The 144,179-nt window shown below is 37.2% G+C and overlaps 2 protein-coding genes across 2 annotated transcripts; one reads left to right on the forward strand and one right to left on the reverse strand.

The window, feature by feature from the left end:
• The first annotated feature begins 6,988 nt into the window (after window positions 1-6,988).
• GLDN (gliomedin) lies at window positions 6,989-34,848 on the forward strand. Its single transcript, XM_065642021.1, has 10 exons — window positions 6,989-7,330; window positions 11,841-11,892; window positions 14,015-14,032; window positions 15,176-15,283; window positions 17,147-17,293; window positions 17,988-18,107; window positions 23,131-23,211; window positions 23,293-23,418; window positions 24,165-24,315; window positions 27,641-34,848. The coding sequence occupies exons 1-10, from the start codon at window positions 7,019-7,021 to the stop codon at window positions 28,098-28,100; spliced, it is 1,575 nt and encodes a 524-aa protein (XP_065498093.1). The 5' UTR covers window positions 6,989-7,018; the 3' UTR covers window positions 28,101-34,848.
• On the reverse strand, window positions 29,817-83,988 carry DMXL2 (Dmx like 2). Its single transcript, XM_065642020.1, has 44 exons — window positions 83,902-83,988; window positions 75,210-75,335; window positions 73,386-73,457; window positions 72,616-72,694; window positions 71,813-71,969; window positions 70,827-70,893; window positions 68,807-68,985; window positions 67,925-68,108; window positions 66,760-66,934; window positions 65,736-65,969; window positions 64,374-64,651; window positions 63,497-64,193; window positions 61,673-61,794; window positions 60,583-60,672; window positions 59,177-59,294; window positions 58,687-58,806; window positions 57,986-58,213; window positions 55,559-57,238; window positions 55,142-55,252; window positions 54,239-54,408; window positions 52,883-52,980; window positions 52,556-52,721; window positions 51,338-51,602; window positions 49,519-50,618; window positions 48,228-48,419; window positions 46,597-46,673; window positions 45,784-45,914; window positions 44,852-45,100; window positions 43,118-43,299; window positions 42,626-42,756; window positions 41,570-41,655; window positions 41,122-41,323; window positions 39,969-40,086; window positions 39,111-39,173; window positions 38,628-38,714; window positions 38,432-38,553; window positions 37,552-37,690; window positions 36,884-36,944; window positions 36,670-36,797; window positions 35,058-35,135; window positions 34,352-34,443; window positions 33,712-33,764; window positions 32,366-32,583; window positions 29,817-31,275 (listed from the first exon to the last, which is right to left on the reverse strand). The coding sequence occupies exons 1-44, from the start codon at window positions 83,986-83,988 to the stop codon at window positions 31,066-31,068; spliced, it is 9,222 nt and encodes a 3,073-aa protein (XP_065498092.1). The 3' UTR covers window positions 29,817-31,065.
• Between the last annotated feature and the right edge of the window lie 60,191 nt (window positions 83,989-144,179).

The following is a 144,179-nucleotide window of genomic DNA, read 5'->3' on the forward strand; positions in this document are numbered from 1 at the left end:
TAAATAAGGCAAAATATTCAAAATGCAGTTTTATGTGACTGCATTTTATTATTTACTTATATGAGCAGCTTTCCTGAAAATTGTGCATCTAGATAATTTATATAAAAAGCCTACTTAAATTTGAAGTCTAGTAATAAAAATCTAATATAGAAGGACTCGATTTCTTGGGTTTTTTGCTTGGTTCGTATTTCTGTGGTATGATGACTTGAGAATATAAAGTCTTTGAAACAGAGACAACCTTTTAGGAAATGTGTCTGAATATGGTCTATCTTAGTAACCCACTTTCCCTGAGTGGTAATACTGCTACAGGTATGACTCATTTTTTGCTTGACTTCAGACAGGTATGTCTAAACCTGTCCTGCACTTGCTTTGTTAACAGCTCTCAGGTAGAAGTCTGTGTGGTCACTTAATTTCCATGCCTGTCTTTAACAGGAACTGAGGTGTCACAGATGAGATTATTTAAAGTTCCTCTTAGGTTCCTCTAAGGCTCCTCTTTTACTATCAGAACCTCAAATGTGTTCTATGGTTTTGACTTAGTTGATATGTAGTGCCTATAATAATATACGTAATATGGCTAGCAGTTCTGTTTCGCTCGTGAATATTCTGAGATCACATTGCCATCTTCTCCATTTATAAATTATCTCAGTGCAGTTGGTGCATTTCTTTTGCAGCCACTTTGTGGCTATTATTGTGTTTGGTTTTCTGAAAGTCGTAGATACCTGTAGTAAATTAATTATTTGAAATATCTTCTGTATTATTTGTTAAACAATTATATAGTGCTATTTCTTTCTCTTGGCTTTATAAATAGTCTTATGATATATTTATGGTGTGCATAGTGATATACCAAATGATTATGTTAAAAGTGCTCAAACAGGCAAAACCAGTTTTAATTCCCCGTGAATCACAATGGTAAATAAAATGAATGACAGAAAGATGAGGGGAAACAAGCTGGAAAGTTGTTTATATTCCATACTTTCTGCCTGAAAATTACCAAGTAACACAGACAGCTTTAGTCAGCTCTTTGTTAGATTGCACTATGAGCAATATTAGTTGGAAGAGTGATGGATGCAACATACATGTGATATAATGTGGAGAAGAGACATTTCTGAAGTAGAGAGGCAAACTTAATGCTGTTCTACTTTATATCCAGCTATTTTTCATCTTCTAGTCTGGTGTCCTTGGTCCACAGAGACATCTACACTTTCTCCTTGGACAGATTCCGGGAGGGTGGGTGAGAGTTCCCATAGTGTACAAACTCTGAATTTTTCCTGTGTTGTTGGAATACCTTCAGCAAAAAAATGTTCTTTGTTGTTGTGTGCACCACTTTCAATATAGAGACAATTTAGGTTTGATAATTTGTTTGATCATGAGTATTAAGTATTCAATTCCTGGCTTGGTTGTGGGGTGGTTGAGGAGTGTCCTCTTCTGCATTAGATTCCTTCCTGAGCTGTAGGATCCATTGCAAAAAGAAAGGACTATTTTTCAAGGGTAGCTGCCTACGGATTTCTCCAGTTCTATTCATTATTTTCAGATTCCAATGGTGTCACAAAGATGTGACAGATCTGTTGAGCTGCTTATAATTTGTCTTGTGTTTGGATCAGTTGCTTTTACTCCTATACTTTAAATTATGAATGGGCGGTTGTAGCCATACTGTTTGAATTGTTCTGTTTCACTTTGCTTCTTAAGTCATCTTTCTCTATGATTCGGCTTTCATTTTTTCTAATGTGTGTTGGAGGAATTCTGAGCAATTTTCTGGGAAAAAACTCTTTAGCTGCCAGTGCCCTAATGATGCATCTCTAAGGCATCTTCCTCCAAGATTATTGAATGTTCATTCAAAGACAGTGAAACATTCTGCTGGTGCCATTGAATAGGACTCTTTGTGCTGCGCTACTTGCAGATGTTTATGGGTTTTAGTTTGAATTTTAAAAAGCAGCTTGGCTTACCTAGTAAGAAATTGTTTTTCATTGGTTCTTAATTTATGATCTAACATTAACACCAGATATTTCAAAATAACAGCTGGTACATCCTTTGCTCTACATAAATTTATTTATTCTTGCAACTTTGTATTTAGTAGGAAATGCCTGCAATCAGAGGTATTTCTTAGGGAATATGTTGCTGATTCCTTGAGGAGCTTTATATCCTTGTGCCACTGAAATACACAATGGAAGCCTAAAGGGGTTGAGGTGTAGCTCCAGCTTTTACAGATAGTAATTTGTTAAGCATTAGCTAGCGATTCTAACTCCTTCCATGAAGATTTTTTTGTCTGTAAAATGTTGCTTGAAAGGACGATGCCCTATCAAATTAAGTGTTTGCATCATTAATTTAACTTATTCCAGTACTGTTCAATGTTCAATCTGTAACTTTTTTTTTTAATTGGCTGCTGTTTTGCTAATAATATAAATTTGCTTAGGGTCCATCCATCTGCTGGAATTGAATTAATGATTAAGTCTTCCTGCCAAAGTATAGCAATGAAAAAATAATTTCACATGTCTTCCTATTAATACCTTTCACCCCAGGCTGATATAGAAAACCACCTCCTCAGATATAAAATTATCAAAATTATACTATTTTCTGTATATTTTCCTTTAAAAATACTTTTAAAAAATTATTTTTCTTTTTTCTTCTTCCCTTCTTGAAAAACAAGCCTGTGTACCCAATATGTTATAATCTGTCTGGAATGTATATGCAGAAACCGAGTGGGATGCATTCTGGTGTCTGTCTCTGATACAAGTCTGAAGTAATTCTCTGGGGTAAGGTCTCTGTAAGTCTGCTATTGTAGCTGACCTATGGTTATTGCAAAAACATTTCAAACCTACGTATTCCATTTTTTTCTGAACATGAATAGACTAGGACCTAATATGAATTTCAAAATCAAGCCTTTCTTCTTGCATGCCGTCAGAAGCCTTTTAGCATTTTAAAGCTAAGCCTTTGCTATAGGAACAATGTTGGTCTCAGTGCCAACCTTGAATTGCAACTGTGATTTGGAAGGAGGAACTCTGCAGCTGCTCCGCTGTGTCACATGCTTTGAGCAGTGATCAGAGATGGAGAGAAAAGGCATTTATAGCTCTTACTGTGGCTTGCCTTCCTAAGTATAGCCAGGCTGAACACCGTTCCAACAGTTACCAGTATCAACTGCTCCGAAAGAAAGCACAAGAAACTTACTGGAAAGCATTAACTGTTAATCAGTTTGAGAGTCCTAATAATGATCTTTCCCTTCTGCTTTGCAGGTTTGGAAACTAAAGTAGATTTGGAAACCTAAAACAAATATATTAAGCCTCTATCACACTTCCTGAGAAGAATGGTATTCAATAAAATCTAAGTTATCATGGGAGGTTGTGAAAGCTTTAGACGACCTTTTTTTCACTTTAACTAGGAAAAAAGATTACCTTCTTTCTAATAGCATTCATAAAGATTTTAATCTGTATAATCTTTCAATGGCCTCATCAGAGGAAGTTTGGTTATCTGTCTTCTAAGAGCATCATCCTCAGCAACTCAGTCCATCTTTCAGCATTAATTATCCAAGTGAAAACAGCATGCCAGTCTCCGGTGTGCTTTATTGCTGGGACAGCTGCCTAAATAGATGAGTTTTCAGTAATAACAATCTTTGCAAAGTAAAACATCAGTGGGAACATTAGTTTAAGTGTGACACCATCTGAATACATTCTCAGCCTCAGAATAATCAAGTGATATTCTTTATTATATACATAGTGTGTAATTTGGATACAAAAATACCTCTTGTGATAAAGCTATGTTTTATCCCCTGACACTTTATTTCAACTGTGTGACTAAGCTGGCATTGTGAAAAACATAGATGTGATGTTGTATCTACAGTTCGCATATTTATATCGATATTTTCTTTCTAGTTTCCATATAACTTGGGATTTACATCATTTTTGTATGCCAAGCCTCACTGCATGTCAGTTATGATGCATGTTTGTGTTAGGACATACTTTAGAGAACCAAATTCTGAAGTGGCAGGAAATAATTGAAATGCTGCTTGCTGGCGTTCTGCCTTCCTAAAAAAAAAAGAAAAAAAAAAAAGAGTGATGGGTATAGGGAATAACTGTTTTCTCATATTGGTTTAGATTACTACTGAGCATATTTTTTGTGTCCTTTTGGTAAGGAAATAGGAGTAAGTTTCCAGAACTTATCAGCAGCATTCCCAAACTTCCATTCTGCTTTGCTGACCACCAGTCTACCATTGGGACCTTTGATTTTCATCATGGAGAACAAACAGAGCCATCAAGTGTGAAGCTGCATTGCAGCTGATGACAAGTGCTGTATAGATGGACCAAAATTTCAGGTGTGTTATGTAGGGGCAAGAGATCTAGAGGGATACATAGGACATAGGGTGGTAGCAGAGGATGAGAGGATATGGAGATATTTGAATGAAGTGCTGGTTATATGGTGTGGGGAGAGACTCAGTAGAAAGCTGAGAAAGGCGTGTCCACAGCCCGGTAAGACAGCTGCTCCTGCCACTGGAGTAGTTAATAGGACTGTCTAAGCAGTCTAAGCTTGGGAACCCATTTGCCACAAAACTGCTGTCAACTGATTCCTGACTTTCAAATATAAGGTGATTTCTTGACAGAAGTGAAACTCTGTCCTAGCAAAATAACCACAGTACTGCATAGTCTGCCACCTAATCTGTGGTACAGGTAACAGCTTTGGAGCAAGTAACAGCCTGGGGAAGAATCCTACAACTCTGGCAACTAAGCAGGTTCTGTACCATGCCTTGGATAGGATGTTCGCAGTGACCCAATGGCCTGCAGTTTTATTTTATTTTTTTAAATAAAAAATGCTCAATTTATTTTTTATTGTAATGCAGAGAAAATCCTGCAAGATTAGACAGATGGAGAAACAAGAGTGCTGTGTTGTTTCTGTTATTCTCCAAACAGCAGCTCATGATTATTATACTCTTTTTACTCAATTATTATGCTCTGAAATGGACAATAAAGATGAAGAATTGCTGTTTGTTATGTTACATGGTCTCTGGCGTGCAGTTCTATCTATGTTCTCAGAAAGAAATATTTAGTTTGCAGTTATGATAGATACTTACTAGCTTTATATCTATGAAATTATAAACTATGCTTGCTTAAGATATGTCTTCCGGGAATCTGAATGCAAGGTCATTTTTTTTCCTTCACAAGATTAATATTATAAGCAAAACTCAAATATGCACTTCTATGATAAGCTAGCATATCAACTGCAGAGTAAACAATTACTCTTGTAATCTTCATTGGCATCAGAAAGACTATTTGCATGTAAGTAGAACTTTGTGATAGGTTCACAATAGTTTGCCAAGGCTCGAGGCCTTGGAGATGATTTTTCAGGAAGTTTTGTACATATTTGGTCTTGTTATTATTCCTTAGAATGTCAATATGTATATCTGTATGACGTTAGTATACTTACATACAATAGATTGTTTGCAACAGTATGGTAAAGAGCTCAAGAAGTAATGTAATATTCAATGAGATGCTTTTTTTTTGATGAAGATTTCACTGGAGGCTAGTACTGGGAGTATGAATAGAACCAGACAATGAAGTTGCAGTTCTGACAATGTGTTTATGTTGTTGGTTTGTTTGGGTTTTTTTAATAGCCAAATTGAGTTTTAAATACTGTAGTGGTTTCTGAAAATACCAGTTGAGGCATTAGATTCCTGATCTTGTTTTGTAAAATATAGAAAGCTGAAAAACTTACTGTGGCATGGCAGAAGTTCAGCAGAATAGATCTGAGATAGTGTAATGATGATAAGCTAGGAAGTATTTACAGTGAAACTTTTTTTTTTCCCCCCCTCAGATATCTGCCATACAGGGTGAAAAAGGCATTTTGTATATATTTGCAATATGTGTGAGCTACCAAAGAGATCACCATGATCCTGTGTTATAGCACACACGAGCAGATCCTTAAGATTGTGCAGTGATGGTACCTGACAACTGTTCAGAACTTTGAGAGATTAGCATTGTTGGAGAGGGTTCCAGAGAAGGCCACAAAAATGATCAGAGGGCTGGAACACTGCTCCTGCGAGGACAGGCTGAGAGACTTGGGGATGTTCAGCCTGGAGAAGAGAAGGCTCCGGTGTGATCTTGTTGCAGCCTTTCAGTACTTAAAGGGGGCTTGTGAGAAAGACGGGGACAGACTTTTTAGCGGGGCCTGTTGTGATAGGACAAGGCGTGATGGTTTGAAACTAAAAAAGGAGAGATTCAGGCTAGATGTGAGGAAGAAATTTATTACAATGAGGGTGCGGAGACACTGGAACAGGTTGCCCAGAGAGGTGGTTCTGAGTTTAGTAACTTTCATATTATTAATGAAGTCTTCATATTCGGTCAAATTCTGCTGTGCTTTACAACCGTGTAATTCTGGATCATTTTTCTTACCTTTACTATGAATTAATCAGGAGCAAAATTTGTTACATTGAAGATATCCCCTGTCACAAAAAGAGTTAACAGGAGTAATTTGGGAGAAGTCTATGCTTGAACATGTAAAGCAACAGGTAAAGTGTTATTAGTGAGTGATGTACGATGCTCTGAAAATAGTAAAGTGCTTGTATGAGCTTGTGCTTGTAAGGAGGGATTTTTACTATGCAGTAGCACTTACTGCTTGCATCACAGCTTTGGGGAATGAAGTTAAGGAGAATCTTGCTAGCTGGAAAAAGTAACGTGCAATTTGAGTCCTTTCGAAGTAGGCTGTGACTGCAGGCAGAGGAAATGGAAATTCCCCTCTGGAAATGACCGACAGCCGCCTCCCCGTCCTGCCGAGGTGCCAAGGCCAGGTGCAGGAGCGGGGAGGAGGCGGCCGGGCTGCGCGGGCCGCGGTCCCTTCGCTCGGCGGCGCTGCCTCCCCTCGCCCCCCGCCCCGCTCCGTTCCGCACCCCGTCCCTCCGCTCCGGCGGCTCCCGGCCCGCCGCCACTCCCCTCCGCCCAGCCAGCGGCCCACGGAGCCGGGGGGCATAAAGCCCTCCCCGCCGGCGGCGGCGCGCCCGTCCGCAGCCACCCCGCCCGTCCGCAGCCACCCCGCGGCGATGGAGGCGGCGGGCGGCCGGGCGCTGCGCTGGCTGCTGGCTGCCGTGGGGCTGCTCTCGGCGCTCAGCGCCGCCGGGACGCTGTTCCTGCTGGCGCAGTGGCGGGAGCTGGGCGCGGCGCTGCGGGAGCTGGAGGCGGCGCGGCCCGTCGCGGGCAACGGCTCCGTGCGGGACCTGCTGGGCGCCGCCGGCCCCGGCCGGGCGCCCCCCGCCGCCCGCAGCAAGCGGAGCCGCCGCGGGGAGCGCGCCCGCGGACACGTGCGCGCCGAGAACGACGAGATGCTCATGCTGATGACCTACTCCATGGTGCCGGTAGGGCGGAGGCGCCCGGCACGGCGGGGCTGGGGGCGGGCACCCGCCCTCGAAAGGCTCCTGCGGGGGCCGGGGCAGCGCCGGGGCGTCCGCCGGGGGTCTCTCGGCGACCTGCGCGGAGCCGAGGCTCGGGGGAGGACCCGGTAGCGGCGGCGTTGGCCCTCGGTACCTTCTGCCTCCGGGGGCTGGGGGTCTTGGGGACGGCCGGATTTGGGCTTGTCCCAGCTTTGGCCTGAATAGCCCACGAAACGTGCGATGCCAACATTTTCGTTTGCATTGCTAGGTGTAGCCTGCTCTTGCCGCAGGGTTTATGTTGTGCAAAAATACTTGCTTGATGCTTTGGAGTATAGTGCCTAAGAAACAGTAGTTGCCTGTTTTCCTCTGTAAATGCCAAAGTCTTAGAGTCGATGGGCCGTAGAGTTTACAGATTATGATTAAACTCTTACGATGATAGTTATATGGACAAAGGGTGTGAAGTTGTTTGTCAGTATCATGGATTTAATGGAACTTCAAAAATTTAGTTGCAATAAAAAGTCAGCTTTCCATTTTCCAAGACTTCAGATTTTTAATTCTCTGTATCACTAATGGAAGCCCCCATGTGTTTTCTGCTGTTCAGCACCTCAGTGTGAGTTACTGGATATTACTTTACCATCACGTTTCTTTGGAATTGATTGTGCCCTTTCAGTAAGTTTTAAATTTAAGGTGGTATTTGGTGGGTCAGAGGAGGAGAACTACATGTCTTTCCTCTGGCAAAACTGCAAAGCTTTCTGTACTTCAGTGAAAAGGTTATTCTTGCTTGGTAGTAACTGCATCATTGAGCTGAAAAATTATACAGGTCGTTTAGTTGAAAAATTTAGAATAGATTGAAAAGCTTTTATGTTCTGAGTCAGAAGAAATGCAAGAAAAACATTACTATTGAGGGAATCTTAGTGGAAATTCTGTCCCAGTAAGGATTGCAGGTCTAGGCCCACAAAAAAGCAGGAAAGACTAACTCAAGCTTCTACTGATGTAACTAATATTACTTGTTTAAAAATGACTTACAGAAAATACATTTTCAGTAATGTTCTGCCAGCATTTTTGTTAATAAACCATTGCAGTGATGATTTTACAGTGGTAGCATCTCTGTTAATATTAGAGCTAACGAGAGTGTAGATCATAGGTGTTTGTAGTATAGAGTTTTGGTAATGCAACTGTTGGGGGTTTTAGAATAAATAATGGTTATTTTTGTTGTGCTAAGGTCATTTAAGTCCTTGTGCTTTGAGTTTAGAATTTGCAGTACAAGACTTCTGCAATTCAAATAATGTCTTTTTAGTAAGAGGCAAAACCAAAAGCGATTGCATATTTGTATTGCTACTTTGGCAAGTGAAATTAGAAACATTTTTCATGGACCCTATGCATCTTACCAGAGTGTTTAATTTCTTGTAGTCTTAAAATCACATTGGGTTTGTAATTAAAATGGTCTTAAAATAACACAAATAATACACATTTCAGCTCTTTGGCAATTCAGAAAAAAATGTTAAACATTATTTTAGGTTAAAGTGGAACCTAAATAATTGCTTTTTGAACCATAATTCTCAAGTTACTGTGTTCGGGCAGGTCTATTTCAAATTTGAAAACATAAATGGCTTTCTAGAAACATATACAAAAAAAAAGGAAAAAAGCAAGGTAGTTTTTTTTGTGTGGGTTTTTTTTGTGGTTTGTTTTTTGGTTTTGTTTTTTTTTAAATCAGATGTTAGAAAACTTGCTACTCTGGTGAAATATTTTTGTGTGCTATAGCTAAGCTTTTCATCACAACATTTAGTCAAAACTGCTTCCTGGTTCTTTTAAGAAATCATCTTGGTGTTTGGCAGCTGCATCTCGTTTTGTTCCATCCAATACGAATTGCTTCTTTGAGTCTGAGGGATCCATAAATAAAATCATTGGAGAAGATTCAAAAGATTCAAATCCTGACAGGGGTTGAATGCTGTTAATCTCATTTATTGTTATGTGCTCAGGCTTAAATCATGTATGGCTGTTGGATGTCTAGATAATTTTGACAGTGGCAGTTAAATATGCTACTCTGCTGTCATTAAGCAGCATGTATGGATTAAATGAGTATTATTGCCCTTTCGAAATAGCACCGAGTGACACAGTGTATATTTTAACAGCATGTAGCAAGACTTGTGTAGCTTCTCCATTTAAATCACCACTGCGACTACTGCTGTGTGCAATGTGCTTCATTTAAATGTATGTGTCCTGCAGGGAGTTGCTTGGTGATTTTTTTGTGCCATTTTGTTCTTACACATTTCCATCAAATATTTTTCATTCTGGCTGCTGCTCTGAAGGGTAATTGTGTGCAGACCCACATGCTCAAGAGGAAGAAATTCCTTAGAAAAGTTTTCAAGCACCTCCCACTCCATTTTTCTATTTTGTATCTAACTCCCATTAATGTAACATGAAAACCTGAATGCTTTTGTAGCATTGAACAAATTTCCTTACTGTTGGTGAGATGGTCCCTACTACATGGGTGGGCCTTAGAACCATGTTCCAGCCTCTGTTAAATGTGGGCCCTGAATGGAGGTTTTGCCCGAGTAGGATCTTTCGTGTAGGGGAGGCACAGATTTCTGCAGATTGCTACTACAGGTGTAGCAATCTTACTCCTCTACACAGGGGAGATCCGCTGTGGCCACTGTTCAAAAATCTTGGAAATAACTTTAGGCATCAAAAATCATATTTTAGCTTTTGTGGTATGAGTATATTTTTGGTTCTGTGCCTTTTATTTATGCCTTTATAAATATATATATTTATTTTGTAAGAGAACAAAAATAGGAAATTGGCAAATCTGTTGCTGTAGAAAGGCTGATGAGAGGGTAATGGTCTAATAAGTTTGTGAGCATTAAGTTCGAAAGTGAGATTTAAAACAGTGCAGGAAGTGGTGGCTTATGGATATCTATTTATCTGAGTAGTTGCTTCATAGTTTAGGTTGTCTCTTTTTCTTTTTTCACCCTTTCTTCATGAGAAAACTACTTTTTTTAGCATTTAAATAAGATACTTTTTTTGTGTGTGGCTGTTCTTCATGGCAAAGGTGATGCTGGCCGATTGCATGACTGGTATAGGACTCGTTAAGCTGGAGGTTCTAGGCTACTTGCTATAACACACTAACTTCTTGAGTGCCAGGTTTTTTAATTGTCACCTGAATTGCACTGATTGGTAAAAATAATGCTGTTGAGATAATTAGAGGTCTGCAAAGCAAGCTGTAATCACTTCAGCAACCTCAACGAAACCATTCGGATTAAAATGCAGTTGGAACATACGTGGACAACATATATTTTACAGATTTACAGGGTAGAAGCCAAGTGTTTTCAAGGGGTGTGAGGGGAAAGAGAAAAGAAAATTCTGATATTCAAAACCAGTTAGCTCTTCTCGCCTAATTTAAATTGAGTCTAAAACTTCTAAATATAAGAGCTGTTCCAGTAGAGTCTGGAATCTAGTAAATTCTCAGCATATGTCTGACAGAATTGAAATACATAGTCAAATGTAGTTTGATTTTGCAGCAAAAGAATACTTACCATCAAAATAATTGTCTTCTATTTGAGTCTGTTAGATTTGTCACTTGAAGCTAATGATGCATTGATTTTAAAAATAATGATTGACAGCAGCAAATAACCTTGCTAGGATTAAACATCAGTCTGCCTTTCAGATTGACTTGCACTTGTTTTTTCTGTCTTTTGGGAGTAGTGTGTTCCACTATTTGCAAATAGTGTAATTGTACCAAGATGAATACAAGTGCAACTCTGGGTAAATTATCGTAGGTTGCACAGCGCTAAAATAATAATATTTTTCTTAGCATAAACATTAGACTTTCTCATAAAGAGCTGAGACACTTCCAGTGCTCATGTTCATAATATTCTCATTTCTGCTGGATGTTTTGATGAGTTGCAAAACATTTTCAAGTGTTGACTCTCAGCATGTGGGGCAGTACATGTAATGTGAATGTTTGCCCAGCCAAAACCCATGTGTTTTGTAAAGATGACTTTTTAATTGATAAGCTTCAGTCTACTCTAGATTAAAAGCACTAGTATGGATGTCTGTTACTGCTTGGTTTTTATAAAATCTGCCATTGTTAGGAGGAAGTATTTTGAATGGACAAAGGTCCGTTCCACATTTGTAGATCTTGGTTATTCCAAGATAAGAAATCACTTACTTGGAGCATAGGTCATCTTTCTCCCTGGATATGCTATGTTGGAAAAGTGTCTATCGTTTGATATGAATATAAAATAAAATTGAATGTACTCTTTATTGGCTGATGTTGGCCTTTAATGCCTGCCACTGATAGACTCAATGTATGGACACCAAACCTGTTTTACAGATGGATGGTGTCACAATGTCAAGGTAGTTCTGAACAGCTTATTCTTATAAGCACAGAGCGGACAGTTGTATCTTTGTTTTTGGAATTATTTCTGTAGGCAAAGTAAACTAGATACTGTTACGGTATGCATTGTTTTCAACTTTGCTTTCTTTGCAATATTAGGTCCGAGTGATGGTGGATTTATGTAACAGCACAAAAGGGATATGCTTAACAGGTATGTTTATTGCCTTAAGCATTGCACCTATGTTAGCTTCAGGAATGCAGAATTACAATATTTTCGAAAAACTTGAGGTCAATGACTACATCAAAGAACTACGCTATTTATTCTCTCAGAATTTACATATCAATGGGGTTATTTATTAAAAAAAAGGCAATAGGTGCTACTTTGGGACTTATCTGTACCTACTTACTCTAAATGTCAGAATTTGAAGAGCTTGGTTGATGTTACTTGGAGCTTTCCTTCCCATGTAGTTGTCATAAGCAAATCTTATAGACGTGGGTGTTTAACATACTAATTGAGGTCTGAGGTGGGTACTTTTGTGTATTTCCACACACTTCAAGGCTAACATGGGACGAACATACAGGGTGTAGGAACTTCCATCCCTGTGGAGTAGTGGGACTTGGATGAGAAATGCATTTGCCTCCCCGCCTTGGGCCACAGTAACAGGACATTGAGTTTCACATGTTACTAGTGAGGGCTGGGACGAGATGATGTGGGCATTTTCTATGTTATTTGGGGAACAGAATGTGAGGTAGTAGCCAATTTAAGGGCTATGGTCCAGCTTTGAAGTCTGTAACAGACTGAATCATGTGTTCTTTTTGGAAATAAGAAGACTATAGAAACAAGCAACTTTTAATGAGTTTAAGAAAACACTGTCTGTCTGGTTTGTATTTTCAAATGGCTATAAGGTCCATTTGGCTCCACTGATTTCAACATAAATGAGAATTACCACAGTACACACAGATGTTAAATGCTGCTTCTGAAAGTTTAGATGAGTCCTGATGGCAACTGAGGCTGTATCACAGACAACCTAAAAGTTTGTTTGTTTGCGCTCCCGACTTCTGAATTCATGCTATTTGGTGCCTTCTGCACCTTTTTGCTCTCTTGACACTATCGAATTTTGTCTCTATTACTGGCTTTCTCTGCTATAGGCCTCTCTGACATTTGCTAGTTTTCCAGGACCTTTCTCATTTCTCTTGTGCTTATAGAAGGATAATCAAGATCCTTAGTTTTTGAGATGAGGCGGTAATTGAATGCACTAATGGATGTAACATGGTAGTGTGGAAAAAATGCTCATTTACTGGAAAACTGGCAGAAAGATGGTAACTGATGTTACTGCCTGTACTGATTAAAAGGGATAATTGCTGTAATGGTATTATAAAATGGTTTTCACTTTACTCATAATGCTTTCTAATTAATCCTGAAAATTGTCTTCCTTGGGGAAGTCTAGTAATTACTGTTATTTTTTGTCGTAGAGAGTTTTGTTGAAACAATACAGTACTTTGTTGGCTGGATAAAAATGTTCACAGAACTAATCTGGTTCTTTAATTGCAACTACCACCTTTGTATTCTCCTAACCTGCTTTTCCTGTTTGTGGGGGTTTTTTTGGTGCTTGCTTGCTTGCTTGTTTGTTTGTTTTGTTAAGTGTATAGGATCACATAAGATAAATCTTGTTACAGAAACGTTTTCTTGCTTACTTTCACCTGCTGTGCTTTCTTCTCACTAAGGTCCTATGCTTGAACTAAGTCAGAGAGAGTGAGACAGATTTTTATTGTATTACATGTTGCTGAATAACTGAAGCAAGTCCAATTTCTAGTACACCAACCGGGGTCTGTGAGGAGCTGCGTCCAGTCTGGAGAACAATTACATGTGAAAAGCCTGATTGTTAATAATTGTTAATAATTGTAGCATCAGTATTGTAAAGCTATTCTTCTTCTACTATAGCAGGATCTTGGAGAACACTTACATAAAGTAAATATAATGATTGGTACAATGCCATGGATGCGAAGCATGTAAAGGTACCCAAGCCCCTGACAGTGAGATTACATTGTAGAGGTGGTTGTTTGTCAAACCTGTATCAACTGAAATTTGCAAAAAGCAAAATGTGTGTATGTAATTGCTTTTAAGGAAGTGAGTCTGCTAATGCTCAAATAGTTATTTTTAATACAAAGCAGTTAAATCCATAGATGTTAATTTTGAATTCTGAGAGATTTTCCTCCCCTTTTACTGTTATGATCTAATCAATCCAATTTGGAATTGGTTATTTTTGGTTTTTTGCTGGCTTAAACTCATTGTTTCTTTTTTTCTTGTGTTCTTTTGCTGCTCCTTGTTGTAGGCCCCCCAGGTCCCCCAGGTAAGATACTTGGATAATTGCAGTAATATTTTTGAGTAATTGAGACAGTTACTGGTACAAAATGTTGAAATGTATTTTTTATAGAATAGTATTCTTTTGCTAATTAGAATGAGGGAGAGTTGAATGACTGCCTGCCTTTATAATTTTTTTGTATTTAGGTCAACTTGTGCCCCTTCTGAGAGGGCTGGGATGTTTTAGACATTATACTTATCCAGTGGAGGAAACAGAATAGTTTCATGTTTGCTAAAACATATTTTATCAAAACCATATGGAATTAAGAGTGTTTAAGTAGCGTGTAGCTGTAGAGATGACTATATATATATATATATCAAAAGAGTAAACTGATATTATAATTTAACACTAAAAAACACCTCCTTAAAAATGTTGGTTACTGATTCTACCCTCCCACCTCCCCCATAACTTTTCCTTCTTTCTTATTTAATTCTCTCTGCTACCACTCATGTGGTTGCTAAGCTATAGAACAGTTACTTGCTTACTTTCTGTGCTGTAGCTGTGGGTCTGCTTAGAATAATTCTCCGTATGAGGAAAGTGTCAGGTACTTTTCGTTTGTGGGGGTTCAAATAGTGACGACGAGGGGGTGATGTCTCCTGTATCAACCAGTTGTGGTTTGGCACTACAGTATCCTGGACAAGTAGGGAAATGCTTTTCTTGTGTTAGATTAGTCCGGCCAGCAGCAGAAGCAACATTGAAGCTTATGTGGTTTGTGGAAGATGCCACAGTCACTGTCAAATTCAGAAATGGGATGGGTTCCACTGTGTTTGTCCTAGAAATGGAATCCAAAAGGCTGATCACAAGCAACTTACCTTTGTTTTTATAGTTTTTTGTTTGTTGCAGGTGGGTGGTTTTTGTTTGTATTGTTTGGTTTAGTGGTGTTTTGTGTATTGGGGCTTAGTGGGGATTTGTTTGTTTGTTTTGGGTTATTTTCGCTTTGGTTTTTAGTTATTATTATTGAGGAGGATACTCTATTGGCATGGAGAACATAATGCTCAATTAGTGGATTTCGTATGTCTAAAGAATGTGTGTGTGTATATATATATAAATATACTGTATGTAAATATAGTAGATTTGGGGATAAATTGCATTTAACAGTGAAAATTCAGTTATGCTGTTTGGTTTGTTCAGGGCCTCCTGGACTTGATGGACTGCCTGGCTACAATGGATCAGATGGAGTCCCAGGTATACCAGGACAAAAGGGAGAACCAGGAATAAATGGAAAAAGAGGAAAAATAGGTGTGTGTGCATATATATATATTTAGTAGTTGTTTAAAAAACAAAACAAACCATTCTTACTGTTTTATTTTAGATCTTTGTACAGGGACAAGGGCTTCAATGTTTACAAAGAAGTTGCATGTTACAGAATTCTGTAGCATTCATTTTCTTACAGTAAGCTTTGGTAGATTCCTTCAGCCTTAGTCCAGTGAGGAGGGTGGTAGACATACTCACAGAATATTGCAAATTAAAGTTATTGGATACATTGTATTGATTTTCAGTATTCTGATCTTCCTACTAAATACTGTTATTGTAAGAATATTTCAGTTCCCTCAACCTGCCAACATAATGGCCCTTTGACTTCACACCTCTTAAAAAAAGAAAGCCAGAATATGGGGCTGGTAGTTGTTATATGTTACCACAGTTTTGGTTCCAGATTCATAATAACTATGGCAGGAACAGTATGCTTCCATATTTTTCTTCTTTTTTGCGCTACCTATTTAGCTGGTCTTTGAGCAGCTTTTTTTTTTTTCTCCCTCATATAAACTTTGTAATGCAATAGATTCTGTAGGTACTACTTTAATGTAGCTGACACAGATAGAGCAGCTCTGCTAAACAGCCCACAGGCTGTGTGTAGCCCACAAACAATTTTCCATCCTGGCTGAGGAAGCTATTTGGCCTAACTTACTGACTTCACCATGATGTGTTTCTACTAAGAATGGAGAGAACCAGCAGCAGATGTGCTGTTGTTTCTTAGCTGTGCGGCTAATCAGCACGTGAGGAAATGGGACAGGGCAAACACCGATGACAGAGAACAGTAGTACCCCTGGCATGCTAGATTGAAAGCCATGTGGGCTTGCTGGCAGGAACAATTGTCTTCTATATCTTCAGACACTACACGGTATGTCAATTTAGTATCCTCAGCAAATGTTTAAAATTGGAAATGGAAGTGAGAACTAGTCTTCAGACAGCCAGGTGAAATTGCGCCAAAGACACATTTTACCCCAAAACTGTGATTCCCATTTCACAAAATCAATTTAAATAGTAAAGCAATTAGTAGAAAAAAAAGCATTTTCTTCTCAAATACTAACGAATGTAATTTATTTGAAACCTATGCTTACAAGAACACTGACATTTCAATTTTACAACCATTATGTTTCTCCCAAAGCAAGAAAATACCAACTGGCACAAAAGTAGAGGATGCAGGTACTTGGTGTCTCGGTTGTGCAAGCACAACATCGTTTTCCTTATTGGAGAACAAAATCACACAGGACAAAGGAATATCTTGTTAAATATTTTACTGTGATTTTACTTTACTATGTGGTCAAGTGCAAAACTATGTGGAATGTGGACTGTTCAGGCTTCTAACACGTGTAGAGGGAGGGTTATAGAAGCCATGTGAAAATGACACTAGGTAGCTGTATCTATGCTCTAGTGGGACAATGAAAAATACTAAAAGTGCAATCTATATTGTAACGTTAGTGCATAACTTCTTTAAGATCAAGTCTAGAGGGACCATGAAAATGCCCTTCTTTAGCACCTTGCAAATGTGAAATAAGTATGTTACTTCACGTTTTTCTTTTGTATTCCTGCTTACCCAGAAATTCTCCAGCCAGTGTTAACAAGGCCCAGATCTGTGTATTTCATGTTCAAAACTCAGAGATCACTAAGTAAAGAGTATATTATTTGCACCACACGATTGTACACCGTTTCCCTTCATATTAGGTTACAGTGTTGTTTTGAAATTGGAACAAATTACAGCTGTCCAGCTAAATATGGGTGAAAATAACAACTAAAGTGAGTACGTTTTGTATTTTTTAAAAAATTGATTGATGCTTCATACTGGAACAGTGTTCTTGGTACTGAAACACTATTTATTTCTAGGTGTGCCAGGACCAAAAGGTGATCAAGGACAGAAAGGAGAACCTGGAGAAATGGGTTTACCTGGCAAGGATGGTGTGCCAGGAGGAAAAGGCGCAAGAGGAGCAAAGGGTGAAAAGGGGGATGCAAACAATGATGTGATATTAGAAGGTAGGAAGAAGTGCTCTTAGGAGCTTTCTTGTAACTGTGTACTTGACAGAAAAAGACACTCTGCCTCATGAATTGAAACATGAATTGATCTACAAGAGCAAGACCAACCAGCATGTTGTCCACAGTGAATTTTTGAGTATTGCTCAGCCCAGGACATTCTGTTCTCTTTTTAATGCAAGTCTTCAAAAACCTTTTCTGCTTGGCCTTCAGGAGGTTGAGGTGTACATGAATTCCACTCTTTCCAGTACACTTCCAGACAGCTGACCTCCTCGTGCTCTTCCTTGCAGCGTAGTTTTATTTTTCTGTTAGAAAACGAGGGGCAGATTTCCACTCAGGAATACACGAAGCAGCCACAAAGATAAGCTGTGTAAAATTATAGTGCTGTAGCCTCTGAAGTTGAGGTCTTCCAATACAGTAAGTAAAAGGCAACAGTGCTTTATAACTCTTAATTGTGCCTGTAATCCAGACAGATAAATTGCATTGATGTCCTACAACTTGTGATGTTCTGTACAGTTACCTTCCAACCGACAGCATCCCAGTGAGTTTATTGCACCAGATTTCTGTATGCATAAACCTCTTAAGAGAGAGGCTGGTTTAGAAATCTCTTGAAGTCCATCATGTAGACACATAGAGTTCTCTGCAGGTTGCCTGTTGCCTGCAGGGCCCGTGACATTGTACTCTGTTTTGTACATAGGTGCAAAAGGTGAACCGGGACCACCAGGGCCCCCAGGACCGCCTGGACCCCCAGGGCCTCCGGGAAAACGTAAAGGTAAAGCACAGCTTCAGGAGAACGTATACAGCAGCAAATGCACAGGTTAGTTCCTTCTGCTGTTCTTTTTAGTATTTTAAACAGTTTTGAGATTAAACCCATTGCTCCAAGTCTCACAAAACAGGAAGCAAGTGTTTAATTTTGCTGACATCAGTAAAGCTGGACAAACTTAAAGCTGAGCACGTGCTTTGGTGTTTTGCCAAAATATTATTTGGATAAGGCAGCAAGTTATTTCCAGTGTAATATTAGTCTTTTAATCATGTCGTACTCATCCCCAGGCAAAGTATTTACACATGGTGTTTTCTGTTAGATGGGGTATATTTGGAAAGTAAAAGAAATGCAGCTGAAATGTTTAGCTTTTAAATGCCGAATTTTAATTTTACATGTGAATATAACACCCGTTAACCAGGCTACATTTCTTTATATTCTACAACATGAAATTGCTTGGTCATTGGCAAGACTGAAGCAAGCCTGAACTAGCTAAGGGTTTTAAAAGCTGGAGGAATACAAAAGGATTCTCTGAGACTTTGTGTCCATTTGAATAAGTAAGTTTTGGAGCAGGGTGATCTTGAGTCCTTTTCCATCGTTGCTATTTATCAGTATTTTGTCCTGAATGACAGGTGGATCATGAGTCTCTTTTCTTTCCTTTACTGTAGCTGTGTTGGTGAGACAGATCGCTAATTCTAATATTCAGAAAGAAAAAATTAAAGACAGAGTAGATTTCCTTCAAACTGTGACTGCAAATTGCACGGCAGATACTGTTAAAACCAAAATATGAGTATCCAGATTGCCAGGTCATAGACTGTGTGCTGAAGTCCAGCAGCTGCTGCACTTTTTTTTTTTAAAGTTGCTGATTAGACTGCTGACATAATTAAGACTTTGCTGTGAGATATCTCTGGCATGATTTTCAGGTGTGCTGGATACAAGTAAATCCTCATGGATTTAACTTTATGATGTGGGTGGGTTGTTGAAAAGTCATGTCAGCGTTTCATGTTACAACTTGTATCCATGGTTTAGGAGATCTTTTTCTCAAATAGATTAAAGTTGTGCCTTCGAGAATATCCGTGTGTGCGCATTTACCCATGTGTGTTTTTTCATGAGCAAAGCGCTGCCTCTGCTCTGTGGAGCACATGTAAAGTTAGGTGGCATATATCTTCTCCTCCAGCAGGTGGCTGGTTGAAAGTACTCTGCTGTCTTATATAGCGTAATGAGCGTATTTTTCCACGCCTGAAGTTTATATGGATTTAAATATATTAGTAAGAGCTAAATACTTTGTGGAAAAAAGTGTTGGTGTCGATGTGATACCAAAGACTATATTAATATTCTAAAGGACTTCTATAGTAAACACATTTCTTACTATATTTTTACAGATATTTATATTTATCAGAGAAAAACGTCATTTTAAACTGTATTTCTCAGCGAGGCTTAAATTTCTTCTTGCATATGTGAGTGGGAGGAGCTTCAAAGAGGTTAACAGGGATATTGAGACCCTCTGAGAAAGTATTTGCAACTTTTGTAGTCAACTTTATTTTCAACATTGAAAAGAAAATGTAGTATCTGTGATCTTTGTTCTCTAATGCTCTAAAGAATTCTGTTTTGAATTACAAGTATTTAATGAGGGTTTGATTTTTCTAATGCTTTTAGGTGCTAGTTCAGGCACGTGGGAGTGGGGAAAGTGGGTGTATTTGGGAAGGCTGGTGCTTGGATGTTTACTCATTTTGTTGTGAAAATCAGCAGCCGTGTTTTAAAAGTATTTCAAGATGGATATATGAAGTTGCTGGAGTTCTGAAATTTTTGGGCAAAAATGTTATCACACATTCCTGAAAAACTCTCAAAAAAAAAATCTGGCTTTGCGTCTTGCATTTCAAAACATTTATACATACTGGAAGAAGAGAGCCTTTTTGTGCTAGTGCGGAATTAGTTGTAGAAGATGACAGTAGCTGGTGGTCTGGATGCTCAGGAACTTGGGTTCTACAAACATTGTGGTACTGTGATAACTGTGAATTTTGGTTCAAGGTATTAGCTGATCATGGAAAGCAAAGAGGAGCTGACGCGAGTACAGCATTATATTCCTAGCTTACTCCAGCTTGAGGATGGAAGCAAACTTTTGGGTTTGGATCTACATGCTGGATCTGGCTGTCCTTGTCTCTTCCCCGAGTGGTGTTGCTTTCGAGGTGGTTGCGGCTCTCAGTGACTGTTGCTACCCCTACAGTTCTGGGATAATTTTCCTCCCAGCTGAGATGCCTGTTTTCAGGGAGGTCAGAGTGATCCTATAAAAGAATAGCAAAGGATGGCCCAGTTATTAATCTTTCACATTTCTGGAAAATAAGAGAGTCACTGTGACAGTATTTGGTAAAGTGGGGTTTATTTTGTAATTTGGGGTGTAGTTTCTTGACAGGCATACCGAAAGGGAATGGCACAAGAACTCCATGCACTTATAAAGTGTGAAACAGAGCAATTGGTATGTCTCACCATTAATAGAGTGATATGTTTTTATGTGACCATCATTCTGTTCAGTTTGCTGAGATGTAAAATCTTTAAAAAAATATTATTCTAAATGCTATTAACCAGTGAATATTTCATATTGAGTGGAACATATATCAATTATTTCTGCCTCTTATTTTTAATATAGCATGTAATTGTAATTTTAGTAGCATGTAGGAACCTCAATCAGGAGATTTGGGGTATTGAATGTCAGAATAGAGTGTGAAGAGCCGCTTTACTACAGAAAGTAGATAGCTGGAGGAGATTTTGATTGTATTTGAAATTCAGAAATGGATGAACTGTTGTACAAGATATAATTGGAACATATACTCAGGTAGCTGAGTGTTGAAACAGACCGAAGTGCTTTGGAGGATAAGTTATCTGATGGATTTGTGATGGACTTTAAATCCCAGTGTGCAAATGGGAGCTATACTCAACTCTGCAAAGAGGAGAACTTCCTCAAGGAGCATTTGTGCTTTATGAGTCAGTAGGCTGTGAGATCTTATTAGCAAAATTCAAAGAATAAAGCAGCGTTTGTAATTAAATATTCGTATCCCTTCGAAGAGAAGAGAATACACATAATGATTTACAACTGTAATTAACTTATTACATAAGAATACAAGAATGGTTTCTTTAAATTAAATTTTGAATCAGGTAAAACTTTATTTCTCCAAAAGAAGAGAATAATTAGTTGGAAGCTCAGGTGTATTTGTTCTCAATGGTACTGGGTACTGTTAGCTAATTCTAAAAGAAACAAAACATTCCTGATCCACTCTCTTACTCTGCCTTTCCCACCATCCCCAGACAGACCAAATCAATAGTTTTAATATCTTGCAGACCCCATTAACTCTCAGCTGGAATATTTTATGACAGGAACCTGTGGGATATTTATCTTTTATCTTTTTTTTGTGTGTGTGTGAAAAGAAAGCACTGGAAATTTCAAATAACAGTCTCTGATTGAAAACTGTCTTTTTAATCGTAATTGCTTTCTGTTTCATGCAGCTGAAAATCCTCAGAGTATTGCAAATAAATGCAAATGGTGCACTCAGCTTCGCTACAAACACTGACCTGGTTCTGGACTGTTCTATAGTCTTATAAGCTAATGTATAGGGAACCGTTCATTCAGTATTTAACTGTATCTATTAGACTCAGCTCCAGAAAACTGACTTATGCTTAGTGAGTTCCTTTTTGAGATCTTTTGACAATATTTTGAGATCAGAAGCTTGAAAGGGATCTAGAGGGATTGCTAGATTCTAGCTATAGGCACTCATCGTCCCATGGCTGGATTAACTTTTTGTGCCTTATTTCAGAGAGATGCTGTGATCACTTACAGACTTTCAGTGTCATATCACTAAATGTCCTAGATAAATGTGTAGAAGAAATACCTGTTGTTCTTGATCTATCTTGGAGTAGTTTCCTTCTGCATGAACAAAGAGAGGATGTAACCTAAAGGAGAAAACAACAATGCAGTATAATCTGTCCCTTCTTTTCCTGAACGTCACAGTACCCTTTCAGCATTACTTTACAGCTATTTCATATTTTACTATCTTTCTCATTTAAACTTCATCATAGCCCTGTAAATCCCAGAAAGATACTGGAAGGCAACAGTGAAAATGCATGTCCAAAAGAATTTGCCGCCTGGATGTCAAGCAGTGTGAAATGTGTTAGGGGATGAAAGTTAAGAATGGAATTAGAAAACAAGGCTACAGTGAGATCAGGATACCTTCAGCAAAGGTGGCTTTTTACTCTAAGCAAACTGAAATGCATTGCATTGTTTTAAAGACAAAAGAGGTCTGTTTAAAAATGTCCATAAATACTTTCATTCAGACATCTTTTTTAATAGTAAAAACTAAGAGAAGAGCCAACAGGTTACTCTGTAAATTGTTGAGGGGTGGGGAAAAATGTTGCCAGGTGTTTATTTGTTTCTAATGTGAACCATTTCCATGTGTGTAAGGAATATAGTGTATAATTTCCCTCAGGCTTTCATATTGCCCCTTTAATAGCATGGATGACTGACCTGCATTCTTATGCATTATGTGCTTGGTGTATGTGTTAGTACTTTATTACTATTTTGGGCATTAACAGCACAAGCAAAATTTCCAGTGTTGTGTACAGAATACACCCCCTCTGCTGGTTTATGTAGATTTGGGCATGAAGCTTTTAAACTTAGCCATCACTCATTCTCAAGAAAGCATTTTCGGTATTCCTGCTAAATCAGCCAGTTGCCAGTTACCTCAGTTGTCTAAAGGTATCTAAGGAAAGGGGCAACTCTGTCTTTCTAAGCAGCTACTCAGAAATTCACAGCGAAGGAATTAAATCTGTTGAGCAAAATTAGTTACTCCTCAAATTCGACTGTCAGCCTGACAACTTTAAGGAAACAAAGCAGCCCAAACGCTTCATTTCCTTGGCAGACGTGAGAGTAAATCTTTCCTAATCTTTTTTTGACCAGACCAACCTAAGCTTTTTTTTTTTTTTCCCCCAGATGAAACAAAATCCCAGTCGCCAGTGGATTCACTGATGTGCACATCTGTCATGTCAAATATAGAAAAATGACATGTTTTTCCTTTCTCTGTCTCAACTCTAGGTGAGACATGTGCAGTACCAAATGATGATACCCTGGCTGGAAAAGCTGAAGACAGAACCTCTGGTCCTTCAAAAAAAGCTGGTAAACTGCTACAGAGCATGACTGACTGCTACTTACTGTCTAAATGTCCCCGATAACAAACATGTGCTTTTTCTCTACTAGAATGTGTCATAACATCTGTAGGAAGCCCTATTCACTTTGTCAGTGTACAGCAAACGTTTGGAACTTGGATGAGGGAACCTGCAAATATAAGCGATGAAAGGATTTGGCTTACCATGCATTTTTCAGGTAGGCTGGCAGTAGTCACTCATCAAAAATCAGTTGTTATACTAACATTGCTTTCTTAATTCCTTCAGTCTAAACTAATACTTTTGATCACATATGATGGGGTTTTGCCCACGTCTTTTTCAGAATGTTTTCCATCTTGCCTGTGTAATACTTGACTATACATATGGTTATAGACATTTAGACATTTGTAATATCTTCAGACATTTTCAGAGTCAACAACAGATTTTGAAAAAAGCTTGAGGATTTTAGGTTTTTTGCTTGTTTGTTGATTTTTTTTTTTTTTTTTAATACCTAATCCAAGTTTAAATGCCTGTTGCTCATGCCTTTCTATTTTTTTCTCTAAACAGTTTCCTATGGCTTTACTTCCCGAAATTGTAGCTAGGAGTTTTGCCTTTCATTTAGCCAGGCATGAAAATGAATCAGATGCTGCATGAACTACATTTAGTGCAGGAAAATTTCTAGGACCTAAGTGGAAAAAGGAAATATTTTCTGTGTATTTACCAACTGTGCAGAATTAGGTCTGTGGGAAGCAGGCCCTTGAACACCACCTCTAATAGATCTGTTTGTCTCTGGATTATTTTATTATTCCAGCAAGTTGAATCACTATTGAAAACACAAATACAATTGTTGTCTGTCAGATATTTGATTGAGATTGACTTTCAGTAGAGACTGAATTTTAGGGTAGAGATTTCAAAATCAGATGAACCAAATGATAGTCCATTTTTCATGTTTTCCCCTTCATTTAGGAAACTCTATAAAAGAATATGAGAATTCCAATGCCTTGCTGAATGACACCTACAGGATCTTAAACATCACAGGATACTTTCATGGATGTGGTCATGCAGTACAAAACAATCATCTGTACTATCAAAAGGGAGGAACCAATGTCATTCTGAAGTAAGTCAAACATAGCTGGCTTAAGGCAAGTGGTGTTGTGGAAGAAGGAGCAATGGGTTAGAGTGACAGAAGTGAACCTCAGGAAAGCAGACCACTTTCCTTGTACATTTTGTGTCTCCTTTTGGTCCTATCTAGAATAGGAAGAATGGAGGAATGGTTCAGAATTCTTTCCAGAACAGGACAACTGATTCTTTCCAATCTGTAACTAGAATGTGTGTGTGCAGGTGCTGTGGGAGGAAAGGAACTGGGAGGGTAGTCCAGGTCCATTACTCTGCTGTGACAGTTCCTGTGGTTAACCTGAGTAGTTACTACAGGATAGGACAACTGAGCCTGCAGATTAACAAGAAGCCATGTGCAGAGGTGACAACAGATTTTTCTTTTGGCTATCCTGGGGTCCAACAGGTTTCTATTTTACATTGCATTGCTGTGGGTGTTCTTGCACTTGGATTCCTTGCTGTGCTTGTAATTGTGAGAAAGAAATGGGAATGGACTAAGAAATTTGGGGGTCAGAAAAAAGTATCTGATTTAAAAAATAAACTGTGCATGTACCAGAGTAAGAATTGGTTCAGCAGCAGTCTGGGGACACAGCTGAGTGGTTGTGTGATTGTAACGCCCTGTGCAGCCTGGCTTTCCCGAGCTTGTTGCTGGGTTGATGCACATGCTCTGACAGCACTGCCCGTGGCTGGCAGGGGCTGTCTGTGCTGCGGGTGCAGAGGAATGCACGGAGGCACCAGCTGAGGACATGGCGACCTGCTGAATTGCCCTCTCCACTGTGGAGGAGCGGCTCCACTGTTTGATTTCCTTGTAAAAAGAAGCTCCTACAACTCTCCCAATGTATCTCCCTGAACTGGGAATTGCATCCCTATTTTTCAGTTTCTACTCAGGACAGAGACAGACAATACAAATCAAAAACTCATCTTGTGGGAAGAGCCAAAGACAGACAGTCCAAGGGCAAGTGAAAGATTGCATCTGCTTTCAAGTTCCCTTACACGATTCTGATGTTTGAGCCAAGAACATTACTATACTTTGATGTCTATTCCCAAGCAGGTGTGAGTGCTGCCTTCCTATATTCATTTGGATGCCAAGGAATGTGAGCAAGCTGCTTGGATTCTATAATATTTATTCTGCCAAAGACAAGTCCACTTTTTGGCAACCTCCTTGATCTTTAGGGCTTTTTGTTTATACATCTGTAAAAGACCATCTCTGTCTAAGCAATACACAGTGACAGGACAGAGTTTCCTTAACTTTGCTTGCGTACCATTAATTGGGAAATGCATTCACGGACAGATGAACACAGGCTATCTGTGGAATTTTCAAAACCTCTCTTAAGAAGTTGCTGAGAGATGGCCTTTCTGTTCAGTTGTTCACTCTAAGATTATTTACCTTCAGCACAGACTGAATGAGGCACTATGAATTCTGTGACAGTGAAGTCCTTGATTTGGGGCTCCAGAAAAGCTTCTGAGAGTTTTTGTACTGACTTCATAGAGAGAACAGGTGAGGACTTGGTGGGTTCATTTTGCAAATGTTGAAAAAATGTTGGAAACAAAAGGAGTTTCCTGTCATATTTAAAAGCTAGTAAAACTAGGTTTGTCTGACCTTTGGCAGGTTTTCTCGTGATGGTTGCTTCATCCTTTCTTCCTTTTTTTTTTCATAATATGCTTTCCCACCTCTGTTCATTTTAGTTGGCTTCCTTTTAGCAATCAGAAAAGTGTTTGTAGCTTTAGTTCCTTGTGGTCATTGAAAATACTACACTATATCTTGCAATTTACCCCTAGGTGCCAGAAGATTAAGGAATTTCTGAACCATTTGGAGTTCTAGGCTAGACTGTCCTTGACTGGGGGAGCAGAAGAGAACCTCAGGAAAGAAACCTCACTTCTCTGCTCCCTTCAGGATTTTCACATGAAAGAGGAAAAGACAGGGTGTTCCATGTTGCAGATCTTGCACATTTCTAATGAATATGTAGATGCTTTTTATCCAGTTGTCTCTTCATATTTAAAAAAAAAAAAGGAGGAAGAAAATCTGCATTTCTATGTGACTGTTCCTGCTAAGGGCTGTCGTCCTAGCACTTGCATGAGGTTATTTACAAATGTGAAGCAACTAATGAGATAACTGGGTTGACACACATTTCTCAGAAATCTCCTCTAGCCTTGAAGCCTTTTGTTTTTATTGTACATACATGCTGCTGGAACATGGAGTTGCTGTAGACACAAGTTTTAGAAAAGCTGAGGGGAATCATCTAGTAAGTAATTCTTGACTTCTCTTATAATGATTTTTCCAGAATTTGCTATCAATGCCTCTTCCACAGAAAAAATATTCTTCCAGTATTTTTCCTTCTATTGTAAGTTCCTGGATCTGAAATGTTTGTGTCATTAAGCCTGACTTTTCAGAAAACTTTTGTAACTGTAGCAAATTCCTGTATTGAGTGATTTTTTTTTTTTTTTCCTCTATTTGAGGAATGGAGCTATACAGTCAGATAGAATTCAGACAATGCAGTGTGCATCATTACTGAAGGCATTACTTTAAAGGAAAAAGCATACTCTCTGCCTTTGCTGAGACACTCTGTTATTCAGTAATTAAATGCAAACTGCAAATGTGTCTTGAAGGTAGCTGGTTACCCTCTTAAACTAGCAGAGGAACTCAATTTAGCTGCTCAGTGCCACTGTCCTCAGATTATCATCCTCTTAAGGAATTTCAAGGAATAAAACCAATTTTTTACATCAGAGATGAGACATTCAGGCTGTCCTGTTGGAGGCCAGCATGGGGTCAGAATTTTGGCTCTGCAGAAGTAGAATTCTTATTCCTTTGATGTTTTCTTGAGCAAATCACTGCATTATCTGAATCGTTTTCAAAAGATGAACTGTAAGACTAGGTGAACCTGCCCAGAATTCATGTTGGTTTAGTCAATCAGATTTTTTCTCCTTAGTTCCCACCTAGTAGAAAGCAAACAAACTTCTGTCAGACTTCATTTCACAAGTTTGGGCCTTCACCCTGTATGTAATTCTTTTTCATGCCCATTCCTTTTAGTTATTTCTTTCATCCTAGTGATAATAAAGCTCATAGACTAAATAAAGTGAAACCTACCAAAGCAAGTTCATGGTCTTGTGCATCTTTTAGATTGGTTATTACTTTGGAATTTTCTCCTAATGTTTTGGAAGGTGCTTTGAGTGGAGTACTTAATCTTAAAAGACATCGGAATGGTCCTTGAACTCAAGTATTTTCAACAATGCTTCTATCACTAATGATACACTCTGAGTTGATTCTACCAGGAAGTGTGTATATAAATGAATTTTTAACACAACATACCAAATACTTTATCTCATTTCAGATTTGGGCTTGATAAAGCATCGTTGGACACACTGCTAATTGAAAATGCCTTATATCATGGTCGTAACTACCTCTTTTCTAACTCGAAGACCTATTTCAACGTAGCAGTGGATGAGAAGGGTCTTTGGATTATATATGCATCAAGCAATGACGAAAATATAATAGTAGCACATGTTGATGAAGACAGATTTTCAGTCATTCGGCATATCAATACTACATATCCCAAGTCTAAGGCTGGTAACGCATTCATAGCATGTGGTGTTATGTATGTTACTGATACTAAGGATATGACAGTAAGTTTTGCATTTGATTTATTGAAAGAGAAGCAGATTGAGGCAAGGTTTGTGTTACGGTCTTCAGAGTCTGTTCTTGCTATGCTTTCATACAGTTTAAGAGATAAGAATTTGTATACGTGGGAGAATGGAAGCTTAATGGTATATCCTGTACATTTTGGCAGATGAATATATTTTAAAATGTCATGTATGAGAGTCATATTTGACTAAATAGATTATTTTAAACTATATGATATACACATGGGGGTCTCTTCATTTGGTATAATTTTCTGTTCACTGATGGTGGTTTCTGAGTGTGCATAAAAGGGAGATCAGGAAGCTTTGTATAAACACACTTCAATTATATAGGCCATTCTTGTCTTTTTAAAAGAAAAGCTGTTCAGTATTGCAGCTGGCACACAGCACAGACTTTTGTTTTTCCCCTGTTATTCAGCTGATAATTATATCTAATGTACATAGAATAATCAATGGTCATGTGCTCAGCAGAGACTATTTATAACTTTCAGTTGCAACCATCTTATCTGCAATAATTTTCTAGTCAGTGATTATGGTCTAGTATAAATGTCTAAATAATGAACTGTTGTGTACAAATACCTTTGCCATTTTCACTTACTACTTTCCACTAATTCTCTGTGCACATTCTTCTTGGACAAAGATACACAGCTGTTAAAAACAATGGAGATGGTTGTTCAGATAGAAAAATCAGAAAGCTTCAAGTTTGGCAAGTCCAGTGAACTGTTACATAATCAAAAGCAAAATCTAGCCCAAGTACAAGGAAAATGGGAATAATGGAATTATTAAATATTGAATGTACATGAAATTATATTTACTAAATGCAGTGTGGGAAGAAAAGTAACGAAGTATAAAATTGAAGAGAGGAAGTAAAATATATGATTAAAATTCCCTTTTTAACGGTGTTTGAGTTGCTTGTGTTGCTGCAGACTCTTCCTTACCCTCACTGCCATGTAAATTATACCACTATAACTTGCTTGTAACTATACTTAACTATAGTAAGGTATATTGATTAAAAAAAAAATCCCCACATTCATCCATACAAATGAAATCACAAAATGCAGGGTATAGCTTTTTTGCTGATATTCTTAGAAAAATAAAACACCTGGAGCAGGAATGCATGTATTCATCATAGCACTTAGTGACTTAATTCATGATTAAACTTAATTCAGAGAATGCCCACTCTCATTCAGATATTTGAGAGCTAGACGGGAGAAGTAATAAGTTTTAATTTTGTTCTGGTATTTCATATTTCTAAATTTAACATTGAAACATAAATCCCTACTGTTTCTTACTGTATCTGTATTCAAAATCATGCTCTTAGAAAACCCCTACCTGTATTTCTAAGCTGCCTGTGTATATTGGTTAAAGTTCATAGAGCTCATTCAAATATTTAGAAGCAAAGTATCACTTAAACACCTTTTGGCTGAAAAAAAAAAAAAAACCTTGGCAATATACTTGGGCAAATAAAACTCAAGCCAGATGTGAGAGTTTCTAGAAAATGTGCCTGGTCTTAAATCATGTCAAATTTCTGAATGTTGGTGTTGGACCGCTTGGATTAACCTCTTGGAGAAGGAGGGTCAGCAAATTCTGCCTCTTAGTGACAGAACCACGCTGTGTTTCTTGCAGCTGCCTTTGGTCACAAAGAACTAAATTCTGGTAACCTTATGGTTTTCTAGGACAGCTGAAAATAACATGCAAACAGCTAATACTTCTTAATCTCAGTACAGGCTGAAGCTCAGGCAGTATCTAGTCAATCTACTAGATGTTTAGTTAAATCTATTTAAATATAAGGAAGAGTTCTGGGATGGACTGTTCCATGAAATAAAAGTAATTTATTTAACTTACAAAGGGAAAACTAAACAATGACATTTACTCTTCTTTCTTTTCATACTTCCCGTACTTCACAGTCTGCAATTTAAAATCACCTTTGGAGAAAGGTGCTTTTTATTCTAGTATATTTTACAATACAGCACAGACATCAAAATTTTCATTGGAGGAATAAGACAGTGTGTGAACATTTAAATACGCAGACATCTGTTCCAGTCTCTTAAGAACGTGTTTTTGTTTACAACAGAAAAATACATCTGACAACAGTAGCTAGTTATATTACAAGCAAACGATATTGAACTCTGCATAGTTTATACAATATACTGTGGTAATAATTTAATTACCAGTTTTATCCACTATTTACTAGATGGCCACATAAAGCCATAAAGACATTCATCTGAATTGTGGCATTATATGTTCCATTGGTGTTAACAGCTTCATTTAATGAAGTATATTCTGGACAAATGAATTTCAAAACTAAAAGCTGACTAGAATCATGGATGTCTTCACTACAAACATTTAGTGCTTACAATACATTCCTAAAGTAAAGGCAGGTGACCAATAGAAAACAGAGCTGTCAAAGAAAGGAAAATAGTGTGCAAATTAAAAAACATCGCATTTAAAAGTGTGTTGATGTGCAAGTTACAGTATCAACTGTGTATTAATACTAACTGGAAAAAAAAAAACCCTCAGCATAAAATGATACATGTTACACAGTACGTTCTTGATTGCACATTTTCCACGGCATTGCATCCATTACACTTTCTTGCAAAAATCAAAGACACTGAGTACCCTTAATTAAAACTGAACTATTTTACAATGAGAAGTTGTACACATGCTTCAATTAGTGGGAATAACTGGAATAAAAATAATAGGAATCACATCAGAAATGCTTACTGACTTGTAAAGCCACAGTGCTTGTTAAGTGACTGACAATTGTCAGAATCTTTACAATACACTTAGTAAATGCAGCTTGTGGGTTACTGAGCAATAACCCCTCCTCTGACTGTAGACTCTACTGGGTGTAATTCTTTACTTTTACAATACAGTACATGCATTTCCACCCCAGTGATTCTTATGGGCATACCCAAAATACACCTGCTGAAAAGTGTTGAGGTTTGGCGTTTTTTAATTTTTTAAATTTTTTTGTGTAATGTTTTTCACCATAATACTTAATGCTGCAGTAACTGCCTTGAAAGGAAACTAAATGTTTCCTTTCCACAGTGCATATCACCGTGATTTTAGCTACTTAAAGGGACATTATATAAACCCAGAATCAGCTCACACAACACTACAGAATGTCAAAAATGCCTGAAGGTATGTTGAAAGCACTGGGAAGAACCCTCATTTTCAGTGTGCCGTCTGCTCCACAGGAGAAGATACGATTGCCTTGCACAGTTTCAATCTGGGTGACTCCAGCACCAATATTTCTGAAAATGGACTGCTTAGCATGTTCATTTTTAAACGAATGAATTAAATTATAGCCAGTCAATCTCCACACCTGTATCAAAAGAATAACAAATGACAAAAGGAGATTAAAATTAGGATTTGTATCTTTTCCCTATTGTTTCAGATTCCTGTTTTAAACCCTATTCAGCAATGATAAAGGGTATTTTTTTTTGTTCCTTATTAGCAACAATTACAACAAGTCCAAGAGTCTTGAAAGGCTCCTGATGAAGCATAAGGTAAGAAAGTGTAAGGCTGCTGTAATGTGGAGCAGCTGGTTACTGGGCAGGATGAAGTCAGTAGTGCGCCCCCTGCCAGGGGGCTTCCCCCCAGGAAAGCTGCAGAAAAATGGACAGGTTGCATATTTATCCAAGATGACTATTGTTAGCTTTCCAGCAGCTGGAGATGCTTTTCTGTTAAGGAATACTGCGGAGAGCAAGACGTGTAATGAATAAGCGTGCAGAGTGGCAGCACAGCTGTCTGGGGTGTCCGTGTCCAAAGATGCAGGAACCCTCATGAAGCCCAGGCCACAAAGTGTGCAGAAGCACAGAAAGCACCCGTTCAACAGTGTGCGGTCCAGCTGTAAGGAAAGAAATTGCTTTCTCCTCTTTACCATGGTCTTGTATTTCCTTCCTTTACTATTCAGGAAAGAAGCCCTTTAAAACAGGGACTGTATTTCCGTTTTGTGGGGGTTTTTTATTGTTTGTTTCTTACTGCTTGTGGCATCTCAGTAGCTGTTTGGGGCTACAGCATCAAGCAAAAAACCAGAACTTAGTGTTACAGAAACTTTACATAATGTTGAGGTTACTGAGCGCCCCCTGTATTAGAAAAATATCCAAAGCCAAAACCAGACCCTTTTTAAGAGAGAAAAATAAGCCAAGATTTCAGAATCATACACTTTGCTTTATCCACTTGAAATTCAGTCACACAACTTTAAAAAAACTGTTTAATCTTCTCTAGCAGAGAACAAAATCTACTTGCTTTAGAAGGATATACTTCAGTTTACATTATTAATGTAAGGCAAGCATGCTCTACCCCAAATGTAGGTTTGGGTTTTGGGGGGTTGTTTTTGTTGTTACCACATTCATCTGGCTGTTTGCAGTGCTAAATACTCTCCTATACAACTCAGTCCTCTGATATCTTACCTTCATGTTACCTTCTGCTGAGCCTGTAACAAAATAGTCCTCAGAAGGATCCAGGGCAAGGGCCTTCACAGCTGATTCATGTGCTTGGAAGCTGGAAAGGATTTGCCTCTGTCTGATGTCAAAGATGCAGATATATCCCTTCCTACCTCCAGAGATCAGCAGCTGATGTTTAGGTGCATACTGAAGTACTGTGGCCCCGTGATCATGACAAGTGAAGGCTGAAGGAGCAAGATGTCAGAATTTAATAGATTTGAAATTGTAAGTAGCTTTCGATGTAAAAATGCATTTCTTCTAGAAATTGTTATCTGAATATTTTCTAACTTGACAGATAACATTATTTCACGTGGGTAATGTAATATCAGCTGACAGCTTTTTGCTCTCAGAAGAGCTATATAGATCTAACGCACAAGAAAGCATGATATGTAATCTAATTTATTTTAGAATACAGGCGCATACCCAAATCAAAAAATAAGAAAACATTAAATTCACCATATTAACTTAAATTAAATTCTTGAGTTAAAAAGTAGTACAGCTGAACACTAAGGTAAATATTAATTACCTTACAGATATGTATTATTATATTCTAATTTCTTAACCTATTTTTCATAGGAGCCCTGATTCAATTGCTTTAAAATGAGGCTAAACTTCTGTGAAATCTGCTAGTTTTAAAATATGAATCTCAGAATGCATCTATGGCTTATTCAAGTACTGCAGTTGTTTGCAGATATTTATGATGGTTGAATTATTTATTTTTAAAGCCCGGGATATTCTATTTGGATTTGTATGTGTTTTTCTTTCATAGCACGACATGACTGAATTTTGCTTTAGTTTGTTACATAAAGATGAAATTATTGAACTTGGTCAAACAGACACAAACATCTTTTAAGAATCCAGTCCAAGTGCTGAAAGACAAGGACAGCAGGCAGAATGAATTGCTTCTACTATTACCTACAGTTGTCTTCTCCTCTGTCCTTCAACAGAGTCCTGCATATATTAAGTGCCAGTTTAAGTGAAAGCCTACATACATGTAAGAGTTCAATAACGCAGTCTTAATTAGTTAGCTGTTAATTTTTTTTTTCAGGACTGTATTCAAATATTTCAGACCTTCTTAATACTGTCACAAAACCAGCTTTGTGTATGACATTCTTTCTTCATACTTTTCTACATGGAGCAGAACACTGTCATGCCAGAGACTACATAGTACCAGTTCTGGTGCGTGCATTAGTGTGCAACACACATTTAGACCAGTTCCCAGTGCAAATTTTTCCCCTTAGCCAAATGCAGACCCATGCTCTATTTCCTTAGTCAATAAGAAGTAGAGGTTTAATTTTCACTGCAGTACTTACCATGTATAAGACTGTTACCAGATGAAACCAAAGTGTCCCAGAGGCACACGTTTCTGAGGGGGAAAAAAGTAAGTCATTGCGGCCTGATGCTAAGTGATTCACAGGGCGACACGACTTGGAATGTGGTCACATTTTATGTCAAAACATAGAAGGTAGAACCGAACAAGGAGCCCTTGACTCTCTGCAGTCATTGGAGAGCATATGCAAAGAGTTAAGAGCTTTAATTCTTTCTATGCTCTTTTATGCTTCTTAGTGGAACAATACTTTCTACCTTTAAGCTGTGTACTAATCCCTAGGTTGTACCAAGAAATTATAGAAGTTGTTCTTTTCAAATAATTATCTTGCCTTTGCTAAAAATATTTCTCCCCCCAGCAACAGTGTTATGTCAAATTAGTTGCATTTGGAATATACCTTGAAAAAACTGGTGAACTGTTGACCACTCCTCACAAAAACTAAATTTGGGAAACAAGCAACTGAAGGAATGATGTTCAAAGAAATCATCTGGCAAACTCAAGCTGTAACAAAGCTTACAACACTAAGCCTTAAAATGTCAGCCACACATTAATGCGCAAGAGCTAGCAAGTTAATGGAGATGAATAGGTAGCTTTGGTGAAATTCCTCATTGTTTCTTTAAACACACCTGTTATCATTGGACTGTCCCGATGTAGCAACTAGACTTGAAGAGGTTATAAATGCGAAGTCACTTGTGGTTTTACTGTGGCACTGCCAACTCTATTAAAAACAAAACAAAGATGATGCAATCTTACCAGTTGTAGTCTGCATCAAAAGTTACTATCAGTCTGATGTCACTGATGGCATAATACAAACAGTTGTTTAAACAAAGTTTAGAAACTGATGGGCAACACAGTTTGAAACATCAGAGAATGGAACAATGGATTAAAAATCCATTATAAAATAAAAATATACTAAAATAAGTGAACTATAGCAAATCCACAATATAGCGTATCGTAACAGCCTGAATTTCAAATTAAGCGTGGTCTTCGTGTACTGTTAAGAAGCAGTGAAAATAATTGAAGAGTGTATTTTTACGAAGTCTTGGGGATGACAAATCATTACTGTCAGCTCTGATTTTTAATTTAATCAAGGGTAAATGCTAAAGTACTATTCGTAATTACATTGCAGCTTATGGTTATTGTACAACTAGTTTTCCGAAGATGTATCATTGAAACTCTACAGTTGTTTTGATAAAGTGTGCCAATAAAAAAGCAGCAAAATCAAAAATGTGTCTGTGAAACTCTTACGCTATTGGCCTCTCTGAAGTCTCAAAGACTTAACTTTCCTCTCTAAAAGGAAAAAAAAACCAAACAATGATTCTGTGTACTTACCAAATAGGGCTTAGGATTTGAGGTGGTTTGGTTTACTTGCCAGATACTCAGAAATCCTTCACCATCAGCAACACCACACTGCAAGGAACGAACTGTATTTATTAAGCATAATGTACTGGTTACTGGGTGCTTACTTCATGACAGTAAACAGCTGACTTCAGGAAAAAAAAACACCTAAAACACCAAACCATTGCCTGCACATTAAATATCAACAACAATGATTGTCAGGTAAAGAAAAGTAGTTTAGAAGCCAAACGAGTTCATTGCTGATTGCTTAATGATTATTTAATGATTTCTTTCTACATACCTAACTCTTTTCTGGAAATGGAGGCTTTGGAAGCTTATCTTTCAAGTCCTAATTTTAAATGCTAAAGCTTACAGAGGCATCATTACTCCATTACTCTTCTTGAAAATGTTTAGTAAAGTAAGAAGCATGACAGCGTGCCATAAAAGCATTATAAGAACAATTGTCGAAGGACTGTAAGATACCATGAATGGTAAACTGAATTAAATTTGTTAACCAAAATGCATAACAATACTGTATATTCTATACAGCATATTCTATAGCTATAAACATTTAAAAATTTTTTTAGAAATATTTAGAATTTTTTTTTGTATTTTCTCCTTTTAGTCACGTTTCATGAGTCCCACCTGAGTGACCTCCATGTGAAGCAGTGGGGACAACCAGTACATCTTAATTTCTTAGTTAGCATCTCATGAGAATCAGTTTTATGATTGCAGTATCTCAAAACATAATCAAACCGCTATTTAAAAAAAAAAAGTTTAAATGAGTTTTTATGCTACCTGAAAATAGGTATGCTGGAAGATACTTTGTATTTCCAGCTATTCCTAGATGTTGAACTTTTGCTGTTTTATAGCTATCTTACAGTCACGTCCAAACTCCTTTAATCCACTTTTTATGGCTTCTAACTGTAATGAAGCTAAACAGTTTATCAGTAAAGTGCAGACAAGACCTGCTAAAGGAACAGAATGGGCAAACATGAAAAACTGAAAAGGTGGGTATTCCTCCCAATTTCTTTATTTGTCCACTCTGTTTTCTGCATCTCGTAAACCTCACAGAGTCATTTCTGGCCAAAGTGTATGGTTCCTTTGTACTCTCTGCTCTCCACTGTACTGGAGTATACTTACATTCTTCAACTAATAGACTGTCTTATATGTATCTTTTAGGTCAAAACTTTATCTTGGCCAGAATGCAAAGTGTGAAGCACTTCTTGAAGACCTGTGCCTAGACTGATACAAGTTTGCTTCTACAAAATAAGTAAGCTCAATATCACTTTCAAATGTTAATTTTAAAAGGTCACCACACAGGAACAGAGATTTCAGAACAGGGAGAACAAAGAGTCTGAAAATGCAGCAAATGGCATATAGGATAGCAGTATGAAGGAAAAGAAAGGAGAATAGGGCTGAGTGTTTATTACAAAGCTTCCATATGCAGCCAAAGTGAATGAGATGATACTCCTGATGCCATCATTCTAGGACATCTTAACAGTTTTGTGTGTCACCAGTTAAAACTGTTTTACAGGTCACAGCACAACCATATGTTTCCTTGTGAAGAAAGAAAAAAAGGAAACATCCTAAATGTTGTACTTACCTTATTGCCCTGGGAATTGAAATACATTCTTGTAACCCTGGCATTCCCAGCCTGCCGGAAGCAAACCAATTGCTGCGGCCTTGTCCACTCAAACATTCGAACGCTACCATCTTGTGCTCCTGTGAGATCTGAGATTAAAAGATAGATGTTCGTTAATACTGTAGTATTTCACAGAACGTCATCTCTTCTATACTAGTAAGTGTGAGTCACTTACAATACTGATGGACTGGATGTGAAGCCATTCTCTTGACATTATTCAGATTTCTTTTAATGAGCTTCATATAAAAGAAATAAAAAATAGTTTTGAAGACAAGACATAAACACGCTCTTCAATTTTGTTTATACTACTACATGGTGAGTGTCCCCCAGTTAAAAAAAGCTTGTTAAGCTAACATCATTTGCATCTAATTGCGTTCAGTTGCAGCATAGTATATAAAGCCTATTTATGAGAGCTGGTTTAGACATGGAAGTTCAAATAGTATTAATATTCTATTATACAAAGAACTTAAGCATGTGCTGATGTGCATGCTTTTGATATTAGTCCCCATGCAACAACTGAAAGTTTGAGATTGTTCTGGTTTTGGTTGGCTTTGTTCATTTGTTTGTTCTTTTGTTCCCAGAAACTCCAGGTCCTACCTGAAAGCTCCCATGAGAAAGAGAAAAACCTGATTGTCCGATTATTTTCTATGTCACAATAAATCTATGCCACAATATACAAGAAAATGCTTAGTTTGGCCTCCTTTTTGGCCAGGTCTTGGTCATTGTAGGCCTTTTACGTCAACATTGAATTAACAGTATGACTAATGCAAACTAGGTCTCTCTACTAAATAATCCACTAAAAAACTAACAGTCTCTTGAGCTGCATGCAACAGAAGTACTTACCACACCAGCTCCAGTGCTAGTTTGACCACTGCCTAACCATGGCATAGATGAAGACGGTTGTATCTGACTCACTCCAAAAGACGGTGCAGTTGACTGAGTTAGTGTTGTGGTAGAACCACGAAAGTCAATATCATCAGAACTGTAAAAGAACAGCATTGTCCTGCTTTAAACAAATGTTTCTTTGCTGCCAATGTTGTCAGCTTATCTCATTGTCAAGAGCCTAATGGTAGTGGGTAGAGGAAGTGATGATAATGAGACAATGAATTGATAATTCCTGCACTTATGTTGTACAAATGCTTTCAACATGCTCCAAAGCTTTTAGTGTTTAACCTCAAGAGACAGCAGATAGATGTTGGGACCGTAAGCTCTTTTGAGAAGAATATTGTTGGAATATTCCTGATCTGCATGTCTATACATATATCTATTCTGTACAATGGAGTGTGGTACAGGTGGGTGCTTGTTGCAGCTGATACATCTACAGTTCTCAGCACAATAATGGAGAAGACAGGAATTGAGGCTGTTGCATTTACACAGCTAGCCTCAGCTCCCACAGCTGCTCAACACTGCAATGATGCAACTGCAGTATTGGTAAGGTAGCACTTCCTTTATTAGCTTATGCACCATGGGACTTTACGTCACTGAACAGTGCAGATGTGCCCAAAATGCTCAAACCCTCAAAACCTTAGTTTTTCCATGTGTAAAGCAAAGACAGTAACATTCTTTGGCCTTCCCTAACTCTTTTGTAGAGCAATCTAAAACCTACTGAAGAAGAGTAATTAACTTTTTTTTTGTATGATCCACTTGTGCTTACACAGGTATTATCTATGCAGACTCACAGTTAACCAATACTCTCAATATAACCACAAAGAAACAATCCTACCTCTTAGACTCCCTGTCATATTCTTCCCCAATCCATATAAACGACTGAGCAGCCAGTAGAGCTGAAATATCAAGTTCCTGAACATCATGTGTAGATGCCAAAACAATTTCATTGCTGTTTGCCTGTGCAGCACAAATAGAAAATTTATACTATCATTAAGACTTTTTGTATACTTATTGTAATATTCAAGGCTTACCTTATTAACTGCAAATGCCATTATCATATCTGATTCTTTGTGAATTATTTTTGCTTTTCCTCCAGGGTAGCCAAGATCTGCTTCAACCTACAAAACATTTATAAGGAATTTCAATTGTCATGAAACTCCATTTTGTAGAGGTACATTCAGACTGCAAAAATCTATACAAATTTCATGCAAGAAAAGTTCAGTGGCCTCAGCATTGTTCAGGAAGCTAAACTTTAGACTTCTCATACTCTTTGGTGTTCTAGAAGCCAATATGTTATATTTGAGTGTGAGAAACACAAAGCTGTGTGTGCAATACTATTTACAAGGTGTTCACTCATCCCAATTATTAGGACATCCAAAGTTAATTCAGTGATTAAAAGCCTGACACACAGACTACACAGAACATACAGCTTCTGTTAGTCACATTAGAGAAAGAAAAGCCAGTTCCACAGAACTTTTAAGAATGTGCTAGAGGTTTGGGAGAAGGGATACTACCTTGGTTTTGTGATCTTCTGCTACGCAGTTTTGTTTGACCTGCTCCACACGATCTTCTACAGACTACATAACATCACACAGTCACAAACACAAAACACATGCACAAACAAATATAAAAAAAGAATGAAACATTCCAAACTAGATTTTAAAGGCCACTCTGTCAGTAAATGATGACAAATGTATTTTAAAATTTTTATAAAAGGCACAGAAACTAAGACAGGAATCTAAACAAACTCACTTAAAATGTAATGCCTCCTAGATGAACACAAAATGTATGATATAGTAAATAAATGGAGGAGTAATACACACACGAAGTCCATACTTACAGGAAGTCTTAAAGATATTACCCAGTATATTTATTTCCCATGGTACTTATGTGTTGGTTTAAATTTTCAGTTACAACTCATTACAGTTGTAACTGGTACAATTCATAAAGCCCCATATTATATATTGCTATATAATATTAATTTTATATGTATATATTACTCATGCATATATACATATACAGAAAATAATAGCTCATTTCTTTTTCAATGTGACGCACAAAAACAATTACATGAAAACTCAAATTTATTTACTTATTACTCTTATTGCAAATGTTCTGTTTCTTTATTCGGACAGTGTTCAAATACATAAAGGTAAGGTGAGATATGTCATCTAAAAATATTCAGTTCAGTTGGTATTTCAATAAACAACATGACAGTCATGTTGATTTAAAAAAAAATCCCAACACTGTTAAATGAAAGAAAGGAAATTGAAATGCCAACAAAAATGGAAAGAGAAATTAAAATACTGAAGAGACTGAGGAACAGTTAGAATTGAGCTTTCTTGTAAAAAAAAGTTACATCCTTTGTTTACCTCACTTTGTTTTCTTTTCTTTGTGAATATATATCTTATGAAAGTCTCCTGAAGAAGCTCTTGCTTCACAAGAAAATGCCAGAGCCTTTTTGCTGGAAGAGCTGAAGAATCCTTTGATCTGGATGACATGGGAGGAAAATTTTCAAAAAAAAAAAAAAGAAAAGGAGAAAGCTGTAATGTAATTAAGAGTGGACAAAAAAATAAAGACTCTGTGAATTACTTTAGATGAAATTCCAGTTTGAAGAAAAGCGAAGTTTAATGTCTAATTTGTTCACGGCAAATATTGAGAGATACTTTTTTTCCTTGTATTTTTTAAAAAAACACAATATGTTACTAATTTCCAAGTATTACAGATTAGTCTGCTGACTTGCATTTACAGTTGCAGCCTACTAAAACTGCTTTTATTATTGGAATTATGCTGGCCCTACAGAATTTCATTACATATTTCTTTCAGTATTGAAAAGAATTCTCAAACATTTGGCTCATATATGAGACAAATAAAATTCATTGCCTCGGATTTGAGGACAAATATTTCTAAAGAAGCAGGATATGTTTGTATCTTATACCAGTATCAACCGTGCAAATCCAAAGTCATGTATAGTGAGCAAACCTAAAGTTGTATTTTTGTATATTGAAAAAAGCAAGCTATTTCTGAGCTGAAAACATGGTCACTATCTGCATTTAAAGATACCTGCAAGCATGACATTGGTCTAAACTAAGGGGCATTGTCTTTACAAGGACTGTACTACAACTTTTTCTCTCTCCTACTCCTGCGATCTGCATGTATGATATAACTCTTTTCTTTTGTTGCTGAGGCAGGGTGGGAGACAGCTGCTACTGGAGGAACAGTAAAAGAAGCTGAATAGGGTCTTCCCAGCAGCAGCCGTTGGCCTTGGTTTGTTGTCCACCAAGCTCTGTTCTTTCCTTTTTATTTTCCTTTCTTGCTGCAGTTGTGAAAGGTGTAGCAAAGTAAAGGCTGCTGCGGGAGACAGCTGCAGAAGGAACAAAGGGATGTGGGAAAGTGGTTTCTGTAAAGAATTGGCTAGAACTAAGATCTAGCCAACCTTCATTTGGCTCTTTAACTTCAGGTGGAAATACTCTTTAGTATTTCTATGATCAAAGAATGTGTTTTTGCTAGGAAAAAAATACTTACTTGAATGGTGTATTTTCAGGTTCAATCATTGCTTTATTGCGGAGGATAGCTGGTCCTGCACCTACGCCAAGGTCACTAGGGTAAGTATTGATGTAGTTTGGTGGCGGGCCTTCAAATTGGTCCATTCTGTCTTGAAGAATCTGTTCCCAGTGTTCCAAATTTTTTATTACAGCAATGCCCAATGGTGATGTCACAGGTAGATCTAAACAGAAATATTAATAAATTAAGCCTTATTAAAAAAAGTTAAGTTAATTAAGTTACAGTGTCTATAAAAATACTAGAATAATATAACCATCAAAAAAAAAATCTTGACAGGAAATGTACTTGTTGGCAATTGTAAAAAATAACACATTAAATTATTTAAATTTAAAAATGAAAGTTAAAAAGCAAAGTCCGACAGAAGGCCACTTATACTGAAAGCTGAAGTGTGAAGCAGCATTTAACGTACCAGTGAATTCCAGACCAGCAATGGGAAAGAAGTTCTTAACATTGTGTAGAACTAATTTTACCATGGTCAGATGAAGAAGAGCCCAGCTGTATAAAAAGAATAGATTTAGTTGTGTTAAAACAAGATTAACATAGTTATCTGCAGAATATTTTTCACTTCCTACCAAATACATAGATCAGAAAAACTGTGTAGATGGTTCACTGAGGTTTACCTGACAGGTAGAGAAATACTTATTTATCAGCTATGCAACACAAGGGTGCCTCTGAGGGCACGTCTCTGTAACAGACAGTATCCCCTTCTCTCTGTTACAACTCCCAGATTATTTTACTCTTCCCGCAGGTAAAAGGGTGGGCATGCATGAGCCTCTGCAAGACTGAGAATTAAGTACTAGTGCCCTAAAACACCTCCTGAAATTCTCCATTGAGAAATCATGATGAATACAGAAAAGACACTACTTGAGTTTGGCATTCATTGCAGAAGCTTTCACACTGAAATAATCTCACAGATATTAAAGATACAAATCCTATACAGTACAGTTGTAAGGGTTAATGAGAGGCTTGAAGAATGCATAAAAGAGACATTTTTCTCCATTATTATAATACTGAGGTAATCCACTTTATTTCATTTTATCTTGCAACATTTTCTCTTTTAAGTGTTCTATTTAATCTGCTCCTCATTCAAAAACTAAAGATCATACTCGAATCAGTGGTCTAAAACATCATTCTATAGCTGGCATTGTGGTACCTTCATTTTATTTCTATCTTAAAAATGAAGATAGGAAGGATTTTAGTTGTTTTTTTCCCCCTCCTCAAACAAAACACAAGACACACAGCTTTGAATTCCAAATCCAGTTTTTCTGGGCAAGTAAATGGGGAACTGTTACTGTGATGTGAATTTGTCACTTCTGTAATCCTATTGCTCCAGATAAGTCTGTCCACAGTACTGAAATTATTTGACTTCAACTGGAGGGTGCAGAGGATCTGTATTTTCTGTAATCAGGAAGAAAAGGTAAGCACATGACATAATTATTCTAAAATAGTGGCAACTTCTGCTAACCTGTAAGAACTGGCATCTTTATGTTCCTGGATCTGTACATCAGAGAGGAAAGCATCATCTTCTTCCTCATCACTGTGAATGCTTTCATCTGAATCGTATATAACACCGCTGTCTGATAAAGGAAGAAATGGCTGCAATGCAAAATAAAAGTCCGCTATAAAAGCAACTTTCTGATCTCTCAATATTCAACTCTTATTTTAGTTATCACTGTCACAGAGTTTAAATGACAACAGCTTAACCTATAAATAGGTTTCCCTAAAGCATAAACAAGTAGCAAGGAGAAAAGTGTTAATCTCTATTATTGACAAGAGACATGCTTTGAAAGTTAAACAATAGGCTTGTAGGCTCTTCATCTTTTTTTTATGAGGATAATATTCTGCAGCTTACTATGAAGAGCACTCAAAATCTACACATTATTTTTGTCCTTTAAAACTTAACAGAGAAAAAATATGCTTTTATGAACAGTAACTTACATTTTCCATTTTAAATTACCTTTGCCATAAAATAGTCCCACATGCTGAGCTCTGGAGGAATAAACTTTTCTTTGTAAGAGGGTCTTTCTGTGGGTACAGGTGGTGGCACAGTGCTGTCTTTTACTGGCCTTCCTGGCACTAGCATTCTCATATTAAACCGACGACGATGTTTATCCATTTCTTCTGATGGAAGAGGTGGTGCTAAATTCAGGTAATTTGAAAAGCTGATATTAATATTGCATTTTCAGAAATGGATGTATTTTATAATTGAAGCAACTAAAACTATTGTTATTGGTACTAATTTCTACTGATTCAGAAATCAAAGCCAGCCTAAATAAAGTAAGTGTAATCATACAAAGAGTTCACTTATGATAAGTTCAATAACTGTGGCATTTATACATCAGATATATAATGAGAAATACATTTTATTATGTGGATTAAGTTCTCAGGAGATGTAGCTTTTAAGTAAAAAGCTATAAGCTGAAATCTATTCTTGAGAAAACAATGAAAAAATTTGTTGAGAAATACAGAAAATTTCACTAAACTAAACTGCACAAGTAGCAGTAGTTATTCAAGATATAAGCCAAGGAACTCTTAAGATAGCAAAGAAAATTTGAATAGATAGAGAGGATTTTTGGCAACTGAAGTCTATTTTAAAGTGTTATGATTTAAAATGTCTTAATAGTTATCAATCTATTAATACAGAATTTCTTTTTCAAAGTGTTATTGACCAGACAACATTGAAGATCACACTTACTTTATTACGGAGCTATATATTTGAAAAACTTTTTTTTTAAAGCCACTACTAACACTCATCTACACTGCAAATTTTTACAAACCTTCATTACCATCCTCTGAAACATCAGAAGCTGTAGCAGCTTGCAGGTTAAAGGAAAACAGAATACATCTCAAATGAAGATAACTCATATAAGTTATTCACATTAATGTCTTGTGAAAATAACTTCCCTAAATAAGTTTTAAGTTATTCCATGAATGACAAATATCTGTAGTGCATTCTTATAATGGTGCATTGCCTCATTACTATTTTGTTTTATATTTCAGATATGAAATATCTAATTTTTGCATAGGTTTAAAGCCTATCATTGTTTCGAAAGTCTATGTGACATGATTTTCAGTATTGTTGCAGTGTGAAGTCTATGACAAATGGTTCTATTTGCCCTTGTCTCCAGAGCCTGAGTTCAATCTCCATTTCTGCTTTTCCTCATGCAATATATTAAAACATGCTCATCTGTCTTTGCAAAATTCCTGGTTTTAGTTGGAGTTTACAGATACATAAACTATTTTTCTGACAGATGAAGTTGATATTTCTTCTCTTTGGACTTGTGCAAGGTGAAATCATATCTTGCAATAGAAATTGGTTTCAGAAATACTGTTTCCAAGTTACTGCAGTCGTTAAACAATAACGTTTATCTCTCACATACAGAAAACCATAGGTATTAACACTGATTCATAATGACTTAAAGTCCCCAAAAGTTGTTATAAGTAAGCATCTAATAGTAATATTAGCAATACAATAACTGTACAGTTTTTATGCCAAATTTGAAAAAAATTGAAATGTGCTGGGTGCCATCACAAAGGACAACCACAAGACTAATAATTTTTCTGCTTTTTAATTAATATAACAGTTTTCTTGCCAGTAGATACTTAAATTCTGCTTTCTTAGTTTTAGTTTTTAAAAGGATGGAAGGTATAAAAGGCAAATCATTAGTATGCCCTTTGGAGAACAAGGTACCTGGAATATTTTCTGACTGCCTTCGAGGTTTTACAAGAAGTTTCACTCCTCCACCAAAAACAGCAGCCCACATTCGACTGTTCAAAGGATGGGCTGCTAGTCGAAATAATTCGTTACATGAATTGGTTGCAAGGGCATGTATAAGGAGACTCAGGTAGACAGCTACAACAGCTTCACAGAGCAGGATGTTTAACTTTGGTTGATCTTCATCCTGAGCTGAACTTAAGAGATTTATAAGTGAACTCACGCCTGCAGAGAGAAAAGAAGAAAAGTTCTGTATTCAATGAGTAGGAGTACAAATAGAAAAAAAGGAAATGCTTCCCCTCTACATTTCATGTTAAACATATACTAATAGCCACATGATACTTTTATTCAGATGAAACATACTATTAATACTTTTCTTAAAATCATGAAGATCAAAAAGTTCAAAAGTCTTCTTTGGTCTGGGAACCTCTCTGCAAATACTATGGGCAGTTCAGCTTGCCTGTGAAATTCCTGAACTCTTTCCCCAGTTGACCTCAAAACACAAAAGTTATGCTTGTACGCTGGGAGTAGTTGTTTTGATAGCTATACCAAGTAAAGCACAGGTGTAAGACGGTGCTGTAGAAAACTCTAACGGAAATAGCTTTGCCAGGGGGTGAGGCAGACTGGAGGAACACATTTCAGGATGACAAATAATCAGCTAATTGAGTTTATCCTAAAGATCATGGTCTCTTCTTCAAGCAAGATGCTTACCATATACAAAGTTTATTCTTATTTGTTTCGATATGTGAAAAAGTTAAATGTTTTTATTAATTTGAGAACAGAATCAGAAACACTTATCCATTTCTGATCATCCACCATTTCATCCATCGTATTACAGGACATTGAGATCACATTTTGAATGTGGAGCTGGATCAGTGGTGCTAAAAGTAACCTTATTTTTGTCTCACCAGGCCACTGAGCAGGGGATGAGTTTGGAGTTGCATGCTCTTCAATACTTTCTGTCCTCAGTCTGCGTCGATCACTCAAAAGCAGTCCTTGATAAACCATCCCTGTAAACTGATTGGCTTCTGTTTGACTGCTAAATACAAATTAATTTTTTTCTGATGAGAAAGGATTTTAGAGTATTTTTCATAACAAAGTATAGTTATATATATGAGCTTCTCATTTAATCAGAAAATGCAATATTTAAAATTCTATAGGACTGTGAAGAATTTTATAATTTAATGGTACAGAAAATAAATTTTTAATTAAAACTTGGATTGTTGCCATGTGGCATTATCGATTTTAATATGTCATATGCATAGCTCCAGATATGAAAAAGGCTTTTTCAAAAATTTTAGTAATATATTTGTTCTGAATAATATCTTTTTAATGTTTTTACAGAATTCTTTTCCAGTTCCAGTTTGGAAATTAAACTGCATGAGTCCTGACTTCAGTTAAGCTCAGATGTTTCCCCTGCACCCCTATTCAGCAATAAATGTACTGTGGAAAACAGCATTCAAATGTTTTTCAGAGGCATCCTAAGTGAGAGTGACACTAAATTTTCCTGTTACTTATTGAAAAAAAAATCTGCATGACTTGTGTTATTTTATCCATGGAAAACTGATCTGGCATATCAAAGCTAGCAATGTGTAAACTGTATAAATATCTATACCCACACAGATATTTAATCCCTTTTTTAGACATATGCATGAAGAATTTCCATTTTAGATACACAAGATTACTCCAATGTAGGACTGTAAGAAAACTTCTGGTTTTACCTGTAGCTGTGGCTGTCACATAGTGCTTGATAAATGGATGCAGAAAGTGAAGCTGCTAAAGAATGAAGTGTGTACACCTAAAATAAAAAGAGCCAATAAGCTCTACATAAGTTATATATAAATGGTGAGTAAACTACAATTCTTTCTAAACAGCACTGGAAATTTGTCCTAGTTTTAAATCAAGTGCAGGAAATAGTATCTGAGTGTTACGTTAAGTTTAGAGTACAGTACTTAGAAAATCACAACTGCCAGTTCAAGATCACTTGATTGCAGTCAAAACTTTCTAATGTTATGTTAAGATAATTAACTTTTCTGACACAGAACTGCCCCAATGAATGAGTATACTGAAGGAGTGATAAAGTATGTCCTGTTACAATAATTAATTTGATAGAATGATTCCTGGAAGCCTTATTATATAACAATGAACTTTAATACAGTAGTAGTTGCTCAATATGCACGAAATATAAAACTTTGTGTAATAATTGTATGATTCTTTTATTTATAATCTCTTTTGTACCTCAATTATGTGCTTGCAAATTTCCGGAAGTCTCCAGGAGTAACAAGAATAATAGTCTGTTATTGCCTCACAATACAACAGAAATACTCCAGTTCTTAAAATAAAGGAAATGCAAGGTTTCTTGGAAAGTCTGATGCAATCCACAGCGTGAAGAAAATGGTACTATCAATCTGTTAAAAAGGTAGACTTGAAACTCACCCTATGTTCATTTCCATTTTTTCCTACTGTCTTTCCATTTAATCAAATGCTAGACCTCAGATTAAAGCTATGACTTATCTAAAGTCATTTTGCAGTTAGGCAGTGTCAGCTCCTCTTTCTGAATTCTCTTTTAAAAGAAAATGCATGTGAAGCAGGAGTTTTTAGAGTAAGAAAGAAGCTTGCTATAGCATAATGCAAAAGAGATGTAAACAAGCTTTGGTTACAGTTCTAGAAGCTTAACTGCCTTGCAGTGGGACAACTCATTTAGTTTCCTAATTTTTCCCTACTTTCATTTATTCAATAGAAATTCAAATTTTAATGAGTATGAATTTAAATGTACAAAGAATGATTTACCTTCTTACTAATTAACTGTGTCATAGTTTTAGACTGTCTGGCTTTTTTCCCCCTCTACTGAATCTGAACAGAATTTATTCACCCCAGAATATGGACTTAGATAAAGCAGTTCACCACAATTCCGTTAAAAAGCAGTACACTCAAGGAAATTCATGCTAGAGTAAGTTTTATGATATCTATATTAATAGAAAGTTACAATGTCAGTCTCCTACCTCTGCTTTCATTAATCTCCCTACAGCATTTGACCGCAGTGATAATTAGTTAACTTATATGATCATGTTATTTAAGAGCCAAGAATTCAGTGTTTTAGCATATGTCCACATTTGGAATAGTTTCCTGAGAATGACCAGAATTTGGATGAAAGGGAACTAACCAGATTCAAAAGGATGTCAGAAAGCAAGTGGTTAACTAACATTTTCAGTTCGCCAGACTTAAAGGGAGGAGGTCAGTACTGTAAAAGGGTAAGTGTTGAAAAGTTACCTCAAACGCCACATTTTATTTTCCATGCTCACTCCTCACTTCATAAAAAAACATTTAGCGTTTCCTGAAAGTTTTTCATTACCTTGACATCTTCAATATTAGGATGAGGTGGTGATTTCATCTGCACAATAGTGTAAAGAATATCATGGATGTGGTTGTTTAAATACAGCACAGGATTAGCTATCACCGTTTTTGTGGATGCTATGCTTGCAGAAAGCAACGGTAGCGTTGTGGGTAAGGGAAGTGGAGACTGAAGTTGTTTTACAGTAGTTTCCTGTTTAAAAGAAAATATTGTATTTAAAATTATTGCTTTGAGGAAAAAAGTTTAAAAAAAGATAATTTTCTATCTTAAATATTTTTCCAGGGTTATTTATTCTCTTCTACTACTATCTACTCAGTACAGACGTGATTTTTACTGTGACTGATGTCAAAAGTAAATTCTCAATTACTATAATAACACATATCAGACCTGATAGCCAACTTTGCTGAAACACTTTTTGATTTAGTGCAGGAAGAGTATGTTTGTGTAGTTCATTAGGAAGTGTTTGGATTGTCTATTAAGAAACACTAACTAAAAATGCACTTGCTGTAGCATGAGTTGATGTAATACTCACTGGTCTGAGTCTAATAACAGTAGTTAAATTTGCACTAATCTGAGTTTCTCAAGTGGAAATGAAGAGGTTTTTTTCTTTCTTCTTAAAAGAGTGTGCTAAGCCTTGTACCACCAAACAGTTGCCTACTGCTCCTATTTGAGATGTGAGAAATGTAGGACTAGAGCAAGTTAAATGACCTGCCCAGTATGAGATTATCTGCTGTAGCTCAGTTTAGTCATTAATATTTGCTGGAAAATATCTCTTTTTGTATGAAATAAATGTAGATAATGCCATAATATAGTAAAAGGGAGCACTATCCTGTCTATTTTGGTATTATTTGTTGAGCCTTGCAGCTAAGATCCCATTCCTTTTAGCTCCCATGCATGATTTGCAGAGGTATAGGGAATGAGATTGTCATATTTCAGCAATCATGAATTTGATTTATTATATAGGTACCCCAAATATTGGGATCGAAATTATAGTTTAATTGGAACACACCTATAATGCTGCAGCTGTAATACAAACATCAACATTTATATTCCATAATTATAGGTAGCCTAATCCTCAGTGTCATATAACAGATTCTTAAGAACCAAATAATCAGGATGTGGAAAACAGCACAGTTAAATACCAAGTTCCTTCCCTGAGAACATTAAAATGATCTTGACCATTAGACTTGCAGAACATAAGAAGCATATATTTAGGCACAAACTTTAGCATTTGACAAAACTGACAGTCCAGAACTGTTCACATTTGTGAAATTTGTTGAATTTGTTTTACCTGCTGTGACTCTTGCAGCAAGAACTTCAGCTCCATTCTTACAGATGCCAAACCACCACCTTGTGCCCCATGAAGACTACAGTAACTTAGGAAAACTCTTAGAAGAGCTTGGTTCTTCTGCAGCCACCACTTTCGTCTTTCAGCATGTTCTCGTTTTGCTTGTAACCTACGTCTTTCTATCTGGTGCCTTTCATATGAACCAATGTCTGGCTTATCTATAATATCATCGTGATCAAGTAGATCCCCATTTACTTTGGTATATGTTTTACAATAGTCTTTGCCCCCTGCATCATGGTTGCATATTTCATGCATAGCAGCAATCTCTTTTTCAAGCCAGTTGTACAGCTGAAATCTGAGCTTTCCTCCATCTACTTCATAACCTGTAGCCAAAGTCCGCAGTTCAGTCATAAGGATCTTCAAACAGGCTCTAAACTTCAGTTGTTCAGCAATAACATCAACCTCAGTGTCTCCTGCATCAGAAATCTCCTCCTGCAGTGTTTGTGAGATGTTGGTGTCTGAGGTTTGCTCATCATCTTCTCCACTCTTAGATTCAGATTTTGAGCTTTTCATCATTATCCCAACATCCTTGTCCTCTTCATCAGACCCATTTTTGTCTTCACCCCAATCAAGAGTAAGGGGCTCATCATCAAATTTCACTGCTGGTTGACTCCAGTCAAACTGTGCTGAAGATTCAAGAGTATTCTCCAAAGCAAGGGAAGAGGCAATTGGCTTCGACCAGTCTATATCACCACTTCCAGCACCATCCCTCAAGGCTTTGGAATCTGAAACACCAGCCTGTATTGGAGGACTAGATGAATCTTTCTCTGCAGCTACAGTAGACTTTTTTCTTACTTTTGGAATTTTGGAAAGGACTTCAAGTGCTAGTACAGGACAGCCCACTTTAAAATGAGCATTTGCAGTAGTGAAGAATAGTTTTCTTTCTATAAGATTAATTTTATCAACAAAGCTTTTCTCAGTTTTCAGACCTAAGGTGGCCAAAGTCCCTTCTGGTGAGCTGAAGTATCTTCGGATGAGCAAAGGGTGAGTCCGAAGATAATTGTAAAAACTGAATACCACAGGATTGCATGACTTGACAATAACTGAGGGATTAAACAGATACGACATCTATTGAAAATGGCTTTAAAATGGTATTAATCTGGTTTGCAATGTTTCCTGCATTACAGAGATTTGTCAAAACACAAAACCAAAGACAGTTTTGGGTCTAGTTGCCAAAACAAAATGAAATAATTACTTATTCCCCACAAAAAGATTAAAGGAATGAGCTGGATAAGTAGAAAGATACTAAATTCTCTCATTTGCCTGAGTGTTACATTCTACTCAGCTATGCCTAAAAAAAGCTGGGATGATCAGCCAGGTAGAGATTTCCTCAGGGGAGGGAATATGCCACAGAAACCTACATTAATCTCAGAGACAGAATAGGAAATCCTGCTAGAACGCTGCTAATTCCTGGAAGCAAGAATGAGAATTGAATCCATCAGAATAAAGACTAGCCAGCAATTCAGCAGTAGAGAGGTATTGTAGGGAAGTACCAAACAAAGAAGGCCCTCCTGAGCTTATCTGACAGCAGAACTAAGTTTAATACTGGGCAGTTGGAGACAAGGCCTTGGAAGAAATTGGAAAATATTTATTTATTTATTTTTAAGAAGAAGAAATTATTGAGTGTTATAGATAAGCCAATTAATGATTTCAGCATAATGGCATCTCAGGAGAAGGGACTGCATACATACAGAGAAAGTATTTTTCCTTCTCTACTTTGTCTTCATAAGTTCATCCTATCAGACTAATGATTTTCCCTTACCTGGGTTTTCATCATCATCTTTAGGTGTTTGTTCCAATAACGTGTCCAGTGCTCTAGTGTAATCTTTCATTATCCAGTATGCAATGCTTCTCAGAAATGGATCAGAATGCAATTTAGTACAGTTGAACCCAGCTCCATCCTTACGGCAACCCAAAATCTTTTCATAAAGAATGGAGGTGTATGTGACAGAGGTTTCAAACTCAGATTCATATAAACGAGCAATAACCATAGCCAACTGGATGTCTTCCATTTTCTCAAGGCATACCTATGATAAGAAGTGGGGAAAAGGTTGCTTTATTAAGGAAGATTGTTCTTTAAAATAACAATGAAGTGAATAGCAATTTATGTTTACAGAACAGCTAACTTTTTTCTTATATCTGTTCTTTAAAGTATATATTACTCTTTGGGTCAAAAATGTGGTAAGTGATATATATCTAAGTAAGATATCTTATTGCATGTTTGGAAAGAGGTGTACTTTCTATTTCAGGAAGTATAATACGTGTAGCAGTATATCAGCATGTCAAAAATTAACATGGCAGAAGATACAGATTAACTTCCAAATTTAAAGTTAATACATTACTGGTAAGATATTCTTTACACAGCCTCATCTGCAGAATTACATCTCCAAGGAAAAATCTTTGTCTTTTCAGGTAAAGACAAACATACTGCATATAAACAGGTAGGATAACTAGGGGTTCTCTAATTCCCATTCTCTCCTGAGAGGTGCTGCTTAGGTTATGATCCTGCTTACAGGTCTCACCTCCCTTGTGGCAGGCAACATCACAGCTCACTAAAAAGGGATCCTAGGCCTGCTTCAGAAGAGAACTCTGACTTCCTTTTTTACTTAATGTTGTAACAAGGTCATGCAGAATAGCTGAAGGCTAAACAGGCTGCTACAGCTTAACTGTGCTGATCAAACAGGAAGTTTTGCCAGAAGAGTCATGGCTGGTATTCCCAAGAGTGCTTCCACTGAGGACTGATACATAACATCTGAACAATTATTCAGGCCTTCAGATCAGCTCCCAGGCGGCTTTTCACAGTGTTGTGGAGGTAAATGGTATGTCTGCAGGGCACAAAGAGATCACGTGTAGACATACCATATCATTTGTTCTGCCACAATTTGTGAAAAGACCATCGGAGAACAGCTTGTAAGGATACAGTTACATAGTTCAAATTAGTAACTGAAACTTAATTTCTCAAAAGTGGAAAAGTGGATACCTCTATAGCATCTTTCAGTGAACCTGCTAGCAAGAAAAATGCAGCTGATTGTTCAAAGCGTTGTTTTCCCAACAAAGCAAAAGCATTTTTTAAAGCAGCTTTGCGCCATCTATCTTCACTGAAGTTGTGGCTGAAAAAGGCAGTCATCTTTTCATCATGCTGGGATCTGCATAAAGAAATGCAATGTATACAACTATTTATTATATAACCTTAGCATACGACCACTTTAACAACATCACTTCAAATAAACTCTCATCCTGAATGAGTTCTGCTTTGCATTCCTGGTTCAATTAAGATTTCATCAAACTTAGAGTTAACAGAACTCACCTGAAGAGACCCCACACCACTGCCTTTTTCTTCATAGCAAGGTAAAAAAGTGCAGCATCTAAGGCATCATTATTCCTCTGGAATGAAGCTTTTGCAACCTGTAGTAAATAAAACCTCCTTTTATTACTGAAAATATAACGGCTGCTTTTACTTAACTCCCTCTGTCAGGGAGGACAGTCAGGTGACTGTATTATTTCTACAAAGCAACAGTAATTTCTGTCAGAATGTTTTATTTACATGTGACAGCTCTCATTGCACTGCAAATGTTCTTAAGAGTCAGAAAAGCAGCACTACTGCAGATATTAACCCCTCTCAACACAGTGGGACAGTAACTCATACTATTATGTGAGATTCCTCTCGCAATCCATAATTTAAACCTACTTAAGCTAACACAAGTATTTCTTTAATGAACACTTTTTTTATTTTATATAGGACTCAGTGATATAATTGCATTTGATTTGGAGTAGCTGGATGATTAAGCTTCACTCCTGGATCCTCTGAGTACCCTGTAAGTTTTTAAAATGTATTTTTACAAGAGATGACTTGGAAATTTAGTAAACTAGTAAGTACTTCTGTTCCTCAGAGATTGCATTATTTGCTGTAACTCAAAGCAAAAGCTGGTGATGATTCAAATCCAGCAGACTTCGAGTTACAATAAAGCTGAAATTCTTACTTTCGTAAGGATTTAAATCTCAATGGTACCTACGGGAAATAGTTTTAAATATTATCTCAGAAATATATTGCATTTTATCCATTGTTAGACCTCCCATAAGACAACTCTGCATGGAAATTAGTTGTGTTATTTTGGTTTTACATAATATAGGTGCATATTTCCATAAAACAGTAATTTTGTGACTCTTCAGATGAGTAAAACCTGAATTTATTTGCATTTCAGATCCTTTTAGTTTTATAGTATTCTTTTATAAAATATACAAAAATTGCAAAGAGACCCTTTATATAGTTTTTATTGATTAATATTTTAGATATATTTCTTAAATAAAACCCTCTACTGAAGTCAAAGCATAATTCCCTGTTTCATCTGTAGATGCATACTGTCTCATACCTGAAAACAAGACTCTTCTTAAAATAGAGTACTTAATATGATCTTCAACATACTGTTAAATATGCAGCAGGGGAGGAATTAGGTGCTGCAGAAATGGCTTTTTCCCTAGGTCCAGTTTTATTATATCTTACTATTGAATAACAAAACTTGTAAGCCAGGAGTACCAACATCAGCTGTGCAAACTCCTGGGTGGGCTGGAGTACAAAGAAATCTGCTGCACGCAAGTCACCGTGTGTATCTGTTGAGGCACACCTAACAGCATGGAACTACAATCTGCAAGCAATAATGAGTACCTTCTCAATGCATCTTCGGAGGGTGTTGATATTCCTGACCCACCAGCCAATACCCATAGCTCTTAATTCAGACCACTGCGGGTCTCCCTTTTGGATAGCTGGAATCATATTGATCAACTCCTCCTCAGCCTCAGAATGAAAAGCCCATGCAAAATGGCAAGTAGACAGGCCTAAACAATAACATAATAAAACTGAGAAGATTAAAACTTGTTAATAAGTAAATGGACTATGTCAGACATGCAAAGTGTGATCTCCAGCCGAAGAATCATGTAGACCTGACAGAGGCTGCTTGACTCAACGTGAATATCTTTTTGCTTTCTAGGGATGTCCCCTCTTTGGTGCTTCTGTCCTTTTCCAGTATCCCATTTACATATGTACTAGAGTTGTATGGTGAAAGACTGAAGAAAAATTATTCTATTGCCTTAGAGGCAGACCCATTCTGGGCCAGAAACCTTTCTGTCTGCTGTTAGGTGGTAACTTGATTTTCTTTCCTGTATTTCACAACAGCATTTACTCCAATTGAGCAAGGGAAAAAAACTGCTGTGATGAAAATAAGAAAACAATCTTTAAGATAAAGACATGCTCATGTAAAGCAACATCTTCATTCCTCCAGCAAAAAAATGAAATATATATACAATCTCTATGTTTTGTTGTTGGGGAACTTACTCATGCCTCAAACTGAATGGGGCAGAATCTTACTCTGTTCTGGAACTACACTTTTTTGCTATTCACAGTGCATGGAGGGAAGCACGTACTAAGCCTTTACAAGATAAGGGCTTCAACAGAATAATCTAAAATTAATATGCAGATAATGGAAATACTGTAATATTATAAAACAAATACAGCCAGATCCTGTTAGCTCAAATGGATCAAATGAAAGCAACACTTTGCTCTAAGAATTACCTTGGTGGAGTAGCTGAACTCGATACAGAGGTGGAAGTGATGTCAGAAGGCAGGTGTGCAAGCGCATAGCCAACAAATATCGTAAGCCACATTCATCCAAGGTATCTCTTCCTGTGAAATACAAAATATTGACTTTTGAACATGCAGGTGACTACAGGAGGCATATAGACAACTTGTCATATGCAGTGTGTGAGGAAAGTATGTTTCTAAGAACTTTCTGAGAACCTGAATTACAAGTTATTTATTATGTATGAAATATAAGCAGAGATTTATATTTAAGTGTTTTTTCTTTTACCGTATCTAACGTGAATAACTGATGCTAGTTTTCACCTTTGTTATCCCAAAATACCCAAGGACAAAGTTTACCTTTGCTAAGAAGAACAAGAGTGTTAATTGAATAATATGTCAGTTACTAACCTGAGTAATTCTTATCTCTGTTCTCATCTAGCTCAGTGCTTGTCATGGCCACAGTGTCTGCCAAAGCGACAAGGAACATCTGCTCCAGTCGAGTGAGGCCTGGCAGACTTGAGTGCATCAGGTGGCTTGAAAGGACACTCGCATGTTCTCGGCCAAAGTAAGTTGGACCGTACTGTGAGAGATTAATAACTTTGGATTTACTCTCCCTCTTTTCAGGCTCAAAATCAATAAAGTCATCAGTTGTAACAGGCTGAATCTGGAATAGATCTGAGTACTGATCCTCTGTTTTTTTCTTAGCATGGTCTTCAGAGCCCTGAGGTATTTTAGAAGTTTCTTCAGAAACATAAGTAGCATCTTGATCTGCAGCAAGCAGCGCGTACAGTGGCAGCGGGGGAATCGAGTCTATCTCTGTGTAGTCTCGAGTACCATCTTTTCCAGCTGTGATGGTATCCTTCGCAGTACTACCACTTACACTAATGGTGCGAGAAAGATGGCGTTTGGGACCAGTTCCTTCTCCAGCTTCTGTGTCTTTAACTATTGCAACTTCTCCTGCAATACATTTAACTAAATGTGATAGAATGGCTTTGGCTCGGCGAACTTTACCCAGGTCCATAAGTTCTAATAACTGGGTTGGATGATACTGAGGGAGAGTAGGTGAAAGAACATGAGCAGCTTCAAAAAGGCCACCATCCTGAATTACAGTTGGAGTGCCAAAAACATCATCCACAATACCTGCCCCATCAATTACACTGGTCTTCTTTGCTATCAAGCTTGTTTTGAGTGGATCTTGTGTTGCTGAGTCTTCAGTAGTAAAAACATCACTTTCTGCATCACCAAACTTGACAGTGTGTTTCCACTGGGCATAAACATGCATTTCACAGTCCATTCCCACTACCAGTATGCCGTCTCTCACCCAAGACAGAGAAACAGGCAGTGAAGGAGTGCCATCTACGGATGATACCAAATCAATTGATCTAAGCAACACCCACTTCGACTTTATACCTTGTTTTATGCTACCACCTAGTGGTAAAGTAATGACAGCTACTCCCTCTTTACTGCTTGTTTGATCTGTTACAATTCCCGAAAGTCTTCCATACATGAAGATGTTGGCACCGACTCCAACTGTCAATATATGTGAGCCATCTTCTTTTGATACCCAGTCCAAATGCACCAAATGCTTGATACTCGGCACCAGGTATTCATCTTTATTCAAAAAAGCATCTGATTTACTGTAAACAAATAAATTACTATCTACACTGATCCTTGAATCAAGTACACTTCCAACCTTAACTAAATCATCCAGATGAATTGTCTGTTCCAAAACCCATTCTGATCCTCCTGTAGACTCACATTCAAGTATACAAACATGCATGGAAAATTCTTTGGAAACAAAACCATTATGCTGTATTGGTTGTTTGTATGCTACTGCAAGACGTCCTGTATAAGAACAGCTCACAGCAACTGGCCTTCCTACTATGCTCACTGTACTGCTGTTGTCTTCTCCTTCATCATTCATTAAAGGCCATTTTCTCCAATGATATGTTTCACTTTCTTCATTTTCGCTGTTTAGGTCTGTCTCTACAGTACATCTCCAGAACCGCACTCTGTTGTCTGAACACGCTGTTACTATCAAATAAGGTGCAAGGCAGACTGGGTATATCGACGAAGAACTCAAGTGACCTGAAGTTAGAACAAACATATTTACTTTTAGTAATATAAACTAAAAGGCCCATATGAATGAGGCAGACACAGCACTGCCTAACTACTGATAGAGAAATTTACAACCTAGTATTATTTTTCTAATTTGGAATTGAGTAAGGGCAAATGTATTAACACTGATAACAGTATTGCAGCTTGAACGTCACTAATCAGCTGCAGTTCCAGCCACTATTCCAAGGAGATAAGATTGAATTGAACTCATTCCGAAGAAGCTAGAATAATGAGAACACAAAGATTTAATCAGAAGAGATTAAAGATATTGAGATTAGGCTCATGTAGCCTATCAAAATGAAACCTAAGACAGAAGGAAAAAAAAAAAAAATAAAGACAGGAGAGACACAGACATACAACCAGAAGAAGGGGTAAGTGCATCAGGTAAAAAATCCCACTATATACCCAACATATTAGCGCTGGCAGGTGAACAAGTGGGCATAAATCGTTCATTAACAAGTTAAGACTAGAAGTTTCCAACTACTAGAGCAGTAAGTTTCAGGAACAGCTTTGCTGTGGGAACTTGGTACATTTATGAAAAGTTAGCATGACATGGACACAATGATTTATTTGAGAGAGCCTTTTTAAAAAGTCCCGTGTTCCCTGTTTCAGTAAATCAGAATGTGATAGGCTGAAGATATCTCTATATATCTAGAATTGTATGAATCAAGAAGTAAACTAATGGACCAACTGTATAGAAAGAAGTATTAAGTTTACCTGCTGAAGGAGTTGCTCTTATTACTTCTACACCAACAGGAAGATCCAGAGGTTGGCTGTACACAAGTCTGGAGCTCAGAATGAGTTTACTAGCAGTCTGAAGATTAGCAATTGATGAAGATCGTGGAATGGGACTTATGCCAGGTGATATATCTGGAGAAGAATCCACAGTCTTTTGCTCAGGTACAGTAAGTTTATTCTCTGATGAAGTAGCTTCAGTTGGTTTTGCTATATTAAAAATAATGGTCAACATTGTTAAAAAAAAAAGTCTATAAGTAAGGACAAGGCATGAATATCCTATAATTGGTTTTATTTTTCTAAGCAGTGCTTAAGTTACACAGAAAATAGTTATATGACATGCAGGCTGCATTAGTTTTATTGCACATTATGAGTCTTCATTTTGAGATATCCATAACATTCTGAAATATGGATAGTTTAAAATGAATCCAGTGCTTAAGGATGTTACTCATCCTATCAACAAGATTTTGTATTGCAATTAGCGTAGAATGCAACCAATGTTTGTAAGGAACCTGACTGCTTATATTGCATTGATAAATTATTCCAAGGATTCCTGACTTTGAGGCTTCTGCTTGACAAAGGTGACACAATTTGTTTTAAAATAAACCACCACAGTTTAAGTTTTCTTTCACGTTATTTAAAATAAACGTCTGTCTCTAAGAAAATTACAGTCACTCACTCACCTAAACAGGCTTGCACAGATTTGAGATGAAGATGCCACATCTGAAGAACAGAGCAGCCATTACTGTCTTTTTCAATTACTACTAGGTAGAACTTTTCTGAGAAAGGTGGTGGACGATACCCTGTAATTTAAGCATATTATCACTATCATGAAGTTTATGTTCAACGTAAATAATTTTCAGTAACAGAAGACTCTCTAAAAACTGATACTAAAAAAACCTTTTTATATACACATTTTAATTTATCACATATAGCATTTTGAAAAATGGACTTTGTCATATGAGTTAAAATGTTTCACTGAGGAAATTAGAATGTCTTTGTTTAATACTGCTACCACGTAAACAATTAATATGAGCAACATGAAACAGCTGTTTTACTGAATTCTACAGATTCTCATTGAGAATGAACTAGCATATGCCAGCTAGATTGCAATATTCTTTAAGAACATTTTTGGTACCTACTTCATTCACATTAGTTATTTTGATGCTATACCTTGTGATGGCTGGAAAAATATCTCAGGTTCCTTCCCTTCCACATCTTCCTTATGTGGTTTGTATCCCAAAATGAAGTCTTCTTGAAAGACATGAAGCAATTGTGTGTTTGAGCCATACTGAAATATTAAGCCACAGTTATACTTCCAGAACAGTATAGCAACATTTTGTACCAATGCAATTATTTCTTTAGTGCAATCTAGCTACCGATGAGGATCACTTTCTTTTATAATTTTGAAAATTATTTTAATGTATCAGAAGAAGTAAACATTTTCCTTTTATATTGAGAACATATTCTAGAACCTGCTGTTTGTACATTCAAATAATTTAACTTTGCCAGACAAATTCTGTAATAACATTTTTGCTGCAGTTATTGACAGATGACTTAGTATCTGATTGGATTTGATTTCTTTAGGTGTTGAATAAATGACAGTGGCTAAAACTCTTAGACTTTATCCCTTTTCAGTGGGAAGACATTGTCTGCAGTATATTGCTTGGTAAATCTAAAAAAGGGAAGGAACCGCAGATTTTCCTTCTCTCTGATACCTCAACAGCTGTCCTTCCTGACAGCAACAAATTTCTTTGCAATACCTCCACCTCTCTACAAAGGAGGCTGCTGGCAGTGAAACCCTTTCCTGCAGGCAAGGAAAATATGTCCCACAAAGACAGCGATGGCAAAGTTTTCAAGTTGCAAAACACCCTCTTTTTCCAGAGAAACACGGAGAGTATTCCCTGTATTCATATATAAAAATTCTAGAAAAAATATTTTGTAAATCTGAACTTAAATTTGAAGATCCTATGTGATTAATACTTAAAAGACATGGAAATTTATTGACAGATGGAGAATTGGCTGCTTCCTAACAGAAAACAGCACTGAAACACGTATGATCAAAGTAACAGTGAGTAAGAACAAGGTGTAATAATACTACCTTCTCATTGTTTGAAATGTATCGCTGTGTTAGTTAACACAGGAAAATTTGTCTTACAAGACAGGCAAAAAGGTCATATATGGCTATGATTCCTACACTTTGGAATAGTTCTGGCTCGTTTTTAGGTTTGGGATTTTTTAGTGTTGTTCATTGTTGTGTTTGAGTTTGAGGAGAATGTTATTTTTTTTCTTTGAGTTATGATGGTTTGTAAACCAGTCTTTAGTTTTATTTTAATAAAGACGTATGCTTAGAAAATACTGGTATACTAACAACAGGCTTTCAGCTCCTAGCAGCTAAACAAAAGTTGTCTGACTAATACATTCAAGGTATCTCAATATTCACATAAATTCAAGGCAGTCATCATCCCTATGGAGGAATGTCACCTCTTTTCCCTCTTTTCAACAGATTAGGTTAATTAACAGACAAAGCTATTAAACACCTTTATGTGATACCCTTAAAGCATTAACCATTTATTTACTTTGTTAGTTATTGCATCAAGTTCAATAATGCATCCTGGTCGAGCAGTAGATTGTTGGCTCACAATGTTAAACACTTCTCCAATAAGTTTCTGAAACAGAGAAAAGAGTTAATATATTTTTCCTTCAGACAGAAGGAAATTACAGTCATTTACAATAAACTGATGCCTTAATTTTCCTTGTTGGCATAAACCATAACAGACTTCTTCCTGTTGTCATTTTGGCATTTATGAATAATGTGTTTATCAAGACTTTTGAGCTGTTGTGAGTCTGAAGCTATTCAGCAGGATAGCGCACCAGTTTTTATGGAAACGAAATGTTGTTTATTTAAAGATTTATCCTTTCATAGCATAACTTAGTATCTATGCCATGAGAAATGCAAATATTTTGCTTCACTTTTGTTTAAAGCTTCAGGTTTTGTCACAAGAAGTAAAAAAAATTTAAAAAATTTAAAAAAAAATCAGTATAGCTTCTATATAAACTGAATGCTTTATTGATTTTTGCTGGAATGTCCCCAATTATTGCTCCTAGAACAGATTCCTCAGACTGATCTGAATACTGAAAGGCTGTATCTTGCAGGTTATCTTATAAAATAACAGAAGAATGGAAAAAAAGAAGAAAAATGTGCTTCTTTATATAACATACAAGGTGAGGCTTTGCTTGAAGTCACAGAAATGAAAGATAAAGGATGAAAAAATTGCTTGTTAGAGGAAAAAAAAAAGCCCTAATACTACCCTTAGCAATAACCTGCCCTAATTCTCCTCCTATCCCACCATCTCTAGATATAAATGTAACTTAGTGGATAGACCTAAGTCTTGTTCTTCTGTCTTTATCCTTCCGTTTGCTCTTGACTCCCCTCTTTTAAGAAGACAAAAAAGGAAATCCGATTTTTCCTTTCCCCACCTGCTACAGGTTGGGGAAATTTGTCAGGGAAATTTTCAGTCCAGCCACTTTTAGTAGTAATAGCTGTATGTCTGTCTGCTTATTCTATAAATTTATACAGAACCTAAGACAAGACAGGCCACTGGAGGGGAAAAAAAAATACCTTAATTTTATTTTAATACTTTCAAACTATTGCTACATAAAACTTACAGATGATTCGGGGTCAGATAACTCATCTAGAAGTTTTCGTGCATCTACAACAGCTTGATAGAGTCTCAGGTTTTTGCCATCAGATGCAACAAAGCATGCACTAGCAGAGTTGCAGTATGTGCCTAATAGAAAACAAAAATATTCTAGTTAAAGAAAAAAATGGCAGTCAAATGGCATCAGGTAGTCTATTACAACCCAATTCACACAATCTAAGTATATTTCTAACATAGTTTTCATAAAGTACTGAAGCAAAACAATCTAAGCTAATGTGTGCATTAAACCACCATTATTTAAACTTTAAAATAACTCCCTTTCTGCTCATTTATGTAACTAAAACTCCACATGCAAAAAACAGTATGCAGTACACCTAAGGGAACGCTGCCATTCCTTAAAATGGTTGTGTTCTCTTCACTGTCACCTCCAAGGGGGTGCTCGGGAGGGCCAACTCAAGCTTCCCCAGGTTCTCAGAGCCCAAGGTAAAACTGTTCAGAAAGGTTATGCTAGCTGTAGTGTTTCCCCTTGTTTACTCTCTCTAGGCTTTTGGATAAAATTAGTATTTCCTTCTACTGTCCAGTTAAAAGTGCAAATATAAAAGTGGAGGAAGAAATACATCTGCAGTAGTGCATAACGTAGGAAAAACTGTCACAGAGTGTCTTTATTGCTTCTCTACATTATATAGAACAGCCTTGACACAAGTTTTTCTGTGCTGATGTATGTTTTTCTCTCACATCATAAGAGGGAATCACCTTGTTATTTGTGTTTAGAAGACTTCGTGGGATTCAGACAGCACAGAATGTTACTATGTGAGCACAGAAAATTGATTTATCTTAAAATCAAAGATATGTTATGCATTTATTAAGCGTATTTAGAATTTTTAAGGTCGTACAGCATCTCTGACACCTATTTAATCATTGCAAAGGTCAGGCTGGCCTTAGCATAATAAAATATCCTGGCACTATTAGTATAAAATTTAATGTTACATCCACAGCACAAATTACATTTTTAGTACTATATATACTAAGATGACAACTACTGCAACAGCATCTTTTTGATAATTCAAAAAGAACTGTAGAGTAACATTTTTAGAGTCAATTTTCCTAACTGTAAGAGAAAGCTCTAAAATTAAGTACAAAAGCTGAAGAATTGTCCTTGGGCATTACACAGGATGTTGTACTGCCTGACCTCTGAAAAAGTATTCCTTGCAGTTCTGTAAAGTTAATGTAGTCTATTCCTTCAAAAATATTTTGTGTTCTAACTGGGCTTTTATAAACCGCTACTGGTTAGAAGAATTTCAGTATTGTTTCAGGATCTTCTAAGCAGAGTTCTTAGCCAGCATGTTAAAAGAGTTGATACTGCAAATTTTGGCTGAAAATCTTTCTCAATAGTTCAGATGTTCAAGTGGTCCAAATACTAGTTCTGTTTAACCCACTGCCTCCTGTGTCTATATGTGGCCAACAACCCAGATAGTCACTAGAATACCTGTATTATTGAGAACCATGTCAAGGCAGAGAACACTCAGTGAAGCTGCCTAAAACACCAAGGAAAGGGATCATATCGTTCTTTGTGAGAGTGATGATTGCTTACTCACACAAGGAAGTTACTGAATGTCAGATGATCCACAGTAACTAGACACACTCAGACCACATGAAATAGTTGAAGTAGTGTAGCCTCAAATGAAATAAAAATGCTTAATTTGCATAATACAAGGAAACTGCTAAAAAGTCAATCAAAATATACTCCAAATACAATAGTAATTTATTTTAACAAATTAATTCTATGACTCACAGAGTTAACACTATATGGAAATATACTAAGTAGACTCACCAAGGCAATAACTGGGAATAAGTGTTGGAAGCCAGGCTACATTAGAGAAAGCGGAGGTATGAAGAGAGTTAATTCGAGCCAATTCAGATACTCCTCCAGTGTATGACAAAGGTCCTATAGGGTCTACACGCCAAAGAATCAGCTCACTATAGATTGCATTTGGGTCATGAAATGTACGGGTTGCTGCATTTTTAAGTTGCTGCCTAGAAGAACCTTTCACATGTTTAATAGGATCCATTATTCTGTTTATCCTCTCAGAGTCCCAGGAACTGTCTGATTCAGGAGTTAACAGAGCATTATGATGAGAAGAAGTTAGCAGTAATGGTAAAACAGAATGGCAAGCTAGATCATTGAGGTGAAAACGGTGACCGCAGTACCTAAATTTATGTGATACAGTTAGCACAGTAGTGAAAGCTGATTTATCAGCAAAAGTAACTGCCCACTGATTTAGAGAACCATCTATATGTTTGGAAATCATCATTACTATGGGAGAAATTATATTCATATTTGCACTATCCTGGGCAAAGCTGCTTCTTTTATTTCCTAGAGCCTTATCTGGGAAGTCCATTGTCTTCTGATATACAGTGTTACTGTTATCTTTTCCAAAGACAGGGCAAGCATACATCATAATATTTTTGCTAAGGGAACTAGCATCTCCTGATGGAAATGCAACAGGAATCTTAGAAGAAAATGAAACCTAAAAAGAAAGAAACAAAAAATTAGAATATAACAACCCAGCTTAAGTTCAAATAAATGTTAGCTGTTTCACAGGAAGTACTTAAAATTAAATTCATACTGATGTTCATATAGAAAAGAAAGGACACAATGATTGTTGACTAAGATAATCAATAATTTAAAAAAGTCAAATATACAATACCTGAACTTGTCGAAAGATGCCTGGAGTGTATTCATCTAAATATTTCACATGCCACACCAAAAAGGTACCATCAATAGGATGGATAGTAAAAAGCATATCTGGATTTCTGTTCCATTCAGTTAGAAGCAACTCAATTTTCCGATCTAACAAAACTGTTGGAAGAGGCATGCGTGGGCCTGCTAGTAGAGATGTTTTGGGGCTTCCCTCTCTTTCTCCATCTTCATGTTCCGAAGAGCCTGTACCAGTCCCTGTCTCTGATTCCCTATCTATAGACAAGTCTGCAACAGAAAAGAAATGTGCCATTTTATCCATTGCAAAGATTTCCCTATGGTTTCTATTCAAAAGAACACAGTATTTTTAAATCTGTTACTAGTACTATTGGATGAGAACATTCATGCAAATTAAGGGTAGGAACATCTTTCTTTGGTCTGTCTGTACATAAACATGCGGCTCTGGCTTTTGACTATTGTTCCTAACTATGCAATACAAGTAATAATAAATATAACCATAAAAATCCAGATACTTAGAGCCTAAGATTTTTCTGGTCAACAAAACCCACACATTTTATATGAATGCTCATTCCAAATTAATGTGGGGTTTGTTTATATTTAGAAAGCAATAATGAAATACGTGGTATGTGATCCTTGATGAAGTAGTATGTATTGTATATTTGGTAAGAATTATCACACAGTTTACGGCATTGGTAATCTACATTTGAAGAACCTAAGCATTATAAATGACGCAATGTATCATTATTTTACTGTCACTAATTGGTCTTACTGGTTTCTGTAGACAGACTTTTATTTTTATTTTTTTTATTTTTATACATTCTTACTGGCCAAGTGACCCTCCCATAACAATGCAAAGTATTTCTAGTAGGATGTTTTCCATCATTAATTTCAAAATATGTTTCTCAGTTTCTCTGTGAACAGTTATAGTTGGGATCATCGGGCGATCTAAGGTTTAAGATGTAAATCTCACCAGTACTGGAAACAGGACAGTTCCATTAAAACGGAACTATGTTCAATATTTCTTAAACCTTCCCAGAAACTGGTATGTCATCATAGACAATCACATTGCAAGGTAAATAGAGAACAGGTCTTAGTCATAATTTCATAGTTCAGTGGAATATATCCAAAATGGAAATGAAAGACAAAAGCTACCTTTGCCTTCCAACAGAGAGTACATCATTGAATTTTTCATGCCTACAATTACAGCAGCCAAAACTACAGCTGTAAGTGTCTATTTATTTTTCGTTAGTGCTAAAATTTTAGCACTTATAATTCTTGTGCTAAGTAGTTGCATTATTGCATTAATGTGCTTCAAAATAAGTCTTGTGCTACATATCACAATATAACTAACCATGATCTAATTTCATATGTAAACCTCTCTCTTTTTCTTCCATTTCTCCTTCCTCTTCAACCTCAACATCAAAATCTTGTTCCAGTTGTTGTTCAGAAATTTTTCTTAGATGCTGCATAAATACTTCAATAGAGGATGTAAAATTAAATTCTTTATTATTCAACCAGTGAACAACGAAGCCTCCATTTCCTTCATCTATATTAAAAGCTGTTCCAGCCAAACCTGATGGAATATCTGTGGAAAATTTTAAACAAATAAGAAAGGTATCTATTAAACTGCCAATCTTTTACATAGATATATATACACACACACACATATATACACAAATTTCTTAATTAAGACATTTAACTTATTTTAGGTAGAACATAACTTGCGCCTGTAAGATTAGAAAAGGTAAGATCCAGATCAAGTTTCCACATGCAATTTAATAATTAAAAAAAGTAAAGGTATTTCAACATCAATAAATTTACATGAAAACTGATTCTTATATGAATGGTAAATAACGCCCAACAGTTCTAATTGCTTAGTTTTGTACACTGCAGTCTTGCCATTTCATGTACAGGTTTTAGGCAAGGCATAGAATTGCTCTTTAAACTTTTCATTGTTTAAAATATTCTATATTCTATTCTGTAAAAAGCAGCTGGTTTCCTGCCAAAAAATCTGGTACAGCTTTTTTTCATTCACTGTATACTCTGTAGAATGCAAATACTCTATTCGTTATATACGATTGCCTCCCAAAACCCAACAATCAAATGCTAAGCAGACTTGAAATTTAGGTTTCTTTTGCTTTCTGATGTGCAAAGATAAATTTAATTGGCTTTTAAAAATGCTGAAAGTATTCAGAATAAATTCAACCTCATTTGTCTTACAAAACTCTATGCCAAGTAACAAACTTGCAAAATAAGTCTTTCTACAAATTCGCTGTATTCAATTAGGCAAAGCAAAGAACGTGCATCTCAGCCTCCTTTATTTTTTCATTTTGTGCAAATACAGTATTACAGTTTAATAAATGGTTGTATTTCACCTGTAGTAGGGTTGATGCTTGCTGCTATGTGAAAGTGACCAAGTGCATTTGCCTGATGTGAAATGTGACGCTGAACTTCATGAGTACCCTGTTGATCTGGCAATACATCTGTGTGGGTAACAAGAACTGAAGATCTCCTTTGTCCTTTTCTCATATTTTTCAAATGGTGAATTGTCTGGTATAGTTATAAAAAAATAAATTAAGAAATACTTTAAAAATTGTAAGGTAAAAATTCACACATATAAAGCCTAAAGCTTCTAAATTTCCTTCTACCTAAGAAGTGAAGACTATTTTCAAAAGGATTATTTTGAGCGGATTAGAACAGAGATCAGTGAAACTTGTGTACATCAGTTCTGGCCAAAGGCAAAGCTCTTCTAATAGTCTTCTGAAAGTTCCTTTTAATATCTGTTCCAACGACAACACAAAAAACCACACTATTTTGTGTAACACTCATAAACAAGATTACAACAATCTCAAAGCAGTAACATTTGCAATATTATTTTATAATGAATCACTTTCGTGTAACTGAAACTTGCTGAGAGCACATGGAGAGCACAACTGATTCAACAGCCCACAGCACGCTTGCTTCTACTTTCCCTTTTTGTTGATGGTCATGATACATAAGAAATAAAAACTTGGTCTGATTGTAATAGTCTACAAATGAGTGGTGGGGTGGTTGGTTTCTTTGCTTTGTTTTCTTGTTTTTATAAGGTTTTCTCTTACTGTAAACTTAATAGACTTGATATGACCACCACTGAAATTTAGAGCCCCATAATACCACCTTTTGGAAATGCAATTATCAAATCAGATAACTAAAAATTAAAAGAGTTTATTTACTGCTTCCACTGTTTTTATATTTACAGATTTTCAGACCAAATCAAAATGAAACCATCACTTACTATTCCATGTTAAACATTGTCTCCTCCCAACTCTGTTAGTTAGCTATAGATAAAAGTAGATTAAATTATAAGAACGTGGAGCTTGGCTGCAGAGATCCGAAGTCTCTGACTTTGTCGGTGTTTAGTAACAGACTTCCAAAACTTATATAACTCACATTATGCTTATAAGAACCAGAGAATACACATTCTTCGTTCTAAATCCTTTAAATATTTAAGCTTTAAGAATCTTGAAATAAAAAACTGACCAAATAAGTATTTACTTGTACCTCTAGCGCATGCTGTATTTTGTCCTTTTGCTTTCCAGACTGAGACACAGTGCTGCTAATGCTGGAAGTGCTGGTTTCACAGATCTGCTCACCGAGAAGCGTGTCTTCTGGTAACAATGTCTCTGCCCACAGCCGACAGATGCCATCGAGACATGATGTGAGTAACACATTACAGACCAAACCCCTAAGAACAGACCACAGCAAGGTTACCCAATGAAATTAAATTAGCTCTATGGACATGGCAGAAATTAGGAAAGCTTACAAGTATTTAGTAGTTACTGTTTCATCCAAATTTCTGCCTCTCCCCTAGCTAGAGGTTTTGTATCAGTAGTGATTTTTGGCATGCTGATAAACCCATGGATTATTGGCAAAAGTACATGAGAATATGGAATAGTTATTATTTGATAAACACAACAGTTATTATAAAACTGCAGTTATGAAAGTGCCTAAACTATCTGACTTACAGGACTATGCAAAGCATGCATAAATTTTACTAAATAATGATTAAACAACTAATTAAACATCAGTATATATGACAAGGTGCAGAAAATAGCTTACTAAATGCTAATCATTTAGACAAATGTTTTGTTTCCAATGTTACAGCACCATTTGGTAAAGACAAAGCCTTACATCCATGCTTCTTGCCATAACTTGAGAAGGCACTGAAGTTTAAAGTATATTTTAGAATAAATCTCACCTATTAACATGACTGTCACTGTCGTACTAGGTAATCCAGAAACTTATGGGAAGATGTTAACATGTTTTATTTCTTGAAAGCATAAGCAGAGAAACCTAATCATGTTCTTGATGGCCAAACTTTAAGCAGTGTGTTAAAAAAACTTGGTCAAAGGTTTGGTTTTTTAAAAAAGAAAACTTTTGAACCTGGGCATGTACTTGCTAATGTTACGCCATGAAAATCCTGTCACTGCTCGAGGATGCGCCAAATAAACAAATGAGAAGTGGACAATGCCTGGACATTTTTTCTTTTCTTCATTCTCTTGGGGCAGAAGAGATGACTTCCAACCGGTCATAGGATACCAAACTTTTAGGAGGCAGTCATCCTGGGTAAAGCAATAAAAAACCCCATGGGGTTAGCTAGCTATAATTGAAAACGTCACAAAAGAAAAATCCCAAATAATAAGAAAACTGCTGTTCTGGTATCTTTCACAAAAACTTGATCTGTGGCCTAGAACTATTTGCATTTTTTCAGACAACCCATTTACAAGACCACTTATTTCATTGACAGTAATACTGAAATGTGTTACAGAACTGAAGAAATATCCTGCTGGCAACACTCCACTCCCATCAGGAATTTTTCTTCCAGCCCAGTTGGCCCCCTACTTTCCTCTTGGTTCTCTATGCATTTTCTGCATAGCACATATGCATGCTTAAATCCCATGCCCCCTTCCCTGCAAAGACAGAAGTCAGAAATAGGCTCTCACCCACACTACAATATTAAGCTCATTAACAGTGAGCTTCTCTACTGAGACAATTCATGCCACAAGTCCCTGCCGGTTCTCATGCAGAGGAAGCCTGACTTTAGTGGAAACTGCTGTACCTATTGAGCCCAGGCACACCATAGAAGAGCAGATGCATTTTATAACCTTCCCTTCCACCAGCATAGCCTATGCTGCCTTTCCAGTTTGAATGGCTGGGCACTCCTGCTGTAATTAATTGAAACAATACTGAAACACTGACCCAGCACTACTACACATGCTGATAAGTGAGACTGGAATATGACTATACTGATGGGTCAGGACAACAGTGCATTGTACAGAGCTGGATGTCACAGCCCTGGATTTCAGGGCTTGCTGCCAGAGTGGAGATACAGAATAAAGTAAATAAATGAATAAATTATGAACCTCTGAGAGTGTAGATAAAGGATAGTATTTCCTGACAAGCATCAAAAAGTATAGTATCTGACCACAGATTCTGCAAGAAGAAAGACTGACAGGCAAGCCTGTTAAGAATTGTGATCAAAGCTGTGTATCTCATGAAGCAACTAATATAGAGCTGTCCTACAGACAGAAAATGACTTTGGAACCATTTGCCTCATCTATTTAGTCAAACTCTTAGGTATATAGAAGTATATTCATAGGAAATAGAAATATGGAATGAAGCAAATATTTTAATAAATTTCTAACCACAATGATTCTAAATGTACTATTCATTAAGGCGTTGTAAGTATGTTTTTAGTCATAAAACAATGCAGCTCATTATTCAACTGTCTCTTTAGTAGTGTAAGAAAACAGAGGTTCCTAAAATTTATTTCATTGTTCAAACAACATTAAGTCCGAGCAATAAATGCTCACCTTTCCAGACCTGAAAACCAAAGGGAATCCCTCAAATAAGGGGTGACATTAAAGAAAATTATTAACTGAAAACTTAGCTTGGATAGCAATTTGAAAAAAAATATGCCAAACTGAAATAAAAGTTAAGAACTGATAACTGAGCCGAGAATTCACTAAACAGAATTTTTTTTCTAATTTATCCACTGAGGTGAGCATATTATACCAATTTAAATGTGTATACATTCTATCATAATGATCATTTCAAACAGAAGTAGAAAAATACGTTTATGTGTATCCGAAAGTATCTAAGTATACTTTATCTAAAATACACACACACACACATATATATATGTATACAAGCCAGTATCACTGTCACTGTATTTCCAGGTTGATTCTCAAGTATTCAGTAAGAGTACACAGCTAAATCCAATTTCTTGTTTCTGAAATTCATGGAATTACATGAAAATACAGCATTATGTGAGACGATAATTTAACTTAGCTCAGACTACAATAGAGTGTATGGTCCAGGACTATTCTGTATTACTTATTTACTTTACTCAAACAAATACAAAAGATTGAAAACACTAATTTAATTTTCTTTTTGTCCTTACCTTCCCAGCTGTTGCAAAGTATTCACCATCAGGAGACCATGACATCAAATATACTGATACTGCAGTCCTAAAGAACACAAGAGTAAAGTTCTAAGTTGTAAGTAAAGTTTATTTATTCTATAGTATTATTCCATATGTATTCAGTTAATTATTACTGTTTATTATTTAAATATATTTGTATTTTACAGTTGTTGCTTTAAGCATATTTTAGAAATAGCAGAAGCATAAGAAATATTTGCTACAATGAAATAAAATATTTAGCATTTTCTGAGTTTTACAGAAAAACAGCCCATTAAATAAATTAAGTATGGCAAGCCTAGGCTAGATCAGATGAAATCACAGAAGTGAAGTTTGTCCCACCTGCTCTTCTACTCCCCATGAAGCCAAGATAAATAGTAGGAAAAAACCAACGTTTTAGATAATTTGTGATGGGTCAGCTGTCTGAAAGAGCAAAGCAGCCTACACAGTGCTTTATGGACCCAAAATCTAAAATGGATTCAAAAAAGTCAAAAGAAAACAGGTTCATAGGCAGCTGCTTCCCAAGTCTGCATATGTATAGAAATGGCTGATCATGAAGCATTTCTGTAACATGGATCTCAAATAGAAGTGGGTAGAAAGAGTTTCAAGACCCTCTTCCTAAGACTGAGGAAGCAGCTCTTATCTTTATCAGTGTAGTGTACCTGCCTGCTACTGCTCCTCTGCTCAGTCTCATCCAATACCTCAGCACTACTTTCAAAGATGAGAAAATGGGGACAATTTTGATACCCTGGCAATGCTACAGTTTGGGTAAGCCTTTGACTAGGTTTTCTGGTGGCAGGTCACTTGAAAAAGTGAGGAATTTTTATTTGGAGTAACTTACTTTTTTAATTTTATGGTATTTTAAGATGATTTAAAAGCACATTTTAAATACGGTTTTGGAAAGAAGATAGGGTTGATATATGAGGTGATATTGCAATTTGTCTTAAAATAAAAATTATCTCACTCACTTGCACTGCCAGACACATTTCCAGTCATTTAGAACTGGGAGAACTTTATCATCTTTGATCTGATTGTCAGGATCACCATCTTCATCTTCTTCTAGGATGTCACTAGATGGAGGGGCCCACAATTGCAAAAAGTCGGTTGCTGTCAGCAGCCTATTACCTGAAAGTCAGTAATATCAAAGCTGTGAAACCAAGATGATGCATATATATTGAAAGATTAAGCCTATCATCATATTTTGTTGAGAATTATTCAAAACAGGTTGAAAACTCAACTTTATCAAGTCCATTTTAAATATGATAGGGTATGCAATCATTATACAGCTATATATTTATATATTTATTAAAACATTTTGAATTTAAAATATCTTTTTAAAAGAACATCAAGGGGTTTTTGGCAACTTCAATGATAAATCATATTTAATAATGAATGTTGCAAATGCTAAGTAGCCATTCATATCTCAAATAAATACACATTGTTAGACATCTTAAAAATATTTGTGTCTGGCTACATTACTGATTTCAATTGTAATAAAATTCTGCTTAAATGATTATTAGCAGTAATTTGACTCAGTTAGCAACTTAACACTGTATTTCCCAAACTAAGTTCTTGTGTAGGAGACTCAAACACTTGGCACGGCATCTTCAGAAATGCTAGCTGTTGCCTCACATTTTATGCAACACTGGTGAGAACAGATAATCTAAAATATCCATATTAATGCTCTCACTTTTACAATAAAAATAATTTGTATTCTTCAAGTTCTCCTAAATACAAATGTTGAGCAAATACTTCACAAACTTCACATTACCTTGAGGATCCCAGGCCAGATTGTAAGTCATAGAACTGAGGAAGAATTGCCCAGTTTTAAGCCACTGACACTTCAGTTGCTGTAGTTTGAAAACAGTAATGGATTAATTCTCACATTGACAGCAAAATACAAAGGTACCAGTATTTCTTTCTCTATGAAATTGCTATTAAGCCTATCGCAAAAACATTCAGGATCCAGTGGTAGATTGCTGAATCTAGTTTTAATAATTTAATTGTTTTATAAAAATTAAATGCGTCACAGAGTACCCTGTGAATGAGATCTGGACCTGTCACACATACAAATCTATCTGTAGATTACTTTAAACTAGTTAGGTCATACGTTTATAACAACATAAGGGATGGCAGTATAGATGCAACAAAGATTGTGAAACCTGCTTGAGTACATACTTAATGCTTGAGTGCTTGGCCATGGCTGCACTGTTAAAATAAGCCTGGGTGCACGTACAGAAGTCTAAGTCAAGTTTCTGTACCACAGATCTGATGATCCCTTCAAGTTAAACACCAAAATGTCACCTTGTCACTCTAGTATGAGATGCAAGAACAAGATGCTGTGAACTTAAGAGGAGTGCAGTCCCCAGTTTGATTCATGCAGTGGAAGATTCTACCCATACAATCCTATTATGGATGGTGGAAAATGTTTATCCATTAGTCTTTTGTGTGCCAATGTAATAAAATAATAATAACTGGCTGACAGACTTTTGCCTCTCCTAAGAACCTAAACTGAATTACAATCATTAAATACATACGTACACAATTTCTTTTATGAGAATTTATACCAAGAGGTTCAAAAATGCAAACAGCATTTCCATATGATGCTGCAATCTGTAAAACAAAAACAAAAACAAAAGATGATTCAAAATGTGAGGTAAGGAGCTGAATGTTACAGCTCTTCGGTATTCCAAAACAGCTAAAGAATTTCCAATACCTCTTCTATGTGCCATTGTTCAAGAAAAGTGAAATTAATAGAAATGTCATTAATTGCATTATATGTATACTTTCCTAAGTAAGTTGAGAAATACATACTTCTGAACAAGCCTGTCTTTACAATTTTAACTCTAAGTAGGGAAGACATCTTGTTTAGTGGAATAAGCACCATCAATCAGATCTAATATATTTTTCTAGGGTAACAACTGTTAATACATAAGGGAAACCTGATGCCTTCGGTACTTCTGCTCATGTTCTGTCCACTTCACACGTAATCAATAAATTAATTATTAGTGCCTGGGTCTCAGCATGTTCTCAGATTCCATTTTGTACCACTAAATAATAATTTTGAGAAACAGGAGGAAATGTAAGTCTATTTGAACAGTTAAATAGATTTTGAGGGGAGGCAAATGGTAAATGGAAAAACTGAAGTACTTATACCACTGAAACCCTCTATTTCTTTCACTCACTTATTTCACAGAAACCTCCATATTCAAGATGGTCTTTATTAGGAATTTATCTGGTCATGTGTCTAATACTCATCTGCTTATTAGTACTTTTGACCATCTTTAAAATTCCTTTTTCTTCCTTAAAATATTTTTAAAAGAAAAACTGTTTAAGTTCTTACCATTCAGGATCTGGTTTCCTCAATACAGAAATGATAAAAAGTTGCACAACATTTATTATGAAATCATATTTCCTCTTTGGGGAGGCGGGGCGAGAGAAGGTTGCAACAACATGCTCCCAAAGAAAAGAACAGACCATGAGTTCAGAGTCCTGAATGCAGAACCGTCCAGGGGTTCACAGTGATCTTGCAGGGGCCACCTGTGCAGCTGGAATGTCTCTTCCAGTACTGCTAGGACGGCCCGGCTGCAGAGCATGGGCCTTGCCAGCTAAACCTGCCCAAATCGTAACTAGGGCTTTCTCAATACTGCAACCAATTTTTAACTAGCTGATATTAGCAGGCAGTGACAAATGACAAAATTTTCTTAGTGTGCTACCACAACTCATAGAAAGTATGGTTGCTTTTTTTTTCTTAGCAATTTAAACCATCTCTTTAACGCTGTTTAGGGATTAAAACTAAAACCACATAGCCAGTCAAAGGGACATGCAGTTACAATGGCTCATACTGCAGCACTTCTAAACACACTAAACATGCCTAAGCTTTTCTGAAAATTAAAGTATTTCTAATATAGGACACACAAGCACACATATGCACATATGTGTGTGTATATACATATATGTGAATGATTTAGCCATGTATTCTTTAGCTAGATAAAAGTATACAATAATGGAGACAATAACAATAATTTTAGTACCAATCCAGTTCTGATACTATACTGTAACCAATATATATTTCCCCATTTTGTGAGACTTGTTATTGCAGGTCCTGAAAAGGAATTAAAACCATTATTACAAGATGCCTCCTGCTTCCCCTTCCCTTCATTTAAAAGAGAAATTGCTATTAAATTAAAACAATTCTCTGAGTAACACAAGAGGTGTTACTCGGAAAGTAACAAATCAGTAAAAACTGATCTTTGTAATGAAATTAACTCGTTAACACCATTAATGTATTATGATGTATTATGTTGCTGCTTATTTCGAGTATTGCAATTTTTAAAAATTCTATGCAAACATTAAAATTCTTACCCTGCCTTGTCGTTGGGAGCACTCCACACAACTGACCTGGATGTTTCCATGTTTAGCACCAGGAATTATTTGCACACATTCAAAGTCATTTGCCAGAATAACAATGTCACAACCAGAGCCATATGCCTGAAATATTTTTTAGAAGAAATACAATTGAATATTTATTTTAAAAACTAACTGAATACTTATTAGACTATTTATGTTTTTGAGAGATCTGTGATAATAAAAGTACATATTACGAAGTAGCGGGTTTATTCTTTGCCAATTGAGAAGCACCAGCAGAATAAGCAACAAGCAACAAAGTAGCAAAGGAGACCTTAAATCTTCCGGAGTTTAAATGACAGCAAACAGAAACAGTAAAAAAAAAAAAAAAGCCCCCAAACCAGCCCCTAAACTTATTCTAGCTGTGTGTACTTTCACTTTTGATTGTTTTGTGGAGTTGTTTTAGGTTGTAGTTGGCTTTAGGTTGTAGTTATTTTTTTTTTCCTATTCAGGTACACTTCTTCCTGAGTATGCATATAAACTTCTTCAATATGTGTGTCTCACGCCCTCCCACCTTTTTTTTTTTTTTTTTTTTTTTTTTAGTAATATTAAGTGATTCTTTTTTTATAAGAATTGAAGTTCTGGACTTTTAAGAATTCCTGAATTTTAAGAAATGCCGATTACTACAACACTGTAAAACAACAAAGGTTTCTCTTGGTTATATTGTATCTTGTGCACTACACAATACAGTCTAAATAATTTGTTTAAGAATTGTTAGAATAATGTTGTTAAGAACAATGATGCTTCAGCACTTTTTATTGGCAGGATAAATATATATCTGTCTGCTGAGCTTTCACCTGTCCTAGTGTGCCAGAATATTCTAAAAGCCTTAATCACTCCAGATGATCTGTTCCACTGAACTCCCGCATTCAGGCATAGAAATCCCCTCCCATCAATCTACTAATAAGCCTTTTATAAACAGTTATAGCTAGAAGTCTCTTTTCTTGAAGTAAGTTTTCCACGAATTCCAATGCAATAGGCAAAAATTTTAGAACAGCTGAATTAAGCAGCGTGCAAGTTCTCAAGTGTCAACTTCAGCTGGTACAAAATAACTTTGTCATTTTAACTTGTCCCCTGCTTCTTTCACAATAATTTTCAACTTACTGAGTCCTAGGCCTCTCCCTTGAGGTCAATCAGTTTAAAGGCTACATGCATTATTTTTGAGAAGTGTATGACAAGTTTTAAGTATTTCTATAGATTTACAGGATTAATGTCCACTGATGGGTATAGCAGGATAATGGTGCAAGATAACCACTGGAACTAGAGCAGACAGTTTAAGTCTCATGACCTTCTACACCTACTTCTGATCCTCCTGGGAAGGAGCAAGAAAGTCTGAAGAAAAAGACTGAATTTAGTGAAACTACAGTTACTGCTAAAAGCAAGAAAGGAACAGCAATACAAGCAGCAAAGCAGAAACTCGGGCCTCAGAAATTAACATACCATACAGTTGCACAACAAAAATGAAAACTGTGTACAAAACATAGATGGTGTAAAATATTTCCAAGGTCATCTCTCAAAAATAAAGTGATACAGTGTTGCCTGAGTTCTCAAGCCCACAACTGTTGTTCTGGGAAGCTCTGAGGAACTGATACTGGAGTTACTCACAATGCAAGCAGGAGAGGGAAAAAAACAACTGCTAAAAGGTTGTTAGAGGGAGATTATCTATGTAACAATATCCTAGCTCCTTGGTGACTAGGCTGTGCAATTATTAGACACAGTTGGGAAGAAAATAAGTTGTTAATAAAATGAAATAGGATTATTTCCAGAAAGTAAGAGAAAGAAGGATGAGGTTCTGAGGTAAGTTCCGTCACTGAACAAAAAGTTTTTTGTTTTCTTGTTGTTTTCCTATTTTTTTATATTGGAATTTGTTGCAAAACAAATGCCAGCAAGTGCTGACAAGTAAGAAGGAAGAAGATGGAGACCAGGATGTCAATATCCATAAACAGGCAGGAAAATAAAAGCAGGTTCTCTTGTTCCAATAATTTATTCAGAATTCTAATGTTCACAAGCAATTTATTCTCCTACTATTTACTTCAAAGGATGAGCAATTACTACAGCAAAGAATTGACTCGCCTTCTTTTCAACCATCTGCCTCATAACTACTAACACAAGCCTACTAAAAGACATTATTTAAATTGTTACCTAATACAGTAAAAATGGTACCAATCCACTTCAAACAAGGACTTAAACCTTTTGGATACCCTATTTTTCATTGTCAGTACTGATAACTTGACTTGCAACTTTCAAACTAAATTAAACATATTTTATCACTAGTTGCAATCCTGTTAGCTGGAGATGTGGAAGGGTGCCTCAGAAATGATACAAGGAAAGGAAAAAACCTCTAATTTCCTCATGTTTGCTGTTCTTAAATATACAATGTTTGTATGCATGTGTACAGTTGATAATGCATGAAACAGAAAATATTTTATACTTGGGTATGTCTGTTGACTCTGTGAAGCAAAAGAATTTAGTGTCTTCCTTTGTAAATGTTTTAGTTTCTCTTCTCTTGTCTCCTATCCACACTTACTATAGCAATGAAGGAGTATTTTTCTGGCTAATTATACTGTTTAGTATATTTTTACAAAGTTAAGTAAAAGGTGGTTGTGAATTAAAAGGGTGGGTTACTGTAGAATATTTATTTTTGTTTCTTAAAGAATCATCAGGATGTAGAGATCTCTTTCCCAAGTGAAACCTTGTTACTGTCACTCATATCCTTCCTACACTTTGCATGTGTTTGGCACTGCACCAACAAGTGGTGCAGCACATCTGAGTGTCCCATGCCAACAGAGAGGATTTAGTCCATTAGAGACCTCAGCTGGAACACTTTCCCAACAGGGGGGTATCAGCCTTCAGCTCTAGGTTCTTGGAGCAAGTGCTATCTCTTGGTTCTGGGGTCATTTTCTCAGTGTAGATATTTATTCTGAGAATGTCTTTCATTTTTTGAAATCATATTAAGGTATATTTACCTGAAATCTTAAATTTACTTTAAGAAGTACATTTATGATAACCCCTCCTTTGAGAAAAGTTGTCCCCTCATTTTAAAACAAGTGCTTACTTTTTCACATTTATAGTCTCCAAATTTCTCAAAACAGAAAAGGTCAATATACTTCTCTGTACTGAAAGATTTCACATTATATGTCTAAATACAAGTTTTCCATTTGATTACTTTTCTAATATACTCAATATATTAACATGTTTATACTTGAACAGAACACGTTTCTGTTAAATCCTCTTTTCACTTTGTCCTTTCACTCCTTAAACAGGTAACAAAGTAGAAGCACCCTACATTGGCAAAGAAAATGGAAGTGTCGTAATATGTATCATCAGTAGTTCCTTCTTAAGGATTCAGCTGACATCATCTTCAGGGAGGTCATTCACACCACCACAGGTCTCTCCTGCCAGAATAACAGTGGCCACAATATTTGTGGCAACATACTAACAATCTGCATAGCACGATAAAAGGAATGGAAAATCAGTAAGCCATACAAAAAGGAAAGACGGAAAATGAGATGCTGAGATACTGTAATGGATGAGAGCAGCACAGAGAAACAGTCTTAGAGAAACAGAATTATAAGCTGTCACTGAATGAAGCAAGTGCAGTAAAAACCACCCACATGGACTATCTGCCAACCTCCATTTCTAATGTCACTGATAACTTCAAAGAGAAAATTAAATGGAGTTGCAAAACTGTGAGAATGCAAGGATGACTTGCAGGATCCATAAGCAACTAATAAGCTGTAGTTTGCCAATGTCTGCTCTAACTGTCAAGATCTGGGACCACATAAATGAACAATAACAAAGCTCTAATTGAATGCAGGAGCACCAGACAGAAGTAGGCCATTCTGTCCTACCGTAACAGTTTATGATATATCCTGAATTTTCAGGTAATATGAAAGCAGCACATGCATCTCGCTTTTTCAGCTGCCCATGTTTTCCTGTTTGGTTCTCTAATTTTAATGTTGAACACTGGAACTAACAGACAGGGAGACAATATTCCTTCATATTCTCTTCTTGTTTATATTTTCTCTGTGTAAAAAAATGATTCTTCTCTTTCTATAACCTGCAACTCTTTACAAATTTGGTCTAAGTGAAATAGACCAGAAGTTCTCAAGCTCCAGTGTGTACCATTAGGGGTACAGAGGCATTCCAAGATGGTAAACAATGTGGAAGAAACAGAATCAGCCCACAGTGGTATTAAAAAAAAAGTTCACAAACATCTAAAATTACATAAATTAATTAAAATCTGTATTAAAACCTAATTAAAGCCTGTGTTAGCTTTATGGTACTCCTCCAGTACAGCACTTATCCTTAAGTTTTTGGCTATGGGTAGTAAACATATAACATGCAGAAATTCCTCCATGTCCCCATTAGCGATGAAGACACCTGAATTCTGAAGCATTTCCAAATCCTCATCAACAGACACGACATTTACGCTGTCCCCTGGTTAAGTACTAGTAGAATTACATATATTTAATGTAAACTAGCAAAATAACTGAAAAAAACTCCAACCCACTACTAGCCTGTGGCCTGCAGAACAGGTGTTCCTAAATTTATACGAGATGAATTTATAATTAAATACTTAACAATATGCTTACACACAGAGCTTCAGAGAAAAAAAAAAAGAATGTAGTAAGGATTCAGATGTTAAGTATCGGTAATTTAGTTCACGTAAACATGACACAGTGGCGAACATAGAGATATATGCAAGTAGTAATAACTGAGAGGGAATTGAAAATAAGGGTTTTAGTAAGTAATTTTTCAAGAAGGATAAGGTAGAGGAGAACCCCACAGAGCAGAGAAAACCTATTCTCAGTTGTGGTATCTTGTGGACATAATGGTGTGGATGAAGATTTTGCTGTTTTCAATGAGGTAAAAAAAGTTTACATGGGTTTGGGAGATTTTCATCTGCAACAGCTTCTGAAATCTGTTACACATAGTCCAAGGCCAAGTGTCAGTATTGGCATGGAAGATGCCAAGAAGCTTGTCTTTTTCAAACATGACAAATAATAAATTAATTTTTTTTCACTTCTATCGGAAAAGTTCTTAGGTACAGATACCCTTAAAATCTGATATTCTTCCCCCCCCCCCCTTAAAAATATTTACAGTTCTGTATTTTGTGCACTTCATAACACTTCTTACAAGAAGCAAATATTCATTATCTTGTGTTTGTGGAACACTAGCTAGAGCTTGGAATTTTCGTACTTACAGAATCTAGTGTTTAGGTAATTGACATACCGTGGATTTGTTTGGTTTTGTTTTTAATCCTAGACTGACCTTAGAAACAGCTACATTATTTTGCAGAGTTTCGGGGGGGCAGAAAACAACCCTGAGCTTGTACAAAGAGCAGAAGTCATATAAACAGAATCAGAACAGCTCATCACCTTTATCTGAACCCACCTTACTCCACATCACAGCAAGTCAGATTGGTAACATACATCCCACTCAGAGTTAGGGTCAGTGACTGAAATTGGCTCAATATAAAATGGCTGCTAAACGACAAAAGCTAAGTGAAATCAACCATGGCTTGAAAAATGCATTTTACTATCTTTAAAAACTTATCAGCTTCCAGTTAACTATGAGGATCAAATAACATACCCTTCTGCTGTCTAGGCAGGGCCTGTACTGTAAGGCCCTTCCGTATAAAGCTCAACTCTGACCTGTAAACTCATTTGTGAAACATGGTTAACAATATTTGCTGAAATGAGAACATGAAGCAACAGCAAGTTGAATAGTGAACAGAATTGTTACCAGAAATGACAAAATCAGAACTTCTGTCATTTAGTACTTAAACCCTCTGCTTATTCATTGTCCTGTTTGGAGCTCAAATGAAGAGAGGCTGAAGAGACTGCATGGTAGAAAACAGCATTATGAAGCTATTTTGCTTCTAATAACCCTCAAACAATTTTTCCAGTGTATTACCCACTCTACTAGACTGGGTGCAATACAGCTACAACATCCACAAGCCAGTTCGCTAACCAAGCATCTCTGTGCTTCATCCCTTATTTGGGAAATGCCACATACAAGCCAGTATTGTCGCAGGCAGATGTAGGAGCATAGGGAGGAAAGAATACTATGTGCATTTCAGATAAAGGATGCACACAAAACCTTTGCTGCCAGCCTCTGTCTTGTGCTAGCTCTATTTCTTTGGATTTGTTTTGTTTTATGGACTCACTAACACTTGTTTTTTTGCAAGTAAAGAAAAATTAATGGCAAAATTATTTCTTTTCCCTTTCTTATTCTCAGAATAACTACATGACTTTCACCAAAGCTTAAAAAAAGTGCAGTTGAGACAGAACATGTTGTTATCTTAGCTACACTGACTTGGAAATGAAAAGCCTACCTTCACCCCCAGGAAGAAGTCATGTAAACAAGCCAAGAGCAAACCATAGAGAAAAGGAAGAATGAAGATGAACCTGAGAATTGCAATGTCCGTAACCAGGTGAGAACAAAACATGTTCCTTCTCTCAGAATCCTAAGACTGCTGGAGTTAGGCATCTAAAGAGGACACTTCTCTTCCTCCTCCTCCTTCAAAAAAAGTGAAATAGCTCCGAAACTACAAACTAGTGAATACATCTATACACATACCCAAGCTGTTATTCTACTGTTAAGTGGAGTAACTTTAACGAGTGACTCATTTCTGCCCACAAAAAAAGACATTTTCAAGTCCCCGTGATGAATCAGTTGTAGCAATTTTGAAATAGTTCTCACACATTTAAAACAAATGCCTTAAAATCAACCAAAGGATAAGGGAGCACATGCAAACAATGGCTCCTTGGCCACAGCCTGACTTCATATGCATTCATATAGTACAGCACATACTATGCAGATCTCTCGTGACCTCCTGACTCTTACTGCTTTGCTTCTGCTGTGCTTTAGGGGCTGACAGGGCATGTCTAGAGTCAGGCTCTGCCACCAATACAAATGATCTCTTGCCTAAATTGCAAATCCTGCTTCAGGATCTGAATTGAAGTTATGCCTCCAAACAACTTAGTGGTTTGGGTTGACAGACCTATGTCAACACAGTGTTATTGATGTTGACCAACATAATTTAAGGTTAGGTGCTATCAAAAGTGACACCTGTGGTGCATAGTAGACTGTGATGCTACTGAGAGTCACACAGGTGACTAATTTCCTAAGAATATGGATATAAGACCTGAAACTGTTTGCAAATAGATGTTTTTAACTGTATAGTTTACTCTAGGATCAAGGTCTAGAAGAGCAGGAAATGATACCACAAATACAGAGAAAGGAGGAAAAGGGAAGAAAAAAGTTATGGTTGTAGAAGTCCGGAAGATACCTTTACTAAAACATACATCCCTTTAGTTCCTTCTTCACTATATTACAAAAAATTGGATGCAGCAGCCAGAGAAGATAATGAGATCTGTTATCTGCAGTTCCATAGTTAACATGCGACCAAATGATTTGGCATTTTATGTAAAACATGCCTAGTTATTCAAAAATTCTTGTATAAACAGTAATATATATCATTATTCATTTTTGATGTTATCAAAACTATTACGAGAATTAGCAAAATGTCTTTTATAAAACCAGTTGATTGATGTTTCAAATCGTCACAGTAAAAAGAAATACATTAGAATATAAATACGAGTAAACACCTACTTATATAAATATCAAAAGTAAGAGGTCCCTTTAATAGCAGTATGGCTGCATAGCAGCAGAACAAGGAAAATACAGACAGACATGGTACCTTTTATTTCTTAAGGCTTTCAAGCATTCATTACTGAAATTAGACATCTGTGACAATCTAAAGTAAGCTTTAAACATTTGACAAGTCTGTTGACAGTTATCTTAGACTAAAAATGATGCTCTGTATCGTTTAGCTTGGAAGTGGTTTGTGCCTGGGATATAATCTTGTAAATGTTAATATAAAATCTAATGAGACAATTTATTCCCAAATAATAACATACTGATTAGATGATAGTATGCAAAACATTGCAGAAGCTGATCACTCATTAAAGTCAGAGAAGCACATTGTAAGCTGAAAAAGAGGAAATTGACACTAGAATTGACAAAAATGGCTTGTGGATGATAAACAGACTTTATTATGTAAACTACTGGACTCTTTGAAATTTACTTATCTCTGTCCATTTCTTTTCTCCTCTAGTTTAAGAGGTGCATTTCACAAATACCTGTTTTATTAACCACAGTAACTGAAGCCAAACGCTCATCAATAGTGGATGGGCTTCTTAAGCAGCCTAGTGCGTCCAGCAACATTTGGGGACGCACAATTCGGGTGTTTCCCTGGCTCCCTACTCGAATTCAGAGGTGACGGTCACACCCGCGGATCCCGGCCTCCATCTGCAGCTGCACCTCGGCAAGAGCGAGCAGCGAGACTCCTCCCGGCGGCCGTGGCGAGCGGCGACGCTCCGCGGCGGGGTCACGCCTGTCGCCTCCCGGCCCGCAGTGTCCGGGAGCGGAGCGATGCCCCAGCGGAGCGCCTTCCCGCACCACCCCGAGGCCCCGCTCGGAATCCCCGCCCTACCTGCCCCGGTGCAAGGGCCCGCAAGCCGCCCCCGCAGGTTAATCCCCTGCAGCCCCTCCCACCGCTCTCCTCAGGCCTACAACACACCCTCCCCTTCCCTCACCGCGCCGGGCGCCCCCGCCTGCCCCCTCGCATCGCCACCATTACCGTGAAGGGGATGTCCTCCACACTGCCCACCGAGTAGCAGTTGTCGCCGGGGTTGACGGCGCCTGTGAGCACCTGGTGCAGATGCATGGCGGCCCGCCCCCTGCTCTCCCGGGGACGGCAGCGCCGTGGCCGCCGCCGCCGCCGCCGCCGCCGAGCGGACGAGCCCCGGATGGCCCCGCGCGCCCGCCTCCCGCGCCGAGGCGCTGCTCGCGGCCGCCGCGAGCGCGCTCGCGAGGGTGGGGGGGGGAGGGGGGCGGAACGGGCCGCGCACGCGCGGGCGGCGCCCGGATCAGGTGAGGCGCGCGCAGGCACCGCCTCCGCGCGAGCAGAGGCCGTTGTGCGCGCGCCCGCGAGGCATTTAAAGGGCGGTGGGGGGGCGGGGAGGCCCGCGGTGCGGGGCTGGAGCCGGCGGGTCCCCGCGGCCTGAGGCGGACGGTGCAGCGGGGTGAGAGGAGAGCGCGGGGTTTAAAAGAGAGAAGGGAGGCGCGGGCAAGGAGCGGGGGATGCGCTGCGCTTGGCCGACGCCTCGAGGTGAGACGGTGGCAGGGCGCCTCACGGGGGCGGGAGGGAGGGAGGGAGGGAGGGAGGAAGGGAGGAGAAAGAGGAGTTGGGGGGGATTGATCAGCTGCGGCAGCGTTCCGGCCGTGAGGCGGGCTGGGGAGGCGTGTCCCCCGAATCAGGAGCGGTAAGCGTGCCGAGAGGGAAGTGCCGCCCGCCGGAGGAGCCGCTGGGCAGTGCCTCGCTGGCTGCGGGTCCGCGGCCGCGCTGGCGGGGCGGTGAGGGCTGGCCTCGGCTGGCCGGGCGCCCTGTGCGCCCCAGCCGCGGGCGGCGGGCTGCGGGTCCCGCACTTCGACCTTTTATTAGTTATACAGAGTGCTTCTGGGGAACGCTTGAGTTTTTCTAATTAAGGATCCTCGCGTTTGGTCGTTTCTTGGGGAGCCGATGAAGCTCTTGAGAATCCCTGGGCGTCCGTGCAGCGGGCGGTGATGCCGCCTGCCGCCGGCACACGGAGCCCGCAGCAGCCGCTGCCCGCTGTGCGGGCTGGGCAGCGTGTCTGAGCCGTCAGGGGTCACAGTTGTTGATTCAAGAGTAGGGCCGGCATTACAAGTCAGAGCTGCTTGGTATCAGTGAGAAACAGACGATGTTTTAGGGTCTTTGTAAATATACATTTACGGGAGGTGGATGAGAAAATTACCAGTACTCGGTTGATTAAGGTGTTTGGTTGTATTCTATGCACAGTATGTGACCTCACCGAAACTATGATGAGCCCTTTGCTGCTTTATTTGTAGTAACTGCCAAACATTGTTGAAAACAAAAGCCTTTAAATGTGCCTATCCTTTTCCTTCTCAGAGGTGTGAAGAAGGCTGGATCCTGAAAATTGATTGGCTGGGGTTCTAAACTCTGAAGGGAAAAGAAAATACCCTGTATATAACGGTCATGATATAAGGAAAACTCTCCATTTTCTTGTACTAGGTCAATACTTTAGTGTTGCAATTGTACTACTGGTGATAACGATTGAAGCTGCAACGCTCAGTCTCCTTTAAAGTTTGACGTTTTTGCCTGAGTCAGGACTGCAAGATTTCTCTCGCATTATACTGCTTCTTGAAAGTATGCATTTCCTACTGAATAAATGAGTTTACTCAGAATGTTGAATTAAATGAAGACATAGTCAAGTCACCTTTGAATGGGAAAAAACCCATTGTTATCATAACAATTAAGATTTTAGCTACTCCTGCGCTTAGTAAAGGCAATTTCTTTTTAAAGGGAACAGTATCTCTAGCTGGGGCTAAAGGGGAAAAAACCATTTTGATCTTCAGTTGATATAGTTACATATGAAACCACGATGTAATGTTCATGTGCTTCCACAGATACTTACTGTTCCATAACTTTTCTGATTGAAAGATCCTCTGCATAAAATGTATACTAACTTGCAACTGATTTTTATTTTGTATGCGATTTTTTTTTTTTCAAATGCATGTAAGAAGACTTGGAGGCAAAAGCACTGTCATGCGTTGTTTGTTTGTTTTTAAATCAGTGGAACAAAGTCCAAGTAATGTCTGAAAGGACAGCTGTCTTTCAAATCGGCACAGGTAGTTGTAATATTAAGTAGAATGATAGGAAAACAGTGTGATCTAAAGGGAAGCATTTTCCTTTTTTAGGTGCAGTAAAGCTATGTGGTTTTGATGACAAAAAGTCTTCAGTGAAAGCAGAGTACTTGCAGGATCAGTTCAATTTTCCTGTGTAACAGACATGATGGAGAGTTTTGGTTTTCAGCCCAGTCTTCTGTTACCTAATCAGAGGAAGACTGCCAATAATCTGGGGCATGGCAGCTGTGAGAGAGACTTCCATCTTATTGCTTGGGTTGGTAAGAAACTTTTCAGTGTTTGACTTGCACGGTGCTCTAACTCCACTGAAACTTTGCTGTGGGACAGAGAACGCATGTTACCCTGAAGCAGGTAAAGTTCAGCTTTAAAGAAAAAATAATGCCAAGTTACAGGCTTAATAGTAAAATACTCTGTGGCTGTGGAAACCTATAGACATGGTCAGCTCTATGCATGGTGCTTTGAGCAAGAATCATTCTGCAAGTATCTGCAGATAAGGCCTTTACATTTTTTTCCTGAAAACAAGTGTTTTCACACAAGTTTTGCTGACAGATTGTTTCATTTACCTTAATTAATTCTTCCTTACTAGTGACTCAAATACCTCACATTAAAATAATTTTCAGTGTGTGTAATAGTGATTTCTATGCCCAAGAACATGAAGCAATAATAATGGAGAAAATTCAAAAGACGATACTGTAAAATTTGCATAGGGAAGCAATCCTAAAGCACATGCAAAAGAAATATGCTGCATACAGCCTAGGGAAAGAAAGCAAGACTTTTAAGAGGCATCATGCAAGAGAAGTATCTGTGCTGGACTACCTTTTATTTCAAAGCTGAAATGCTGCACTTCAACCTTGATATCTCAAAACCTGAAGAACACACCCTGTTTCAACCACTCTGGTCAGTTTTCTGTGCTCCTGAAGGCCTTTACCTTTCCACAAGAAATTGAGGACTTCCAAGCACAATGCTTTTATGATTCTGTGAATAATTTCTCATGATTCATGATGATTGTCTCAAGTCTTCACTGCATTCTTGAATAAATTGTATTTTTCCCTGAAGAAAAGCTACTTGCCTATTTTTCTCTAGAACTCAAATTCAGCTGTTAACTTAGCTTGGAGAAAATTATGTGCTTCAATCTGTAAGATGCAACACCTGTTCTCTGCTATTAATTTCTGAACTGTAATGTGGGGGTTTTCATACTACCTTTGTTATTACTCATAGAACAAGATTGCCCCAATAAAGATCTTAATTTGTAAACTGTTGTTCTTTGTGTATTTCTGCAGAAGACCTTCATCTGTGAAGGATGGTCTCTTTTTCTGTACTCCTAAATGACCTTGCTACAGCACAGTTTTTGCTTGGATATTTTAAAAATCTCATGTTCATGGAAACTAACAGTCTTGCTTCCCCAGGGGTATCTAAATGCTGAACACTTTTGGCAGTGCATAGGTGTCTAAACATTTCCCCTCTCTGGACCCCAATTGTCCTGTAGAGTAATCACTCACACTTCCAGTCTGACAGAATTTAAAAAAAAAAGGCATTAAAAATTGCAATGAAAGTGAAACCTTTCAAGCATTCTTTAAAACCACAATCAGGTACTTGTGGAGGAAAGAACTAATGGTTAAAAATTCTAATCCTTAAACAGCAGAGAGGAGCTGAGGCACTTATTCAAAGGTGCTGACTTTTTGCATGGCTAAGGAGAAGGCAATGGCTAGGAGTGCTCTCTCTTAATTGTCTTCAGAAGCTTCAAGGTCTGTGTTTTCTTGCCAGGCTGTCTAATCAGGATGGCAGATCCAGACCAGTAGAGGTCTGTTGAGGGGGAGTGGGATGGGGTTTTTTTCTAAGAAATGACTGAATTGTTTTTGGATTGTTGAGCTGCAAGTACCTAAATGCTAAGAAAGTAGAGACAGAATAGACATAAATTAGTCCTAGTAGTGATACATGGCATGCCATTGGACTTTCAAGATATAGGATCAAGTATTAACCAGTTCCATTGGCTGAATTTATTTCGGGTGCTCTCTGCTAAATGCTAATGCTATACAGAAATCAAGTGAAACTTTTGGTGAACGAATGTATTTAGAATATTTTTTTAATGTCTGGATCCTAATATACAGTAGAAGACACTGTTGGTTTAATACAAATATTTTTCTTCAGATGGTAAGATTAATAGTTTGTACTCTTGCAGTTGTGATCATCTGTGTCTCTTGCCTTTCTCTGTCTTTCTAGCATCCAGAAAACATAATCCCACTAGTGAAGTCATGAATGACCATGTGCGATTAATTTTAAGTACATGTTCTTTAACTTCCAGTGATGATTTAGTAGAATGACCAATTTCATTGTCAATTGCACACATATAACTTTCCTGACATATAAACAAGCATTCTGTATCATAGTAAGTGTTCTGATGGCACTAGACATACCTGAAAGATGTTCTGGGAGTTTCCCCTGGTCAACTTTTATTGAGGCAGGGGGAAAAAAAAAATCAAAACAAAGCTCAGATTCATACTGAGTCATGTTGTGCTGCAGCAAAGATTTCAATTCTGCATCTCTCAAAGGCAGACACTTCTGGCTTTAAGGAAATGTGTAATGAAAGCTGTTGCATGGGGTTATTTACAGCACAGGCTCACATCCAGCAACTGGAGGACACCAGAAGATTCCTGTTATGAACCTCTGATGACAGTGTTTTCAGGCACAGACCAGATCTTCAACACCAACCATTTTATAAACACAACAGGAACAATTGTTAAGTGAAGGCTGAGGAAGACTTGAATTAAAAGCCTTTCTGGGGAACTTAAGCCAAAATATTTTGATCTGATGTTTGAGAAGCTTGTAATCAGTTTAAGTTTGTGTTTCTTTCTCAGTAGCTCTTGTGCTGTGTATTTCTTCAACTTCAAGGCACCTTGTCACTAATACATCCTAACTTTATAAGATAGGTATTATTATTCTAATAAAATTAATCTGTAAGGTAATCATTTTTTCTCTTGTGTTATTTTCACTTTGCTTTCCACATGGTAACCTTCTTGAATTTTACTGGCACTTAAGTAGACTGTTTTTTAAAACAACATGCGCATCTGAATGTTATGTGCTGTGTCTTTTTGCCTAACTTATTTTCTATAGGATCCTGAATGTATCCCAAACCAACATATTCTTAAGACTCACTGGCTTTTGGTAGGACCTTAACTACCTTAAGCGTATTGTAATATCTGTGCTTCAAAAGACTGTAGTATGGGTTTTTAAGTTGTAAGTAAAAATAACCAAGCTCTTAACATTATAGCTGTCATTTTGGCTTCCTTTGAACTGCAGATGCAAATGAAGTATGCAATCATTTATGGATTTAGCTGTTGAAAGTCACTATAAACCTCTTATTTTCTTCTGTTTGCAATATTAAAACCCAATAAACGCTATATTTCAATCTAAAGTTATATTTACGTTGGGCGAGGAAGAGGAGTGGAAACAGTTTAATTTTTGTTCTTTACATGATCAGCAGAGCCTCTGAAGAGCATATGTGGACAGCAGCTTGTGTACAATACCTAGCTAGGTCTTTCAGACTGCCTGCTGGAACATTTTGCTAGTTTCTTGACTATACAGGGAACACGTGAAAAAAGGTGTGTAAAATAAGACTCTGGATTGCCTCCTATGTGACATGTCACAATTCAGTGTAATTGATGTACTGCGTGCCAATTGCTGGGTTTGATTTGGTTCGTAACTTTCTGAGAGTCTAATCATTAACTCTTAAGTACTCGTCTGTAGTGTAAACTTTGTGGCATTGTTGACACTCCAGCTGAAAAATTGCTAATTAACCCCTTGGCATTTTCTAGTGTTGAGAACAGTTCGATGTATCTATATGGGCTGTGGCTTAGGCAGTACAAGTGCATTTACTGTGGGTAATTTTGGGACCACAAGTATTTGGTTTGCTTTAAGGATTTCCAGTGAGCCTGTCAGGACAAATATGAATCATTTGGAGTGAAGTAAAATAGTTATCAATATTCCTTCTTAATACCATAAATCTGAGGCATGTCTCTCTGACTCTACTTAGTGATGAAATTTATTTTTAAAACTTGAGGGAGGTTCTCTTTCTAATTGAATTTTAAAAAGCTGGGGATATAAAACAAAGCACACATTTAGTAATAACTGGGACTGTAATGAAGTCTGATATTCCCCATGTATCAATCAGAGTTAAAAGTTGAAACTACAAAATCTCCTGTGAAATGGATTTTTTTTTTTTTTTTTTAAAAAAAGCTTTTTAAGAGTGTTTTAGGTGGTGCGTGTGGTGGTGGTGGTTTTGTTGTGTTGGTGGTGGTTTGTTTTGTTTTCTTCCTTCCACCATATACTACCACTTTGGCTGCCTTCCAGCCCTGAGAACCAAAGACCTGATATGCCTCTCCAGATGAAAACTGAATTTATTGGAATTGGTTTCACTGAATATTATTCAGCTGGTTTTTATCCGTTCTAAAAATAGTCGTAGTGAAGTAAACTTCAGGAGGTAGTAAGGAACAGTAACACCAATGAGCAGTCTTGCAATTAGTTAGATTTGAGTTACTGGAATTTTCTTAATGAAAGAGATGTTGAATTATAATTTTTAGTATTTTTTTAACTGAACACTCACTCATAATTTGTGTCCACAGAAGAGCCTTCGAAAATTTCTTGCAGTAATATTTATTCACTTTTATTTATTCATTCATATTTAGAGTATATGTACCATATATTTGTAAATTACATTCTGGAAGTGGCATCCAAGGAGCATATCTCAGGAGCAAAGTGCTATCTATGTATTCAGTTGCCAAAATAAATCACACATCATGTAAGTTTTCTTGGAGGTAGTGGTATGTTTAAGGATGACGTGTGATCTGCAAAGCTCTGTGGATTTCATAGTTATGAACTGCTGACTGACTTATTTTGTGGGGCTCATATTACTCATAATAAATAATAAAAAGGAAGTTACTGTTGACAACAAATGAAATATATTTCCCACAACATTATACATGGAACAACTCAGTTATTTGTACCTTCTCTCTGAAGAATGTGAGAGGTCTGTACAGGTTTCTAAGTGTGGAGATTCTCAATGCAGAGACAGTTAAAGATTGTTGATTCCTCTGTCATCATATCGGTAAGGAACATGTGGATTTTATTCTAGACTTCAGACTGATCTGCAGAATGCTGCAGTATGTGTCAAAGTGAAATTTGCTTAACTCCTTATATAGCATTGAGAATGTCTAGAATTATTTTGGGATGTCAGCTGTGTGTTCTGATCTTGCAGACAATTCTGAGATTGTAATAAAGATGTATGCTTATGGAAAACATCCTCTCAGTTCCTACAACTGCAAACAGGATATGAGAAATGACCTGAATGCTAGCCATGATTAATTATGCTATGCAACGAATTCACTGAAAGTGCACTCTGGCTATCCAGTCATACACCTTAAATTAAGTAAAAATAAAAGGTGGAATTTGGGCCTAAATAAGCGAATAAGTTTTGCCAGTAACTTGGTGGGAAGAGTATATCAGGTTTTCTCTAATTTGTATATATTTCTTTGGGTTCCCTCCCCTGTGGTTTTCCCTTTTCCTGTCAGTTTTTTCCACCTCCATCTCCCCAAACTCTTGAATTCCCTAACTCAGCTTAATCAAATGCTGAAGTCCCTTGTGCGTATTTCAGAAATTATTGACAGAGACTTTAATTAGGCCCCAGACGGAAAAACTGCAGTGAGAGGCTGATAGTTCGGTCTTGTTTAGCATAAGACTCAAGTGGTTTGGTTAAAGGAAGGAAGTGATGGTGTTAAAGAGAAGGTTGATGTCACAATGGACATTGCAGGGCAGTAAGAAGGGGACTGAGGAGTTGGCAGCCCATGGGAAGACTTCATTTGATCCACTGCTCATGTGACAACTCATCTCACAGAAAAGGGGTCCTCTAGTGCTACCAGCCAAATGTGTGTGGCAGCTGGCTTCTTGACCTGTCTTGGCTTCCATTTCTTTTTGCTAGGTTAGAATGGGTGAATTTGGGTTATCTGTTTTTGCCTGAAAAATGAAGGGAAATGTTAATTTTGTAGTGGCTGAAGGAGTGATGAAAAAACTAGCGGTTCATTGTGTACAATGTAAGGAGAAGCTAGTATTGAGCGCTCATTACCATTGAGTTAAGTGGTATGTGCTGAACACCTCTGACAGTTCAGTGATGGACATGTACGTGTGTTCTGAGGGTGGGCACAGGAGTAAATGAGTTAAATGGTGGTGATATTTGCCAGCAGCGTGATATGGAAATGCTGCCCACTGCATCACACAGATCTGCTGCCATCTGTTCACCAAGGTTTGCTGCACTGAGATGAGCAGAAAATTGTATAATTTTCCTTATGTTAAAGCTGTGGAAAAGCTTGCTTGTTGTGTGTGTTTGTTTTGTTATTTATTTTCTCTGAATTCAGGTCAAGTCTCTTTATTCTTAATATGAAATTTCTATGGATGTTATAAATTTAAGAAGCCTTAGTTACATAAATATTTGTCTCCTGTATCTGATCAACATTTGTTTTTGTTTTCTTTGCTATTCCAGCAAATAAGTAAACCCGGTAATTAAGCCAGCAGGACAATCAGTCTATGTGTATCATATGTTTTTTTTTTTTATACGTTATTGATAATGTACCCAAAAGGGATCATTTCACAATGACCTTGTAGTCATAGTTATCAGACAGTCTATATTTTGATTTTTTGAGAGTTAAGCACATAAAATAGAATAATCACAACTGTTGCCACGTTTGTTACTGATGGGTGTTTGCCATTATTTTTGGCCAAATAATCTATTTAAAAGAGTTTTATTTTTACTGCTGACTGGGCAGCCCAAGCAAGGCTGTGAGGTGCTCTGTTTGTTTTAGGGTCTCAGACTACTAGCCGTTAGTATCAGATACTATATTATAGAGGTAATGTTATCTGGTCTTAAATACAAGTTTTTATTAAGAGGACCAGCTGTGTAATAGCAAGTACGAGTAGGACCATTCAGTATCTTTGACTGTTTTCCCATCCGCAAATAGCTATTGGACATCAGCTGTGCTGTATTACTAAACTGTACTAAAAGATCTGATGTGCAGCATATGGTATCTGTGAGTCATATATTCTGATGTTCAAATGGTCTCCAGTTTTCTCTATGCCAATCTCTTTGTACCTCATTAACCTGTTCTGGAGTCATCAGCTTTCACTTAGCTGGAGAATCCGTCAGTGTTTTGCTGTTGATGAGAACAAGAGTTGCTACCTCTTACCCTCTGCCTCTTCTCTTTGAGGATCCTCAGAGCAGGAGACATCCAGGCCGAACTTCTGCATTTTCCAACTGCTTTTTACCAGTAGCACCACAGAACACCTCAGCTGTTGCTGCAAGTAGTAAGTTGTCAGCCTTGAATTTGGCCTGCTTTGTATCACAGAGGTGAAGTAACAGTGTCAGGCTCAAGAGCAGCCAAGTACTCTCCATTTGATTCTTGAACTGGGCTCAGTGCCAGCACAATGATTAATTATTCTCTTTGTGTCTTGGTCCTAAGTAAATAAAACGTTGAAAAGAAGATATGCCTAAGAGATGGTTCAGCATTGCAAATGACTGGATTATTTGGTCCTGCCATGACCAAGAAATGACATAGAAACAAATCATCTACTTTGCAATCTAGTTACACAGTCATTTATTATGGTTTATACAGCCTAATTTTATGCTTGGGTGCTTAGACCTCTAGCACCAGTGTAAACTCTCCATCTGTACAATTGTACTAATGAAATCTAGTTAGTTTATAGAGCTGGCCATTGACCAGAATCCCTGTTCTGAAGAAAAGTCTGAAACATGTTATTGAAAAAATATAAACCAGAACAACTATGAAGCAGGAATTAAAAACTCAAAGAAATGTTGAAGTAATAATTCTTTGAAGTATTTGGGAGAATCAGACACTGAGCTGCCTGAAGTGTGATTTCACAACCCTCCCCACCCCCCAGGTGGCTAGCATGGGAGACTGGGGAGCTGGTTCTAACCGTAGCAACTGAAAATGATTTTTTTTTTTTTTTCTTTTAATGAGGAAAAGAGGTGAGAGGGTCTCTGTATTTTGCTATATAGACCCTAAGGGAATTATCTTATCTGCACCTTTGTTCAGTCAGTTTAGAGTCATGTTGACCTGGCTATACAATTAGTATTTTTTGATGGTAAAAGACATGTATGCAACATACATTGCCAATGCATTTAAAAACATATATATATGATATGGGTCCATTTTTAAACATTGGTCTCTTGACTGTTCTAACTTCCAGATAACAGTGTGGTTTAAAGTTGCTGGATTTTCCTCTTGTTTCCAGCTGAGAGAAGCTGAACAGATGGGAGTGGGAGAAAAAAATGACAAGCCAGTGCAGACAGTGTGATTAATTTGTTGGGTTTTTTTCTTTTTTCGTCGTTCTGTTTTTAATTTGGGAGGACAGTGCACATACTGCAGAAAAGGCAGCAAAAATTTACAAGTATGTTTTAAGTGTTGTTTGTCCAAACCTCAAAAATTTCTTCAGTTGCTACCTGGATGTAGTGGGAAGGAAAATAGTTGGTGATACTGTATTTAGAGAGGGTTGCATCCATAAGGTAATACAACCACCAGCATTTCAGAACTCTGCCAGATGGTGTTAGCTATCAGAAAGTTCTGTGATTCATTTGCCGAAATGTTTGTCATGGCAACTGAGGAGTTTCAAACTCGTTGGTCCAGTAATGGTAGAAACTGCCATTGGTCTCACCAGATGTGACACCCAGCATAAAGCAAACTTCTCATGACACTCCTTTTCAGCCTGGCTACTTTGCCCAATGAGATGCAATTGTAAATTGTTTTTGCATGTAGCTCCATCTCAGGGTTTGGCAGACCTTAAATTTGCTATTTCAAAAACCTGTAATATCTACTCAAAAATATCACAATTATTCACTAATTTTTCCTTTACCTTGCGTTTACAATATCTGATCGAAGGAGAAATGAGTGTTCACTGTCACTAAATTATCTCCTTGCCATTTTGGAGCAAGCAGTAGGAAGATTACCCCAGGAATGGGATATCTAGTAGAAGAATCAAGAAGGGCTGCAGGAGGACTAGAACAATGCTGGGTTATTTTCTTCAAATAACTCTTTGGGGACAAGATCTGCAAAGGGGTATTCCAATGATCTATGCTAGCCAAAAAAATATACCTTCGTATAGTTTCATTTTCAGTTATGCTGTTTTCAAACATTTACGGTTCAGTTTCTAGTTTAACATTCCAAGTTTCAAACCTGTCCCTCCTTGCTAGTAATTAGTAGGAGTGATACATGCTGAATGTTAAAGTGGCACAGCACCAGGGAAAGGGAAGCAGTAACATACATATATTGTGTACGTTTACCCTGTAGATTTGCATGTTGGATATCTGTTGTTAAAATGAGAACACAATAATAGAGGAAAGGGAAACAAACATTCTGTCTTCTGTCAGTCAGCATACACTTTTCACAAAGGGAAGCCTTTATTAATTAGAACATGAGTTTGGCATGATGTATGAAAGAAATGGAACCACTGGTGATGGTATAAAACTTTATACTGAGTGGTACTGTTAGTAATATGGCATTTTTGTATTCCTTACACTTAATGTATTCAAGCAAGATTGTGAAAAAGAAGTATGAAATTCTTTTTGAATAATAACCAATTTTCAAGAATCTAGGGAATTAGTAATACTCTTTCTACTGACTAAAATATCAGAGGATAAAAATTAGAATTACTAATAAGAAAAGTACCTAAACTGCAAAGATAAACTTGATCGCAGTAGTTTTAGATTTAAAGCATTATTTTCACAGCTGATCCTTCCAATACAAGATCAAAAGAACTATTTTAGGTATTGGACTTAGAAAACGGAATATTGAACATTGTTCTACTCTAACAGAAACTATACCTTGTTTTATTGTGAAACCACTTTAAAAAAGGTTGATTTCTGTCCTGAATGTTGTTTTGTATATCTTTTAAGTGATTAGAAGGCTGACAACCTGACACTTGACAAACCGCTTCCCTAAACCTGATGGAAGAAAATCCTTTTCATGTGCTTTATTCAGGCTAAAATAGAGCATTGCTTGTGGAAAGCTAATTTACTGGTGGCAAAAAGAGAACAGGATTATAGAATCTCACCTCTCAATCTCCCTTACAGATCAGCCACACAGACATACAAAGCACACTGAAAAGTTCTTGTCAGTGCTGGATTTTAGTGTCAGTTGATAAAAAATGATAACAAAGAATCTGTTGTTTTTTACCATAGGAGCACGTTGGCTTTTTTGTTCTATTTGACACCAACTAATTAGGTTGGTCTGTCCTCAGAGCGACTGCATAGAAATGGTTGCTTTCATGTATTGTTATTCTTTGACAGGATTTCTTTGCTTGCTAAATTGAATCCTATTCAGTTGGAGTTGAGGCAGAGACAGTATTGATTCTTGGGAAAACTCACAGAACTCCTGAGATTCTGTACTCCAACTTAGTCATATGTTTATATTTAATGCTGTCCTTATAAATGTAGGTATTTCATGAAGGCTTGGGGGTTGCCAAAGTATGATGAAATATTTCCACCAGAAAATACATGTAAAATGCAATAACTTGCTGCCATTTTTATAGAACGTTAGTGACACCCAGTGGTTATTTTCAGTTATGGACTAATATACATTATAAAATGTATTCTAAGCCTTTTTCCTTACAAAAACTGGAGCTCAGAGAACTCATGTCAAAACCGAGGTCCATGTGCCTTTGTCAGGTATATATTCTGTCTGTACTTTAGGCTTACCAATTTGAATAAGCTTAACCAAAGGGAATGAAGAGAAAAAAGGCACTTCAAACTTGTTTTGAAATGGTTCTCACTTTATCACAGACCTAATGACAATGTGGAAAGTGTTCTTGTGCTGTAAGGAATGTGCTCCTTTTCCTTCTTATTTTCTTTCTCTTCCCTACCTCCCCTCCTTATTTCATTTTTTAAATTAGTATGTTGTATTAACAAACGATTTTTTTTTCTTCTGCTATGGCTTAGGTACCTCTGTACAGAAAGCTGGGTTTACTATTTTACACTACTGTCATTCCCCTTTGTACCTTGCTTGTTTTGCTAGGACTTGATTTGTTGTTTTGCAAATACATTAAATAATTGTTTAATGTTTGCAAAGTGTTTTGAAATTATGGGTCAAACTACTTTTTACTATGTCAGCTGTTGCCTTATTCACAAGCAAAGCCTGCTGCTGAAGTCATGAGAATTTTGGCCTACTAAGTTTCTTAGGATTGATCTTTACACATACGTGGGCAAGTTGTAGTTCTAAATATGTGTGGTCTTCATCTGTAAAATGATATTGATGTATCCTGGTTTTTGAAAATGAGTATGCTAAAGCCTAGTGACAGTTTCTGTTATGATTTGGTGTGTGGTGGTTTTGGTGGTGTGTGGTTTTGTTTTTTTTTTTTTTAAATGGGAGACAGGCTGGTGCAGTATGCAGGTGCTTGGTTTGGTGGACCTAAACCATGCCTTGCTATAGGAAAAAGAATGTTTTGCTGATAGGAAGGAAAAAAAAATGGCTTTTGGAGGAGAAAGCCTACTGGCATTTATTTTAATCAGGATAAAATCCTACTGATGTTAGGGAAGACTGTAAGACTTCCTTCAAAGGCAGGCATTGTTTACCAAGTATGGTAAACCCGGCAGTTTCTTTTATCTCCATTGTTGAAAGAAAGCTTAGCTAGGATGACTTATGAACTTATTTCAGTGTCATTGCCTTTGAATAAATTTGTTCAAAACTTTTATTACATTTGTTTCTTAAAATGAAATATTTGTATATTTCTTGCTTGACAGTGTGCTAGTCCCTTTTCACAAGATGCTAAGGGTAATCTGAGAGAGCAGGGCTGCAGTTTTTCAGCATCTGCTTAACAAGAGATTCTGTTCTTGTGAAGGGGCTGATTCTGAGTTTTGGAATGAGCAGCGAAATGAACTGACCATAAACCTGAAAACAGTCATTCAGCCCTTAAAGTTTGTCTCTTGAGCACGTAGACTCTATAGCCTTTACTATCCATTTCTGTATAATATTGATCAATTTAGAAAAGGTAATAATTCCATTCAGATTGGCTAGTACTCTGCTTTGTGACTGCAGAGCAGAATCCATGAAATTGAAGTGAGACCAGTGTGGGATTGATTTTTCTTATATCTGTCTTATTTATCAAGACTCGAGCTGAAATATTCAAATATCATGTTTTTTTCAGACACGTGCCTTTATAACTACAGAATATATTTATCATATCTCCCAGAGAAATGAATAATGCCATAAGGAGCTATTTAATCATGAGCATGGAGATTGCTCTGCAGATTGCTGTGCTCTGACAGTGCCAGTCAAGATGGAATAAGAAAAATAATGCTGGAAAAAAAGGTGTCAGATTCATAGTTACTTACAGAGCAGTAAACTTAGCCTGTACTTTCTAAACATCACAGAGAGAAACATGTACAGAGAAAAGCAACAGCATCTATTCTTATTAACTAAACTTGGCAATACAAAATTAAAATTATAGTTCTTTGTGATATCCGATATGTCTCATGTTATGAATATTGGGAGTCAGCCTTGTTGAGGAGACTGGAATTAAGAATATTCTGAGGGAGAATGACTTATTTAACCTTCTTTTACATTTAAAATACTGAGCATATATTCAATTAGGCTATGAAGCTTGATAGAGAGTCACAGACAGTTATCTCCAAGCCTCTAAACTCATTACCTTAAGCCTATTTTGTGTTTTAGCAATTCGTCCTGAAATAGTTGCACAGTGTATTTTGTTTTGCTGCCAGATAAAGTCAAGCTGGTATCAGCTGAACTTGTGAAGGTGCAGCATGTGCATGTGTGTTGCAGTGTGACAACATTAACACAGTTGTGATGAGACATGTTTCTTTTCACATAGACATGGCCTTAGGCTACTAGCATTTAGCTTATAAATGGGAGAACTCGTATGCACTACAGGAATTCTAGTGGCAGAGACGGTGTTGTGTGGGAGACTGCATAAAGATAAGTGAATGGAAGAAGATCAAGTGAGAGATAAAGTGTAACAATATGCCTGCATACCTCAGCAAGATGAAGAAGTGATACTTTACAGTGACAGCTATAGGACTTTTGTTGCTTGGTGTGACGTTTCTCAGTGTTACAAAGGCCATCTGTGTTCTGGTTGTGTACAAATCCCATCTGCTTTAGTGACAAGTCTTTCAAGGAAGGACTTTCTAAACGAAATGTATGCCTGCTGTTGTTCACTTGGCATCCCTAGAAGAGCGTAAGGATATGTGGAGGACCACCAGTTTTGTGGGCTTAAATGTTTCTGCCTTATCCAGTGTTTGAGTACAGGTTTGTGCCAAGAGAGTATAGATACAAGGCAGAGTTTGGACTGGAGCATAGCTGTGAGTTCAGGTAGCATGGAGTTATCTTCATTCATGAAATGACATGGTTTGCTCTGGCTGACTATGTGTGCACTTTGTAAGTTTAAGTCAGATTTTAATCTCTCTACATAAGAGCATTTATCTTCTCAAATCATGACTGATAAGAAAATTTTCAATAAACTGACAAGGGAATTTCTTCTGCTTTTGAATGAATAACCTGTAGCTAAGGAGATGTATTTAAAATTCTTGGCTGGGTTCAGGTATTTGGAAGCATGGAATGTGGATAAGAGAGACTTTAGGAGACTGAATCTGCACGCACAGAAGCCAATGGTAAGAAATATAGGAATATCAGTGTGATGAGGAACAACTGCTAGGAGAAGTAGGCACCTTCAACAACTACTCTGCAACATCCACATACTATTTAAAAGAGAAACACATCTGAGTGGCATGGTCTGAATTACTTGTTATGAGTATGTTGTGGGTTATTTCAATAATTTGTTAGACTACCAAAACTTTAAGTCTTAACTAACAAACACTCAGAACATAGTTTTTGAATCTTGCTATTTTTTCTGTATACAAATCAGACATACATACCAGCCAGCAGAGGTGATGAGGTTAGTACTAAAGATCTGATTTTCAAGCAGTTATACATTTCTGTTGAGGAGCTTTTACAGTTTCTGGTTGCTAGCAGGCAGATAGGGGAAATGGCTGAGGCAGTGTGGTGGTGCAGTTGTTTGTTTGTGTGTGTTTTGGGTTTTTTTAACTGTTCATTTTTTGATAGGGAGAACATTTGAAAAATTTCAGTCTCAGGGTATATGTTTCTGAAAATTATGTGTATGAGAAATGTGGTATGTAAATAGAATGGGTGGAGTCATTCTGAGTTGGAACCAATACACCAAAGTCTTCTCAAGTTCACTTGCACTGTAAACAGCTGTTTGGTTTGGTCCTAAATAGAGCATTTGCATTTGTTATTCCTACCTTTGGACACAGGAGTTTCCAGTCCTTATTGAAAGAAGAAAAAACACATAAGTGCATGGAATGTGGATTTCTTACCTTTTATTTGAAACTATTTTTCTTATCCTTCTGAATTCAAAAGAATAAATCATACTATCAAGGGGCAAGTTAGATAACAATTACACCATAGTAAAAGGAGAAGAATGAAAAGCACATGATTCTTGATCAACCTGTTGGTTCACATGTATTCATGCAAATATACATTCATTATTCACAGTTCATAGTTGCTCAAATTAATAATATTCAACATGAACACTTCAGGAAAAGAAGAATGGGCTGGATGTAAAAGTATTTATTTATTGCAAACAGTAATAGCTCTAATTTCAGATGAATAGAAACTGTTTCCAAACATAAGTCACTGCCAGAGACTGCTGAAGTATTTCTTTACATTTAATTTATATTTCTCAAAATGAATCAGCATGATAAGTTGCAAAATTACAGGTTTATATACATATATTTTAAGAAATATTAGGATTTAGAGGTGAAGTAGTTTTTTTTAAAAAATTCCAAAACCGTTCGTGCAGACATAATCCTACTGGAGTTAATAATTATGCAATGAGCCCTGCTGCTGGTTCTGAGTCTCTTCTGTGCATGATATTAAAAAATTGAGAGACAGGTGGATAGTCAGAGATTTACCTGGCATGGGAGTAGGAACTCAGTGCACAGGTACTTTTATGGGGAAAAATATTTCCATATTTGAAAATGTAGCATAGGAAACAAAATGATGGCACTTGCAATTAAGGTAACATTTATAAATATTCTACTATTAGATAACATAGATTTAGTAAATAGTTTGTCATATTTGTATTTTAAAATATTTACTGAATCTGTTGTAAAGCACTTGACAATAGGACAAAATTCATTAACATGGCATATTTTATGGCACAGTAACACATTTTACAATGGTACTAGGAAAAAGCTCACCAACTTTTTAATATTGAAGTTTGATCCAAAGCATATTTAAATTAAAAAAAGGATTGATTACTCATTTGGTAGGACTATGTGTTTTATACTTTAATTTCTGGCATGACCCCAAAAATTATTAAAAGCTTTATAAATATTGTTTTATGAAAGCCATAACTGAAATACAGTATTTGAATTGAGTATTACCTATTTGAATGGAAGGATTGCCACTATAACATTCCCTTGAAAAAAATTGTAATAAATAGAGTGCTTAGCTGAGTTGGATTGAACTGCTAATAACTGATGGCTGGTTTATATCCTTAAAAAAAAAAAATCCTTGGGAAAAGAGCCCAAGTCAAAGGAGATCATCTCTTTTCATTTGGTGGTCCCCTGGCCTTGCTTTAAGGTAAAACCCTTTAAGAAGAGGTCATCTATGGATGATGTTCAGATTACTTGGGAACAGATCTGTACTATTTATGCAATCTGAAAAAGATTGGTTTGAAGGAGGAGATTCAGAAAATTGATTTTATTTTTTTTTAAACGACAAGACTTTGGAGCAGTATATGGGAACAAGTTATCAGAAAAAGGAAATCTGAAGCAAGGAAATGCTTACTTGATTTTTAGTTCATATTTTTTAAAAAGTGCTGTGCATTACAGGTGGGCTCAGTAGACATCTCATGAAGAAAAAGTCAATGGAATTTCTGTGTTCAGTTCTTGTTATAGTAAGACAGCACAGCAACGAAAAGGATTTTAATGTTTTTGACAATCTCAAGAGAAGCTTGAGACATAGGATAGCTCAACTATGAAAGCCATATGACAACCATCCAGCATAACTCACAAGATCTGGATGGTACAGAATGCCAGTCATTCTTGATAGTTGTTTTCCAGTCCCCTCCTCACTAATACCTACACACTGTCTTCACCTGTTTAGGTGATCATTTCCCTGCTGAGGAATGACAAAGAAATGACAGTCATCAGTGCTGTTTATTTGAAGAGGTTGCTTTTTTTTTTCCTTGTGAAAACTGTTAGGTCAGTGTAGCTGACAGGCACAGTCAGCTTAGTGACTTATTGGGAAATGTAGGCAACAATTAGACCAGTCATGTTTTGTGGGTACTGTTGCAAGAATCCTTTTTATTCTTGGGTTTATTTGCATTTTGGTCAAAGATGTACAGCAGTTTAATGCATGCTGCCAAAGCACTTAATGTTTAATGAGTGGTGATTCCTAGTTCAATACCTTACTTGAACAAAACTACGGTGATTTGATTTTGAAAAGGACCCTGGCCTGAAGAGCAGCTATAGAAAAATCTTTTGTGATCACATTGTAAAGTGGCAGAAACTATGGGATTCTCTTATTCTTTAAATTAAAACTGTAAAATTCTAACCCCCAAAGTGCTGCAGAGAAATCAGCCAGCTGGGATTCACTCTGAAACAGCTCTGCAGAAGTATCCCCTACTCAGAGGTTTCTGTCTTTATCACAGATAGTGCAGCTGTGTGTGAAACTTACAGAGTAATTTGTTTCCTGTTCCTCTCAGGTTTGGTTTTGTTTGCATATTTCTGTTGATGTTGTTTCAATTTTCAGATCTTCTGCATTATTTTTTATGTTCTCCTACCTATTTCTTCTGAATTGAATGAGTCTGTGAATACCTTTTCATTTGTTATTTTTTTCTCGTTTCTAGTCACTCATCGCATGTTCAAAATTCATCAGTTTAAAGCTCATTCAAAAGAGCCATTGCCTGGATTGAAAAAGGAATAATTGGAAAGATGCTAACGTTCTCCAATGTTCACAGGGACTTCTTATGGTATTGCCTATGTGTTCTGGATGGAGCTTGTTTGTCAGAAGGCAGTGTTCAGCGCTGCTCATCATGTGTGCCTTATGTGGATCAGGCACTTGCAAGGGAAAACTAATGATTCAGACAGATTTTAAAATGTAATTTTGTAGGGTTTAATGGCTGTTGCTAGACTACAAGCTTTTTCCTTTTAAGACTTCTGGTGCAGAGATGAGGTATTTTAGCTGGTTTCAGTTGAACAGGATTGCTGTGCTAAATACTACTTGGCCGTCATCTGAAGGGTCATACTAGTCTGTAATAGAAAACTGTCAAGGTGTGAACGTGGGCTGATGCATTGACATGAGACAGTCCATAATGTTTAGCTGCCAGCATGCTTGCTGCTGTGGTTCATGCCAGCTGGTGCTCACCCTGTGTTGAGGGGCATAACACAGGTAGGTGCTAGTCCCAATAGACAACACTGATAAAGCATGGCAGCATGAACACGGGTCATGCCACGCTGAAGTGTTACAGGCCTTCTACATGCAAGAATCTTAGAGGGAGTAATGGTTGGGCGAAACGAAGATTTGGGCTCCCAAAGTATGGCAGTTTTATTGGCATTGTTAATGGTTGTATTATAATAATATTGCCTATAGATGAAATCTTATCCTAAATGGATAACTGCGCAAAATTCTTTCGCATTCTAATTCTGCTAGTGGATGAACTGGTTTTGATGTCAACAGATACGGGACAATTTTGCATCTGATGATCCAAACGCACTTGATTTGGGTAAGCTTTTTGGTTTATCCCCAGTCCAGGGACTTGGAATTGTCACAAGAGTTGTGTTGATTCAGCTTGAATTTGTGTCCTTTTTTTTTTTTTTTTTTTTTTGTGAGTAGATAATATTGAGTCTAGGGGAAGATGAAAATTTTTGCATCATACTTGAAAGTGTTTGTCTCTTAGGGCCATAGGAACAAAAGAGTCACAGTAAGGTCCTTCTGCCCTCTTAGCCTCCCAGCAACAAACTTGACAGATGGTGCATTTTATCTGAGCTGGCTGCCTACCAACTACACGTGGGTGCAAACCAAATAATTTCAAGTACTGTAGAGCAGGAAGAATAATACTTTTTTTTTTTCCCCCACAAGAGGAGACACAACACAGTAGGGTGTCTGAATCAGGCCTTGCTGATTGAAAGCAATTCTCAGGATTTCATGGAGTACTACTTTTCCATTTAATAAGATTTTCTTTTTTTTCAAGTGGGCTACTGTTTTGCAAAACTCATTACATTTTGTTCTTTTCAGAAAATGGGTTCAATCATGATGCAATTTAGATAACTAAGTTGAAGGCAGCCATCTTAAGGTATATGATGTAGCTATTAAGCAAAACAAATGCCGCATTTAAGAAATTGCTTTTTGATGTGTTGTTTGTTCCTTTTCTGATTTTTCTTCTGATGACTTGAGTGGAATTTTGGTAATTGGTTCTTGGAAACATTGAAGTGGTTTAAACCTGGGTAGGTATCCAACCAAAATTTATCACTGGCTGTCAGTTGTATTTTGGCATGAGATACTTCCAGCAGCATGGCGATTTCTCAAGAAGTTAATGGCTGTATATGTATTTCCTTTGTATAGAGGTTTGCTTGCACATGCTTACCCTAGAACCTCCTTAATCCTCTTTGCAATATTAAACAATGGCAGGAGCTATGCTAGTTGTGAAACATTCCTACAGAGCAACTAATTCCACCAGTTCTTCATCTTAGTGGACAGTTTTCTCCAAATTAGCCTGGTTACTTGTTACACTGTTACTGGTTCCAACCATCAGTTTGTGTATAAGCATTAATTCCAGCATCTCTATAACCTAAAATTAGGAATTTATCCTGTATGTATCAATGTGTGTAAGTTCTTATAAAGTAATTGCATACCAACTCTTTTTTTTTTCCCTCCACTTTGAGAAACAATGGGGTTCTAGAACTTTGTTCAAATATAGCATTCCTTATTTTCTGGAAAAAAAGTACCTGGTAGGAGACAATGTGTGCATTAATCCTTATAATTCAAGTATGTTCATTTTTAATGTTGTCATCAACTAAGAGTTTAACTAGTAACTCTTATAATCCCTTGACTTCAGATTGCAAGTCACTCACAAAAATGAAGCTCTTACCCAAAATGAAATTTAATAACGTTTTGAGGCAATGCAGCGTTTGTTATAAAAGTGCTGAGCTTGTTTAGGTTAAAGTCTTGGCCTCTCCCAGCAGGACAAGTCAGAAAAGTATGTTACAATAACACTTCATCTTCATGTATTTTTGGATGGTGTAATAGGATGAATTTTCCAGCAGAGGGAGAAGTATACTGGGTTATTGGGAACCGAGCTATTATTTTGCACCCCCTCATTTAGCAAAGCTATATGCAAAGCTGAAAATTCCTATTACTTTGCTTAGAAGACATACTTATTTGTTCTGACTGGTGTTCTTTTGAAATGTCAACATATCTTTCTGCCAAATTTGCTATCAGTAATTTTCATATAATCATTGGTTTGGTATTTTTTAACATAATCAAGTAGCTGAGTGCCTGTTTTATAGGGATTTTTTTTTTCCACATCCATAATAGTCTGGTCTAATGAGTTGCACTTTCCACTGATTGCAGTGATAGCTGTTCCTTAATTCTTAATTAAATTATGTTAAAATATGCTTTAAGGGACGTATGTGTGATAGCATTGTTTGTATAGTCACTGTCAGAGTAATGTATGGATAACAGCTGTAAAAAAAAAAAAGTTCTTTTTGTTAGAACAGCGTGTTATTTGAAGAGAAATGTGAATGGAGAGTATAGTATGCTCTGGATAAGGAGCAAATCCCTTGATGTACCAAACTTGGTACATATGGTTTGTCATTGCTGTTCTTCCTTCACTGGCCCCAAAACTGTACTTTTCCTTGCCCCTTGCTCAATAAAGCACTGTAGCCATGTGCTGAGTGCTGCTGATGGTTAGTGATTTGTTGGTTGTGCCTGGTTTTAAGTATGTATTTTAGTCTGAGTTACTGCACAAAGACTTTTAGGTGCTATTTTATGGAAAAGAGTAGTGTCATCCTCAAAGACTTTTAAGCAATAGAACATCTTGTTGCAGAACATGATAAATTTTGATCACTGCTATCTCAGCAGTTTCAGCTTTGTTTTAAGAGACTGTCAGAGAAAGAGGGTGGTAGAAGTTGTTTAAGCTTTAGTGAGGCCACTTCTACTCTCTGTAACAAAATTAACCAATGTGGAAATAATTATTCTGCAATAACTAAATCCTCCATCTTTTTTGTGAAAGTGGCAGTGTTCAGCACTGGAACTAACGGCACTGGGAATATTACTGGATAACTTGTCCTCAGAGACCAGTTCATGTAACATTGTCAAATTACACAATGTCAGTGCAAGGTATTGAAGAACACATTAGAAGTGCAAGGTCTGTTGAATAATGTAGTTCCTGTGAAGGGGGAAACTCATTTCAGAGTAGCTTGTGGGATTTCACAGGCTACCTGGGATTTATGAATGTGGCAGGTATTTTGCTTTTAGTGTCTAGGGGGAGGGGGGACTGTAGCTCTACAGTGAGGCTCTTGTTTTTATGAGCTGAACTTGCTTGTTCATATGAGATGCCAATATATCCCGCTGCCTCCCTTCTACAGGGAATTTGCATAGAACAATTGTTTAGGTAATTCTTTAACTCACAGAGCGAGCATTGAAAATTTAATTTATCGCATTAAGGAATTCAGCTCTGTTAGTAGAATCAATTATGTATAGAAAAGGACAGTTGTAATTCTAAGCCTTTGCAGGGATACAGGCTGCTTTAGCTGGCACTGAGTGTGGTAGCACTGAGCAGGTATTGGACCTCTGTGAAAGGACACTGAAAACTTTCATAACCAAATGGTATTGGGGACTAGGACTAAGCAAAATAAAATAAAAAGCTGGATACATAAAAGGAGCCCAGTCCAAAACTGCAGTCCTTAAAGAACTCATTTGCTTCCCAAGCTTGGAACAGCCTGCCAGAAGTCCAGAGGAACTCAGTTTTTCTCAGTAATGTTTTAGGCACCCTTAGTGATGCTTTTTGTTCCATGTTCTTGATAAAGTAAAGCAGTCTGGTACCTAACTTATAAGCCTAGTGACATTCCATCATTTGGGCCTTTTGAGGCTTACCTCAAGATATATTCTCAGAATATAGGTAGCAGACCATACGCCTCAGTGTCTTGGAAATATTTTCCTGGATAATAGTTTCCCTAGTGAGTTGGCATTTACTACAAACAAAACAAACGAGGAAGAAACTATAGTGTGAGACTTCAGCAGTAATCCCGATTTTCACAGGTAGAAGTTCAGGGTGTTAGTATCTGCAATATGATGAAGCTTTGGACAGTACAAAGACCGAGATATCTGTGTATGCTTAGGCAGCTTTTTAATTTGGGGAAGTATTCTTTATCTGTTCCTTTCTCGAAGACGACGCATCATTGAATATAGTGAATGTGAGTCTTTATTAGCAAGTTCCAGGAGTTTTTCTGAAATGTTTGAGCAGTGTTTACGAAGGCTTTTTTCCTTAGAAGTCTTGTGGAGTTTGGGGTAGAGTGACTTTCTCAGTGATTGAGATGTGTGTAAAGAGATGTGCTTGCTTTTTAGAGACCAAATGTTGTTCTTTTTTGTTTGCTTGTTTTAAAGCCTGGATTCCACAGTAATGAGCACAGATTTGCTTTAGCAATGCTTAATTTAATTGATTTTACTTGCTCACACGTCTACCTTTATCGCAGAATTGAGTGAAACTTGGAACTTCAGCTCTCCTCCTGCATTCCACTAAAATCATGTTAAATGGTCTCTTGCTTGTGATGGTACTACAAAGCTGTAATTCTCCTGTAGTTAATTTCACAACAAACTTGGAGCATCAGAAGATTTAGCCTACTGTGACTTGAGTTCTAAGCTTATTGCAAAACCTAAAAATGGGCCAACTTTCATGATTTCTTGCTTTATTATGAATGTTTCACGATGAGCTGGTTTGGTTCAGTGGTTAGCAAGTGAATTGACAAACTGTGTTTCTATATTGGTGAGTTCATCACTGTGACATCTGCAGTGATATTGGAAAATATAAGATTATGTGCTGAAAGCTGTCTGTGAATTTTTAAGTGGTTGTGTTCTAGCAGTCTAAGGATATTGCAGTAAAGTGTTTCTCAGCTTCAATTTCTTGATAGTCTTATGACCAAAAATGTAAGAACATCTACTAGCAATATGTCTCTTCTGAATTGTGTAGTTCACATGACCCTAACTGAGCAGCAATGAGGCTGAGAGTTTATTCCTTTGGACAGCTGTCAGCAATGCCAATGAGGTGGCAGCAGCAGGATCCCTTGGCTAAGCCACGTATCTAGGGTGCCGAGTCCTTTGGCCACCTCCGTTCCCTGTGGGAAAAGGCACACTGAACAACATGTCACTGTTAAACCATATTTAGTAAGTAGACCAAGTGAGGCATAGACTATGTCAGAAAAGCTTTAAACATAAACACAGAAGTGCAGAGTTAACTGAGACCTGCCCCAATTATCACTCCAGCAAGTAGGTGCAGTCAAGCCTGGGGGACCGGACACTTGCTTTGAGACTCACCTCAGTGTAAGGTTGCGGTGGCAGCTCAGTGCCAATCTATAACTGTTTTACCTGCTTCTGTGTGGTGACAGATGTATGAATACAAGCTCTGTGCCCTTCCTTCTGTTGTGTGGTGGGTTTGTGTGCCAGCACAAGCTGCTGATATCAATGGTACAACATTCCAGCCATTTCAGGTGTTCTCCTGTCACTTGTTAACCTCATTATGCTTAGTTTTATCTTGTTGTTGTCCTGTTGGCCATGACTTGTTATGCTATATTAAGGTAGAAATTATATGTAAATCAAATGTGTATTAACATGAGGAAAAGATGAGAAAACATAAGAATTTGAGTGTAGCACCAGATCAGCAACATCTAGTGACATTAGAGGAGGATGTGTACAATAGCAAAATCCCTTTCTCTTTGAATTCTTTGTTTTATTTACCAACTTATTTCAGAAAGAACTATATTATTTTATGTGGTGAACCAGCTCACTGAATTCTAATGACAGTATCACCCTCAATGTGCAGGCGGTTCATATTATTAATAAAAAAAAGTCGTACTGCTTTTCAAGTTCTGTGTTCTGTGCTGCAACATTGATTTGCTCACTTGCGAAAAGAGTTTTTTGTTAGTAGACAAGTATAAACATGAAAGATACATAATTGCTGTAGACAACAACTGTTTTTTCATTTAATTAAACTTTGGAACCCAACTTAAAATTCTAGATCAATTTAAATGTTTGACATAATATTTTTATTCTCAGGTCATACAAGATTGTGTTTTAGTGTTTTTTCCTCTTTTGGCCGAAAATATTTGCTCCATTCATGAATAGTTTTGATTGACTTGAAACTGGGTTTACCAGTGACTCTTCCTTTGTGCAGTGAGGGTTTTTTTTGCTGATTTCACTCCACCTGCTCTGTAAGAGAGTAGACTCATTAACAGTCAAGCTTGACCTAAATACATCTTTGGCAAGGCAGTTCCCTTTAGGACCAGTCTGCACTACTGTAAATTGAAAGTGAGAGTGAAACAAGAGGAAAAAGGAGTGAAATACAATCATTCTAGGAAACAAACAAACAAAGCCCCAACGAAAGAAAGAAAGAAAAAAAAAAAAAAAACCCAAAACAACAAAAAAACCAGGAGGAAAGGAAGTGAGTAAAAGGGAGATACCATGTGCATTCAGCATTTTTTAGCAGGCTTAGTGCTGCCTTAAATATTTGGTAGGCATTGCTAAGAAATGGAAGTGGCCTGAATGCCTTGGTAGATAGATATGCTGTCTCTCTGAACCCCTTCTCTTTTATTCTTTGACCTCAAAGCTTTCATTTAAGCCTAGTTATTCCTGTCAGGGCTTGCTGAACTCATCCTTTGGTCTCACATTCTTCCCCCATCTCTTCTGTTAAAGCACGTCTTTGCTAAACCTAGAATAAAATCCTGCTTCATCTGGCTGTACTGAATATGGTGGCAATGCATGACTGGAGCTGCTTGTGTGTAAAAGTGTGATTGCATTGCTACTTTCTTACCCTAGCATGCTATGGGAGTGAAAAATACTGTGGTTATGGTAAGGTTTTGATATTCTTTGTCAGGTATTACCTGGTTTCCTCTGCACTTCCAGTCCATTGTCATAACTGCTGTTATTACAATTATTATAATTCAATTTCTTTAGTGTTACTAATAAATTACCGTATCCAGATATACAGTGGTGACTGGGAATGATGCTGTACTTTCATTTTGTAAGTCTGCTTTTATGTGTTTGGTTTTGCTGCTTTTATTTCTTGTACAATATAGTACAATTTGCAGACATTTCTGCCTAGAGTCATACTGACTCTTGACCAATTAAACTCTGGTAGTTTTATCCTGGTTAGCATTTGTATGTGTCATATTTCATGTATGTCATCTGTACATCTAAATCTGTATTGTAGTTTGGCCTATAATATTCTTCGGTATTTGACTGTTTAATACATGGAGAGATATAGTTTCCACCTTGATCTGCTGTGAGTTACAGTACCTATCATGTGCATTTTGAAGTCTTGGCTAAAAAGGCGTAACGAACACTTAACTATATGTCTAGCAGTCACATCAGATACTGTTCCAGAGAGGTTACATTTAGCCCTTGCTTTTTTTCTGATCAGGAGACACAAAGATTTCTGACATTGCCAGACTGTCTGGCTGCCAATTGGCAGTGCAATCCTATCACCTCAATTCAAGAGAATTTCAATGTGCTTTATTAATGCTTCGTGCTTTCCCTTCTATTTGAGTAACTGTTATGTAACTGATTCCACTGCAGCAATGAAGTGTATCCACAGGCACCTCCTTTTAAAAATGCACATTATACAGTAATTCTCTAAATAATCCCAGCAACTGTTTTCCCTTCTACTAATCTCCCACTCCTGCTGTCCCAGTGAGAAAGCAAAGGAGAAGGCTGCAGAAGGCAGAAATGTGGTTCCTTGGCCAATGTGGCTGGACAGAAGGGGCTGTCACACCAGCACCCTAGGCTGGCAGTTGAGTATAAGAGAAGGCAATGGACTGTCCTTGGCCAGAACAGACACTCCCCTGCTCCCTCTGTGGAAGGGTATGGCCTGGATGAAAACACCGTGTTGGGCCAGAGGAACTTGTGAAGTCCATGTTATTTTATTCAGACCTCATCCTCTGCTCTTGCATGCTGAGTGATTCTAGGCAGGACTGCGTATGGACTGGAAGGGGCTTTGTTATGTGCCAATCTGGATCTATTATAAACAGCTTCTGGTCTGATTTTTTTTTTTTTTTTTTTAATGCATTTGTGAGTACTTGGAATCAAAATAATCTGTTATGGTATACATGCAGCTGTGGTGACTGCGACTTGTATTAATTTATCTGAATTGTCTTGGATTACAGCTACATGGCAGCACAGAGCTCGAGGCAGGCTAGATGCTATTTAACCAGTTTACTAGTCTGTTTTCTTGCACTACTTCTGCACTTGCGCTTGGGCACTTGGCTGTTGCTGAAACTGAGCTCTAAGCATCTACCAGGTTATTACATGTGCTGGCTGTAGAATTACCTCTATGCCAGCCTGGGATTTCCTCTATGCTGCAGGAATGCTCAGGGCTGAGGGGGTTGAGCACATATCTAGCTGCTTTTTGCCATATTGTGTAGAGTGAAACTCTTGGAACCAAACTGAATCTTGTGCTCATGGGCTTCTGTTACTCCTGTGAGCAAAGCAATTTTCCTTAGTTTAAATTTAAACTAGACAAAGATTTTACAGTAAGGGAAAGGCAAGTTTTTCACTAGAATTTCTTGGTAAAAATTTTAATGGGGTATTTCATTCTTGCATATAGCTGAATAGATATTAAAAGCTGGGAGGTATTAAAGTATGAACAAAGTAATTTTGACTGTAAGAGCTATGTTAGGGATAGGCTATCAAGTTGTATTCCTCAAGAAAAAATTAAGTTAATGAGGTGAAAAGCTAGGCATGATGTCAGTGATAAAAATGTGTTTGCTGGTGCAAAACTATCAGTTATTCTTGCAAGTTTACTCTTCTTGTGTGTGCTGGTTTACCTCTACACAGTCTGCTTCTCCAGTTTCTTTATACTAGGCTCAGAAGTTGTGAGTATATTATACAAGGGATATAAGGAAGGAGATTTCAAATATTTAACATAAGAGAAACTTTTTTTTGGTGTTTCTATCACTGACCTAACACTTTTAGTTAGTGAGTAAATTAGATCTAATAAGTTGTCTAATGCACTAATTAGCATGTAAAATTGTCCACACTTTGCATATGTCAAGATAAAGATAGACTAATCTAATGTACCTTTGAAGTAGCCAGCTATTGTGATTTGGCTAGAATTGTCTCTGGTGTAATAACTTACTCCCTGGTACTTATTGCAAAATAAACTTAAATAGTTTCCTACTTTTGAGGGTGCCCACTCCTTTTTCAGCTGATGTGTGTGAGAGATGAATAAAGAAGGTAAAACCTGAGAAGTTTGCTCATGACAAATGCATGGACAAGTTAGTGCTTCAGATTATTTCTCACTGACACCACAGGAAAAAAAAAAAGGTCTACTGTGGCCTTGATTTTTTTTTTTTTTCTTTTGTGCTTATGTAGAGTTCTTAGGCTGGATGCCTAGCTAGTATAAATCAGTGTAGTGCTGCTAAAGACAGGAGACATGGCTGAGGAGCTGCTCCAGGAGGAATTATTCTGATGCAAATGTGGTGTAATCAAGATGAAAATGATAATATGTGCCTTTATTTAGCTGAGGTCCTTGAGCAAAGGGTTAGCCAACACTGGAATAATGTTGTCAGTGCCTTCAGCACTCCCTGGACTGAAAGACACAAAGCGATCAAAAAAGCAGAAATGTGGAAGTAAGGAGCAGGCAATGAGTAGGGTAGAATCATTAAGCAAGAAACACTTGGAAGGTAATCAATACCTTAAGGTAAATTAGAGTTAATATAAAGGAGCTGGACCTTTGGAAAGCAGGAGATACATGGCAGTTGACTATGTTCTTATTCTGATGGTATTGTCTCTCTGAAGCAGCAGGTCTTTTGCCTACACCAGAGTTTGTAACATGACCTACTACTGTTGAATAATGTTCCCCATACAATTATGTACCACAAACCAATTTTCATATAGCAAGATCTACATTTCAAGTGCATCTGGAGGGCTAAATGTGCTGTTTTGATGTATTTATATTATCCTTCTTATATAATTTATGTACATCACTTTTGTCAGGTATGTATTGATTACCATTCTATTGGATGTCAGTTCACTTTCTCCAAAGATGCATGGAGCAAAGCAGTGAGCTGGTCCTTCTGTTAGAGTGCTATTAAGCTGTAATGATTTGCAGCCTTGTATACCATAGAAGCTGTGTTAAGATCATGGATCTTGGGACTCAAACAGGCTGAACTGTGCAGCACGGAGTTTGGCCTCTCTGTGGAAACACTTTACTGTTTTTTGTTTGGCGTGGTGTATGTTGGGTTGGTTTTGTTTGTGTGGGTTTTTTTGTTTTGTTTGTTTTCCTCCATGTCATAGCCACACAGATCTGGAGGGGAATGCTGGTCTGGCAACATGGTTGTGGTACATACATGTGTTACTTGAAGACTTTTAAATATGGGAAGCTACTCCTTGGAGCTATCAGAGTGTGGTATATCCCCATATCTGCCTAGGCAGGTTTATGACCTAGATCACATCTATGTTTTTGGTGGGTTTTTTTTGTTTGTTTTTTGTGGGTTTTTTTTTAAAGAATCATAGCACACACATTCTTTCCAGTCCTTCCTTTGCTCATCACAAGATGTGAGATCAACAGTCTTAGATTTTTTTTTAAATTATTTTTTTCATGAAAGGCAAGAAAAGTTAAACATCCTCAAGACAGCATTTGTTTAAAAACATTTTTAAAGCTGATGTGTCTTTAACTGTTATTACTGGTCCTTATGACAGTAGCACTGCAAGGCTTAAATGAATATCAGGGATCCAGTGTGAGAATTTTGTATAAATACAGAGCAAAACTCAGCTAATTAAAGCGTTTACTGTCTGCATAGAATAAGAGGTTAGCATTGTAGGTGCTCTTCCCCTAAATGCCATAAACCAGTCTATTTCTAGCTGCATATGATCAATGTGCCCACTATATAGCTATGGCAGGCTACTGCAATTACAGTTTTCTCTGCGTTGTTGTGAGGATACACCTAAGGAACCAAGCTAAGCCCTGTGTGGCCCGGTGCACCAAAAGCAGAAGGAGGTATTGTGACAGAAATTCTGGATGGTGCACTATTTTACCACATCCCATTATGCCAAGGACCAAGAATTGGCTTGGCATTTTTATACTCTTTAACTAAGCTGGATAGGTATTATTGAACTATGTCAAGTAGGCTCCTTTTGCACTGGGAAGTTGTGGAGGTGGTGCAAGCTTACAGAACTCAGCAGGACCTGCCAGCTGAGTGCAGTGCTGCACTATTGTCCTCTTGCAGAGGGGTACCGCACTATACTATGCAGTACTGTTTGCACCACCTCAAGACTGACTGTCCACCCCATACAAATGTATCCTTAGCTTCTTGTTCTTCACTGCTACAAGTCCATTAAGAAGTTTCTCAGATACTCAGCTTGGCAAGCAAGAAAAGCAGGCCTTCTCAGGTATTTGTGAGGACTTTATGCCTTTCCACAGCTGAATTTTTAGCATCTGTAGTGCTGAGTCATGCAATTGGTAGCTTGGTACAATCAGAATTAATTATGTTTTGCCTCCAGTTTTGACTGCTGTCCTGAAAAGTTGGATTAAAAGAATTTTTCAAAAGCACCCAGAGGGAACAAATACCACTGATTAAATTAATAGGTGAATGAGCATCATTGCATTACAGAACTATACCTCTAAATTGGATTTTCAGTGCAAGAAATCCAAGGAAAGGAGCTTGACAATGACAGATATTTCTGTGTGTGGTTTATTCATAGACAATGAAATGGTTGTGTTTTGGTTTGTTTTGTTTGTGGGTTTGTTTGCTTGTTTTTTGTTTGTTTGTGGGGGGGTTGTTTTTGTTTTTTGTTTTTCTAAAATACCTAAGGAAAACTTCAATGAAGGAAAAGTGGGGAAAAGGCCTCTTTTCCTTTGGTGCTATTTTTGATATTTGAAACCCGCATCATTCTCTGCAGCATGCTGCCTTGGACTGGTTTTGTGTTAAAGTTGCTGATCCTCTGTCTGTTGGCTCTGTCTTTTACACCAGGCAACAGAGCTCATGATCTGGCTTTCTTGGGTCTATTTGAGAACCCACCCAAGAATGCAACATTTGCTTTTGCAAGTATTGGTTGTGCTATATGTACTGCCAGATAATATGCACACAGATCATGCTTCTGTAAAAACATCCATCATGAAACCTTAATAGAAACAGAGCCCTAACTTTAAAAACTTGCTCATTTGATGGCTTTCTAAGACAGAGGGATGCTTTATTTCTGTTTCAGAGGGACTCTGGTCAGGAGGCAAGCATTTGGGTGTCCATGTGTCCTGACAACAGCATAGAAGACATTAAGTAAAACAGAAGGCTGTTAGGCTATTATCAAGTTATGTCCTAAGTCAAAGTCTGGCTTTTGAGCTTATGTCCATTACTGCATCTAGCCCTTTGTCTCCTATAAATAATAGATTTATATGCACTGGGATATGTTACAATTTCTTAGACTTCACTACCTTTTACCTTAGCTTAGAGACTACTGAATTATTTCAGAGAAAGTTCTTCTTTAAATCAAATATCTATTTTTTCCAAGATATGACTAGAAATATCCTTATAAACTGATCGATGACATAGAAATTTTTGTTTCTGATACACTATACTGAAGTATCACTGCTTGTCACTGTGATCAACAAAACCTTTATTTCATGCATGAACAATGACTGGAACAACTCACACGAGAAATGCTAATATAGTTCTTATTTGTTCAAGATTTGCCCTTGATGTTTTGTTGTACATCTGCAAGCAGTTTTCTCTGCTTTGGGGAACTCAAGCAAGTGGCTTGTAAAAAATCAAAGTTAATATTTTTTTCTCTTTCACACTGAGCTTTTGGGATAATAAACCTTGTACTTGTGGAGATCCAGTGAAGAATTTCCCTTTTTGCCATGTAAGTTTTACCTGCAGCCTACCTGAGCAAAGATGTATGTTGATAATTTCTGGTATTTCTGCACCAGTAAACACTCTAGTTAATGTTGCAAACAGACTTTCATTATAGCCCTCTTTTTATCCCCACCAACTACATTTTTGAAAAATTCTGCTGTCTCAAAACTGCCATCATTAGTCTCAGCTCAAAGGTTTTGAGGAAAGTTTCAATTAAATGCAGTCAGCTATTATGCAAGTGGGAGGAGAATACAAAATTTCCATTATTTTTGTTTTGCACATAATAGCTTGAAAATAGTTACATATGTACTTAAACTGTGGTGAAACACATTTGCACATGCAGAGCTGTTCATCTTTTCAAAGCTTAGAGCTGTATTCTGTTTCTTCATATCATAACTTAAAACTAAACTACCCTAAAATCATATTAACTTATTTTTTCCACATTTTAGAAGCATTGTTATAGAATGGCAAATAGTTTGTTCTTTCTATTGTATGGGTGCGTTAGAAAGGCATTCAGCTGTTTCTTCCAACAGACTGTACCTAGTTATGATTTTAACTCTTGAGGACACTTCATCAGTGGACACAAAAAACCACTTATGTTTGAATTTCATTTGAAGCAGCATTCTATTGCCAATTAAATGTATTTTTTGTCATGAAATCATGAGCTGCAAAGAAACATCTCTTTATTCCCTCTCCCTTCAATACTAACTTTTAAAAATTAAAATTGTTCCAATACTTTTTGTAAAATATTTGTCACTTTTTTGTGGCATCTTATTAAGTCAGTATTATTGGCATAGGAGAAGATTTACCTTATTATACTGTACTGGGATTCACTATGTCCTGTTACTGACATTTCCTGACAGAGAAACAGACAAGCTGGTGTATTCTTTAATTGTATTTAAAAAAAAAATCTTATTGATAGCCACAGTTTAGCACTCACTGAAAAGTCCTGTAATTAAAATCAAGATCTCACTCTTGTATTTGTAATGACAAAATCTGATGTTTTGACATTTGATGGAGAAATAGAAACTGAGCACTCCATGAACCAGAGGCAAAGCTGTCTTCAAAACCCTTTGTGTTACCTCATAATATTCTAAAATTTTGAGACAGCTACTTTTCAGAAAAGACTATATTTTGTATTAAACTTTGAGTTTATTTCTGAAGCAGCATTTATTTTCCAGATTTACTCTTTGGGAAATTTTTCAGTTCTGACTTCTTTTGGTGTGGAAGCAGAAATGGCAATTTTTTATCAACTTTTTTTAGAACTAAGGCGGAGAAAATAAATATTCTGTAGCTTGTTGGAATTGTTTTACCCACAATATAGCTACAGAATTCATAATCCTTGGACTTTGCAGAGGTCTGATCTGTCACACTAGTATTAAGCTCTTTCAGTGATACATTGTGAAGAATACAAGTGAAAGGTTGATTGCTTTTTAACATACTCTCCCTTTATTTTTAACCTGACGTCAGTGTTGATGACAGTAATGGAATATTCCACTGATCTGCTTTACAATTAATGCCATTTAAATTATCACAGATTTTTGTGTGTATGTGAGAAAGTGGGCTTGCAGTAAATTAAAATCTTTCATTCATCTTCAACATATTTTTGATGTTGTTAATATATAATGTATTCCTATATTAAAAATACAGCTGTTCTTAAGTCTGGCAATGATTTCTATAATGCCCAGACCCTCTGCTGTAAGAATAGCATGGTAGTCAAATAAGGGAAGGAATCTGTGTGAATTTCTGCAACATATGACACGCGCCTTATTCAGTATAGTAATAGCCAAGAGCACCTTCTTCAGATACAGAATGCTAAACCTGTTTACAGAGCAGATCTTTCGCTGTTTTAGCACCTGTCTGCCTTTTACTTTTCGCTACCTCTTGGTCAGTCCCTACCTTCTGTGATAGCAAAATTTTTTTTACTAATCTGACCGTGGTCTTACGTTCAATTTTCATTGCCTTAGACTCAGTATCAAAACTCCTTTAATCTGTTGCTGGCCTTGGGCTGTCATGCGACAGCAAATATTACCCATCTGTCCTTTAATCAGTGCCATCATTGCTTTTCCCTGAGACTTGCTGAAGAAATCTGCCAAGTGGTAAAAGAGTTGGTATTAACAATGCCAGATTCCTAGCTGTGAGTATTGAGGTAGCAGGGCTGCCCCTCTCAGTGCGGCTGCAGCCCTGAGTGAACCAAAGGCCACTGGGCTGTTCGCTGGCACGGCCAGCTTTGAGTGTGCCCATCAGCCTGTCAAATGTTTCTGTTCCTGTTACAAACAAGCATTGAGCCATGTCCAGAAAACAAAGGCATGGAGTTGGCCTCCTTTTTGTTTAAAAGAGTGTTCTTACAGAATCATTTTATGGTAGACTTGGTGTGTTGTGGTTTTTTTTTTTTTTTTAAGGAAAAAAAAAAAAGAGAGAGAAGCAGTAGTTTTAGAAAAAGCCAACCTCTCCTCCCCAAACCAAAGTTTCAGCATGCAAATTGGCGAGGTGGAGATAGGGACCTTTTTTTTAATCTGACTCAGCCAGCTCTATGGAAACCTTGTTAAGAGGTTTTGGAGTCCCTTATTTTCTCGCATGGAATATTTCCATTGACAACAATACAACTTGCATCAGGACTGGTATATATGTCATTGCATATGTTCCCTTTTATTTGTTAATTAAACCAAGTTCCTGTTTGTCCTGGGAGAAAGTAAGTCTGTGTATTTCACATGTTTGCTGTAAAAGGTCAGTGTAATATTTTGGATGGAGAAGTGCAGGAGTACAGTTGTAGAGAGAAAAGGAATGAGAAAAGTATGGGAAATAACTACTTCATAAGTGCTGTGGTTTGAGCAACATATCTGAGTTGTATCCATGTACTAAATAACTTGTCTCTTCAGAATGTCTGCAAAGAAGTAACATGGCTGATTTATTTTGTGAAGCTACTGTGGTTGCTCTACCTGTCATCAGAATCCACATGAACATTTAATACTTGGTCACAAATTAAGTGTTTTCTGATTGGCCTTCAAGGAAAACAAAACAAACAAAGAAACCAACAGTCGTTTATTTGCACCATTGGAAGGTCTAAACTCTGTGAGATGTCGTTTTGAAATATTTCCTATGTTTTCTTTCACTTAGTCTCAATACCTCAGGCTCAGCTAAATGAAGAACTAAATTAAAACTGTCATTTCAGCTCATAAATAACAGATGTCTCACCCATTTAATTATTTATAGTCTTGAATCTTTCAAAAATGAAAATGGCTGTACACATTTTTAATGTAGTTCTTGGTAATTTGCTGCATGAATGATAAGATTCTAGATAATCCCAGCACACAAACATGAAAAATAAAACTTTGACTGACTTGCTTATCTTATGTGACTGCTTCTTCAATCCCTTGTGACTTCTTTTAAATTAAAATTTAAGTGAAATCAAATCACAACAAAATGATGTTCATACACTTGCATTAATAATTTATCTGCAAGAGATCGCAGTGCAGGTAGTATGGACATTAGAGATTCATTTGCTGCCTGAAAATCAATGCTTTCGCTTTTTGGGAAGATTCATCTTTTCATCTGTGTGAACTGTGTTTGGACAGATCACAAGTCTGAAATGTTGATGTTGAAAGACATTGAGACTCTGCCAACAGAAAAAAAGCATGCCACCCCCCCCCCCCCCCCCCCCCCCCCAAAAGACAAAAACCACACAAACCAAAACCCAAACAAAGCAAACCCTCCAAAAACACAAAAACAAACTAAAAACCCAACCAACAAAAAAACCCCCTGAAACCTCACTCCTGTGTATTCCTTAGATAATGGCAAAATTATGTTGCTTGGCTTTACGGCTTATTTTCTTTTTATGAACATAGCTAACTCAGTGAAAGATGAACTTACAGAGTTAACAGAGATTCACCAGCACAGCACACAAACAAAACACGCAGTGTGTGACCTGAAACATATGGGTGTGAATGCCACGATTCATTTTAGAGAAAAACACTCCCCGGTAAGAAAACACATCTATTCTTCTAACCTCCTAAGCAGTACAATTTAAGTTCCTTTGTGAGAACTAAAAGGGATCACTTGACAGTCCTTGCATAAGGAAAAGGTGTTTGGGTTGTCTGGAATTTATGCTAAGAATATTTTATTGTAGAGCTGAAGAGCTCAAGTAACATTCCTTGGGTGGAAGAGGGCTCTGTTGGGGGTGGGTAAACTGAGGGAGGCAAAACCTCCAAAATGTGATTATGAAGGAATTGTACATATGGTTAGAAAAGCATTTGCAGAGCAACTGTGTAAAAAACGAGTGGGAGTTAGTATCTTGGCAAGTTGCAGGCTGCCAAAAGGCTTAGAACAATGACTAAGGAAGTCGTATTGCTGTTTGGTTTACAATGTGTTCAGGAACACAAAATCTATTTACACTCTTAATAAACAGGTGCAATATTCAACAGCTGACCATGTAATTCTAGTTGGAGCAATCTTTGAGACCCAAATCTTTCGGAAATGCTTGAAGATCAAAAGGGTTGCATACAGAAGGATTTGGTAGTTAAGGCAAAATGTTTATACAGATAAAAAAGAAGGAAATCTGACTTGGTCTACAAAATTTCTTCCAAAATTAAATGATTTTGCTACTTTTAGGTACAGCAGCATTATTAGCTAGGTATTTGTTAACAACCTTTAAGGGCATAAATGAACATAGATCCTTTGAATTAGTGGTGTTGCTGTAAATTGTACCTGCTAAAGTTTAAGTCCAGTGTTTTCAATTAGAAACTGTTGTTTCGAGGGGGGAGAGACTCTACCACTTAACATGGAGAGACCAGACCTGTACTTGGCCTTGAAGGGCTCACTAAGAGATATAACTTGTACCTACGGCGTATTAAAGGCAGGTGTAACCACTTACTGTTGGATTCACCCTAAAGAGAATCAGCAAAGCACCGTAGCAGCCTACCTTTTTGGTGGTGGTTCAGACTAAATACTTTCATATTTGCTGGAAAGGATCATGCCTTTGCAGTCTCTCATCATGGTGCATCTAGGGAGTGCCCTGATAAGCTCTGCTTCCGAGGGCAAGGTAGACTGACTGTAATCTGAGTTTGTGGGAAGTGACAGGTAAGAAAACCAGGGTGGAGCTGAGTGGATTTAAGCACTGATGTTCCTGTTGGTAGAGAGATGGGGCTGAAGAGTTTGGGGAGAGAGAAGCAGAGGATGGAAAAACACAACTATTTTGGCTTGAGAGAGAAATGGGTAAGAACAGTTCTGACATGTTCATTAAGGACTTGGGCATATAGGATAGCCAAATAGTGGCCTCCTTGAGCATCAGAGGCTGCCAGCTACATGACAGGGGAAAAAACAGAAGCAGCAGGCTGTTGAGTGACTACAAAAGAATACAACCTGCGTGCTATGGGGAAGGGAGGATTGCTAAGGACAGGAGAAAGACCTCAAGTCAAAGAGCTGAAGAGAGCTGCTGGGCCTGACTTTTTTCTGTAAAAGGCAGCTTATGCTTCAAATATGAGCAACTGGAATACTCATATAAACTGATTAAGACTTCCTTGGTGCTTAATAAGCTGAAAAAATGTTGGTGAATAAATGTATAAAAGCACTTCTATACATGCCAGGTGACACAGCCAGGAAAATCAATCTTTTGCAGACACCACTCATCCAAACTTGGCTTCCAGCTCAGTGTGCTTTGTAAATGTGTCAAAATGATACTGCATAACAAAGGAGAAAGAATATACTGGCACCCATTTTCTCAGCTGCAGAGAAATCTCACTGGCTATTGTAATTGGAGAGCGACAAATCAGAATTACAGCCTTCTGTTGTCAGTTTACACTGTGTAAGGATTAACAAAAGTAAGTAAAATAATTATTTTTAAAAAGCCGATTTAAGCTGTGGCAGTGTCCCTTTAATGATGTTTTGCACCAGTGCAGAATTACATATTGCAGCTTTTTACTAGACACTGCCCTTTGCAAACTTTCTGGAAAATATTTTCCATCATTTTGACATTTCATTTAAAATGAAATATAGAAGATATTAGAAATTCATGTTCATGACAGGTATTATTTGTTTGACTTTGAAATATACAAAGAGCACGCATTAATGCACAGTGACTGAAGTGTTACAGGGGTGTGTGTCTGCATATTCATGGGACACTTCTTTACTCCACAAGAAAGCGCTGTAGAATCAGAAGAGGAGTGACCTTTTTTAGTACTAAAAATCTGTGTGTGCTACAATGAATAATTTAAAAAAGGTCCAGCTGAAATGTCTCTTTTTCCCTATATATATATATACACACACACGTGTGTATAACCAAGGAAGATAGAATGTTATTCTTTCTTACAAAGGTGCACAATTTCACAATATTTTCTAAGTTGCTTCTGTTTACACATTCAGCACAGGAGTTCTTATCCAAACTGTTGTATTAATATAGGTGTATCTGTATTTTAGCTATAAACCCAGGATACGTATTTAGGGACTTGTACAAATGTGTCTGCTGTGAATGCTGCTCCAAACAGGGAGAGCCAGGACCAGACCACTGTCACAGCATTTGATCTGAAAATCAGCTGAAGAGATGTCTCCTTTCCAGGGTTCTTTTTGGGAATCCCACTTGGGGAATAAGAAGGTATTACATCTCAGTGCTGGAAAAGGGGTCACTTTAAGTTTATACTGAAGTATAAACTGAGAGCTAATAAAGTGGAAGTTCTTCCTGAATTTTATACCTTTTTAAAAAAAAATTAATTATTTGAGAAAGTTTACTTGGTTAGGAGTCCTTTTAACATGAAGCAAGTTATATTTCTTTTATACTGGAGAGGAAATGGACACAACTTTTTTTTTTTTTAATGCACATATGCACATGTATGATTACAGCAGCGAATAAGTTGTAAAGTGGTTGAAGCTGTTAGGAGTTCGAGTATTGATTGACAGTTCCTGTTTGACCAGATAAGATACATTTGAATTTGAATTGACAGTTGTCTTCCTTTATGGTTTAACTGCTGTGTAAAGAACTACTCTTCATGTTTTTTGATGACCTGATTAACTGTTTTACAAAGCCAATGCATGTTGCAGGTACGGTGAGCAAGGCATTTAATTTATATATATATATAAAAAACATATCCTAATGAATATATGTTGTTACTGAGGAAAGTTATTTTGATTTACACAATTTCTTCTCAGGTGGGGTTTGTCAGTAATTTGTACTGAATCTTGTACTCAGCTGACTTCTATATTTAAGGTGGTCACAAACTTTGGTATATAATTGTAAAGCTTTCATATTTCTGATCTTGAGCTTGCCCCTGTGGGTGTTGAAGTGTGTGGCATAGCATCTATAGTCTTTGTAAAACTGAGAGCTACTAAGTTGGAAGCTTGTTTATATAGCTGGAAGAACCACAGGCTTTCTTCCTTTGCTGAGGTGTTATTCCAGAAAGCCCTGAAACTCTGACCTATTGAAGGGGAAACTCCAGTTGTAACCAATGAGTGCTAAAAACCCTTTTTAATTCTGTTTCCCCTTAACTAACAATACTGGAACTTTGTTAGTTCCCAGAAAAGGTACGAGGTGTTGTTGTTTGTAGTAGGAATTGACTCAACTTGGTGACACTTTTCATTCTTTGGTCCTAAAACTTCTATTTAATTGTAGTGATTGCCATGTTTTTAATGAGACCCAGGTATCATTGTGTACTCATGTTTTCCTGTGCAGTCATTGGAAATGCACATGAATATCAGAAAATGACTGGATCTAAGTCAATTATTAACTGCTTATGTGCAATCACTGAATTTAGATGTGCAGTTGTACAGTTAGGTAGTAACCAAGTTTTGGTAACGTAGATAACTTTTGTTGATGTGCATCATAACTAAGAGTATATGCATCTAATGCAGAATAATTGATAATGTCATTACGAGGACGTAAAATCCTTCTTTAATAGGATTACTAGTAGGTATCTTTTTAATTGGGATATATATATGTGTGTATATATATATTTTTTTTTAAATGGCTGATGTAGAAGGAACTGTACTGGTCTGCTTCCCAGTATGACTTACAACATCTGGAGCTCATGTCTGTTTTTAGCTCTTATATCACATTTGTAGGGTCTCCAATAACTACTGAATAAAACAAAGAGAGTCAGTAGGGAGGAGACAACCTTGTATATACGCATCTGTCAAAGATGTTGGTGGAAGTCAAAGATAAAAAAATCTAATCAGCGAATTTGCAACTAACATCCATAGACTAAACCAGCTGATAAAGTCAATAATGTCTTCTTGGTCTGAAGTGTATCAAACTTGTGTTTTTGTATTTTTTTGTTCAAATTCAAATAAAACAAATTTCCAGCTTCCCTTTGATATTTTCCCTGTGACTTTAGTTTTCAGTTACAATTGTTACAGACCTTACACTTTTGGATGCCAGTGCTGGATTGTTTTCTCATGCAAAGTGGTCTCTGATCAAGAGCAACTGATTATGTACTCTTCCCACATGCATCAGCATGTTGATTATGTGAAATCTCATGAAGAATTACAGTCAATGCCAATCACTGTCTAGATGAAGGTCAAATTTTACATTCTTCTACTGATGTCATTGGTTTTTTTATATACTAATCTATAAACCATGTAAGGAATCCTTGGATACATGTTATTAACAAAATGTATTTATGCTTTCAACTAGTGTTTTAGCATGCAAAACCAGAGCTCTGTTCTTGTTCAGCATGCTGTTTCTAGAATGTTTATTGATACTGGAGAAAGGAAACACTAACAAGAGCCCCAGGGTAAGGAGTGTTTAAAGCTGAAGAGTAATGTTTAGCTATTATGCCTGTTTTGTGCAAGGCTGCATTTTTGGGTACAGAAGGGCGTATATATGCTCAGTGCAATTCCTATATTATAAGTCACAATCATAGTCAAGTCTGCTGCTGCTGTTTTAGCATCTGGATGGCCCACTGCAGATGATGCTCTGGGGCTTTGTGCCATGCTGGTGCCCTAAAAGTCCCAGGAGCACAGCCCATTGGCTAAAAATATATTGGCTAAGAAAAATACTTTTTTTTTTTTTTTTTTTTTTCAAATGTCCTTTATCGGTGCTGTATCTTTTCTGATTTGCTTCACTTACATTCAACATATTTGTTTAATTGCTGTCTGGTGATTGCTTTGTATTAGGCTCCCATATGAGGCAGTCATATATCTGGCAGATCTGGGCAATCAACAAACACTTTAAGAAGTTTGATCAACAGATCAACTTTTTCTGAGATCAGACACCAGCTATGGAAATAGCTATGCAGTGTAGTAAGCCAGTGTTAATTCATGAAATGTTTTCCCAGTTAAGCTTCTAGTAAATATAAATTGGCAAGTCCAAAATATGAAAAACAAAACCACCCCCCCAGCCAAAAACAAACAAACAAAACCAAAATGGAAAGACACTAACAGTACTCATTTCATGTCAGTTCTCTACATTTGAAGTGTCAAGGCTGAGACTCACATAAATATTGTCCAAATATGGAGACCAGGTTTATATATGTAGAATACAAAGATTCCCCTCTTGTACTGTATTTCTGCTCAATTGAAGTAAAAAGGCTTTTCTACCTCCCAGTTCCGTTCCTAGTTATCCCCTATGTAATAGAAATAATAGTGATTGTGATTAACAGCTAAACATTCATTTCCAGATTCCAATTTTCAGAATGCAAAATAAGTAGGAAATTCGTTTTGCACTTTTTTTCATAATGCTATACTAACGCCACTGTCTCTACGTGCTGGAAGTACAATATTTTCTGTGGCAAAATAAATGTGTTTCTGTTTTACTTTCTGTCCTCGAGTACAGCTGTGTACAATGGGAAGCTGACTTAAAGGGCTAGCTGAAAACTTTTTCCTAACAAGATTACATAAGGCTAAAGCCTTTGTACTCTAAATCATGTCTGTGAATGCGTAGGGACATGCACAATCAGTTTTTGCAGTGGCATATGATGAATTCAGCAGCTCGAAGTAGAGGTGAATCAAGATTGTTATGCGTGGTACTGTCATGTTAGCCACACATCTAAGTCAGAAATGGAATTTTATTTCAGTCTTTGTCTTCCCTTGGATGACATGTACATGAAAGTGATTGGAGTGACTTGACTACTATTTCACTAGTAGATCATTGCCATATATTTTTGTGTTAAACACTTTAATTTGCTAATAAGGAAGAAGTTCGGAGTATTAGAAAGATTTCATTTGAAATTACTCTTAATGGAAGATAAGGTTTTATTACTTTGTATTTTTACATAAATTTCACTATGTGCTGGAAGTAAACTTTCAAAAACAGAGGAAAGTATAGAGGCTTTTAAAATTTTGCTTATAATGAAACCTGAAATCCATTTGGATTCTGCCTGACCACTTCCCTAATATATTGAAATTGTAGGTTGGATTTTTTTCCATCCATAGTAGATTTAATTTCTTAGGATTCAGAATGATCAGAGATGCAGTCATTGATTCCCTTTATTAGAAGGGAAAGTGGTGTACTGCAGGAGGTTGAATCTATCTGGAGGTACCCATGCATATTTGGTTAGGCATGCTCATGCCACCTGTTACACACTGGTGGTGATGCTCTAATAAATATTTTTCCAATGCTCAATAATGGAGATAAATAGGTATTTTGCTGAAAAGTGTAAGTTTCATGAGAAAGTGACATTTCCATACAAATTCTAGATATGCCATGGTTTGTGGTGTTACTTAAAGGAGGACATGGTGAGAGAAATAGTAACATATTTTTTATAGGATCAAAGTCCCCAGAAATACATGCTCTGTTCTGCTTCAGGAATGTTGGCCAGATTAATCCCCAAACTGTTTTTCTGAATTTTTATAAGTAAACTAGGATTTTGCCAATGCAAAACATTTATAGATTCATGGAATTTTTCTGATGTGATTTATGCCAGTATAATTCTTAGCATTGAACGGATTTTCAGTGCAGAATCTCTCTTCTTGTTAATATTTAATGCTGATATGAAAGGAAGGCAGAAATAGTATTTCTCATTTATTAACTTGCCTAGTCAAATTGATGCGATTCTAAATAAGATGGCATTTCTCATTTAATTTTTTTATTTGCATAATTTAGATATAACAAATCAGTGTGTTAAAGTGTGGTACCCTAGTGTGGTCTCTTTTGGGACTGCTCTGTCCAGTGTCAGTCAGCAGGACAATAGATATGTCTGTTCAGTCCAGAACTGGGAATTCAGTGTTATGGATTTCTTTCACACTAACCTATTCCCATGATTACATTGCATCTAGCCCCAATGTCATAGCTTCATAGTTTGAAATACTACATTTGAATTCTTAATCTTTGTATGGAGCCAGTATTGTTGAAATAATTATTCTCTTGACTTGGGGAAATATCCAAAGTCATAGCTGGAGGAGCTCTTATCTTAGGCTTTAACAAGATATGTGAAAATGTTAATTGTCTCTTTCCATTATAAGTTGACTCGAACGTGTTATATTTGTGTTGTATTATACTCACATTCACTACAAAATCTAGTGCTTGACCAGAAATACATTTTGCTAGATAAGATTTTGCTAGACCTCCAGTGTTTTTCATTTTTAAAAGCATGTAATAAAGTTTGTAGGAAGCTCACATGCCCTCAACTCTTAGTTTTGTTTGAGAGTTGAGAATTTTACTTAACTTTGGTAAGTGAGCCTGCCTGGCTAATGAAGTTGGTTCGAGCTACCCAGACTCATGATACTTCTGCATTTGGGTCTGTGAAAACTCTGCAGCAAGAATCTGCACTCTTACCCTGAGTTAATATTTTCTGAGTCCCCACCCAAAGAAAATTCACAAATTTTTAGGCAGCACCATGTTATCCTCTTAGACCCATGTCTAGCAAGTTCATTGTGTAGGACTGGATTCTCTTTTGTGTCCTCCGTTAGTTTTGTTATTAAGCAATAACATGTGCAAACATGTTTCAGAAGGATGTGCCAGATTTTGTCTACAGTTAATTTCTGAATGTCAGTCAACAACATTTTTTGTCTAGACATATTAATATTTGGGAGCAGATTAACTCTTTTGCCGTCCAATTTGGTTGTGTAAGTTTTCTTTGAACCCCTATGATGTTTGTTTAGATTCATATAAAATAGACTTGTAATTTTTGTGTCTTTTTTTTTTATTAAAGAAAATAATCTTATCAGGGCATGTCAAAGATTGTCATGTCCAACAATAAAACATTCTGTATGAGCTTCTGAAAAATCAAACTCGGAATATGCCATGATTCAGCAAGTCACAATAAAAATAGCATTTAGCTGTTAGGAAAAAGAAAATCAAAACATAGAACTAAGAATAGTCTATGCAAAGTATGCCTGTAAGCAATTCAGTAAAACAGTTGCATTGTTCAGTAAGTTATTTCAACCTTTTTTTAAAATTGGTGTTTAAAACTGCTGCTTCTGTAATGTAAATGAGCATGTGACTTCATAAATGCATTCATCAATTATACTTAAAAGAAAGTTAGTGATTATGGCAGATAGCAGATCAAAGACTCCCAGTGACATTCTAGTATTATCCACAGAAGACTGGTAAGATTAAAAAACCAAAACAACCCAAACCAACTCTGCTAGGTCAGACCAAAGATCTATCTAGGCCAGCACCAGATTTTTACAGAAAAAGTATAGGCAGACCTTTCTGAGAAAAGGGTCATTTTATATTCTTGCAACTTGTGGCAATCAATAGTTTAAGGAATTCTAAGGCAAAAGTTAATTCCTAACTATCATATAAAATAGCCAGTGATAGACCTATCCTTCAGGAATTTGTCTAAACCTTTTGGAAGACATTTATAACCTAGACTTTGCAACACCTGTGGCGCAAATGCAATTTTTCACAGTGCAATTATGTGTTGTGTGAAGAAATATTTCTTTTGGTATGTTCTACACTTGCTACCTGGTAATACAGCTACATAGTCCTGTTTGTGCTCTGTCCAGTGTCAGCAGGACAATAGATATGTCTGTTCAGTCCAGAACTGGGAATTCAGTGTTATGGATTTCTTTCACACTAACCTATTCCCATGATTACATTGCATCTAGCCCCAATGTCATAGCTTCATAGTTTGAAATACTACATTTGAATTCTTAATCTTTGTATGGAGCCAGTATTGTTGAAATAATTATTCTCTTGACTTGGGGAAATATCCAAAGTCATAGCTGGAGGAGCTCTTATCTTAGGCTTTAACAAGATATGTGAAAATGTTAATTGTCTCTTTCCATTATAAGTTGACTCGAACGTGTTATATTTGTGTTGTATTATACTCACATTCACTACAAAATCTAGTGCTTGACCAGAAATACATTTTGTGCTGTCTGTGATCGTTTCCTTGCACTGCTTCACTGTTAACCAGCCTGTCACTTGAGGGAGAAATACATGTGGTTTTAGCTGCTGAACCAACAGTGGCTTCTTCTTCAGCTTGGCTTCCAGCATGGGAGGAGTCTCACTGAGCAACATTTCTCATTCTGGATTGTGACATTAGACTTCGTCATGATTATTAAGGGTCAAGGTCTGAAAATTCAAAGAGACTGTGAAAACAGTGTCTGTGATTTGCGTATTGATCAACATGTATAGCTCTATCACATTAAAAACACTAAACTGCATAATTTCCACAGTAAATGTTCAGTGATGATTGTCCCCTGGGTGACCTCATCCCCTCAGCCTATCGGATCAGGTTGGCTGGATAGACATTCCCCTTAAGCCTTTTCTTTCTTGCAGATATGCAAGTTTTTTCCTCCTGAGCCAATTTTTCCCTTGAGGTTGCTTTCCTTCACAGAGAAACTTATTTATGGTTAAAATAGTTTCGATGAGTGTTAATGGTATACTCTGCTTTTATATGATGCTTTTGGTTTTTTTTGTTAATCCACAAAAAATTTCAGGATAAATTTTTCATAGCTGCAAAGCTCCCTAGCTTTCTCCTTGTGTCAGGAAGGCCAGCAGATGAGTCAGTATTTCTCAGTAGCAGCTTTGTGTGTAGCTTGAGGATGAGAGAGAGGATAATGTGTTTGATTCTACTTCAGCAATTCTGGGCCACTGCACAGATTTAAGCAGCCACACAAAATCCTAACTCCAATCATTTTGGGTTTGACTCGAATCCTTCTAGAGAATGATTTCACAGTTTAGAGGGTGTTTCAGAAAGGTGGAACCAGTATACTGCAGTAGTCCATCTTCTTGAAACACGCTGTCGATGGCTTTTAAAGTCATCTTTACTCTTCCTTAGTCTAACCTCCACCTATTCCATGATGTAACATTCAGGTTGACCCAGTGTTTCCACCTTCAGGGAGTCAGGCAGATTCCAAGCAAATGCTGTTTTACAAGTGAAAGCACTCCGTGTGTGCCAAGGCTAGTGATAGTAAGAGGAGGATTATCCACTGAAGTATAAAATGGTTTTCACAGGCTCGTTGCTGGCTTTAGCATGAATGCCTGCATCTGTATGTAATTGTAGGGCTCTATAAATAAATAAATGTAGGAGTCGTTACATTTATACAGTCCTAAAATTATATTCAACCCTTTGAAGGCAACTGCAAGGGTGATGTGGCCTGTGGTGAAAATGAGTTTGACACCCCGATCTAGGCAATTTGAGATATAGTTAAAGTTAACATAAATTTTACATTTTGGAAAATAACAGATAGTAACTGTATAGTACTATTGTGGCAGCATGAAACAAGGAGTGAATTTAAAAATCTGAATTTAAAATTAGTTAATCACTCCGTAACTATGCTTTGCTAGTGGGTTCTTTGAAACATTACTTATTTATTGCCATAATAATTTATTAATAAAAATATTTTTATTATGTATCCATGTATGTGTTAGGCAACTCATAAATAAGGCTGATATTTACCAAGGAGAGCTTACAGACTTAGATGAGATAAAATCTTATGGTGATAAAAGGCAATACATCACCTGTAAGTCCAGGATTTTGATGTCACAAGACTGTTGGAGAATGTGGGAAAAAAATTGTTGGCGTGGTGGTTTGTTGTTTTGTTTTGTTGTTTGTGTTTTTTGTGTGTTTGGTTTTGTGTGTGTGTGTGTTTTTGTTTTGTCGGGTTTTTTTGTTGTTGTGTGGTGTTTTTTTTTTTTTTTCTAAAAAACCTAATGGAATTCTATTAATTTACTTTAGAGTTTCTGCTTCATCACTCTCTTTTTCTACATCTTATTTGATCTCTTCTGACATTTTTCCTAATATAATACTTGACTGTTGTTTTTACAGGATACGTTGGGGGAGGCGTATGAAGGAAGTGCAGTCATTTTTGTATTCAAAGCTAGAAATACTTTAAAAAATTGCTACAGATTTTGATGAAAAGTGAGTTCAGATGATACGATAGCCAATACTTTTAAATCTTATGGCTTTGGGCAAAAATTTTAGAGTAAATGTATTGATATTCCTTTCTGTTCAAACCAAAAAAGTTTAAAAGCTGCCAGGTTTTTCCTTTTTTGTGTGTGCTATTGTTTATTTTGGGCAAAGGACTAGAAAAATGGAAATAAATGCACATGCTGTTGATTGTTTTGTATTTCAGTAAATACAGCTTTCTTTTTTAAAGCCAGCTTTGGTTCAGTGAAATGAATGCTGTGAGAATATGCTTGAACTTTAGAAATCTGTTGTTTTCAACTGATAAGAATGCTGAGACTGCTAAAATCAGGCTTCCCTTCCTGTGGCTCAAGAAATCTTGTAACAACAGATCTGTACCTTCATCTTTAGATGATTAATTTTTTATGTTTCAAAAATCTCATTAGGAAATACTGTTTGTTTCAAACTAAGGTTCTTGGCAAGAAGTTGTCTTTTTTTAGAAGAGTTTCTTAAATCCACAGCGCAGCTTTTAGTGAAAAGCAGAGAGAAATGGTAGACCACAGGGCAGACTAGTCAGTAGATTTCCAGTTCGGATAGTAATATACAAGCTCTGGGATCAAACTATATTATTTCTGCCTTGTTTAAAAATCTTTAACCCAGATTTCCTCATTCCAAACAAATCCTACAGCTCTGGGGCTATAAGGTCAGTTTCTGTGTTTATAGATGCACTGAAGAAATGATTCCTCTCATCTACTCTGAATGTTTACTTTAGGATTAAATTAATTACTAGACTCCATTGATTTTTAACTAGATTTCTATTGATTATGAAGGGAGCCTAGGGTGAATAAGCCTATAGCCTCTAACAGAATATTAAAGTTATTCTTAGATGGCTTTAATGTGTGACCTGTAAGTCACAAACTCTAAGTCTTGTTGTGTAAGAAACATGATGTATTTTAAGTCGTATAAATCTCCCATTTCCTTGCCATGTAAGTATCTAGGGATGTATTGTATGTATTGAAACATTTTAATTAATTAGTGGCTCTTCCCAGCTTTGTTGTTTATCATTAATCTTTTGTGTTATTAAGAGGCCCGAATCAGGATACAGTTACAGTAGACACTTATACGAACACACACCACCCCACCTGCCCCCCATTCTTTTTTGTGGGAAGAGCTTACCATTGCAGTGAAATATGAAAGGGCTGGGAGGAATCTCCTATGAGGAGCAGCTAAGGATTTAGGGCTTATCTAGTTTGGAGAAAAAGAGGCTGAGGCGTAACCTAATTTTTCTTTACGGCTTCCTGAGGAGGGGAATTGGAGAGGGAGGTGCTGAGCTCTTCTCCCTGGTACCCAGTGATAGGAAATGTGGGAATGGTTCAAAGCTGTGTCTGGGGAGGTTTAGACTAGACATTTCTTTCCTGAGAGGGTGATCAAACACCGGAACAGGCTCCCTAGAGAGGTGGTCAGTGCCCCAAGCCTGTCTGTGTTTGAGGCATATGGTTAATGCCATGCTTTATCTTGATCAGCACTGACTCGTTCAGGTAGTAGGATGGTTGTAGGTCCCTTCCAACTGAAATAAGTCTATTCTATTCTATAATATACGAACCATCAGATTATAGGCCTGCAAAGAAAAGAGACAATTGTGGTCAGTCTGCTAGGTCACTTGTCGTAGTTCACCCTTAGCCTAACCGTCATGCATCATTCTGCAGCCCTCTGAGCCAGTGAGGTGTTTAGGAAGGGACTGGGAGGGAAACAATGATATTGCTTCATTTCTGTGGTGGTCATGAGAATCTCTTCCATCAGAAAAGAGCAAAGTCCAAAGCTGCTTCATTTCAAATTTGATGAGCAGATAAAGGAAGATAGCATTCCTCACTGGAGGTGGAAGAGACCTCCCAAGCCACAGCACAAGATGATAAAGGCAGAAGTACAATTCCATGGTCAATGTGACTGACTGAGAATGCAGCTGCATCTTCCATGCACTTTTTTTTTTTTTTTTCTTTTTTGGAAGGGAAAGGTGGTATTGCAGTATATGAGATGCTGGAAAAAGGGAGCCTGGAAAAACAGTCTGACTGAGAAGACAAACAGGAAAAATAGATCCTGCTCATGTTATGTTGAAATAATCTGCAAGACTGTCAAGTATCACAAAATGGTTGTGTATTTCACTAAAGATTTTCTGGGCTGAATGAATTCCTGTTGAAGTCAGTGGAACGTCTTGGTTTGGCCATTTTTTTTGTCTCATAGCAACAAAACCTTGTAGCTGCAATCACCATTGTAGCTAAAACTAATCGGCCAGCTCTCCCTGCTGTTGCTGCAAAATGATTTATAGCTTTTGCTTATCCACTGACCATGTTCTGTGATTTGGTTTTGATGCTAATGCGGCAATACCATTTGCAGTGGAACACAACATACTGCAATTAAGTCTTTTAAAAATGTAATGCAGAACTTGGCAATTAAGAATATCCACAAACAGACGTACATGTTAACTCTTTCCTAACAAGAAAGTTCATCTCAGAATTTTACCATTTTTTCAAATTTTTTTTTTCTTTCAGGTTTTCTAATTATCCATTGTCCATCAGAAATGCAATTCTTGGATTTGTAATGTGGCTTGTCATAATATATTATTTTAACAATACCCAGTGGAATGTATATTCAGTTCACTCTGTCAGAATTATTTATAAGGCATCTACATAATGGCATTTTTGCCTTCATATCTCTATACTTTCCCAGGCTTTAAGGGAGTTGGTCAGCAAATGGCTTTGAGTTGGTCAGCGAATAAGCCTTGCAGCAGCCCTTTTTTTTAAAAAAAAAAAAAATCTGTGGTGTGCTTTTCTCTGACTAATCTGATATTACTGTTCGATTCACTCTGCTACTATTACAGGGCAGCTTGTAGCCCACAAGTGTAAATCTATTGTGCAAATTAAAAGTTACAGTTCCAGAGAACTATCGCATCTCCTTTTGAGCTGAGTGGAGGTTTTTGGATTTTTTGTTGCTTTTGTTTTGTTTAAATTTGAAAATAATTGGTTTGATTTTAAATATTTTTTGTCTATATCACTTTTGTGCTTACATTTTATGTGGTTCCTCTTGAGATCTGGCTGTGCAGTTTTCTAGAAGGTTACTGTTTTTCTTTGAATTCCTTTGTACTCAGCATATCCTAAGGGTGTTCTCTCTCTCTATAGCAGGGGAACACCCTACAGCATCACAGATGAGATTGCCATTTGCCACCAATTCTTGGATGACTTCCAATATCTCTTACTTACCTGAATAGAATTATCCCAGGCTCTGAATCCAAAACCTGAAGTGCTCAGGTAACACTTTCTTTCAGGATACTGAAATAATAGCTCATTTAGGAATTTAAAATATGAATCAAGCAGTAATATTGTACATATAGATAAATGTCACTGGCACTGCTTTTTTCAGCAGGAGCCTAAATTCCGCTGAGGTGATTAGTCATAGTGGCAGTTTCCCTTACTACAGCTACACAGCCTGTTAATATGCCTGCCCACGTCATGTCTTTCACATTTGTCTACTTTTAGCTCCTAAGCACGTTATGTGGAAGAAGCCTCATTTTGAAAGAAGAGGGATGGCGTGGTGTTCCAGGAGGTCACAGAGTTTTTGAACATGCAGAGCACTATGTCTCCAGCTAACTGTCTCATGATGGAATTGCTTGGTCAAGCTTGAAGGGTCACAGAAGTCAGTGGACTGGATGATCAATATCAGCTGGAGATGTGGCTGAGTGGAATGTTTTACAATGCTCACCCCTCCTGCAAAAATAAGAACGCAGTACATGGATGTAACTGAGCAGAAATCTTCTCCTCAGTTCTTTGTTGAATCTATTTTGCCCATTTGGCTTCATGGGCTAACTCATGCCTTTGTAACCTAAGTGCTCCCTTTTAAGCCAGGTAGTATGCGCTGATGGCTTTCCCCTTGCACCTCTGTAACAAGTCAGAATGTTAAGTGGGAGGATCAACTTTTGATGCTCATATCCCCTCTCCACCCCACCCCTTTTATCCACTTATTGGAGTGGATACAATATTCAGAAATATTCCAACATATGACTAAGGACAAAAAAGTTAGAAGCTCTATGTATCTAGACAGTCATCCAATTTTTGAAGCTAGTTCCTGCATTCCACATTCTCGGTTTCTTCCCTCAGCTGCTTGGAGGTTCGATGACCTGTGTCATGATCTGTATTACACCCTGGTAATCTTATTGGTAAGCATTAACCTTAGTCTTTTCTGCTAGTAAGACGTCTTCTATGTGGTACTTCATAATGTGAGATCAGCTCAGAGCTGTTCTGCAGAGACCACTCTAATTTATCTTTATTTCACAAACTAGGGGTTATTTTTATAAACACAATCTAGAGCAAGCTTTTGTAATGCTTGCTGTATATTTTGGAGCACAGTTCTCTGGCCATGTGAGTGGATTTCCTAGATAATGCTTTAACTATGTAATCATGGTTTTGGGAATGCCCTGCAAAAAGCTATGTCAACACGTATAAAGGAAGAATGTTAGCTTATTTAAATTTCATCAGAATCCTAGTAGTAGCTACAGGCAGAGTCTTAGATACAATCTGAAATTGCTTATTACCTTATTGGGGGGAAGGGAGAAAGATAATGAAAATGAGTGTTTTTATTAGTTTACCAAGAACAGCCTTGTGTCTACCAAATTAATAATGTGATTTCTGAATATTTATAAAATAAAAACAACAACAACAAAAGAACAATAAGACCTCTGATTTTTCTAGATTTATTTCAGTGTGTCAGTGTCACCTTCAGTCACTGATTGCAGCAAAAGTGCCAGATTCCCAGCAAGTAAATAATGTAGCTCAGGCTGTCATTGTTAATTACAATCAGTGCTAAAGAACTTGGTGGAAATGATGATCTCTTCAACCCTTAAGGAAAAAAAAATAAATCAAAAGGATTAGACAAAGAGTGTTCGGATAAGGAGAATAAAAGAAAAAATAAAAAAAAGTCATCTGTGAAAAATCATTGCAATGAACTTTTTATTACAAAGCACTGAGGGACAAGTGTTAAGGGGTATTTTCCTGAAGGACTGCTCCTGAACTCTAAATTCTTTATGCAGAAGATGGTGCTAAAAGGCAATAATTAATCACCTGCATTTAAGTCTTCCAGGCATTGCACAGACAAGATTTAGCTGCATAACTCCTGTGGCTAAATCCCATGCAATGTTGAAAATGTAAATGATAATATCTCCATCAAAAAACTCGGTGCCATGGCAGAAATATTGGAGCCAGTCCCTGTGGGAAAATGGTAGTGATCTAATAGCTGTCAACTGCTCCGAGATACCATTTTCATTTTTGTGTCCTTGCATTACTCTCAGGTTTTGGCTACTGCGCAATGTGGTTCACACTTTCTGTTTACTGAGTAGCATTTGGTCACACAGGAAAAGAAAAGTACACTAGTAAAGATAGGATGGACCTTTGCTCGAGTAGACCCCTAATTATATGGTGGTGTAATCATATTAAGAATGATTGCTTCATCATGTGACTACCTGCAAGATTGATGTCATGTAACCCCAGAAATGCCTGTAATTCCACGATATGAAACTGGGGACTTTGCTATTATGAACTGGAATTTTTCCTGTTAAAGTTGTTTTATTTTTTACATTCTAAGACACATGTGCAAAGTAATATTGCAATTAAAATATCTATAAGTTATATTCCTGCCACATTATTGGCTGTTATCTGTACAACTACTGTAGTAGAATAACGTAATGCTGCTTTTGTTTGTCAAAATCTCTTGCTCTAGTAGCAATAGATAAACCTATTTTTTCCTGTTGCTGGAACTTTATTATCCCCATGTACTCATAAGGAAGGTGGCAGTGTCTCCAGACAGAAGACTTAAAGGTATGGACTTTCTCTCACAAAAATGTCTTTGGATGTTTTACTTTGCCATTGGAATTAGCATGGAGGACGAGTAATTGTGGCTTGCTACCATTCACGCAGAGGGTTTTCCTGATATGAATGCATACTTGGCTAACACAGTGCCTAATCTGGTTTTATTAAGAAGGATCATTTGAAAAGTATGTGCTTTTTGTAAGGACTTTGAGTGGTTCAGATGAATGTTGTTGGACAGCAATCTAGGAGCTGTTGAACTTCAACATGATGTGAATACATGTTTCAGAAGTGACTAAAGCAAAACAGGTTAGAGCAGAGGTGCCTGTCTATAAACTTTCTATTTCTGGTGTATATCTGTCATGCAATGAAGATTTAAATAGGAGTGTTATTTCCAAGAAGAGACTGTGTTTTTAAACTTCTTTACGATGTACATATCAGAGTTAGGAAAAGGTGAATATTTGTGAGAATGTCTGTTTTATCTGAACATATTATCTGGTTTTAGTGTCACAGGCTACAGCAAGATATAACTACTAAAGGGGAATTTCTCTTGCCAACAGCTGTCCATCCATTAACAAGCAGAACTCCCATCTGTATAGTCTCTAGAGCTAAGTTACAGACCTAGGTAGCACTGTGTACAGAGATCAGAAAGCTGGAGGAGTTAATACTTAAATTTGGGGCTGCTGTTTCCTTTACAAGAACAAAATTGTAGATTTTTTTGAAGTTAATCAATTCAGATCTCCATCCCAGCAACAAAGTAAATCTGAAATGTGGAGTTCCTGTACCCTGTCATGAGATCGGGACAGTCTTCTGCAAATGATGTATTTAGTCAACACTCTAAAATTTTGATATTACATCATGAATTAGCTGGAAAAGATTGTGTTACTTAAAAAATTGTGCACACAGTTAATGGATATACAGGCTGAACTTTAGGTCCATAAGATCTTAAAATCCTTATGAAATGTCAGCTTAATATTAGTGTCTGACCGCTAATTGCTTATTTAGTATTGAAGTATAACCTTGATTATAGATTTCAGTATTTAAAATGACATAAATGCAAGAGACATAATAACGAGGCTAGTAATGGTGAACAGACCAGATAACTCACTAAGGGTAGACACCTTATCTTGGTGTAGCAGTTAAAAGGTGAACAAATTTCCTCACCACACCTCCCAACCCCTTCCTTCCTCTTTGAAACAATTATTAGTTTTATTTCCAGTTGTCTTAACATTTCTAGATGTGTATTGCTCTGTCTTTTATTCGACATAGTATAACTCATTTTTATGAAGGAAATACATAATAAAGGTTATTTTTGCATTGTCTTTGTTATCAATCATCTGTTGGAACTTAGTGTGTTTTTCTGCCTAGTGACTCATTAACTTGTAGTGTGTTTGAGCGTGGAGTGACTGAGAGGCCTAGTTTGAACTGAATTTAATTGTAGTGCACTGCAATGACTTGATTCTATGTGTTACTGTCCTTAGTGTGCATGGAGAGGTGAGAGAGAATGTATTAAGAAATAACCGCGTAGGTAGTGTTTGCATGGTTCCCTAGCTGCCTTCAAACAAAGCTTCTCATCCTGTGAAGACTGACTGGCTTCATAGCTACATGTCCTTTTCTGTTTGGGATGTTGATACCAGTATTTTTCACTTTGCTGCTTAAGAGCTAGTGATCAGCCAGAATCGGTCCATTTCCCATTGTGTGTTGTTGGAGCTGGCACACAGCTGACATTGCTTCATAAGTTGTACTTCGTGCTTAACAGCCACCCAGGGGTCTACTGAGATTCTGGAAGGTTTTGAAATGAAAGATTGAAGGGAATCTGTTCTAGAGGCTGTTATAAAAGTGATGAATAAGACGAGCACAGTGCTAGTGGGGCTGAGGTTCTTGCACAAGAAAGCAAAGCTGGATCTCCAGCAGTCAAAGCACTGAGGTAATTGGTGAGACTCCATCCTATCTCTCATCTGCTTCTACCAGAGTGTAGCTGCGTGCTGCCTTTCACACAAAGCACATTGCAGGGTACCAGAAGCTGGACCAGACTTCAAAGCTTTGACTATCACAGCGGAATGCATTGCCCTGAGCAGACATCCATTTGCTTCTTAAGTGGAACATGCAGTCTGCAAAATTGCATTTGTTCTTTTTTACAGAGTTCTGATCTGCAGACGTGTTCTCTAAAGAAGTGCCACACAGTATGATAGCTGCTGGCACAGCAAGAGAAGAGAGTGTTCAGGATGAAGTCATCAAGTAAAAGAAAACAATTTAGTAGAAAAATCTTTAATGGCGCTTTTTAGTTCATTAGCAGGAAAACACCGTGTCAGCACTTTCAAAATTGTATTTTTGAAAGGATGGCAGGAAACAGTCTAGCATTATTTCTTCAGGTTATTTCAAAGTAAATTGTGGACTTATTTCAACAGATAAAAGAAATGTATCTCCATTGTCTAAATGTTGTAAAAATATGGGATTTACATTTTGCAATCAATTTCTCATGAAGTGCTTTTAACGGGTAAGAAAGGATGCTAAAGTAAAAGTAGCACAATTAGTTATGACTTTAAACCTTGAGAACCTAAGAGACTGGCTAAAATACTCCTCATGGAGTTTTGTGCTAAGATATTGTCTCTCCTTGTGGTACTTCCTTCTGTCTTCTCCCTTTAGGCTTTTGAAGGACATCTGCTGAATCTAAGTTATCTTGTATTTATGAATTATGTAAAAAGACATAATTATGTATGCAATGAAAATAATTTAGTCTGAATGTTCATCTTGAGAAAGTTCTGTCTTCTGTTTGACGCTCTTTTATACTCTGCTTTGGAGAATATGTATGGGAAGGGATCCAGCTAAGCTCCTGCTCTTGTAAGATGCTGTTCCAGAAAGGACAATCTTAGTTTCAGAGACCTTATGACTTCCCAGGCTCTTTAGGGTTCAGCTTCTGTTGCTATTTTGAGGACTGGGTTGTATTTGGAGCCAAGAAAATGCTGCAGAGCCATGAGGATTACTGTTCAGTCCTGGCACAACTGAAAGCCAGAAGTTGTTGCTTGCATCAGCCATACTGTATCTGTCGCTTGCCACCTGCACCAGCTTTATCAACTTAATATAATGAGAAAAATCTCACCCTACTGTTCAACCACAGCAAATTTAGGCTTTCTGAAAAGTCAAAGGTCATGGTTTTCCATTGCTAAATGGGTAGCTAGTTCTCATTTATGCTTCTGAAAAACCTTCTAAAAAGACCATTGAGCATTTTTAGTTAGACTGTTCCAATATGTTGTTTCTGTTTAAAGCAGAAAATTCAGGTAATGAAGGATGTAAACCTGTGCTGAGATGCATGATGGTAATTTCAACATGCCCACCGGCAGTGTGAAATTGCTTCTATCTTTACCTGTGTACTAAGCCTCATTTCTTTCTAAAAAATTAGACCTGCAGACTCCCAGTTTGTAGTAACTAAAATAACCAGCTTATGTAAAGTAAAATAACAAACAATAATTTAATTGGTAATAGTTTAGCTGAAGATTACTAATTGTCAGTTGTTTTGAGGCAAAGTTTGTTAGTGCATAAAAGACCAATGGAATACAATTTAGAATTTTGATTCACAGGTTCTTTTGGAAAGATGAACTAAAAATCAGTCTGAATTCGCAAAAAACCTTCAGTTATTCAGAAAATCCTGGCATTGTTAACATTGAGTGCAAAAGTACTGAGGACCTTATTGGTTCAAAGCTCATATCCAATGGAATGGTACCTGTGACTAAATGATCTGTATTACACAGGGGTTTTTTTAAGTATATCTCTTCTGTAGACAAGTACCCCAATAAAATGGATTATATCATTATAGCAAATGTTAGACAGTTTCTGTACTTGCAGAGCGGTAATTTCTGTTCTAAGTGACTAAGACCATTTCCATTGTCTTCAGTGTATTTTTACTTCTGAATTTCATTGTGCCACATCAAGAATGCCTGAAATTGCAGAGATAAAGGCATTGAAATAAATGTTATTAAAGCACTTTCTGAGCTTCTGGTAATCTGATTTACATGCAGCAGCTGTAAACTGAAACAGTAATTGACCCCATTGCCCTCTTCTGGTTATTCAAGGTGGAGTAATCTCAGGGGGATCCGTCCATTTCTGTACCATTGTGCTAGATGACTGCAGAGTAATTACAAGGAATTCAGATTTAGACTTATAAAGATTTGTCACTAGCTAGTGGATATCATTGGGCTCAATAAAATCAACAAGCTTATAATTAGTCTGAACTATCTAACAGTAACCTAATTTAAACATGCAAATAACAAAAACATCTACCATAACATTAAAAAAGTCTCAAAATATTACAGATTCCAGTCACAGAAGAGCTGATCTTGAAAAGCTTGATGCCAATTATGTGCTTCACTGAATTAAAATGAACTCATGTTATTAATAAAGACTCAAATGATCTAGTCTGCTAGTCCAACCTTTCACCACTTCACACTTTCATTAGAAATCAACTTTTCAATTAAGAACTGTATTCCAAAACTTAGTACTGAGTTCCAAAGTTAGGTTTTCCAGACTATGATTCAGTCACATCAACTTAAGTAATACAGAACAATCCTGTGAAATTTGACACTGTGACGTGTCATTCGCCCATACTGCTTCATGGGTCCTTTCACATTAAGTGATCATCTTGTTCAGGCCATTGACAGTGAAAACTAGATCCAGCTGAGCAGTGAATTTTAGAAGAATAAGTCTCAGAAATAAGCCAGATGTGTACAAAGCATAACACCTATCAAAGGCAATATTGAAATCTGAAAATTGAAATGCAGCTGTCAGAGCTCTTCTGATGAGTGCCAGAAGCAATGGATAGAATGAAAAATATTAAAGAAAGCTTTGTGCGATTTTCTTTTATGGTTCAAAGAACATTTTCTTATCGGAATCTTTTATTCTAATAATTCTTAAGGAAATCCCATTGATTAACTTGTGAACATTTGACATTTTTGGACTTCGAGGGTTACTTGTGTTATGATTATCAAGGCTGGGAATCAGGAGATGAGGGTTCTGTGGCTAGTTTTGTATTGGAGTTTTTGTTCAATGTTGAACAAAATCCGTGCATTTCTATAGACATTCAGGCTACATGCTACACTCCTCATTACTTTTAAGGCCTTTTTTTGTCAGAATGCTTTGATATTACATGGGCAAGTTGGCAGGGTTTGGCTTAAGTGGGTTGGATACTATTGGTCTGTGAATTGTTTCAGTTGTAACCAATCTATAGAAAGAACAAAAATTTTAAAAGGTGGTTAACTAGTTATGACATAAATTAGTATCCAGATCTGCTATGATACTTAAGGAATTGTAAAAACAGGACAGAAATGCTGTAGTGTTTTGACAAGTCTCTGTATAGAATGGCTCAGCAGAAGCAGTTGCATTTGCTCTCCTAAAGCAAGTCAGGTATAGGATTTGGGCTAAGTAGATTTACCTACAAAATGAATGGTGAACTATAAAAGACAAAACTAAAAAGGTTAATTTTCTACATTCCTGGAAGTGCCTTTGAACTGAGTTGGCTTCATGTACACTTGTGGAAGTCAAACTTTTTATTGAAGTCTTATTTTTTGATATTTGAATATCCTCTTTTTATTAAAAAAAAATCAGAAATTAGTCATATCGGAAAAAGTAAAAGCAAAGACTTAAGAAAATACTTGAATAACTATTTCCTTCAAAGGTAAGATAAAAATGCAAATTTTGTGAGTGTTGGCATGTTTTCACTTTTTACAAAATATTCTTTGGACTTAGTCTTTGTTACCTATTAACTGAAATCATATCTTGGGGAGGATTTGGCTCCAGAAATCTTGAGCAAATAGGGCTTTTGGGAGGCAGGAAGAGACAGGTGTTCTGGGTATTGAAGTGTGGGTACTAGGTTCAGAAGAATCCTGGGGCTGTGGAGAGTGAGATCTAGAGACCACAATCTGGAAGCTGCTTCATTCATTGGAGTCCTCAGTAGAATGTAAAATTCTGAAATATTTTTTCTTCACAGAAAAAAGAGGACCAAGACAAAGCACAAGTTTGTAAATAAGGACCGAACGAGACTTGATTTTCTCTCTCTTCGCTGAATTTTGATCAAGGACAAGAATGTAAACAATTATCCTTACAAAAAAGTGTCCTGAATGGCTGGATCTTTCGTTGAGTGCTTAGGACAAGAGTCTTCTAAAACATCTTTGCATAAATAGTGTAGTTGGATTGCTTTGGATTTCTTATTGTGCAGTAGCAGACTGGAGAAGTCCCTACTGTAGCTTCAGTTGTGTTGATGAAAATCCCTAATAATATTATGACACCATTTGTAATATGTTTGAGAGTAGAAATTGTCCCTAATTTTTCTTGATGTGCACAGTATATTTAAAACATAATTGGATTTTTTTGAATGTTTTATTCTGCTGTTGCAACTGTGGCGAACTTCAAAGCTTTTGTGAACCAGATATTCCTTTTTCCACCCCTCCTTTTGCAGGTGTAATTAAATTCTCATCCTCTAATGCATTTGCATGGTCTACTGAACCATTACCTTCTCTATCCCATACAACTCAATATTTTGGTCCCGAAAATATCTCCAGCTGCTGTAGCAACAATATTTGGTTTCATTTCTGTACTAGTGATACTAACAGCTTTTGGCAGATAGTAGGGCCTTGTGGAAAGTTGTATGAGGAGTAACAGGGCTGGCATTCTCTTTCTTTCATGTCTTGTATTTGATACGCAGAACATGGAGAAAAAGCATGTTCTTAGAGTGAGGAATTCCTTTGCTCATTTAAAATTACAAGTGCGGCCATGAAATTTTTCTTATAAGTAGCTACCACTACTGCTTTCTGCATATCAAGTTCCAGCTAGGACTTCGAGGTTCACTTCACTGCAGATACTGAAGAACTTTAACAGAGAATGACAAAAGAAAAAAAAAAAAGGATAGCAGAAGACTAAATCAATGACAGTTTCTCTGGGAATTATCCTCCAATAGAGT

Source organism: Caloenas nicobarica, chromosome 10, assembly GCF_036013445.1.
Source record: "Caloenas nicobarica isolate bCalNic1 chromosome 10, bCalNic1.hap1, whole genome shotgun sequence".
NCBI classification, from domain to species: domain Eukaryota; kingdom Metazoa; phylum Chordata; class Aves; order Columbiformes; family Columbidae; genus Caloenas; species Caloenas nicobarica.

Coding starts and splice junctions, on each gene's coding strand:
- GLDN (XM_065642021.1), top strand. CDS start 7,019: ATGGAGGCGGCGGGCGGCCGGGCGCTGCGCTGGCTGCTGGCTGCCGTG. Junction 7,331..11,840: donor TGACCTACTCCATGGTGCCG/GTAGGGCGGAGG, acceptor TTGCAATATTAG/GTCCGAGTGATGGTGGATTT. Junction 23,212..23,292: donor TGGTCCTTCAAAAAAAGCTG/GTAAACTGCTAC, acceptor TTTCTCTACTAG/AATGTGTCATAACATCTGTA.
- DMXL2 (XM_065642020.1), bottom strand. CDS start 83,988: ATGCATCTGCACCAGGTGCTCACAGGCGCCGTCAACCCCGGCGACAAC. Junction 55,253..55,558: donor CAGAGATAAGAATTACTCAG/GTTAGTAACTGA, acceptor TGTATTTCACAG/GAAGAGATACCTTGGATGAA. Junction 41,656..42,625: donor AAAGATGCCAGTTCTTACAG/GTTAGCAGAAGT, acceptor CTTTTTATACAG/CTGGGCTCTTCTTCATCTGA.